A 144,179-nucleotide genomic window follows, 5' to 3' on the forward strand; every position below is an offset into this window, starting at 1 on the left:
CTACAACAAGTTTAATATCTTTCTTGTTCAATTTTTCAGCAAATATCGCAGATCTAGTACTGAGCCTCCTGTTCCTTTAGCTGGGCACAATGAGGGTATATAATTAACGAGATCAGTTGGCGGTTCCTCGGCAGGATACATCGTTGTGGTGTTTTATATGAAAGACTCTGAAGCATCTATCTCAGCTTCTACTATGGTCTGGTTTGCGTGACAGATACAGTTATCTAGATTGATTTCTCTACCTGCTCATGAGGTACGTGCTGCGACTATAATACCAACTTCTTTTTCTGTTATTATGCCTTTAGGGAGTTTGTTTTTAGAGCAGAAACCCAGTGTGTTGACAATGCAGATAGTGGCAACATCTTTCTTAGGTTTGAATGTGAAGGTTAATTCTTGTTTCCTGATGTCTCACGCTAGGTTGGGCATAGGCCTCCTTGTCTATCAATATGGCGATATAGACGTGGATCCGCGTTCGCCAAAGAACGTAGTAGGAGCTTTTTAGAAGCTGCTGTTATTATTTCCCTTCTTACAAATATCAGGTTGTGAAAGGCTGTAGTGAAGTATGTTTTCCGTTTGATTGTTTTCGTGACATTCTTGGACGAAGACCGTGATAGTTTCATCAATGCGCTTAATGTTTTCAGTTTTGTTTGCTGAGATAGGCTGTTTTGGTCTTTCTTTGCAACTCTCATCACTAGCTCCTGCATTTTGGTGCTTCTTGTTTCGGGTATATTTTGCAATTAAAAATTCGATGTGCTCGACTCCGTTCTTCACATTTCAATTTATATCGCAGCTTTTCGTGACTTATTGGACAGTGTTGCAATATGGACGTTGCTGTTATTGAGGAGGTAGTGTTTGAATAGTCCAACCTTGTGAGGTACACAGTGCATTCTGAAATGGTGGACAAGTAGCTTGTCAGTTGGTTCTTTGTAACTATAGATGACTGGAAGGAATAGCGGGGAATTTTGATTTAGTTTCCCGGTACCTTTAGGTCCCCTTCAGTTTTTTCGTTTGTTGTATCACGGTCAAAATTGGTTATCACAAAGGCGAGCGTGAGTAGGTGTGGTTTCTCTTTTGCTTAGTGTTTGGCGTGCGGTGTGATTTCTGTTACTGTTGCTTCACATCGGTAAGTAACTCAAACTGTTATCTCGGGTTTCGATATCTGATGGGTGTGTTGTGATGTTGGCAAATTTTTTCGGATTTTTTTGTGAACGACTTGGTGGCCCAGGCAACTGTTTTAGTGCAGGTTACAACGATTTGGCGGTTTCTTTGCCACCTTCTTAGTTTATAGTTTATTGTAGGGTTTGCTAAAGTGCCATAAGTTGTGCTAGATGTGCTTTAATTCCATCTGCACCCAACCAGTTGTAAACCTTGTTCTTCGTGAGATGTATTTGGATGAGTGTAAACTTTTTGTAATTGGAGTATCGTGTTTGTGGCGGCTTTGCCTGTTTACTTCGGGTTTCTTGTCCGGGTTTTCGGCTAGTTCGCGTAGCGTTGCGTTTCTGGAGATCTGGTGGAGACAGAGTTCTCTACTTCAGTCTGGTGCGCTGAAAACTGTTGTTGCATATCGGAAACAGGACGATCCATAGTCCCCACGCCCTGCTTGAGAACGCTCGCAGTCAGTGTCGAGTTCTGTGCCTTTAGCCTCGGCAGATGCGTGTTGGTCGTCCCTGTCTCAAAGTGTGGCGGTTGTGCAGACTGCCGATCCCAAGTCTGAGTCGTTCTGACAATGCTGCATTTGGCGACAGTGGCGCGAGTTACGCATGATGCACTTTGCAGGGGACATCGTCTGAGTAACACGTGTGCTGTCGAACAACTACGTACATGTAACAAGAGTTCAAGCAGTTTCGGCTGCGAGAATGCTTGTCTCCAGATATATCAGAGGAAAGCCCTTAGTAGGTATATCGGTTGCAGAAGTTAATGCTTGATACCCCACGAGTCAAAGGGTTGTAACAGGTGTTTCCCCGACCACCCATATCTGTTCGCTGGTTGGCCTTTTTGAAGACCAGAACGTGACAGCAGCGGCTGTAAGCAGCAGCAGGGAGTGGCCAGTGGTGGGGCTTGCAGTCCTCTGCTGCTCCTGATTGGCTGAAAGGCCCACGTGTAGAAGCATTTCGTGGAGAGGCCCGGAGCTCGGGGAATCGAGAGCTGGCCGTCGGCGCCCGTGTGGCCGACGTGGCGGGTCGCAGGCGCTCTGGAGCGGAGTTCTGTGTCGCGGCGCACAGTGTTCTCGAGTTTCCAAACGCGTTCTCGTTTGCGCGCATCCATTACCGCTTAAGAACTTTCCTGTCGTTATCTGCGAATATGGCATAGTAATTAGTGTGGGCATTTACGGCGAATTGTAGCTCAGGGGAAACTCGGTGATGTTAGCTAAGTGGCAGTGGTGCTCCGACTCAAGTGACTGACTTGGCTGGGGTAATCGGATAGCGATAATCTCAGTTTGTCATCCAAATCTGGGAGTAATGTTTTTTGAATGACCGTCTTCCTGTTGAGTTTGAACTGTGTATTTCGTACAGCCAGTCGAAAGTAATTTCCTGGACTTGGCTGTGAATGTTCCCAGTACTGCGGTCGGAACTCGGGATCTTGCCTGGGGGTAAGTAGGTAGCACGAGGGCCGTTAACTACAGGCTTTCGAGCGATGAGGTTCGATACTTTCCAGCGGGTCGAGGCTCGGCTGGCGACCACTGTGTCGGGCTGACTTTACGCGTGTCCCAGTGGTGCAGGACGCTTGTGTGGCTGGGCCGCTGAGCGCCCCCAGTGCGCCCCGTGTCGGGTCTGGCCGCCACCACCTGAAGAGAAGGCCGCTCTTGTGGCGTCACGCAAAGCGGGCCAGGGTTGGCTCGGCGCTGCGCTGACAGAATCGAGGCGCACGGCCTGCAAATCTTCGTCAAACGGTTTTACAGAATGTGTTGAGCTGCCGGCGCCCCCCTGCGGCCAGGCGGGCTGCACCCGGCACCTGCCTCCCTCGTGGCGCTGCGGCCTCTGGTTCCACTGCGTCCAGCACGGAAATCGCGGTTAACACTGCGGGTGCCTGCTAAGTGCGCGATGATTGCTGTACTTTCACAATTCACGAAAATCACTCCACGTAGTTCTATTTATCACAGGATTTTCAGTTGGGCTGGATACTAAATTCACACAGACACTCCTTTACTTTGCTCACTCAGGTTTTATTTGAACAAATGGGAGATCGTCTATTGTTTCCGAATCACAACAATCTCGGTGTACTGTGTGCTTCTAGTGAAGCTACTATGGCACATGTTTTCCAGGACTCACAGTACTGGCACAAGTTTAAGCTTCCACAGTACTGTTTCTGTAAATACGCCTTTAAGTAATGTTCTTCCTTGCTCAAGAGTGGCACATGGAACATTAACTTTTAACATCTGCCATAGTACCCTTACAAACCTCTAGCTTAACAAATCACCATCTTGTCTCACAAACCCAATAATGCTAATCTCATATAACTCTGTCATTCGACAATTTGCGTTCACTTCAAGCCACATTTCACACAACAAGTCATGTGTTACTTTATTACTATACCTGTTTGAGCCACTCTATGTAATCGAACCACTAATAAGCTCAACAAACCCATTTACACTTTCATGCACACACCACTTCAGTCATTGGCCCCTCTCTTTTGATTTTATAAGTATCTGAATGTCTCTTGTCATGGTACTTGAATTACAAATCATGTAAAACTACATCTTTCACACACATATGGAAAATTTCCTTGTTTCAGACATAATGTTATATACTATAATCATACATTATACATTAATAAAACCGACAAACTGCAAAGACAGATCCTCGAAGGAAAACGGAGAAAAAACGTCCTACGAACATGTGTCCAGAAATGCACCATCGCCACGGTAGATCACACTGACGAACGGGAATTCCTCCGACAACGTGCTGCGTTTTCCTTGTATATAACAGGCTGTGTGATTGACGCAGCTTATTGTATAAACAAAGCATTTCCGAACAATTTTAGTAAGTAGTCTCAGTGCATTAGAATAGGTAGACAGAGGCTACCACTCACAAACAAGCACACAATTATAAATGAAGGAGACGTTAGGAAAGAGAAGTACTGGCTGTACGATATCAGATTTAATGACATTTAATATTGTCATACCAGGTAGAGTCCATTTTTATTTCAGGGTTTAATGCAATGTAGTGTGGAGACAGTTATTTGCGAAAAATACTGAAGGAGGCTACAGCGAGGATTCTGAAAAGGGAGACTGTTCATTGTTTCTCCTGGCTAGATTCCTCTCGGCTGCTGAACACAGCTCTAGACCTGCAGGGATGTCGGTTGGGTTCCACCAAAGAAGTATCCTGTTCTTCAGTATGGGGAGCGTCGTTCCATTGCAAACGAAACAGACGAAGAGCACTGGTCCTTGCACCATCGTAACTAGATGCATATAATACACAAACTGCGCTATGCCCTGAGCTTGGTGGAACCCAATTCTAATAATTATTCCTATTCCGCTTAAAATAATGGCTTTAACTGACATAAAAAGGCATTGCTTCTTTGAGGCAAATTTCTTGTTATCAACAATTTTGAGTTGCCGCATGGAGCACCGAGTACGTAGGTACATGTATCCAAGCAGTCCGAGACAAACCAAATTAAATGCCACAGATACTGAAATCCCTGCAAGGACTACTATGCGACTGTGGATGAGGTAATGTTTACTCGTCTTTTCCAAAGCAACAGCTGCCACACATACTATACTCCACGGTATAAACACACACAGCACCTCACGACGGAATAACTGGGTTACTTCAGCAGGTAGTAGCTGGTCAGGAAGCCTGAGATGGCGAACACAAGAATACATCTGGTAGCAGAATGAGTTCAGCCAGATACAGCTGAGAAGTGTGAGGGCGCTGTCTATCAGCACTGCTGTAGGTAAGTCAGGGACGCCTGCCATACGATACACGACCTCAGAACACAGGATCTGGGTTATGCACGTGATCTGAAAGGACAAGAATATCTTTCCAGGCAAGTTACGTAACTGGGGAAGGTACATGTATACTCCGGCAGTCGAAAAACGGAAAATGATATTTACTAGTATAAATGAGATTTCTAAAGGCTTCAAGCTGTCGATTTTAAACTCCTTGTATTTCAAGGTGGCGTCGTTTAAACCGTTTTTGTAGTTCAGTGTTTCTTCTGTTAGCTTTTGATACAGTGCACTGCTACGACTATGGAATAATCCAACTGCGGAAATAATGATCGTACAATTATGGGAAGTCCTGATGGAGGAAAAGTCGCGACACTTTAGCAACAGAATAGCTCTGGAAACAGAGCAGATGGCGTCTGTAGCGTTCGACTGCAGACATGATTGATCGTCAGGACTATCGAAATAGCAGCGAGCATCGTGCACGGACTGTAGCATACTAAACGGGACGTCCTGACAAATGCCGTACGAGTTGACCGCCATCCAGGCCAGCAGACAGAGGTTGACGTTTACCCTCTGCGTGTAGGCCAGGTAGCTGGTGACGGGTATGTGGGGCGACCTCTGCACCACGTCGTCCCACAGCTGCTCGCGGCACTGCTCGCGCTGCTTCACGGCTTCCAGTGGCAGGTCTTCCAGCGGACACGTGGGGTGGTCCAGGACGTTCACCAACAGCTGCACGCAGTCAGTGTCCACGGAGAGCGTATCGTGGCTTCTGTCCTCCAGCTGCCACTCCTCGTCTGCAAGAAAACGACAGCAAGTAGGTGGTGCCCGTACACTGCAGGCAGCTGAATCCAAAGTCTTCTCTGTATCACGAGCCTGGCCGTTGTTTACTCACATTATCCAGGATCGGTTACCCAGAACTATGTAAGGCGGCATGTCAACACAAAGTAAGAGTATTAACAAAGACGGATATCATGTTACTATGCACGTCTATTTCATCTTCAGGGTGTCCAAGAAGTCCCTGTATCGCTCTTGACATAGTAAAAATGAGGAAGTAAAAAGGTTTTATTGATAGTCCTGCACTGAAGATGGCAAAAAAACAATGTTATCAGAATTATATTTTTGTTTCAGCGCTGCAGTCTTTGAGTTCCGAATCCATCTTCTAAAGGAGAGATTAGTGGAGGATTCGTGGGTGCATGAACATCCGCAGATAGGAAAAACTATGTAACGCATGATGAGACCATTTGCCTCAGTCCCCCTCGTAAAGTAGCCATGCCTGATTGAGATAAATGTCCTGTATTTTCAGGCTGTCTCAAAGACAGACCACATATTGGAAGCAATGAAAAGTGACAGGAAACGTGTGTCACCCACTCTTAATCAGATGAGCAGTCTCCAATGAAAATTATTTGCAAAAGAGCAGTTCGACTTCAAGCACCTTGTTCAACAATGCACGACCATATTGAAAAAATATGAATACGAAAGGATTTAGGCCCATGTTTGTTACTGAATTATCTGACAGTAGTGTGGAGCAACGATTTGTAACCTACCGTACTTTGTTGTGGCGACTTCTGCCATGTCTCGCTCAAGAGTGTTGTTTACGTATAAATGTGCCATATACCACTGTTTGCTCAGGAAAAAATTGTTTTCTTGTCTAAGGAAAGTACCTATTATTACCAAGAGTTGGAAAGAAACCTACCTCACATTATGTGGGCTACTGTGTGAGCAGAATACCTGTTAGGACCACATTGTTTTGAAGCTTACATGAATGGGAACTTCCATTTCTCAGTACAACAGAAGTTTTCAGTATCTCAGCTCCATGACAAGGCAGTCACGGATCTTGTGTGGTTGTAGAAGGAAGGAGCTTGAGTCTCGTTTTGTTGTTCAGATGTGTGGGTTTCTTAATGAACAACTTATTCTCGGATTGTATTTGGTTCTGCAGCATTTAAAGCCACATTAAAATGGTTACCACGAAATCCCAACATTACCACCTCAACAACCTTTTGAAATCGTCATTACAAACTTTTGATCTTACCACGCATATAACTGAATATGAAGAATAATGAAGCCTCATGTGGCTCAACGTTGAAAGATTAATGGAAAATTGACAGAAGTGTTGAGGAAGTCTTTCTAAGCAGAATTACTAGAACGATCCGCAATAAAGCAAGGGGGACAGCGAGACACATAGATATCTGAGGAAGGTGTGATCGTCCATACACTGATCCGTTGGATACGTATTTTTTTTATATCTAACTACGTCCATATAGAATATACTCTTTTGACATAACTTCATAGGCGTCGTGTACAAAGAAATAGGATGCAGGCTAAATTCTCGTCTTTGTGATATTTCACTTTCCTCCGTGAACTTAGTGACCCCATCACGCAGCGTAAAAAAAAGTGATGGAGCATATTTGTCACCAGTTTGTTTCGTTAGCACGAGATTGTCGAGATAAAGCACAACAAAATACAGTAACTGACGATTTTGGGAGTTCGTTTACCACAATGAACGATTTACTGTTAATACTCTGTTTGCATACATTCAAAAACACGCAGAAAAATGTAATTACTTTGTCTCATTCCTACCTTGTGTAATGATAATAATGCAGCAATAAATGCAATTGGGATATATGTGCCTCAGCTGCTGAGTGGATGAATGTGGGATTACAACTCCAGAGATTTGGGATTCAGGCATTGCTCCCGAGATTCCTTCTGCCACTTATCTCTTCTTTCACCTCTGACATTGATTTATGGAAATCGAAAATGTTGGAACTGTAGAATTGTTCTGACACCCAACAATTAACTTTGTTCCACAATTATTTACTGGGTAAGTTAGTTCAAAAGTAGGAAGACGGTGAGTGACCACAACCTGCAGTAGGACAATGGCTCGCGAAGCACTGTGGTGACCAAACCAGGCTTCAGCTTGATGACGGCTTTACCTACTGCACTCTGAGAAGTCCTGATGGTCGTTTTCCTCGAGCACTATTCCTGTTCAGAGTACAGATCAAAGGAGAGTGATACTGATATGCTACACATCATCCAATGTATATAGTTCATTGGCGTGTTGAGCGCAAATGTATACCCAGTAAGACGAATAAGTTCTGAAAGATTCTTATACACAGGCACATTTTGTGAAAGGCCGAATGCACGACCTTGTCGTAAACACTCCATTTTCTTTGTTATTCATTCCACTAACACCACATAATTGTGTGGTGCACAAGCTTCGGACACTTTGCTGCTCTTCAGCCTATCGAAGTTAGGACAGTATAGCTTTTATGGGAGAATGAATAAAATGATAGGTTTCAAAAAAATAAAAGCCATAGCGTCTCTACATAAACACAAGTACATTGAAGCTGATGATGGTGCTATGGTGAAGATAAGGCTCGTGCTTCTGGCAAGTCACTGGCAGTCAGTTCCCGATAACTACTACGAGGGTAATACAGTATGATGCAGGTGCCGGCCAGAAAGGGTGTATGTATTCAAGGTGTTGGAGTGGGCTGGGAAGTATGATTGACAAGATGATGTGGGTAGAGGGAGGTGTGAGGGAGGGATTACAGTGGTGAGGAGGCTGGAAGCGGGATCATCTACATATTGAAGAGGCATATACGCTAGGATTATAGCTGGTTGGAGGAGTAAGTGTCTACATACTATTCTGGAACAGGAAGAACCAGCCAGCTGAAGTTCCGCTCGGATAGGATACGGAAGGGTGGCAAGTGGAGGGTGGATAGGACATGTTGGTATAGGTGCACCAGAAGCCTAGGTGTACAGAGGATAGGCGAGAAAAATTGCTTTTGTTCCCCACGTGTATGGAACGTCTACAATTTGTGACAAAGTCTGAGGAACTTCGGAAGAGAGGGCAATGTAATCAGCTGGTAGAGGTTGCGTCTGAGTCGGCAAATATGATACAGAGTGGAAGGTTTTCTAAGGCTGTAAGGAATGGTAAATTTTTTAGTGTTGAGATCCAAGCTATATTGGCGAAAGTAGCACTGGGGCCACTAAGGCTTTTGGAAAGACGAAGGAAGAAACAAGATCAGGGGTTAACGTTCTGTTGGTGAAAAAGCTATTAGAGCAAAACCTAGAATTGGGAAGAACGGGGAAGCAGGACAGCTGCGTCCATTCATAGGAACCGTCGTGTCATTCGCCTTAAGCTGTGTAGGGACATCGCAGAGAAACTAAATATGGTCAAAAATCAAGTTTGGAGCCAACAGCTTACCACAGCATCGCCTCGTTCAGTGGGTTTTACCCAAGTACTGAGGATGGCTGAATGATGGAATCCCCACATTGTCGAGTTTCCTGTCTTCTTAATTTGAGTTTGTTGTAAGCTGGGGATGCGTGATTATTCCAAGATATGAGAAAGTGAGAGTCCTCTGCCTATGTCAGCAGAGAGGAATGGAGCAGCAAATCCACCGCCTTACTGCAAGCGCTTATCTTCCTCCACGTAATTGGGCACTGTCCTTGCATTGTGAGAGAACTGTGACTCGGAGTTATCTGTTGAGTGTGCATGACTGTAATGGATGCGTTAAGAGCTTAACATCCACATCTGACACACATGTTGTTGTGTCATGCTTTTAATAAATTTGCAAGTAGGTAAATCAAACAGTCAATGATCAGAACGCCTTATTGTTTGGAAAGCAATACACTTATCTGTAGCTCCTCGTGGCTGTGGCTGTGTGAGCACGTGTGGTATTAATTGGGGTCCAAATACACAGGAGCTGCTGAAAACACTGAGCGGCATTACAGTGCAAGTCTGCAGATGATGAGCACCGAAACGTTTACTACAACTGTGCCAAATATGTGTCTGTTGTTGGCCCTCGACTCTCTGTACGTGCATGCTTGGCCTAGGCTTGACTGAGTGACGTTACGCCGACGCTGCACTCTGAAGGCAGAAAGTCGTCGCTTCTCTGCAGTCGTCATGGAACTGTTGATACCCTCGTAGACAGAACAGAACCCAGACTGGACTCTGGCAGAACTCGTACCAGGCACTGGCAGAGCTGGAAATACTTGTCGTGTGTGGCGCCTCGAAGCTACAGGAGGAGTGGCTTACTACTTCTTTCTCATAGGCGGTGGCGATGCTGCTTAGGTGTACAGCATCTCTGCGGCGGTCGATTGTCGATTTGCTGCAGGTGATCGTCGTCGACACCACATGTGTCACCTTCAACAGTGTCACAGGCATCAGTGTATCATGATACACTGAGGAGAGGTAATGTAATGTAGAACACTGACACGAGGTCTGGTGATGAGAAACTTTATGCTTCAATTCCCCCTCCCATTACTTGGGATATACCAGCAATGCAAATTTCTTCCATCACCTGGATTCGAACCAGCTTACCTTTGAAGAGAGTACCACCACACAGGCATGTTTGTGTGTGCCATGGTGGAAGTTAGGGAGAGAGAAATGATTGGTGGTATTTATTGTAATAATTCCTTGGGTTTTTAACATAAGTGATTTTGATGTAGCAGAGGCTACACCAAGACGTGAAGTTATCGAGGCAGATGGAGATATGCTGTTGAGTAAGATTTACAGTAACAAAAGAAGCATGGTGTGCCACACAAGGAGCTATACAGTAAACATAATTCATTGGGACACCTGGCACTTGCCAGTTTCCTCCCAGAGATCCGAATGTGCGACTAGTGCGGAATATTTCGCCAGTAGAGGAGTCATCATACCACTTTTCAATTATAGGCCACATGTCCTGTGGACAGACACCAGTGCTTCCCATTACCTTCTGCATTCTCATGCCTTTGAGCACTGCTGACTCTTCAGGGTTTTAGGAGGAGGGAAAAATAGTGCCTTGAAGCTCTATCCACACATCCATCATTACTGATGATTTTTCTTCTAAATTTAAGCAGTAGCGAGGTTCGAACCTGGGTTCCATGACGTTTTGATTAGTATACAAAGACACTACGCTTAAATCATAGGTGGGATATAAACTTGCATACAGTATGATATCACACAACTTGACTAGAGCTAGTAGGAAATTATTATTTTTTTTTTTTTTTTTTTTTTTTTGAAGGAGGTCGAAAGTAGTGGAGTCATGAGCAGCCTCTCATAAAAATTTCCTGAAATTGTAAGACGTCGTGGTCTCCTTCATTGCTTACATATTCTGCCCTCACAATCATATTCTGCACATCAAGATGCTTCATTCGAGCCCAAACTCGATAAGATAAAGTCAGTATTGTATGAATTCATGTAAACGATATGCTAATAACTAATAAATCGCAAGTGCACACCGTGGTTGAAATACTCGAGGCTGGCGTACACACATACTGTACATTCCAGACACGACGGTCACAGGAGCTTTTAGCTCGAGAGAGGCAACTGCACCCCAGGAGGCCGGTCCCAAGCTATCTACGTCGGCCAGTGACCGCCTTGTAACACTCCGGTTTGTTTTTACTGGTTTATCCCGCTCGATCGGGATCTGATAGCAGCCCAAATAGATAATAATTAATGTGACCGTGTGCCTAATGGGGCTGGAAATCGGATTGGACTGCTACGGAGATGTTACATTCCATTCTGTCCTTCTCAAATGCTGTAATAATAAAATGTATGGCGGCAAGAAGAACAACAATACAGCTTCATCAATCAACGACCTATATTCATCACAAAAACACCAAAATAAGGAGACAGTCACTGCCTTCGTCTTACAGAGTTAATAACGGCTAATCTCAGCACAGACCTCTTTGTTATTCATTATCGTCACACGCAAATTTTAATCACTGTATCCAACACTGCAATCCAACACTGCAATCCAAATAATGTCGGCGCGGTAGACGCGTAATTACAAATATCGGCACAAAAATATCACTGAATCACTCTGTTAATTATACTTTCTCACTTTCCCGTATAATACTTACACAAAGGGGTTGAACCGCGGCGATGGCCACTCCCTTTGTCGGTAATTTCTATCAATTGCTGGCTTCTGCTCAGCTCTGCCCGCCTCGCGGGAACCTACAACACGCACTGACTTGACTCAACTCTCGCTCTCGCGACCCGATACACTAATCGATAGTTGCCCTGTCGACCTGTGTGAGTGCAAAACTAGTAGTAAGGGCCTGCGGACCCCTTACAGCCTGTAGAGCAGACAGCGTTTGCCCGAGTGAAAGGGCGACCCCGTGTTCGGCTTAAAAGCAAATTCCGCTACATTGTGTGGGAGCGGTTAGCCTACGCATTCTTTACACATAGCACGCAGTTTTAGAGATTTTCACAGTCGCAGGTTTGAATCCCTCCTCGGGCATGGATGTGTGTGATGCTCTTAGGTTAGTTAGGTTTAATTAGTTCTAGGCGACTGATGACCTCAGAAATTAAGTCGCATAGTGCTCACAGCCATTTGAACCATTTTACAGATTTCCGGATTGCTCGCCTTAAACAAAACGTTATTCTCCCGTTGTAGAAGAGCAATGCTGATTGGCAGACGATATTTCTGACGCCTTGAGCTGAAGGAGTAATGAAAGAGATCGAAAGATATACCCCTTCACGTCTGGCGTGCAGAGGGGTCGTTCCGTTGTCGCTCTTGGAGCGAGAACACGTAACAAGAGCGTGTACGCTCGTACATGTACTCAAAGAACGAGGAACAAGTCTCTCCTCAGTACTTCACTGGGAGAGCACCTCTGTCGAGAGCGAATCGGAGTGTGACCCTTTAGAGTCCTTGCGATTAAGCGTTGTTCACTGTGTTGGCCGCCACACTTATTGTGTGGTGTGAATGGACTGAGTAATAGTTAAACGCCTGCGAGCGAATTTTTGATTGGCATCGCGGTGGACTTGTTATCTGACGGGTGTACCACGCCAATAGACTAGGGGCGAATAGGAGTCCTTGACTTCATCAAGGCGTAGGGAGAGTTTGATTGGCGAAGGTCAATCCACATAGAACAAGAGTTATCTTATTTGTCGGCAGAGAGCGGCGCAGACAACAGTCATCACAGCTATAGCTCTTGCGACCCCCACATTTCCTCCACAACAGTACCCTTCACTGCATATCACAAGTGACAGCCTCGACTGTACCTAGCAACATTCTAACCGATAATTATTCAAGTTGAGTAGGTGCGGGTCTCAGCCATTCTGCCAAGTCAATAACAATCTTAAACTTTGTATAGAAATTTCATTAGCGAATCCTATCCTTAAGAGGTAACTTTACATTCTGAAAATAACCCGCAAATAACGTGTTAAATTCATAACTAAAAGTGCTATTGTGATTTCTCAGAATTTTTGCAAAACAAATAATAATTTTCGTTACTTTCATGTTTTTCTTACACTAACTAGCACTACTCCAGTACCCAAGTATCCCACTAGTTACGTAAGAAATTTTGTGAATTTTTGTGTCATTTCCATACAGTGGACGACTCCATAAGGTATTTATTGCTGAAAGTTTTTCAGGCATTTCTCTTTACAACGTTAGGAGTGTCCGTCTGACTTCTGTAGTAGTGTGGGGGTGGAAATTGCATCTTGAAGGGGTCAAAGGGTAAAGGGTACATCTCAGATTAATCTGTTGCGTAGAATGACAGATAGCACCAACCCACACTCTCACAAAATGTGTGGCTTTATAGTCTTGTGTTGTAAATGCTATATCTAATTCGTTTTGTGGCGTTATAGACAGATATTTTAAACTGGACCCAAGAGATATGGTGGTCGTATTTGTGTGACATTGTATGTACCGAATTGTCGAGCAGTCATTAGATACAGTGAGCATATCTTTAAGATATGAAGCACTGAGCCTGGCTTGTTGAGGTTGTTTGGTAACGTGTGGTTGTTATGGATGAGAGGAGAATGAATGCTTTTTCAATAGATTGTTCAGTTTATGGAAAATGTGGCAGTGTTTTTGTTCATGTGTATCACCAATCTCAGGGTTTCTGATGTGCAGAATGAGGTGCTGGTATCAGGACATCTCACAAGCACCCATTGGCAATACCATCTGATTGTATGTTGTAGCAATTATCTGTGCTTTGTAGAGTGTAGAGTGACTGGGACTGTGTTATGTGACTGTAACAATTTTCATTAAAGTATAGTTGTAGCATTGAGATAACATGTGAGTGATGAAGATCTCGTTGGAGCTGAGGGAACAGACATATGGATGGAATGCTATGCTGCTGCTTTGTCTTGATGTTTTATGTGGCGAAACAAGGTTAGGTATAGGTTTTAAGCTGATGTTTTGTTGTGGCTGAAGATAAAGTTGGATTGCTTTTTGGAATAGGTGACTTGGATGTTAAAATGGAAGGTGACTGTGGCTGTTATCGTCATCTGTTGGACGATATGTGGACGTTGAAAGAGATTCAATGTTGTGGAAAACAGTGGTTCTAAACTGGATGTCTTTCATGTTAGGGAAGCGACACAAGAAACTGTTGAGATGATGACGGTGAGCTGGACTGACGGTGTAGAAAACTGTGGGTCTGAACTCAATATCTTTGATGGTGAGGATGCAATGCATGTAGTTGTTGGGATGCGGAATGTAAGTTTAGTGTCGTGAATAATGCGTTTACTTTATACTTATTAGATAATTCGAGTTGAGGCTGTGTAGATGATGCAATTGTACAAGGATTGTACATTTGGCATAGTTAACATGGGTGGTTTTACAAACTTCCAGTATGCTGCAGTAGTTTGGTTCAGCAACGTCTGGTAATCAGTGAACGAAAAACCGTTCCAAGGTTTTGTTCATTCGATGAGTTATCTCTATGCACTGTAAATGTTCATTGCACGTTTTTGACATCTTCGGAAATGCCATTTTCGACTATGTAATGGTGATTTGAAAATCATCGAAAATCATCGAATGAATAAAAAATAAAAATTTGCAACTTGGACTGGTCTTGTTTGTAATTGGGATAGGCCAGGTGGTTCTGCGATACTGGGTCAAAAAAGGTTCAAATGGCTCTGAGCACTATGGGACTTAACATCTATGGTCATCAGTCCCCTAGAACACAGAACTACTTAAACCTATCTAACCTAAGGACATCACACACATCCATGCCCGAGGCAGGATTCGAACCTGCGACCGTAGCGGTCACGCGGTTCCAGACTGAAGCGCCTAGAACCGCACGGCCACACCGGCTGGCGATACTGGGTCAGATAGTCGTAACACAGAAAGTATTTTTGACATCTGTAGCCTTGGATTTGCGATTTAGTTGATTTTACACAATGGCAGCGACAGCAAATCAGGGCTCAGTTCCTGATACGTTGGTCTGTTGTGGACAAGCATCTAGTTCTGCTGGACAGTGATGCGTAAAACAGCCGACAGTAAAGCACCACGGTTTTAATAGTGGCGAGAGCAACTCTTTCAGACAGGGCCGTTGTAGCAGCCTGCTGGATGTCGCAAGCCATCTCCAACATCGCCACGTGCTCAGAAGAGATTCGCACCAGTTTTTTCTTTCCCTCCCCCCCCCCCCCCCTTCCCTATCTCGACCGAACTGCCACGATCTCTCCGATCTCTCTGGATTATCACGACAACTTTCCCCTGAAGATATCTTCAATGTCGGGCTTAAAGTTAGCTTCCAGACAAATGGCTAGTTGTCCACAACTCTGAAAGCTCTTGTCGCTGCTCATTCTTTAATGTCTTGTCGCTACTTGTGAGGAATAGAAACATCAACTTCAGCTCACACGTTTGTTCTCGGTATCCATTACAGCTTCAGTCATACTTATAGACTTGCTGCCGAGTGCATCTGAGTCTAGAAACAGATGGGGTAAGAGTCTGCTTGTTTAGTAACTTGCTAAAAATACGTATTTCCGTTTATGTGCCACTATTATTCTTATGAGTGTCTGCAGTAAGTTATCGGCTGCAGCCGAAATTTTGTTAAGGCCGTTCTTTGCAGTATTACAGTCCCTGGTTCTAATATACGCATATTCTTATGATAACTTACTTCTTTAACTGTTGTAACCCTTTTCGACCACCTTAGTTTCTTAATTAGTCGGTTTACTACCAGTTAAAACCCTGCAAGTTCGATTGCCTGAAGCGGTCAAGAGTGACAACGGCAGGCATAAATAATGTTTCCGCTGAGAGAGCACAAGCCCACTGTCCTCCCTTCCTCTCATTTAAATGGAATTACTCCCTGCCGAACAAGAAGCTATCAGACAGTTACAAAGAAAGAAATGAACGATTACAGCACGTTTCATGTCTGGTGCACCGAGTAAGAGATGAAGTCCAGCAACGGGAATAAAATAATAAATTTAAAGAATATAGCGATTCGAACAAATAGAGTTGTTTAGCAGACAGGTGCGATAGCTGAAAATGCAGTGTTTCCTCAGTCCTACTACAGTTCATAGTATTAACACTTCTAAGGATAATATTAACTGTGTATTTCGTACAATTAACTGTTCAGTTACAAATCCAAATATTATTCGTCAAAGAAAATTAGTAAATACGAACAGTATCATGCCAGGATCATAGATGAGAAATGTAGAACACTATACCAGTTACAGTATTGACAAAACATTAGCTTGTCTGTAGACGTTAAGTTGCAGAAACCATTCGCCATTTTTAAAACAAGCCTTAGACTAGGTCTGAAAAAAACTACATGTACAGAATTTTAGAGTGTTTATAGAAGATAAAAAGGAACACTTTTTTATATGAGGCACGTGTCGCACACGTATGAAGGTCTTATCTGCACTGGCGTTCAGAGACGGTGTTCAAAGTGCTGTGGGATGGGCCCTGTTTTAGAGGTGCTGCGGGCCTCCTACGGGAGGGAGACGAGTTGTTCAGTGTACCAGACACTGGCGGACACCCCAGGTGAGGTGGTCGCCTGTTAGGCTGAGGCTGCAAACATTATTTGTGAGACGCCCACTTGTTTCGAGTGTGTTGCACAATCATTAGCACCCAGCTGCCACTTGAGTAACGTCTCCAAAACATCACACAGCCTCTGTACATCGCTGGCGCCGAAACCTTCACGGGCCACGAGCAGGTGGAGGGTACACCTATGACCTTTGTGTCACATAAACTTTGTTATTTTTAATCTACTCTAAACGCTCCAAAATTTTGTGTACGTGGTCTTTTTTTAGTCCTTCCATAATGAAGAAGTCAATAATACATCGAAATGAAGTAGTTAGCTTGTCATAGATCCAGACGGAGAGTTGCCGAGGAATCTAAAAACTGACTTTGGAATGAGCACCAGAGATCATACGTGGCGTGCAAAATCACGCAAGAGCTAAAACTACATATTCAGAAGGATATTTGAATCTCATTCCTCGAACAACTGAACAGTTGTCAGCGCATAACCGTGAAGTGGCCGGGCCCCAGTATTAAACTTACCTACAATCTTGAAATCATCTTCGTATAATGAATCGATGTACTCAGCTGTAGTGGACCAGTAGACACGATGGAGGGCGTACAGTTCGTCAGCGAGGCTGAACATTTGCGACGCCTCTGGCCGCCGCTCCTTGCACAGCGCACTGAAGTCGTCGTCAGAGGAGAGGCTCCACGGCTGATAGCGCAGCAGGCGTTCACTCAACAGCGGCCGCCTGTAGCACACCAAGTGCGAGGTTAAAAGTTAAAAAGCTAGCGTGTATAGTTTATGCAAGAACGTACAAGTATTCAGAACGGATTTCCACTCAGCAGTGGATTAGAAACTTCCTGGCAGATGAGTACTGTGTGCCAGACTGGGACACAAACCTGGAACTTTTTCATTCTTTAAAGGGTGCATTGTAACACAGCAAACAATCGCAAATCCATTGGTCTTTTTAGCATTTTAGTGCATCGAGATTTCATCTTTAGATTTCAGAGCACTTGAGTGAGACACCGATTGTAACTATTTCTTGGAGGTCGTCCACTCCGTTCTGTGCTGCTATATCGTTTTAAGTGGTTTCAGGCACACCAAACAGCAGAGCTGCAGCGCTTCCCGCAGAATACCTCTTTTCTTTAAAGAAGAATTTCGTATGCATTGCAAGAGAGCGAACATGTGATATTTATGTTAAGGATATGAATGACTTGTTCAAATTTGTTATAGATGATTTTAGACGCTGACATGTAGACATATCTGTCATGAGCTGAAGGAAAATCTTCCACATTACCACTTGAAAATGACTCAAAAGGCCGAAACTGCAATTGTAAAACAATTTTTATAATCAATGGCGAATATGACGTCCTTAAAAAAAAAGACATAGAGCTAGCCAGGCACGAACCGAGAGCCGCCGTCACAGCCTTGCGAGGTGCATTCAAGTTCTAAGGCCTCCGACTTTTTTTCTAATTAACTACTAACCCGAAATCGATGAAACTGGCGTTACTTCTCGACGTAATCGCCCTGCAGACGTACACATTTTTCACAACGCTGACGCCATGATTCCATGGCAGCGGCGAAGGCTTCTTTAGGAGTCTGCTTTGACCACTGGAAAATCGCTGAGGCAATAGCAGCACGGCTGGTGAATGTGCGGCCACGGAGAGTGTCTTTCAATGTTGGAAAAAGCCAAAAGTCACTAGGAGCCAGGTCAGGTGAGTAGGGAGCATGAGGAATCACTTCAAAGTTGTTATCACGAAGAAACTGTTGCGTAACGTTAGCTCGATGTGCGGGTGCGTTGTCTTGGTGAAACAGCACACGCGCAGCCCTTCCCGGACGTTTTTGTTGCAGTGCAGGAAGGAATTTGTTCTTCAAAACATTTTCGTAGGATGCACCTATTACCGTAGTGCCCTTTGGAACGCAATGGGTAAGGATTACGCCCTCGCTGTCCCAGAACATGGACACCATCATTTTTTCAGCACTGGCGGTTACCCGGAATTTTTTTGGTGGAGGTGAATCTGTGTGCTTCCATTGAGCTGACTGGCTCTTTGTTTCTGGATTGAAAAATGGCATCCACGTCTCACCCATTGTCACAACCGACGAAAAGAAAGTCCCATTCGTGCGGTCGTTGCGCGTCAACATTGCTTGACAACATGCCACACGGGCAGCTGTGTGGTCGTCCGTCAGCATTCGTGGCACCCACCTGGATGACACTTTTCGCATTTTCAGGTCGTCATGCAGGATTGTGTTCGCAGAACCCACAGAAATGCCAACTCTGGAGGCGATCTGTTCAACAGTCATTCGGCGATCCCCCAAATCAATTCTCTCCACTTTCTCGATCGTGTCGTCAGACCGCCTTGTGCCAGCCCGAGGTTGTTTCAGTTTGTTGTCACACGATGTTCTGTCTTCATCAAACTGTCGCATCCACGAACGCACTTTCGACACATCAATAACTCCATCACCACATGTCTCCTTCAACTGTCGATGAATTTCAATTGGTTTCACACCACGCAGATTCAGAAAACGAATGATTGCACGCTGTTCAAGTACGGAAAACGTCGCCATTTTTAGTATTTACAACAGTTCTCATTCTCGCCGCTGGTGGTAAAATTCTATCTGCCGTACGGTGCTGCCATCTCTGGGACGTATTGACAATGAACGCGGCCTCATTTTAAAACAATTCGCATGTTTCTATCACTTTCCAGTCCGGAGAAAAAAAATCGGAGGCCTTAGAACTTGAATGCACCTCGTACTTCCGCCAGTAGCTCAGCCGCTGCCTTCCAGCCGTCACAGAAGCTCCCCTGCACGGCTGGCGGGACCAGCGCTCCCGGAAGGATGGGCACTGCAGTGGCCAGAGGCCTCGGAAGTTGCTTCCTGGGCGAATCCTCACTCTGCAGTGGAGAGTGCAGCCACTTGAAACGTCGGGGATCCGACCTGCCAAGGAGTTTCGTATCTGCATAGGTGATGTGACATCTGCGAAAATTTTCCGTAAAGACTGTATGACAGCTGAAAGCAGAACTCCCACAGGAAGATGAGTTCAATGGACAAACGTGAGCGTACCGTCAAGCAGGTCCACTTACTCAGTCCCTATCAGCTAATCCAACGGCTAAGGACAGCGTGATACGATGACTTAAACTATTTCAAATCCGTCTTTGCAAATACCAAACATGCGTTTTTATTTCACAATAGGTCTTTCGTTTTACTCATTATACCCTTATCAGTTGTGGCATTTTTATAATGTTTCTGCTTACATCCGGCTGTGTGTATCCCACCATCTGACACTGCTATTCTTGACGTGCAGAAGTACATGTCTCCTGACGTAAAACTTGACAAAATGACGCTTCACTATTGCATAAAAATGTTTGTTTACTTGGCTCTGAAGCATTCGCTCGGTCTCGCTTCGTGATTGGTTGGTGCAGGTCTCTCGTTTGGCAGTGGAAATTATCATACAGAAATTGTTGGCCGTAAAACGTTGTCCTAAGATCAGTGTTGCGTACATCGATTCGATGCATCTGTGTCAGGTACATGTTGTGATGAGAATGGAGCCCTCAGAATCGGGTATGAGACAATTTTTTCCTGATTAATCTACGACTGCATTCCCTATAGCCCATTAACGATGGAAAGTTTCCATACTGACAGATACAATGCAGAACAATCAGTACTCCCTCTACTTCTTCAAGTATGGTCCTTGGTTATCACTGTTACTTGACGACGACGTAGTCAATTAAAGCATGAAGCTGCATGATAATGAGTTCCGTGTGATGTCTGGGTCCCCAGTTTGACCGAAAAACTGTCCCTCCCATCAGACATGTGGTGCCATGGTGCTAAGGCTGGCAAATCATTTCCACGCTACGTACACCAGCACGCTGTTCTGCTTGGAGCTACAGTACCACACCTACTCCACTGACAAGCTGGGACTCAGAATCCGTGCCGTGATGAAAATCATCATTTCTACGCCCCAGATGGAGGATGTACGTGCACACTGACAATGATCTGAATAATCATTATACGGAGATTTGGTTGGGGAAGAATTTCGGGAAAGGGCTATTTTTAACGTAATGGAGCCGTTCATTCCATAAGGCAGCGAAAGAACGGATTTAAATGCAAAAAAGGAAGTGGACAAACAATATGCACTGAAACAAGCTGTAAAGAAAATTTCGAAACTTCTGGACAGTTGCGAATGTACTATACAGCTATAATGATACAATACGGACTGCCATATTCAGTTTAGGAGCAAGTGCGTTGCAACACTAAGTGGCAAATCAACAGAGGACGCAATAAATACTCGCCACATGGAGCTGGAGTGTCGACAAGCGGGGCAGACCGCTGCCACGGACAGCAATCGTCGACAATTAGGGTACAGAGGCAGGGTCAATGTGATATAGGCGGCTTTGGCCTGTAGTGCTGGAGCCATTACTGAAGGTATCATGCGAGTCCAGTAATGAAGTGGGTTGGAGGAATTTAGAAATGACCGACTGTAAATGGCGATACGTGAACTACAGAAGAGACACGAAATGGTGCGCTGCCTGGACTAGGAGGGCGGTACCGAAGTTCCACCACTGCCGCTGGAGCTCTGTGAACCCCTCCCCTCATGCGTCTTTGGTTATCGCCTTTGTACTGACATCCAACAGAAGGTAAACACGCTGGGTCGTATGAATAAACAAGACGACGTTCTCTGGAGAAGATTCTCCGAGCAAAAGGACATTCTCTGAGAAAGCTCTTACGAGCAAAACATTCGAAGCCATAATCTGTGACGAGAGGGTTCCTTTTCCTCACTACCTCTGCTCCCTGCTGAGTTCTCGGTGTGTGTGGTCTGCCGTGTCCGGCACAGAGAGCACGCGCAGTGTCACGTGTCATTCAGCTCGCTCAAACGGGCGACATGTCTGGAACCGGCACCAGTGTGTTCAGGCAGAGTTGCACTGCGTTTCATTTTGTTTATTTTATGTGCGGCAACAAATTATTAAGACAACTACGTACAGCTTACGAAAATGCATTTTCTTGAGATGTTACCGAATTTACAACATGGGGAAAACTTTTCAGTTATAGAAGTTAGGCGAACATTATGCGAACGATATCTTAAGATTACATGACTTTTTATCTACTCCAAGCCGGAACTCTGTCAGAGTTCTCTAACACGAGATAATTTTGGTTACCATGGTGAACATCTGGAAGTGTCAGTTGTTTGGTGTAGGCCTACACCGAAGTTTTCTCGTACGTTAGTCTGAAATCTTAGGTCTACTAAAAAGTAGCAAGAACGTTTTAATTTTAACTTCTTTTGAAGGTCGTCCCCTCTTCTTTGGTGATTTTCTGGAGGGAAGTTCACCAGGCAAGTAATTGTGAAACCCATATAAACTTCTACAGTGTCTCTGTTCAGCATTTTGTTGGGCTACATATATCTTTCATTGCCTTCGAAGCAGCATGAATTCTGCCATTACTGTCAAAAAGTATGTAAAACTTAACCTTAACAGAACTTACTCAGCTCAAAGAATGCTAAAGAGATCGTTTCAGTGTTTTCCGATAGTGAGAAGCTCCTCTAGTTTTATTCATACGTAATCGGAGATCATTCTTTGTCTTAAGCAACATCCCTCACCTTTTTACTCACGTTGAGCATGTTCTCGGGTGCAGTATATTCTCTGACTCGTTTTACTCATGTCAATCTCAAAACGTCCTCTCAAACTTTCCATTACGAAGTATATCCTAGGTTTTATTGACACGCCCCACTATACTTCGCCAGCACCTCAGCTCTCACCTGGACTCTCCCAGTGGTGCTTCGCCTATCATCTCCAACCCTTCCTCGTCGTCTTCACTGCTTCACCACTCACAGAGAGCCGTAGTCTGGCAGCTCCTTCGCCACTGCCTCCGTCAAATGCTCCACCACCGTCGCCGCCACCTGCGCCACCGTCGACTCCCTCTCCAGCAGCGTCGCTGCCTCTGTCGCCAACACCGTCGCCAGCCCCAAACCGCGGCCCGCCCCATCGCCCCCACCACTGCCGGAGCCAGAAGTTCCAACCACATCCACCACCACTGTAGCATCGTCACCGCCGTCATAAACTCCTGTCAATGCCCTTATCTACACGCAACTGGGGCCACCTATTACACCACAACCCTCATGCATGCAGTCATAAGACCAAACAAATGAAATATAATAGATAAAACCTCACGATTCCAAATGAAATCAAGCCAAAAGTGTTTTCACTAAATTTACGAACATGAAACCAATAATTCCTCTCAACTATCGTCCTTTGTATCTACATCTACATACATAATCCGCAAGCCACCGTGCGGTGCGTGGCGGAGGGTACTAGTCGTTTCCTTTCCTGTTCCGCTCGCTGACAGAGCGAGGGACAGACGCCTGTCTATATGCCTCCTTAGGAGCCGTAATTCCTCGTATCTTGTCTTCGTGGTCCCTACCAGAAATGTATGCTGGCGTCATTAGGATCGTTCTGCAGCCAGGTTCTCTACACTTTCTCAGTTGTTTTCTTCGAAATGAGTGTCTTCTTCCCTGCTGAGCTCCAGAAGCATATACGTAACACTTGCATGCTGATCGAACCTCCGGTAAGAAATCTACCTGCTCCCCCTGAATTGTTTCGATGCCTTCTTTCAATCCAACCTGGTGCAGATCCCAAGCACTCGAGCAATGCTGAACAAGAAGTCGCTCTGGCGTCCTATACGGGGTCTCCCTCACACACGAACCACAGTTTCACAAAACTCTCCCAATAAACCGATGTCGACCGTTCCCCTTCCCTACCAGAATCCTCACACGTTTCATCTCGCTTCGCAACATTACGCCCAGATATTTAAACGAAGTGACTGAGGACACTTCGAACTGAGATATGTTCAAGGATTCTGCAGCAAACAAGTGTTAGGGATATTGGTCTGCAATTTTGTGGGTCCGTTCTTTTACCTTTCTTATACACTAGAGCCACTTGCACTTTTTTCCACTCGCTTCGTTCTTAGCGCTGATCGCAAGATTCGCGGTAAATGCAAGCTAAGTAAGGGGCCAGTGCCGCACACTACTCTGTGTAAAACCAAACTGGCATTCCACCCAGGCATTGCCACTTATTTATTTTCAGCTGTTTCAGCTGCTCCTCTACGCCAGCGGTACTCATTACTATGATTTCCATACGGGACTCTGTGCGACGGTCAAACGACGGCACGTTTGTACCATTCTCCTGCGGGAACGATTTCTTAAACGAGGAATTTTTAACTTCGGCTCTCCTTTTGGAATATTCTACCGCCAAAGCAGAATGGTCAACGTGTGACTGAATATAAGCGTTGGATCCGCTTAACGATTATGCAGAGGACCAAAACTTTTTCCGGTTCTCCGGTGGTAGCTGTTGTATGCTTCGCGCACAGATCTTTTCACAGACGCACGAACTACAAATCTTGCTGTCCTCATTTGCGCGTTCTCTTTTGAACCGAGAATGTAACAGCCTTTCGTTCCTCAGCATTTTCCGAATTTTGTTATTAAAGCACGATGAGTCTTTTCCGCCCTTGATCCACTTAGTAGGCGCATACTTTTCCCGATCACGATTTACAATCTCTTTAAACTTTAGCCATAATTCCTCTATGGCCATAATTCTGGAATTAAATGATTGTATTTTATTGTCTAAGTGAGACGCGGACAACTGCATATCAACTCTCCTAGCGTTCTCGACTGATTTACTGACTTTCGTAACCATAGTCGCTATGATAACATCATGATCACTAATCCCCATCTCTATGCTGACGCCATCGATAAGGTCCTGCCTGTTTGTGCTGGCTGCCGAACTAGGTGCTCAACACGGTTTTCGGAAAACGTGTTCAAAAGTCCTTCACAAGACTGTCTGTCTGCACGACCTACAGTGAATCCATAGACGTCCCAGTCTGTACTCGGTAGGTTAAGGTCACCGCCAGCTAGTGTCACGTGATCTGCTTTGAATGGCTCCACATCTGTCCCAGCGGAGTCAGGTGGGTGGTAAAAACATCCAACAACTGATATGGTTTCACCTAGTCCTGTTTTGTGCTACCACGTAACTTCACTATTGCACTCAAATTCAACCTCAGTAAAGAGAATATTTTTTGTCAACTGCAATGAACACTTCCCCTCCTACGGCGTCGAATATGTCTTTCCGATAAACATTCCAAGACTCGCTAAATATCTCAGAGTTTTTTCACTTTGGGTCTTAGCCAGCTCTCAATTCAAGAATAATTTGGGGCTGAGAACGTTCATGGAGGAGAGTAAATTTGGGAACTATATTACAAATACTTCGACAGTTGACTGATAAAAGTTTCAGAGTCGAACTAACTTTACTCTGAAAGCTATCTGATTTCCCTAAATGTGTACCAACTGGCGAGTGTTCATGAGAGTACCTCAAACTACTGGCTAGCCTGAAACCCCCCATGTACTCTCCACAAGTACTCTGCTATCCGATTAGCTGCTTCCTTTGTGTGCTGCACTCCTGTCTTGAAATCACTGTTACCTTCATTCCCACTGCCTGACACAATATCGATAGTTTTATTCCGACACACTATCTGCATGTGTCCGTATACAGTGAACCAGTAACCCACTCACAGTTCTGATGACAGATGTGGAGTAGCAAACCAAAAATCCCCACACAATAAATATTGTGGAGTAACAATACCGTTCCTCAAAAATAGCTCCAGTTGGCTACAAATCATGTTTAATCATCCTGCATCATACTTTATCCTGAGTGTGTATTTTACCACTCTGACCGTGATCTGTGCTACTGCCTGTCTCTGTCATCATCCTATAGCACATAATTTCGTTCCTCACACTAACCACTGCCTCTCCACAGCTGTTTACCCACATCAATTATCATGATGAACTTAACTGTGGATGTCGGTTGATCACCTTCGTTTCAAAAGACCCAGTCCATTTCCCAGACACACTCATCCCAAAGTGGTTCCCCTACCGACATCTTCAGATATAACTGCAGAAGTCTTTCATCTAATTGGTACCAATCACGACTGAGTCTAATTGTCCATCCTAATCCACGTCTTCCACCTCCATAGCTATCCCACAATAAGCCACCTACAATAATCCAACAACACCGCCACAAGACCTGGGGTGCCTGCTGGGAGCTTGCCCATTCCCACATAGGAAGCCACCTGGTCACCCTCCATAGTGCCAACATATCTCCTACACTACACCATTCCACGGCCCCATATGTCAACCACTCGAGAGACTATTCCGCTTTCCTCCCGCTCGCAACCTCCAGTATTTACGCTCTATGCTACGGTCTGATTTAAACACAACAAACACAGGACAAAATATAAGAACGATGGCCATCCGCTTCCTGCCCTCATCGCTGCTTGGATTTTTCCTCCATCTATTGAGATGAACATGACTTGTGGCCTCTTTTCCTCACCGACTGGATGCCAGTATCTGGACTAGAGTCGCTACTGCATGGTATTACCGTAATTTCTCCCGAAGTGTTTTTTTTCTTTTGTCCCGAATAAGACGAGGACACGCTCACTTTTCGTGTCAGGTTCCACATCATTGTTTCCACAAATTATGAAAACTTCGGAAGTATCTGTAACCATCAATACTTTCTCTAGTAAATGCAGTAACATCGTTTTTTGTGTCAGTTCTCTCCGCTGGTCTGTTACGTAATACGTGGCACATTTAAGACACAATGCGAATCAAAAAATCGAAGGCTAAACGGAGTCAAAAACCTTTGTAAATCACGAAGTTTCTGTAACCAAGTCCTTCACTACTGTCTATTAGTGCTAGTTCTTTAGTCCATTTTGAATTAAATGATCCCTGTGTTTTCTATAACTTTAATGAATACTTCCATGGATAAAAGTGAGATATACTCCAATAAACCATAGTGAGTACGACAGACATTTGAGTGTACACTGGTTTATACCTGAGTATCAAGTGCCCTGGCCTGTCCTTGTCTTCTTCCACCTCGTAGTGCTCCACCTGTTTGCTGGCTAATTGCATGTCATGTACCCATCCGGTTAATTTCGTGCGCAGCATGTCTTTCACACGTTTCATGTCCTTAATCCAACCGTGGAGTTGCTGATCACCTGCGTTGTTACCCTGAGACACACAGAAAATAGTTCAAATTACTTTCATAACATCCACAAGCAGCAGCCTGTCTTAGTATACAGTTACATGTAGCACTATTACATGACACTGAAATTAGTGCCAGCGCATGAGTGTAGTACATTCAGTTTTGTACAGGCATAAAAACATTACTGCACAGCAGATGCCTAGTGGGGTTTTATTAAATAAATACATTTCTCAAACTGTGACATCAGATAAGAGAGGTGCAGATATTTCTTGGTAGTTGACATTACAGACGTCTGAATGTACGAATGTATACTCCCGTGACGATGTATCCAACTGAAATGTTCTGGAGCTGCCAGCAGCGTCGAGTTCCTACGTGTAAAGCCACATGGCGTGGCTGGAACTCTGAGGAGATTGTATTCAAACTTTTGAACGATTTTCGAAAATAGAATGGCCACACTGTTGACAAATCCGTCAAAATCTTACTCGTTGCCAACGCTGTGAGAAACCTGAACACATGTTATGACCTTCTACAAACGCAACGATAGACATCAGCCGCTCCATATCTGACACATTGTCTGAGTTAATTGTGCACACACGAAATGTCTGTTTGACTCAAAATTTTGTAGCGTTTGTCTGTTGCCTGGCTGATCACTTCTGCCGAAAATTTGCGTTTGTTGCTCGTCATCTAACACGATGTCGTCTGTATCTGAACACGTCTCGAATATTGCAGATTTGAAGGAATGTATTGACTGTCCGAGTGTTAAGATCATTTTTTCTGGACCATTTTCGGGTACGAAGTTCACATTTATGTCACATATTAAGGTCTATGCTCCTTTGGCGTTGTACAAATTGTAGGCTTCTAAGTCAATGCAGTAAAGATATGGCCATTTAATTACACATTTTCATACTTGAAAAATCACTCACAAAAATCTATAAGGTGCTCCCTGTTGATTTACAATCATGACATTTTGGAAGAAGCCAGATTTCACAGTGCAAATAAAGGAAAAAATCTTAAAACCCATAATTGGTAACTGTATAACTCTAGAAAAAACTTTTCGTATTATTTTTTATCAGTGTGTCTATTTGTCTGTGCATCTGTTGGGAATATTTTTCTCTGGACCAGTATCATGTTCAAATTATGTCACATACAAAGGTATATGGACCCTTGGCGGCGTAAAAACTGTAAGCTTATAACTGACTCCAGTCAACAGATATGGCTCTTTATGTATCGTGTTTTGATAATCGAAAACTCACTCATCGAAACCTATAGGGTGCCCTCCATTGACTTGGAATCATGAGATTTGGCAACAACTAAGTTTTCCGGTACAAGTAAAGCAAAAAATGTGAAACTTGTTAACCTCTGTTTTCCTTTCTTCTATCTACCCTAGCATCACACAGTATGTTGTTCTGGAAGGTGAGTGCTCACCACAGACGTGGGTGCCGTCGGGAGAGTCTGAGGGAAGTGGGACAGAACTGCTCTTGTTCTCTGTATTGAGATAGGGAAAGAGCATATTTATTGTGTTAAGGACATACACAGCATACACCACCTAAGAACAATGTAGTTCATAGTAATTCTTCAAAGCAACGACTGTCAGTCTGAATGCCTGCAGTTCTTCACATTTGCAAAGATCTCGGGTGTCCGTTGTGCTCTCGAACAGTAGCATCTGATAAACAGTGTACACACCTGACCACCAAACGGACCTACTGTACACAGCTAGGCTCGTAGCACTCAAGTATCGCAGTGGCGCATTAACCTGTGCCGCAAGCACACCACTGACCCTGCTGTCAGCTGTCCATTGCATCAGATAGCTTGTGTCGTGTTCATGGTGAGGTGTGTTGCTGTATACAGTGCTCAAGGAGTAATCAAAGATGAAATGTGCAAGCACTGCGACGAACGGATTTTGAGCCCTATGTCTGCTTGTGTCAATCCAGTATCGTTCACAGCGCTGTACTGTCCAACTTCATACAGTTTGTATTGTTTGTGGATGAGGCCTCATTCATCCGTGATGTTTTCAAAAGCCAAACAGGCAGATCTAGAATGAGGACAACACCCACGCCACCCATATCGGAGGCCAACAGCAAAGATTCTCAGTCAAGGTATTTTAGGGCATTATCCAAGATCATTCCACTTTGATGTTAATGTTCGCAAGCACCAAGCACCTGAAGAATACTCACACTCATTGTAGGACTGGAAAGGGGGGGTCCTCTCTGATGGCCATTGCGATCGCTGGATCTTACAACCCTAGACCTCATTCTCTGAGGTTATGTACAAAACACCTGTAGATACAGCTGAACACCTGCTTGCCAGGGTCCAAGCTGCCCGCCTCCTGGTACAACATTGTTGCTCAAGGGCGAGGCCTCCACGACGAGTGCGGCCGCTTCGTGTTTAAAGATGATTAAAGGTGCAGCTGTTGTCACACGCATCGACTCAGTCTGTGTTTCGACAAGTTCCTACACAGTTGTCACTTCTGCCCAGCTGCTCAGAACAATGAAGTGTGACATGTCTTGGAAGACAGTAGCGTGATTGACTCGATTCCACTATCGCAGTAGCAGCCACGATACAGGAGTGACCTGTGAGGATATGCTGACATCACTCCGAAACTGTGATCACAGAGAGAGCGTCATGCAGTCAAAGGTCGTGAGATGGTGGTATGAATGTGGGATATTTTCAAGAACACTGCCATGCTGAAATTGAAATCATTCAACTGTATGTCAGTCAGACACCTTAAGCAAGTGCATGGTGCTGGAGAGAAAAATGGATTTACTTGTGTTGCAGATATGTGCAAATATTATTTTCTTAATAAAATTTTTGTACTTGTTTAGATACTCCCGAGCTCATTTTTTACAGTTCTTTTGTCAGCTATGTTTATTTACCAGGTGACATCTACTCTCTTTTGGGAGAACTGTCGAGATGATTTCCCAAGTTTCCACAATGTGTCTCTCAAAACGTAGCCGATCAGCAGCTACTTGCAGCCAGCATATTCCATTTCGCGCATTTCTGTCACAGCACAATCCCACTCGTTTAATATGTGGAAGTTCTTTTCTTACGAGAAATAAACCCGTTTGTACTGCCTTGCGTCCACGCTTGGTAAGTAATGAGAGCAGTTGCAAGTTGAGAGGAGCATGTTCAAATGTGTACCAACACGCTGGGCACTGTCGCACTGCGCTATGTGTAAGTAATGTTAGTGGGGAGAGGAGAAGCGTGATGGATTGCGACTTGAATTGCTGATCAGCGCACGCTGCGTGGCTGAAGGGTTTTGTAAACAGCACCGCGGAGGGCGACCCGAGTCTCTCTCTCTCTCTCCGACTGCCAGCCAGCCCTGATATCGGAGTCAAGCGTTCGTGCGGTATCCGTGACGACGATGGTGACTGCAGTCATGGCCACGCACGTTGGATAACAATGACGCCGCCGCACTGTTGTCACTGTTTACGGACGACGGTGTGATGTCATTCATCATGGTCACCTTGGCTGAGGATGAAAGCAACTATACATATTTTATACAGTGTTTTTGTTTATACACTACTGGCCATTAAAATTGCCACACCACGAAGATGACGTGCTACAGACGCGAAATGTAACCGACAGGAAGAAGATGCTGTGATATGCAAATGATTAGCTTTTCAGAGCATTCACACAATGTTGGCGCCGGTGGCGACACCTACAACGTGCTGACATGAGGAAAGTTTCCAACCGATTTCTCATACACAAACACCAGTTGGCCGGCGTTGCCCGGTGAAGCGGTGTTATGATCCCTCGTGTAAGGAGGAGAAATGCGCACCATCACGTTTCCGACTTTGATAAAGGTCTGATTGTAGCCTATCGCGATTGCGGTTTATCGTATCGCGACATTGCTGCTCGCGTTGGTCGAGATCCAATGACTGTTAGCAGAATATGAAATTGGTGGGTTCAGGAAGGTAATACGGAACGCCGTGCTGTATCCCAACGGTCTCGTATCACTAGCAGTCGAGATGACAGGCATCTTATCCGTATGGCTGTAATGGATCGTGCAGCCATGTCCAGATGGGGACGTTTGCAAGACAACAATCATCTGCACGAACAGTTCGACGACGGTTGCAGCAGCGTGGACTATCAGCTTGGAGACAGTGGCTGCGGTTACCCTTGACGCTGCATCACAGACAGGAGCACCTGCTATGGTGTAGTCAACGACGAACGTGGGTCCACGAATGGCAAAACGTCATTTTTTCGGATGAATCCAGGGTCTGTTTACAGCATCACGATGGTCGCATTCGTGTTTGACGACATCGCGGTGAACGCACATTGGAAGCGCGTATTCTTCATCGCCATACTGGCGTATCACCCGGTGTGATGGTATTGGGTGCCATTGGTTACACGTCTCGGTCATCTCTTGTTCGCATTGACGGCACTTTGAACAGTCGACGTTACATTGCAGATGTCTTACGACCCGTGGCTCTACCTTCATTCGATCCCTGCGAAATCCTACATTTCAGCAAGACAATTCCTGACCGCATGTTGCAGGTCCTGTACGGGCCTTTCTGGATACAGAAAATGTTCGACTGCTGCCCTGGCCAGCACATTCTCCAGATCTCTCACCAATTGAAAACGTCTGGTCAATGGTGGCCGTGCAACTGGCTCGTCACAATACGCCAGTCACTACTCTTGATGAACTGTGGTATCGTGTTGAGGCTGCCTGGGCAGCTGTACCTGTACACGCCATCAAAGCTCTGTTTGACTCAATGCCCAGACGTATCAAGGCCGTTATTACGGCCAGAGGTGGTTGTTCCGGGAACTGATTTCTCAGGATCTACGCACCGAAATTCCATGAAAATGTAATCACTGTCAGTTCTAGAATAATATATTTGTCCAATGAATACCCGTTTATCATCTGAATTTCTTCTTGGTGTAGCAATTTTAATGGCTAGTAGTATAAGTGATTCTTATGGGTTCTACTTCTTTTCTAGGTGTAAGCAGGCGTTACTCGCTGTGGGATCTGAACCCAGCAGCTGATAATGATGATGACGATGATGATGATCTCGGGGGAATGACTTCGATTGTTCAGAGGCAGATATCGCTTATTCTACAGTATTAAATTTTTTGTTTGTTATTTTTGAGATGCTCTAGTTTGTAGATGTTCTCAATGCGAATATCGGTGTTTTGACACGACCACCAGCTACTAGTTCTTTTGCACCTGTGTTTTCGTTTGGGTTTGTCCATATTCTTTCAGACATATTCCCCTGCCGACGTCACACACCTCCTCCAATACCCATGCTGGATATGCCCTTAATAACAAACATGCCCACTGATGATGAGTTGCTGGAAGTGTATTCCAGTAATGAACACAACAACAGTTTTCCTTGTAAGTACTCAGGATTTATTATTATTATTATACGAATACGGATGTTTATTTCTCCTTCCTTAGATACTTGTCAACTGCGTCTCTTTCTCCTTCTTGTGTGCAGAGTTATTAGGAGTTCGACGTGTTGTTGAGGGGAAGAGCATTATCCAAGTTAGGGGGAGAGCTGTCGTGACATCATGGGGTGAGTCGATACCAGGGTGGTCATACTGAGTCACTTTTCTGAGGTGCAGGAAAGGGAGTCCTGTAAGACACTCAGCTGTATGCTCTGCCTTGATTTATGTTCATAAGATTTTGATCAATTTATTGTGGGGTCCAGTTACATCTCTCTTCAAAAGTATATACTGCTAACAAAAAGCATGTCCTAATGCCCAGAATCATGATGAGAGGAATATAAATTGATTTCCATGGTTGCTTCTCACTAGTGATAGAAATTAACCAAAAAATACAGGGCATACAGATACACAACAAACACCAGATGTCCACTGACGTTCTAATTTCTCGTTTATGGCCGAATTTAGGAAAGGCATAAGAAGAAGACAAACATTAACACGCTGTGTGGCACATCGACAAAGAAGTCGAGCGTAAATTAGGTGGTCCCCCCTTCTTGTCCATATTAGCCGAGAAACATCCAAAAAGTGTAGACCTGCTGCTGATCTCTGAAGACGATAAGCAACACAGCGTTTGGATAAAATGCATGTCCCACCTACGTTCCTCTGAAATGAAAACAAAAAAGGTGCAAGATATTTTTGCTTTAGAAGTCTCAAGTCGTTTACCATGAGCATGTATCTTGAAAGACACCTGATTGACTGCTAGAGCCAGGAAACAATAGGTGTGGAAATGCTTATCAAGGATAAACGGTTCTCGAAGTTTAAGAATGCCTCTCACCAACACTTCTGTCCCTTCGTCGTTTACGTCGATTTAGAGCGCCTCCTAGCTGCTGTGGTACAGTGTGAACGTGGCGCCTCTGCCTCCCGTATCACTGTCACAAAATGATGCATACGATATGTGGCTACCCATCAAGTTCTGTGCACTAAAATTAAAATCTTATGACAAGGGAGTAGTGAGAGATGGCTGCTCACTGAACTTGAAAGTCTTGTCCGGGATGTTTATAACATTTATAGTGAAAACGTCCTCATGACCAACGTGAAGGAGAATGATGCACTGTACAAGCAGGCAGCTGATCGTTATACCTGGGGACTGTGACTGGACAGAGGTGAGGAAGCTCCCTGTAGAGACTGTTGCCACGTAACGGGGAAGTCCCAGAGTGCAGCTGACAACCCATGTAACTTTAAGTACCAACTGCCACAGCACACAGCCATCTTTTCCACAATTTAAGTGAGCATGATGCCCACTTTCTAGTTCAGCACTTTGACGAGTCTGGGTTATAGGATGATAAGATCAGTGTGATTGCTGACACCGCTGACAAATACATGCCGCTTCAAAGAGGATCACACCACTTCCTGGATTCACAACGCTTCATGCTCACGTCTCTTTAGAAATTTGCTGAACCAACGCGTCCTGGAGATATTCTTAGCAAAGAGAGCCACTTAAATCGATGATGTAGAGTTTCAAGAGTTTCAACTTGTGACGGAGAATGGGTCTTCCCATACGAATATCTGTCCGCAGCTCGTGGTCGTGCGGTAGCGTTCTCGCTTCCCGCGCCCGGGTTCCCGGGTTCGATTCCCGGCGGGGTCAGGGATTTTCTCTGCCTCGTGATGACTGGGAGTGTGTGATGTCCTTAGGTTAGTTAGGTTTAAGTAGTTCTAAGTTCTAGGGGACTGATGACCATAGATGTTAAGTCCCATAGTGCTCAGAGCCATTTGAACCATACGAATATCTGGATTCTCTAGTAAACTAAGAGGCATTTCCATAATGAATGGAAGGAACGGGCACTTGGTGAATAAACAGCAGGACTTCGGCATCTCTGATTTATCAGAACGTGTAAATTGATGAACACCAATGTATATCTACCCGCCAACATCTTCGAGACGTTCTGTAGCATATGGCTGAGATTTCGTGGGATGCCATGTTAAGAAAGACACAAGCCAGCAGCGAATTCTTGACCAACGTTGAGATGCATGTCTTCCTGGAACATGCGGTCCACGAGTGACTTTGCCAATGTGTGCGCAGGTATGCCAAGGCAAATAACTTGCAAATAGTCGAGGGGGAGTACAGGTTGTCTGATGATTTCAGTTTCATCCTGTACCTGGATGTAAACTGTCTCTAAAGGTAAACCATGCAACAAAGTCTCCCTTTTCAAGGGCTCTTATGGATGTCCAAAGGGGAAATCACCGGACTGAGGAAAGAGATCAAATATGTGGCTGCTGATGCTGTTGAGGGATGTGTCCTAGAGGTAGAGCTGGACTATCCCACAAGTCTGCATGACAGACACGGTGATTTGCACAGCCTGAAAGACTTTCACGTTCAGGGACTTCAGCAGGTGCCTCCTCTAGGGCATTGGCGCTGCACCACAAATGCTTATCAGGAGACCTTTCCATTGAGGTTATATACTTAGGTATATACTGCAGTTCCAACTGGAAGCAGGGGTGTCCTACCACGATCACAAGTGGTTCATCGGGGGGCATAGGTGTGGAAATCTGCTGCACCCAGACTATTTACTGATGTGTCTGGGTGGGTTTATTTGTTAGTGTGGAATAGTTCGATGAACTGTTTGTCACAGTTCTGACTGCATGTTTGAGATTATGAATGTTTCATTGCACACTGCGTGCATCCATGTGTGTGTGTGTGTGTGTGTGTGTGTGTGAGAGAGAGAGAGAGAGAGAGAGAGAGAGAGAGAGAGAGAGAGAGAGAAAGAGAAAGAGAGAGTATATATTTCGTGTGGAACATGTACAATATGCATCCGTGTAAAGAAAGTATTTTATATGTTCATGGTGCGTGTGTGTGTGAGTGTGTGTGTGTGTGTGTGTGTGTGTGTGTGTGTGTGTGTGTGTGTTTGTGTGTGTGTGTGTGTGTGTGTCTGTGTGTGTATTGTTTTTGAGCTGCCATTGCTGTTGCTCTTCTAAGTATGTACACACTGAAAACTTCTCTCTCTCTCTCTGAGTTACTAATAAGCGTTTAATAGACATTGGAAATTAAAAAATTACCTTATTCACAAAAGAATGTGTATATTGTAATGAATCAATTACGAAATAACAAAACTGCTACGTATATCACAAATACGAGAAAAAATGGAAATTAAAAAGCTTTCAGTTGTTTTCACAATACAGTTGTTCTTCTTTTTCATATTTTTTAAATGAAATACCTCTTTTATCAGTTTTATATTGATGGCAGGAGCCAGAGAAAAAAGAAATCCTTTTCGAATACAATATTTTTTAAATTTACATACATACATACATGGCCGACCGGTTCTAGACGGGATCGCGATTTTTCGCCTCCAATTCGTATTTGCGTTAGTAGAGCTTTGCGGATGTGCGTCAGGAATACGGCACACGTTTACGTGTGTGTGTGTGTGGGACGTGCGTCACGTCCTCGCTGTGACAGCATGCAGTTAGCGGTCAGCGGGCAGCTAACATCCCGTTTGCGGTCTGAGCCGCTTCCCACTTCCGACAGCCCGGCTGTGGGCGTCACAGCAACACAGGGCGAGGGAGGCCAGCGAGCGACACGGGCCGAGTCCACACAGTAGGGAGCCCGGCGTACGGACCGACCCAAAATCACTGTAGTGGTGACACGTGGCTGCTGTCGACTCCTGCCCGTACGTCGATAAGCAGTATAGAAAACGAAAAATAAAATTCAGAATTTCCCTCGTTGTGCAGGAGCAGTGAATTGGAAGGTGGTGCACACTTTTGAATCGGCACCTTCCAATACGTTGAATCCGTCGTCCTTGCCATGGTGCCACTGCGCTTGCTGCCATCTAGACATAATCTATGCCGGCCGGTGTGGCCGACCGGTTCTAAGCGCTTCAGTCTGGAACCGCGCGACTGCTACGGTCGCAGGTTCGAATCCTGCCTCTCGCATGGATGTGTGTGATGTCCTTAGGTTAGTTAGGTTTAAGTAGTTCTAAGTTCTAGGGGACTGATGACCTCAGAAGTCCCATAGTGCTCAGAGCCATTTGAACTATTCTGACCATACATACATACATATTTGTACACCGTATTATGTGAGAGCCCAGTTACCAGGAGCACAGGGTCAAAATCGTAAGCTGCGTCGTTACCTGGGCCACAGCACGCCCTGCCGTACTACTCTGCAGGGCTGCAGTGAAGAACCACGAGAGGAATTATCTCGAATACGAATACCTCAAGACTGCTGCAGCTGTCTGAAGACTTAAGTTTCATTCAGCAAGCAAAGTGTGTCTTTAAATCGAAACTATCTGTACAACATTGGTTTCACGGAATAACTTTTCGCAATTACACTTTTCCTAAGCAGGTGCAGTGTATGATCAACGAAATGTAGCTGCACCGCAAATGTAATAAAGAAGCCGTCCTTTGTACATTCTCGCAAGCTGTGAGGTACTAACTCTACGAAATATTGGATACGTATCAGGTAAATTGCCTTTGCCGCAGTGAAATGCTTGGATGATGGTAACGAAAACAAGATGCAATGACAGGACATGATACGATGTCGCCAGAAACCATTCTTAAATACGGAACCCGCTACTATCAATCTCTGAAATTACCATCCAGCAAACACCCGTAATATTTATAGAAAAAAGATTTAATCTACCCAGAACCTTTTCAGTTCACTAAAACAGGTATCGCCTACTTCTCTTCTCAAAGGATCCAAAATGAGGCTCACACGATATGTAGGGACTGGTACGTTGCTACATACGCCACAAAAAGTTACACAAAGACACAGATCATACTGCGTCCTTTTGCTTTCCATGTATACTATTGTCAGAATCCAAACAGTCATAATGCGCAGTGGCCATTCTATGTGTTAAGGTTGGGTTGTTTGGTGAAGGAGACCAGACAGCGAGGTCATCGGTCTCATCGGATTAGGTAAGGATGGGGAAGGAAGTCGGCCGTGCCCTAAATCAGAATGGCCGGACACGGGATTGAACCGTCGTCCTCCCGAATGCGAGTCCAGTGTATGTGTTAAGACCACATAGCTTTTATTCTTGGTAGTGGGAAAATCACTGGTGGTAGTGTTCATAAATCATAGACAGAGAATTCAGACTCGATAATGGTTCGAGTTAGGCCACGAGACACGTGCAGAAAGGCTAACGACTGAGATGAATGCTCTCAGAAAGCAGCATCCGGTTTCAGGCTAGTCTGGCACAGATTTTCATTGGCCTTGACGCATTCACCAGATATTCCGCTTGTGACTGTAGTAGCACAGTGCCTTTAACAAAGCCACTCGCTGACGCAACACGCGCTAACTGGTGGACCTCAACTGCAGGTTTTCGTTATTGACGCGCGTCCTCTGTGGCTGCGGCGGCTGGGGCATTGCCGTGTCACACGGACAGTGCTGGCTGGCAGTGGTGAGCACAGGGGGCCGCCAATGGCGTCGAGCCACAAGTGTCAGCTGCGCTATCGTCTTGTCATGGAGTCGTGGGAAATGGTCACGTGAATGTTAATGTGGGAAGAGTATGAGCAGTTGTAACGAACTGTATAAATTATGTGGTATGTATACAGGTTAATAAGGAGATTTGAAGTTGACGAACCTCCATGTTGAGAGAAGTAATTTTATAGGCCTTCCATATGGAGTAGAGATTCTTAGGAAGAGAAGATGCTGATGGAGACTTGAAATGCCACACTGAGACTCTAGACCACTCTCCACTAAATATGAAGCTAACATGCTTCAGCTTGTAAAGCAGGATTGGGTGCAAAGTTATCTCAATCTGTAAAAGAAGTAGCTAGCAGATACGAGAAAAGAAAGATACAGACGATTTTCTTCGATCTCTAACCATTCCGAGCTTAGTCTCCCTGTATCATAGCCCCAAAAGGCTCACAGAAGTAGAGGTTGGTTCAGAATTCTTCCAGATGGTTAGTATTAGAACTGGAGAGCCAAAGATAGCTACAGTGTGAAGAAGGTAAACTGGGAAACACTCTCCAAGAACTGACCAGGTGGTGTGTGTCATTTTCTCACACCCTGTACGTATAATACAGTTTATAAGAGGAGGAAAAAATCCACTTACCATACGTTCGAATGCGATGGGAACCAACAGCTGTGGGGCGTGCGTCGCACCGAGTGAGAGCAGCTGCGCCACGTCCAGCCAGTACCTGGAGAGGCGTTCCCGGAAAACAGCCGCCTGGGCCTGCAGTTCTGCACAAGACGGGAGACGACGGACTGGTGAACAAGCCAGTGGATCAGACTTATGTAGGAAGCACAGCTTTCACTTTCTGCACCCACAAAGCGTATGCAGGTAGGATTTACATTTTGAAACTAGATCAATATACAATGTCAGTAATCGTATGAGTTACAGCATGAACACCTTGACCGGACGTTACAAAGCTCATATTTCAGCGACAAATTTAAAGAGCACATCAAGAAAAGAGAGAGGAGTACCACCATCTAACGTAGATCCAGTAATAAAAATTAACCTAAGGGTAGAAGTATCAAAATACCTGAAGAAGTGGAAATATACAACTATTTAAAAACTCACCCACACAGCTTGCCCAACAATAAGACAGCTTTAAGAAATAAGAGATCTTGAGATAAATTCGAGTCAGTTTTATGTGCTAATAATAGAAAGTAACATTAATGAGGATGTATAGTTTGGCTATTTGACTTTGACATACTGACAAGCATAGGACGTAACGATTTGCACAGGATCGTGTCTATGCTGGTTTTATAATATGAGTAATCTTTACGACGTTTCCCGTGAGTTGTATGATATGTATGGAAATGAGGAAGAATTATGTCCACTCATACTCGTTTTTATAATTAGGGTGTATTTATTTTAACATAGGTAATATGTTTTAATAATTCAGTAAAAAAATGAATAAGGTGTTTTGCGAACGTAGCTGAAAAAGCCACTCTCGGCCTAAACGTTCTAAGGTCCATGGAAATGTATGACTACATTTGTACTGGTACAGTACCTTACATATTAACAGTACATTTTACAATTACATGGTGATATACATAATGTTCTGTAATTCGTGACAAGTATCCCATCACATGTTTTTATCTCACTTTTTGTACTCCTTTTTATTTTTATTTGTCCAGTGGATCAATTCATGTACGAAAGTTGTTGTGAATGTGATTTATGCCTTTGTGATGTTAATATGGTACAAAGAATACATATGTAAAATGATATATATATATATGATTACTACTGCCATGGTTTCATGAGCAGTCAAGCTACTGTAAGCCTTTGACGATGGATACCATATGTACTATTACGCACTATCACAATAAAGAAGTGTCTTATGTTATTTCATTACATCAAATGATTGTATCGTAAACAGAATGGCAAATTCCGTTAACGAATGTAAACACGATGTTAAGATACTCTGACGTAAAACCTTTACTGTGGGATGTATAATCACTGCTAAGAACAAAGAAGAAACGACTTGTGAATTTGTTCCCCACCAACCGCCTCAGTTGTCATATGAACTACATGAACAGTGATTTGAGGGGATTCATGTTAGTGAAGTTAACATCAGTAACAATAAATTTACCTTATGGCATAACTATGATCCTTACGCTCATCTAAAGTTGATGTGCACTCGGAATTAGGAGGCTCAACCTACAGAGATAACAGTGAGATATACAAACGTGAGAAGATTCGTCAATTTTGACACCTCCAGTGGCCCAATGCAAGTGATGTTCTGTGTTTAGCATTTGTTGTAATATAACTGCCTCATGTATGGGATGATAGTGGCGTTCTATACATGCCATCTGCCCTTCACTTTTCGGTTATTGCTGTATACCTGTATAATGTGCATAGGATTGAAAATGTAGTCGTGAAAACAAATAATGTTACAGTTAATGGCAGATACGACGTCTTTAAGAAAAATACTGCATTATTTTTCGCATTTCGTCCTTATGCGAGCTTATTTTCAGTACAGAAAAGACACTGCTAAAGATGCAGAATGATGTGTGTACACGATGTTTATTGCGTTCCTAATGCTATTGGAATTATTCAGCGGCAAATCGCAAAAGAGAAAGCCAAGGAACGTGCATCTTTACGACTTTGTAAAAAAAACGAACTTCGGCATGAGGGACTTGAGAGCATCGTACTGACACATTACACTGGCATCTGGCTGTAGGGCAACGACTGCAGAATGTATAGCCACGGTTTGGGGTGGAGACAACAGTGTGCTGAGAAGTTCACCAGCCATCACAGACAGACCGGTGTAACCTGGGTTGAGATCTGTGGCTACCACTGACACCACACCACAAGCAGCACAGTGTAGGGCGTTCTGTGGTGTTCAGCGGCGGGAGTCGCTTTTGCCTGTGGCGGTCAGGTCGACGCTGCTCTGTCCTCAGGTGGCCTCGTGAGACTTCACGGGAAGCAGCGGCCGTCGAGATGCCTACCTCCCCAGCCCACAGAAACAAACAGGGGTTAGGAAGACTCGCGATCAAATCATGTGGAAGGCATATGGAACAGTTCTTCGGAATTTCGAAAATTCTTGAGAAATTTGGAAGCCAAATTATTATTCAAATTGGTTCTCGAGATAAACAATCAGTATCTCTGGAAAATATCATTCACATAGTTCCGTATGTTGCAAGGGCACATAAGTGCGAGGACATCCGCACAATTACCAAAAGAGCTCTCACACTCAAGTTGCTGACAAGAGTATGTCTATAAGAGGAAAAAGAAGATTGAGGAAGTGCTAGATTACGATCAATTTGGTTTTAGGAAAGCTAAAGGCATCAGAGAAGGACTTCTGAGTTGGCGATTGATGATTAAATCCAGACTTAAGGAGAAATCTAGAATCGTCTGTAGGATTTGTAGTTAGATAAAAATCCTACGATAATTTAAAATGATGCAGGATTTCCGAAACTCTCGGGAAAATGGGTGTAACCTCTAGCAAAAGAAGGGTTACGTGCAATGTGTACATCAAATAAGAGGATAAAATAGGAAGACCAATAACAGCTCAAATTAGGAAAGGTGAAAGACATACATGTAATCGCCCCTACCATTCAAACTGTACATCGGAGAAGGAATGAGAGGTTCAGAAATGGAATTAAAATTCGTGTTGAAAGGCTATCAATGACAGGAATAGCTGATGTCATTGCTGTTCTCAGTGGAAGGGAGAGGTAACTGTAGGAAGTGCTGAATAGAATGAACAATCTAATGTGTACACTCTATGAATTAACACTAAACCGAAGAAAGACTAAATTAATGAAGTCTAGCAGAAATGGGATCAGTGTTCAACTTAAGGTCAGAACTGTAGACGAGGATCTAGACCAACTGAAAGAATTCTGCTATCTTGAGAATAAAGTAACTCATAATGGGTAAGTTAAAGAGAACATAAAAAGTAGAGAAGAACACTCAAAGAGGATGTTCCTGGCCGTACGAAGTCAACTAACATCAAATGTCAGTTTTGTAACAACGAAAACAAACGATTATTGATAAAATTATTTAATAGGCTAAATAAAAGAATCTACTCACGAAGCAGCGGAAGAACACACATGAAAGGCGTGATAGCCAAGCTCTCGGAACCAGTGGCTCCTCCTTCAGGCAGAAGGGTTGAAGAGAAAAGAAGAAGGGTGAAGGAAAAGGACTGAAGAGGTCTAGGAAAAGGGGTAGATTTTGGGAAAGTCACCCAGAACAGCGGGTCAGGGAGTCTTACCGTACAAGATGAGAAGGAAAAGCTGATTGTTGAGGACTGCATCGGACGGGATTTGGAAACCTGAGAGCTTAAAGGTGGAACACAGCGTAACATGCAAGACAGAGATTACTGCTAAAACAGTGATCACAAGTTAATAAGAGTGTGTCCTCCTATCACCACCTATAATAGCCCTGTAACTGGCAAAACATATTCTATCAAAGGGAGAGCCAGCTGCGAAACGACACAAGTCATATCCCAGCTATTATAACACTGTTCAGCCTTCTACATAGGCATGACTACCATCAGATTATCAGTTAGGATGAATGGGTATAGGGTGAGGGTATACACTGCCAACTCACAATATCCTGTGGCAGAGCGTGCTCTACAGCATGACATTCGTGACCTCGGCGCCTGTTTCACCATCTGGATTCTTCCCCCAGACACCAGTTTCCCAGAACTCTGTAGGTGGGAACTACCTCTACAACATGTCCTTGGTGCTCGCCACACAGCTTTTTATCACTGTAACTACTCTTTGCATCATTCCGTTTCAGTTCCCTGCATCTTTCATTGTCTTTCCCATCTATTTTTCACCGCCCCATCCCACCTCTGTTATGTACAAGGCACTTAGTTTCTCACTCTTTATAACTTGTGATAAATGTCTTAGCAGTAATCTCTGTCGTACATATCACCTCGTCTTCCACCTTTAAGCTCTTAGGTTTTCAGTCCGCAGGTCGTGGTCGCGCGGTAGCGTTCTCGCTTCCCGCGCCCGGGTTCCGGGGTTCGATTCCCGGCGGGGTCAGGGATTTTCTCTGCCTCGTGATGACTGGGTGTTGTGTGCTGTCCTTAGGTTGGTTAGGTTTAAGTAGTTCTAAGTTCTAGGGGACTGGTGACCATAGATGTTAAGTCCCATAGTGCTGAGAGCCATTTGAACCATCTTAGGTTTTCAAATCTCGTCCGATGCAGTCCCCAACAATTAGTCTTCCCTTCTTATCTCGTACAGTAAGTCTCCCCTGACCTGCGGTTCTGGGTGACTTTCCCAAAATCTACCCCTTTTCCTAGACCTCTCCAGTCCTTTTCCTTCACCCTTCTTCCTTCCCTTTTAACCCTCCTACCTAAAGAAGGAGCCACTGGCCAGAAAGCTTGTCTATCACAACAGTCTTTTATGTGTGTGCTCTGCTGCCGCTTGGTGAGTAGTTTTTTTTTTTTTTTTTTGTTTATCTATCCAATTAAATGTCGGTTTTAGTTGGAGGACGAGTAACTCATAGTGTAAGTTTGGAGCACAGTATTGTAAGAAAGTGAATCATGGACAGTGGGAAAACCGGGACAGAAGAGAACTGAAGCGTTTGATATGTGGTGCTAGAGAAGAACGTCGAAAATTAGATTGACTGATAAGAAAAGAAATGATGAGGTTCTCAGCAGAATCGGTGAAGAATGGAACATACCAAATACTTTGGTAGGACGGTGGGACAGCATTTTGCTCTTGGTCATGCAACCTTATTGTTTCCTCTTGGTTCTTGTACGTATTACCCGTCTTTCTTTTCAACTTACTCTTATTTTGCTCAGTATTTCGAACATTTTGCAGAATTTTACATTTGCGGATGCTTTTCCTTTCAGGGCCTATGAATTTGTCCATTTTATTTTCCAAGTTTTGCTTCCCTCATCAGTTACAATGTCAGACGTGCCGCTCTCTTGTGCTATTAGCCTTCTGACAGTCAAAATGATCGTCATCTATCACATCCTCTATTATCTTTTACATTCCTCTGTATATATTATTCCTGTCGACAAGTTCCATACATGAGGTGTTATGGTGATTGTGCGATAGGCGCCGGCCGCTGGTGGCCGAGCGGTTCTGGGCGCTTCAGTCTGGAACCGCGCGACCGCTACGGTCGCAGGTTCGAATCCTGCCTCGGGCATGGATGTGTGTGATGTCCTTAGGTTAGTTAGGTTTAAATAGTTCTAAGTTCTAGGGGACTGATGACCTGAGATGTTAAGTCCCATAGTGCTCAGAGTCATTTGAACCATTTTTTGCGATAGGCCTCGCAAGTATCTGCTTATATCTTCAGGATTGTATCTAATGGTATAGCGCCATTCTCGTATATTCTAGACGCCAACTTCAGTAGTTCTTGGTTGACACTTTCGCCAATGATTTCGGAAACTCCGAACGTATGTTACCTATCGCTTCTGCCTTCCAAAGATGTGTTAAGCTCTGACTCTTATGTAGGATCTCCAGTGTCTTCCGTTGTGATTCTCATTTCTTCTTCTGTCAAGTCATCAGACGGGTCTTTCCCTTCGTAGATGCCTTAAGTTTACTCTCTCCACCTACCTGCACTCTCCTCTGCATTTGACAGTGGAATTCCCAATGCTCTCTTAAAGATGACGTCCTCACTTTTAATTACGTCAAATGTTCTTTTGAGTAATCTGTACAATGAATAAATCTTTCAGACGACCATGTGTTATAATTTCTCTTCACATTTTTCCAACAGCCATTTCGCTTTGGTTTCACATCTACCCCTAGTTACTTCGTTCCCAAGTGACTTATACTGCTGTATTCCTGTGTTCCTCTGAACGTTTTTGCACTGTCTACATTTACCGATCAGTTGCAGTGTTTTTTCTGTTTGCCAAGGTTTCTTTTCCGTTAGCTCCTTATTATCTTTGTTTGATATATGGAACATAAAATCCCGTCTGAGGCCTGCGATCATTTTTATGTTAATAATTGGCCACCGATGCTGTACAATCGCATGAGATGTTCAATTGAATCTTTTATTAGAACATGTTATGCATTTCGGGATTACACCCATCTTCAGACATATGTTACAAGCAAGTACAAAACCTAAGTTAACAGCACACTCAACACGTCTCAACGTTACAGAAAATGAGATCAGGTCATATGAGTTACATACCACAAACTTACACTCCTTCCTACCCTACCAGGCGTACAGTCTTGACAACTCAAAGAAAGTGTCGGGGCGCTGCATGGTCATGTGCTCCATGCATTCACATGTAATTCAATAATAATATACTCAGAATATAAATCTAACAGGGTGTAATTACGACGGGCTAACGGGTACTCGGAAAAATTTATACGAGAGTTTGGAGCTAAAATTCTTAACAAGACGCGGCAGTCAGGCCGCCAAAAATTAAATAGTAAGTTTGTGTCAATGGAATATGTTGGACCATGTTGCCAATAAATAACTATAGCCTTCAGGCAGGCTGGCGTTCGCGTAGGCTTCCATACAAGGAAGTAGTTGGGGGGAATATTAGTACATACGGTCGAAGGGAAAACAGATAAGTTTAAGCAATCCGGTGTATACGAAATTAAGTGTGGGGGATGTCCTGGGACATACGTTGACCAGACGGGTAGGGATTTTGCCACAAGGTTTACAGAACATAACTATAGTAATAATAGTGGGCTGGGGTGCCGTATGAGGGAGACTGGCCAAAAGCGGGCCCTGATAGAAGATAGCTTAAGAATTCAGCATTTAAACCTAAAGGGAAGATTTTAGATAACTTTGAAGATCTGGAGATCTACGCGCGTATACAGCACGCTGCACACCCAGTATTTAATAAACAGGCTTCCGGTGGGAACAACTGGTTTTCTGGCTTGTTTGAACGGATACTGTTTTGAACTTGGTATCTATTATCCCCTCATTAGAAGTATGATTGTGTATTTTATAGGAGCTGGTGGTGTTCTGTCCACGTACCGTTATGATAAGCTAGGTTTTTTGCCGAGTGGTTGGCTAGTTTAACGTCATACAGGGAAAGTTAGATGGGCATATAGGTTGGCATTTACAGATTTGTTCACCACCGTGCCCTTTGCGTGCTCTTTGGTGACACCATGGTTTATTTTATTGATTTTAGACTAAAGTTTTAACACTTTTAACGTTCTGTATTTGTTTTTTAAAACTCTACAGCTCTCTGGTATCCGGATAGCATAGGTAGGACTCGGGCAAGGAATGTATGAGGTATAGCCCACGTATCTTTTGGGATTTTGTGAAAATGCTCTTCCTCATACCATTAAACTTTTTCCATGTGGTAGAGGAGTGTAAGTTGGTGTTTGAAGGCTTCTGTCTGGGCAGTCATGGCCCATGAGTATCACTTGGCTGTAACTCGATAGGCGGATGGCTTCCGCCGATGTGGTTGCCGTTGGCTATAACAGATGGCGCCTAAGGCGTTTGTGTACGCGAGCTGATCACAGGGGTTTAGTTTATGATGGATAATGTTGGTTATATTTAATTTAGTGGTATTCTTTTAGAGATTTGAGAGGTTGAAAGGTTTATTCACCAAGGAACTCCCCCCCCTCTCCCTATTATTTATTTTATATTGACATATGGTTTGAGTTGTGTTTGGTGCCACTACTGTCTATAGGCACAGTATGGCAATGTAAAAAAAAATGGAGTTTTAAAAAAAATTAAAAAAAATTTTAGTGTTAACGTGTACAGAAGTACTATTCCGACTGCTAGTCGTAATTACAGACTGTTAGATTTATATGATGAGTATATTATCCTTAAATTACATGCAAACACATGGAGCACATGACCATACAGCACCCCATACCGAGGGCACTTCGCTGCTGGTTGACTTGTTTAGCGCCAGTACATGCTCTGCTTCAAGACTGCTCGTGCCGCAGTCATATGTTATTCGACACTTTCTTTGAGTTGTCAAGGCTGTACGCCTGGTTGGGTAGGAAGGAGTTGAAGTTTGTGGTATGTAACTCATATGACTACATCTCACTTTCTGTAACGTTGAGACGCGTTGAGTGTGCTGTTAACTTAGGTTTTGAACTTGTTTGTAACATATGTCTGAAAATGGGTGTAATCCCAAAACGCGTAACATGTTCTAATAAAAGATTCAATTGAACATCTCATGACTTTATTGCGATTGTACAGCATTGGTTGCCAGTTATTTGTCTGTCCAACTTGTGCAATGCCCTTTTCATAGATGTCCATTCCTGTTCAAATGAACTGCCTGTGTGGTATTCATCAACGTAGTATCTACAGCCCAAGAGAAATTCAGAGGCATTCCATGAATGACCTCCACTTCAGTGTCCCACTGCTTTCCGCATTTATTCTTCCAGACAATTCTCTTAAACTCCTATCCACTCTTCATCGCGATTCAATTGAGATCTGAGCTTATAACTGGCCCTACGGGTGCCACACAATCTACGAACAGGATTTACAAAACGATAGATTTCGACTTCTAGACGTAGATAATCGGACAATTCTTCCCATAAATACAGAAGTACGAGTATTAACAAGAGCCTCACCAGGACGCTACCTCAGATGGAACTTTTTTGTGCCTCGATCCTTTTTGAAGCATACCTCCCGTGCGGAAGCGAGAGTTTTCTATAGCTACCGACGGTTGCGAATTGAAACAAAGAGCGACAGAGGGAGAGAGAAAGGGACTCCCCTCTCTTCCAATCCGCTCCAAGGCCAAACCTCGTGTGCAATCATGACTGTTTGTACTGAAGCCATAATGTTATGTAATTGCAGTACGTAAAGTTTCGAAATTTTTATCATTATGTAATTTGTTAAAAGAAAGGCGAACAAACATGTAAAAGTAATGCATCCACAGTTTGAAACAGTTGCTGCAAAAATCGATGTTTCACACTATTTTACATGTAAGTCAACTTAAAGATGCAGAGCTACAATTTTTGTAGTATGTGTATTCTGATATAAAGCATAACATGTGGAATTTATGAAAGCCCATACATTAATTTCTGTCATCAGTGATAATACCTGCAACAGCTGCAAAATTTTACATCAGCAGTTGATTTTATCACTGGGGATGTGTATCAACAGTTCTGCATGTCCCATCAAGAGAAACGTGTATTCTTGTGTGTCTCCATTGTTGTTGTTGTTGTTATTAGCAGAAGTAGTATAATTATCACTACCATGTGCTGCTCGTGTACTTCGCATGTCGTAATGTTGACTCATTGAGATGTCAGGTTATATATAAGAGAGTGCACAAATGCCTTAATTTTATCAGGTGGAATAAACGCATAAAGAAGTAAATAAATGTACACAATGTGCCAAATTCCGCCACTTTTTATAACGCACATTACACTATTTCTAAGGACACGGGCTCTGTCGTTTCTAGCGACTCTTAGTGTCTGTTCTGCTGGGGTTGGCATCGTGTTGTGGATCCCCGTACGCTCTGTAGCGTACGGCGTTAAAGGTCTAAAAATTTCGTAAAAGTGACAGTACCTTGCTGCATTGTCACTTTTATCGCAACGACAATGAACGGGAGTCTTAAAACGTCACGTGTCAGAGATCTGTGCTGAAATTTAGTGAGCGAGCAGTCTAGATCGCATCACATCGCATAGTGATTTTTTAATCCGGACCTGTGCTCCACCTTCATGCTGAGTGCCCTGGGGACGCTCCCAAGACAGCAGCCGTGTTCACAGGCCGCGTGGACACGCTCCTGGCTGGACGGCCGAACACTCAGCCGTCCTGCCGCATCCCGACATACCCGCTAAGCCATCCAGTCTCAGCCTCACAGCAGATGTCTGGCTCCAGAGTGTGGACAGCGGCGGTCTCAACGTCCCTGCGGTCTGGCGGCTCTACGGGACCTGTTGAGTGACGTCAGCTGAACACGACACAGCTGGAGAGACTCGTGGACTCTCCTTGTCTGCGAACTCAGGCTCTTGTCAGGGCTAGAGGCGGTGTGCTCTACTCCTGTGTCAGCATGATCTCTCCTTATCTGACATCGAATGAAATCTGTCCTCAACCTTGATGTTTGTTACTTGTAACCTTCCCCGTAAACATAACTAACTCGACCTTCTTTTGTAAGGAGAAAAACGTACACTTGCAAGATCTCAACCCTAGATACCAAACACCCGTCCTCTCTTAAAATAAATGGCGATACGCATGATAATACTCATTTTAGACGTCTTGAATGCAGAGTTTTTAAAGTTCTGCAGGTGCAGGTTGCCTGCCACCGGCTCCGCCCCACTGCAGCTGCCTGATGCACGAGTGCAGAGTACTGTGCAGCGGGGTGACGTCCAGAGCCCTCAGACCCGCTTCATGTCGCAAGTGTGGGAAGACGAGTGTGGAGCCGGTCACGTCTGCCCCATGTGTTTAGAAACTTTGTTCTTCAAGTAGAACACATGTTATTTAACATGAAAAACGGGTAAGCAATACGAGCAGATAGTATTTCAATGCCATGCGCATATATGGTCAACACTGTTTAGCAATATTTTAGGACATATTCTGCAGCAGTTTTTCATAAAACACACTCACACACACACAGACACACACACAGATCTCTGTTACGGACAGAGGAAAGGTGAAATCTGGCAATATTACTTCTTCAAAGCAAGGTTCCTAAACAGTCAGTTCGTGATTTTACGTCTCCGTCGCATTGTGCCAATGAAGTTGTTTGACGAAAATGATCGTGGTGAAAGGGTATCGTCATCATTGTCACCACCATCCTCTCATAAAGAATAGTCTAACGTCAATCAACTATTCTTCTCTCCATTTAACGGGTCTTCTCTATGACTGCCGCAACTAAATCGCAAGGTACAAATAGTAGCACAAAGAAACGCTCATAGAGTTTATTTTGCCTCGTGTAAGAGTTAGTCGAATAGCCACATATAGCGACGCTTACCGGTCACAACTGTCGCGAGCTTTGACGTTTAGGCGTGGCAATTTGACCGTCGCTGTATACTGCTCCTGGAGGTGCCACACTGTCGCTTGTCGGTTGACCGGCACTATAAACGCGAACCTCTTACTCACCGTTCCGCACAGTAGTTCGAGCTCCGACAATGGGCGAACGCAGCGGAGCGTGCCAGAAACAAGTGGTACACGAGCGTTGAAAAGCTATGTGTTCAGAAGGTCTTAACTGCGTACAGTCATAATCGTCGCGCAAATCTCCGCGCGACATAGACAGCTGGGGCTCACACCTTGCAAGTGTGCGTCTTGTATATCAGACCAGGTTGGTGATCTCTTGTTAGATGCAATCAGTTGTGATTAGATAACTGTTTCTTTTCTCCAGTGTGATTATTATTTACTTCTGATGTTTTTATTTCTATGCACTTTAATTAGGACAGAATTTTCAAATGTGGTGCAGCTCCATCATCATGTGTTGATTTACTTCGACAACAGTTTTTATAGAATACCTAAATGAGCACATTACACTTAGTTTTTATAGAATACCTAAATTAGCACATTACACTTTATTTAACGATAACGAACTTCCAAATAATATACTCACCAGCTTTATACATCCACTCAAACTGAACATGACGCTGCCTCTCACATCTCACCCTGCTGAACGTGGCTCTTGTGATGCGTCGAAAAGCATGCACTGACTGGGACAGGATATGATGCCTCAGATCATCCGTTTGCAGCGTTGTCATGTTCCATTCCATGTTGTTCAACCTTTCAAAATAAAATGGAGTCAGCTTATGTGACAGATGATATTCTGAAACCTGACTGTATTTTGTAAACTAGAATAGTGAAAACTAAATTGAACTTGCCCTTCTCCAGCTTTTAAGTTTCCCATTGATAGAGGTCGACAGCCCATTAGAGACGAATCGAGGTGTCAGACAGGAATTGTTGCGTACATCACGGCTGGTATGCGAGTCTGCTAACATATTCTGGTGAACTGATCGTTTCTGATGAAATACAAGAATTCACATACAAACATGCAGCCAGAACTCTGATTGGACAAGCACAGCAGACCGCCTTCAAAGGCATGGAGTGGGCGCTCCCCCACAACATGGCTCACCGTCTGCTCCTTGGCGCCATAGTCACGAGCAGCACTTCCACTATAATAGCACGTTTTCAAGGCGTTGCCATGTCTCTCCTGTGCCATTTGGATGAGGCTGAATCTTGGTCTTTCTTGACAAGAAAGACCATACTACGCTACCTTACTCAGTTGGACTGAATTCTTATAGCACTCTGTCTTAGGAATTAGCACCTTGGCATCCTTGATTGTGAGATTAGCAGGGACAAAATTGGACAGAACATGCAACCACTAAGTGGGAGCTGTTGTAGCAATGTCATTAATAGTCAACATGGCTCCTTAACGCTTTAGCACGATATGCGACAGCTCAATAACCAAGGGAAATTGCAGCGTTGTCTTTTTGTCTGCATTTGCTCCCCAGTTTTTTGCGGGAATGTAGTGCAGTTGATTTAGAATAGAACCAAACGTCCGCGCAATGCTGCATAAATGACAGTGACAGGAAGAGGGAGGCACCAAGGTAATTAAGGAAGTAGCTGCAGGAAATTTTGGTCCTGTCCAGGGGCACATATGACTGCCTGTGTGCCTCTGTATCATGGAGGTAGAACTCTGTGGGCTCAGTTCCGCTTGTGTTTTGCAGGAGTCTCTATCTGTAAAAGTACTCCCTCAGTTTGGTGTCAACTCGGAGGCTCGTCGACACAGTCAGTAAGTAGCCAGTTCCACTAGATGAACGTGGTCACTAGGCGACCACTACGAACAACAATAAAAAACTACCTGGGACCTTGGAGTGCGAAGAAATTGCCTAAGGGGACACGTGAAACGGGACCTGGATCAGTGGAGTGGGCTTGTGTTCACCGGCGAGCACAGGTTTCGAACGTCGACTGGGGCTCGTCGTACAAGGCTGTGTAGGTGACCAGGCACCGGTGCAGGTCTCTATCCATGGGTTCTGCTGCGGGGCGGGACTGTCGTATTTTGGGCTGCTATTATGGTAATATCAACAGTAGCAGAAAACAGTAGAACGGGATTAGGATTCTTTAGGAAGGTAGAGCAGAGAGTGTGTTGCAGTGAACAGTTCAGTGATACAGTTACGCTTATCACAATCGACAGCAAACCAATCCCGACAACGATAGTTCAGGTAGTACATGCCGACGTCGGAAGCTTAAGATGACAGAAAAAGTATACGAAGGTATTGAAAGGGTAATACAGTACGTAAAGGGAGATGAAACTCCAATACTCATGGGAGACTGGAATGCAGTTGTAGGGTAAAACCTGGAAGAAATGGTTACTGGAGAATCTGGGGTTGGGATAGGGAATGAGAGAGAAGAAAGACTAACTCACTTCTGTAATAAATTTCGGTTAGTAATAGCGAAAACTCTTAATCACAAGAGGAGGATGTATAATTGGAAAAGGCTGGGTGATATGGGGAACTACAGTTAGATTACATCATGGTCCGACAGAGATTCCGAAATGATATAGTGGATTGTAAGGCGTACGCAGGAGCAGATATAGACTCATATCACAATGTAGTAATGATAAACAATACGTTGCAGTTTAAGAGATAAGTCAGAAAGAATCGATACGCAAATATGTCAGTTACAGAAGTACTAAGGAATGACGAGATACTCTTGAAGATCTGCAAGGCCATGGATACAGCAACAAGGAATATCCCAGTAGGCAGTCCACTTGAACAGGAATGGATATCTCTGAAAATGACAATAACAAAAGTTGGAAAGAAAAACATAGGTACGAAGAAAGTAACTGCGAAGAAACCATGGGAATTAAAATAAATAACTGAAATATTTCTTTTATTACCCATGATGAAAGAGGACAGTTCAAAAATGTTCAGGGAAATTCAGGAATACAGAAATGCAAGTCCTGAGGGATGAAATAGACAGGATGGGTAGGAAAGCTAAGATGAAATGGCTGCCTGAAAAATGTGAAGAAATCGAAAAAGAAATGATTGTTGGAAGGACTGAGTCAGCGCATAAGAATGTCAAAGCAACCTTGAGTGAAATTCTTAGCAAAGGGTGGTAGCATGAAGAGTGCAGTGGGAATTTCACCGTCAAAAAAGGAGGAGGAAGTGGATATATGGAAAGAGTACATTGAAGGCCTCCATGAGGAGGGAAGATTTGTCTGATGTGATAGAAGAAGAAAGAAGAGATTTAGAAGAGATAGGAGATCCAGTAATAGAATCAGAATTTAAAAGAGCTTTGGAGGACTTAAGATCAAATAAGGCAGAAGGGATAGATAACTTTCCATCAGGATGTCTAAAATCATTGGGGGGAACCGGCGACAAAGCGACTATTCACGTTGGTGTGTAAAATGTATGAGTCCGCCGACATACCAGCTAGTTTTCGGAAAAATATCATCCACAGAATTCCTAAGACTGCAAGAGCTGACAAGTGCGACAATTATCGAACAGTCTGTTTAACAGCTCATGCATCCAAATTGCTGACAAGAATAATATATTGGAGAATGGAAAAGAAAATTGAAGATGAGTTAGATGACTATCAATTTGGCCTTAGGAAAGGTAAATGCAACAGAGAGGCAATTCCGACGTTGCTGTCGCCGATAGAAGCAAGACTAAAGAACGATAAAGTTACGTTTATAGGATTTGTCGACCTGGAAAAGGCGTTGAGTAATGTAAAATGGCGCAAAGTGTTAGAAATTCTGAGACAAACGGGGGTAAGCTGTAGAGAGAGACGGGTAATACACAATATGTTCAAAAGCCAAGAGGGAATAATAAGAGTGGATGACCAAGAATGAAGTGCTCGGATTAAAAGGGATGTAGGCAGGGATGTAGTGTCCCGTCCGTATTTTCAGTATGTACATCGATGAAGCAATGATGGAAATACAAGAAAGGTTCAGGAGTGGGATTAAAATTGAAAGGGCATGAATGATACGATTCGCTGATGACATTGCTATCCTGAAAGTGAAAGTGAAGAAGAATTACATGATGGGCTGAATGGAATGGACAGTCTAATGAGTACAAAATATGGGTTGAGAATAAGTCGAAGAAAGACGAAGGGAATTGGAAGTAGCAGAAATGAGAACAAAGGTAAACATAACATCAGGATTAATTGTCACGAAGTATATCAAATTAAGGAATTCTACTACCCAGGCAGCAAAATAACCAATGACAGATGGAGCAAGGAGGACATCGAAAGCATTTGAGATGATGTACTACAGACGAATGCTGAAAATTAGGTCAACTTACAAAGTAAGGAATGAGGTGGTTCTGCGCAGAATATAAGAGGAAAGGAATATGTGGAAGGGACACGATGATAGGACATCTGCTAAGACATCAGGGAATGACTTCCATGGTACGAAATTGCAGAATACATCCAGCAAATAATTGAGGACGTAGGTCGCAAGTGCTGCTCTGAGGTGAAGAGGTTGGCATAGGAGAGGATTTTGTAGTGGACCACATCAAACGAATGAGAAGACAGATGACTCAAAAAAGAGAAAAAAATGGAAAGGTCTCTAACGTTTCGTCTCCAAATGCTGGAGACATCTTCAGAGGCTATAAAGGCTCAGGCAGCAGTTTGAAACTTCTATAAACTCTACAAGCTGAACTGTTTGTTCGGATCCCTGCCACAGTCGGGCTGTGATGTCGTCAGACGGCTGCTTAAGAGCGCAGAGTCACGAGTGCGTGTGTTGTCGAGCTTCTGCTGGGGAACACTTGGCGCTGGTTTCTGTATTCAGCACTGCGGCCAGCAACTAGTCTAATTTCTCTCATTCTTCTTTCCGTTAAAGTTGCTTTCGTGCTTTGGAATTTGAATGCCCTCTCTGTAAATTCAAGGAGAGTAATATTGGTTCCGTATCGCAGAGACGAATTTTTAGTTTCCCTGGTCCCAGTGGATGTTCTGCAACTGCCGATTTATTGCTATTTCGCAGATGACAACTGCTCTTCTGTTCCTTAAGCAAGAAATCATTACTTCTGTTTGCGCTACACATGTGTGCTTGACTGTGTGTGCAAGACAATTTATAATTTCCACCTGTGGCAAGTGCTGGCCGCACATTCTTTACAGTGTTCAAAATATTCACGCTCCTTCGTAAATGGTGTAAACACTGCATCAATACTATGTATTCCTCGTACTCTGATCATGTGAACCGTGACTGCTTTTACGAATGGGAGTAAATCTTTGTTTCTTCTTCATGAGAAGCCCCATACCTTTATGGACTTATTGCCCTATTTATCTCTTTCTCAGATTAATCATTTCTTCTGAAAGTAGTGTTTAAATGGTCGGAGCGTTCCTCCAACTACTCTAGTGACACATTATTTAAGCCCAGCCCACCAATGTTCTCATTACCGCTCTTTTGAGTTTGGGACAATGACTGGAATTTTTGTGAATGTATCCATATGTGTGAGTGAGGTTTTTGCAGATCTTCTGTGCCTAACATATGTGGATTTTCCAAGTAGCCGTACATTCTAAAATATTTCAACATCTTTCTCTTTTTCTATACTGGATTTTATATTATAACTAATATCATTCGGAAAGTTTAGAAATTCTGAGTTCTTTTTGTCCATGAGGCTATATAACGAAGTATAAGTGCCATCAATATAACAAAACCAACGATAGTGATTTTTCTTGCTGGGCTGATGAGCTGTTCCTTCCAGTTTTACATATAGAACTCTGTTGTAACTGTGCTGAGTGTGTTTCCTATAATGTTGTAATGAATACAGTTTCAGAAAACTGGACGATTTATTCCAGAGCCTCACAAACTGAGCGAAGTTAATAACGCTTTGGTCCGCCTCTGGTCCTTCTGCAAGCAGTTATTCGGCTTCGCATCTGTTGGCATTTAGGAGACGAAGTCTTACGCACAGAAATATGCCATGCCATGCCATGCCATGCCATGCCTAATACCCTATAAGCAAAATTCACCAGTAGGTTGTGTTTAAATTAGTTACAAGTACGAGTACGGGTGTTAGTGTTTGCAGGAATTACAAAAGAAACGAGAAGTGTAGAAATGGGGTGGCCATGACATTGGCTCACGGGCCATGCCCAGGCACAAGTGCATTTGGCTCATTATATACATCTCCCCAGATAACATTTCTTAAATTTTCTCTGAAGTGCTCAATAAACACTGGGTTGAGCAACCTTACAGTTTTATTTCATGGTTTCTGAACTGTACACCTTGCTGTGTTTTCTAATTTAATCAATTGTACATCATGGGCTGATAATCCATTTATCAATGTGAAAGCATGTGTTAGTTTTACACCCTCTTGTTGTACAAATACATTATCTATTAGAGCGCTACTGCCTTGAGCTATACGTGTAGGGAAATTGATAGCTGATTCTATGTTATATGCAATTAATAACACTTACACTTTTCCGATCTGAACTGGTTAGAAAGTTTACTTAGAAATCATCACAGATTAACAACTTCCTGTTTTTGGGTGACAGACAGCGTAATAGGTCATCTACATATGCTAACAGATCATCTACTTTATTTTTTATTCCCCTGATATTCTGATGAAGTAAGTTGATACTACCCGTAGTTTCATCCCTATTTACTGTATATGGAGCTTCTGTTATTCTGTTTTTTAGTGTTGCCTGTTTGGACTTTGAACTTAACATAACCTGGTCCCATTAACCACAGGGGTCACCATCGTGTGACTGAGGCTCCCCCTTACAGTGTCTGCTAATAGAGAAGCTGACTTATCTTTCCCCTTCCTATTTAGGTGCAGGCCATGCGTAGTGTGTCCTCACCTACCAGTAGTATCAACAGGAACATCGCGTGTGTGAGGTTTTCGCGGTATCTGGAACATCACGTTCCTCCACTACTTCAGATAGCAAGCCAGAGTGTTAACACGCCTTACAGCAGTGTTTACGCAGGACCGAACATGGCGCTGAAAGACCTCCACAGACACCACATTTGTGTGGCCAGTTCATGTTCCTATTTCATCCAAGTCTCTCGCAATAGTACACCTTGGATTCACACCACAGGCTGTTTCCTGCTGCCCCAACTGTGATTACCTGATCTCCCTAGCATTTGTTTTCACAAAACTTATGAGCTGGTACGCTGCACCTAATTCCTCCTGACGCTCCTGGCCTTGACTGTTAACTAGAAGCAATATTCTTCTTTTCCTATTCTGATTTGATACCTACATGTCTTTTTTTCTTGAAGCTAATATTCTGCTTCAAAATACATTCAACTACATCTGGATGAGGCCCTTCCTCCACTACTTCTGATAGCAAGCCAAACTGATTTACTAACTGAATTTCGAAGTTTTTTCAACAGTTTCCCTTTTTGCTTCTACCTTTCCCCAGCGCCCCGTCCCTGTTTCTTCCCTTGGCCTACATAATTCCAAGTCCTCATTTTCTAATTCAGCCTCAAGGGCACAAATTTTTGCCTCATGTTCAGCCACCTTTCTGTCCTTTCTACATAACGTACGTTGCCATGGGGAGTGTCTTACCTACCCAGTTTCCTCGCCGCTACATTCGCCCCAATAAACTATAAGCTACACAGTCTTCACATCCCCGCCTTCAGATTTCTACAGCAAACATCACATTTGCTAGACATGTTTTGACAGAAAAATTTACACAAAGGAAGAGGATAACTTGGCACAAGAGCACTGATGTTACGTAACCTGTATTAATACGCAATGAAGCGCTAATGTAAACAAACTTTTAAAAAATCTCAAAAACTTCATAAAACTACCCTTGTAATTCTTTCTACGCCACAACGTATTCTTCAAACTTCGTGTTTTGTTTAACACTAGTGATCTTAGGGAACTTCACTGTCTTTGTCAGAATGTGTCGGTTCCAGAAACGCGATTTTCTTTTTAAATGCATTCCCATCAAATGAGGAAAAAGTTACCTTGCAGTGCATTACTGTGGGCAGTGTACAGTCAAGTCCAGTTAAAATGTGAAATCTGCACTAGATTGCACATGTTTTAATTTTCGTTCCTGCATTCCTTTTTCCGTCAAAAATTAAACGCTTGCTCCAGGTATGTCTCTCGACATAACCTACAAACTTTGCAGTACCATATGAAGTTTCCATAGGAATCGTTCAGTTTCACTGAAAACCGTTGCAGCTGAAAACGGAAGACGCATGTAACTTCAGCGATTATACTATGCTTTCTTCCAATTTCGCCATGTGCCAAAGGCCTGCAAATTTAGCACAACGTGCTTTTTGATGTACAAAACAAGGAATCTCGTCTGTCGACATTCGTGATTTTATCCTGTTTCATTATCAATCAAATCTTTAAACTCTTTCTGCATATTCCAGAATCCGAATCAAGAACAGTTCTCCACATGAGTAACCTAGAGGCAGGTATCGTCCGATTTGTGAGGCAACTTAAATCACTTAATAACAGCAAGTCTTCCGGTCCGTACTGTATACCAATTACGTTTCCTTCAGAGTATGCTGATGCAACAGCTCCATACATAACGACCTTATACAACCGTCCGCTGGACGAAAGATCCGTATGAAAAGATTGGAAAGCTGCACAGGTTACACCAATATTCAAGAACAGTGGAAGGAGTAATCCAGTAAATTACAGGTCCATATTATTAACTTCGATATCCAGTAGGATTTTGGAACATATATTGCGTGTGAGGACTATGAATTACCTCGAAGAAAACGGTCTATTGACACACAGTAAAGACGGATTCAGAAAACATCATTCTTGTGAAGCGCGAAGTGTTGAGTGCTATCGACAAGGATTTCGAAAAGGCCTTTGACACTGTACCACACAAGCGGCTTGTACTGAAATTGGGTGCTTATGGAATATCCTGTGATATCCTGTCGGAGAGGTCACAGTTCCTTATAACTGACAGTCATCGAGTGAAACAGAAGTGATTTCTGGCGTTTCCCAACGTAGTGTTATAGGCCCACTGCTGTTCATTATCTATATAAATGATTTCGTAAGAATCTGAGGAACAATCTGAGATCAAAAAATGCAAAACGATTTAGAAAATATACCTGTATATTTTGGAAAGTGGCAATTGACCCTAGATAATGAAGTCCTCCATATGAGTGCTAAAAGGAATCTGTTAAACTTTGGTTACACGATAAGTCACTAAATCTAAAGCCCGCAAATTGAACTAAAACCGTATGAATTATAATTACGAGCCACTTAAATTGGGAAGAACACATAATGTTGAGGGGGAGGCTACCCAAAGACTGCGACTAATTAGCAGAATATTTAGAAAATGTAACAGATCTACTAAAGAGACTGCCTACGCTACGCTTGTATGCCCTCTTTTGGAGTACCACTGGACAGTGTGGGATCCTCACCAGATAGGGTTAATGGAGTACATTGAGAAAGTTCAAAGAAGAGCTGCACGTTCTGTATTACCCAGAAATAGGGGAATCAGTGTTACTGACATGATACAGAATTTGGGGTGGACATCAAAAGGGCGTTTTTCATTGTAGCAGAATCATCTCACGAAATTTCAGTCACCAACTTTCTCCTTCGAATGCGAAAATATTTTGCTAACGCAGACATACTTAGGGAGAAACGATCGTGGTAATAAAATAAAGGAAACGGAAGCTATCAGGGAAAGGTATGGGCATTGGTTTTTTCCTCGCACTGTTCGATATTGGAATAATCGAGAATCGTTGTGAAGGTCATTCGATGAACCCTCCGCCAGGCACTTAGGTGTGATCTGCAGAGGATCCATGTACATGTACATCAAATGTCGTTTCACAGTAGATATGCACTACCTGTAACGTATATGAATTGAGAAACCTCTTCGCTCTCTTCTGTCACTGCCACTCATTTTAAAGAATCGCGTCGGTAGATCATTCGACTGCCTCCTTCGTGCTAACAGCCACTGGCCCAGTGAACCTCCACTGTACCGAGATCACACAGCGAAGGGTAAACAGCGCTGACAGCGCGAGTCTGCCGAACTCGAGAGACTTGTGCCGGCCGGAAGACGCCGCACCGCGACGCCGGATGAAGCGCCGCGCTCTTCCGGGCGCCTCCGAGAAGGACCGAGCGGAGCCGAGCGGAGCCGAGCGGAGCCGAGCGGAGCCGAGCGGCAGGCAGGCCGGGCCCGCGCCGCCCGTGGGCCAGACACGCCGCACGCGTGACTCGTGGCACGGCGCGGCCGGCCGTGATTATGAGCCCCTACCCAGCTGCGGCGAAGTCACTCAGTCAACTACTGAGACGTCACCGGTGGCCACAGGTTGGATGTAAGATGTAATACTTCACATATGTTCGTTTCATATTTTCCAGGAAAAAGATGTCTATTTTTACAAGTGACAAACAGCAAGCGTGTAAAACACAACGCATCAGAATAACACATATTAAAAGCATAATATTGCCAAGGAATACAGCAGTATCAAGAGCCATCAACTAGAGATAATTACAGAGAACACTGCAATATTTTGAGAAATGTCATTAGACCAGCTGATAGTATCAGCTGTGAGAGTAATAAGTACAAATCTGAGAATAACAGCAAATTACGCTGGTATATAACGAGGACAATGCCAGGCGAGCAGCGGAAATCTTCGGTTATCTGTTTACTGAATGTCGTAGTGTGAAGACGTTACTAACGTTAACGGGATTTGCAAACGTTTAAACAATAAAGTCTTGTACGTCGAAGAAAGTTCAAACTCCTGCGCCTCACTCACTCAAATTGCTTGTAACACCATTTTTAATGTGGGCAACTAAAGGTAAAGCTGAAGGATGCAAACTGTAAGGATATGGAAGCAGTAATTGTGCAATAAGTAAGGGTGCATGTGCTTGAGATCATATATTATTTGGGACAATATATTTTTCTATATCATGCACTACCGCTTTTGCGTCAGTCACCTAGTTCGTTAAATTTATTTTTTTCCTGTGCGAAAGTAAATATTCAGTCATAAGGCTGCAAATATAACATGTTGGTAATATCTAAATCAACTTCCACTTCCATACTCCACAAACCCCTGCGAAGTGCGTGGTAGAGGGTTTTTCCTGCAGTAGCACATACTGGACCGTCTCCCCGGCCACTTCGCTCCTGTGCGCCCTGTAATTAGTGTGACCTCGTCTTTGCCGGCCCTACGAGAGCGACAGCCACGCGTCCGTCTTGTATTCTCAGATTCTTCGCTTCATACAGCTTCTTGGAATGTTGTGAGTAGGTATTCATCTTGAGATGATTTCTCTACATGAAATCTCATTTTTTTTAATCTCGTCTTTGATTGAATAACAAAAATTTGAAAAGATTCAACCTTGAACAAACACGGTTTCTTCTCTTTTTACCGATACGTATTTAAGCCATATTTCATTATCACCAGCGGGTTTCCTTTATTCTTCTGCAGAGTAAAGAGTAAACTGTCGCACTGGGATACACATATTTTTGGGAATGTGATATTTTTGCTCAGAACGTTATAACAGACATGTAAACCATAGTAACACATGCCGTTGTTCATGTCGCTGCACGTCATCTGCAATACCGAGATACCAGCCAAACTGGAAATAGCAGACAGGCACATCAGCAACAGCATGTGCCATTAACGCATACATACTTCTTAGAACGTTTCGAATGCAAATGTACAATTCTAAAATTATACGTTTCCCCGTGTAACAATATATTCTTTCTAGAATCAAATTTTCACTCTACAGCGGAGTGTGCGCTGATATGAAACTTCCTGGCACATTAAAACTCAAACTCGCGACCTCTGCATTTCGCGGGCAAGTGCTCTACCAACTGAGCTACCAAAGAACGACTCGCACCCCTTCCTCACAGCTTTAATTCCGCCAGTACCTCGTCTCCTACCTTCCGAACTTCACAGAAGCACTCCTGCGAACCTTGCAGAACTAGCACTCCTGGAAGAAAGAATATTGCTGAGACATGGCTTACCCACAGCCTGGGGGATGTTTCTAGAATGAAATTTTCACTCTACAGCCGAGTGTGCGCTGATATGAAACTTCCTGGCAAACTGTGTGCCGGATCGAGACTCGAACTCGGGACTTTTGCCTTTGGCGGGCAAGTGTTCTATCAACTTTTTTTCTTTTTTATGAAGAGGAAAAGAAAATTTTTCGCATCCACCGACGTGCGAACCCATGACCTTCCGTATGCTATTCCCGCGCGCTGACTACTTTTTATTTTTTTTTTATTTTTTATTTTTTTTTTTTTTAGGATGGTCACAGGGCGTGGTACACGCCGCTCTAGCAATGGGGTCTCTTCACGGCACCGCCAGTGCGTCGAGGCCCAAGCCCCTCCCACCCCTTTTTTCATGTCCCCAGTTGGGTCATAGCACTAAGTGTGCAGAAATCTTAACACAAAATTCTCATTCTCCGATATAAGAAAGACAAAGAAACCTCTTCTCTGAGTAGAAACTGATCACTGACAAAAACTTAACAATTCTTCTTGAATCTCACAAATACTTTGGATGTCGAACACGAGTAATTCTGAACAAAATGTTTTGAAAAAACTCTTCCTGTAACATAGAAGTTTCGGAAGCAAGGTAATAGTAAATAATAATAAGAACACAAGTGACTTTTAATTTTCTTCTCTTCGTCCTCGTTCAAGGTGTTGTAGTGGTGCCACATATTTAACCGACACCCATTCTTTCAAAAATGACCTTCAGCATGTTGCCGTAGTGCTTCTTGTGGTTGCGATACGTGCTGATTTTTGCGTCTTCACACTTCATGTAAACGCGGACTTCTATCTCGTTGTCTGACTCAAGTTTGTTGATGACATAACTAACATATTTTCCCAGTAATCAGCTAATGGCTTTGGTTTTTAATTTCGGAAAGTATGTCATGTCTGCTCTCAGAAGGAGCGATTGCGTTATACATTCGGCCGGGGATCTGGCGAGAAAGGCGATTTGTTGGCTGATCCAATTCCAGTTATTCACACTGCCGCCACAGGTGAATCTATGGATGAGTGTATCCACCAGACTGCATTTTCCACAAAGGTGTGTCTGGTTTAAACCGATCCCATACAGTCTCTCGTTGGTGCTGATGACATTGTTAACGGTTTAGTACCATGCGGAAATAGTGTCTGCAGATAGCCCAGCATAGTTGATGTTCCGTCATACAGCTTTCCAGTCACAATTAGGGAATTTCTTTTCAATTTTGTTTCTGCCCTCATTTAACTTCCTTTCAAGTATGATGTCGCGCGTTGTGATACATGTGTTGCTTCTGATTTCGTCACTAAGGTAACTTGCTTCGAAGAAAAAGTTCCTCACATACTCCAGACGGGCATTAATCCTTCGAACATCAATCGGTGCTTGCAGGCTATGGGGTGTCACAGCCTCAAAGAGCTTTCTCTGAGTATATGGAAAGCCCGTTTGAGGAACAGAGCAGACGCTTTATTTCGAATGTCCACCAAACCGAGGCCCCCGTTTCTGACATCCAGTATAACGGTAGTCGCACCAACCCTGAATATGTCTCCTCCGCATAAATAATTGGTAACAGTGGACATAATCCCTTTCGCTACTAGTTTGGGGATTGGAAATACCTGTGCAGTGAAATACGCTTTAGACAAAATGCAGGAGTTCATGAATATGACTTTTCGCACCTGGTCCACAGTTCGATGGATGTTCTCCATTACAGCACCATGAACTTTCCTCCTAGCTTCCGTCCAGTTAAAAGCAGCCATCCTCATCGGACATGTCATTAAGGTTATTCGCAAAGTTTTATGTTTGTTGTCATGTTTTGCCCATGCCAGTCGGAGGTGATCTAGGCTCCGCAGATTCAATATTTTACTTTTGTTTTCATTGGTTATCGCTCCCGACGCTAGACAATACTTTTGGCTATTTCTTTCCACTGTAACTGTCTCCTCCTTATTCCTTATTACAACACCCACGTCATCAGCATAAACTCCTATGACGGTTTTCTCACCACTCAATGTTATGGCTGTTAATCTTGCGTGGACAGTGCGGAGAAAGGGCTCTAAAGATACGGAAAATAAAAACATAGATAAGGGACTGCCCTGTGGAACCCCTCGCCTTATCTGTATGGGTTTAGATGTTTGGCCATTGATTGCTGTTTTCGCTTTTATACCTGTTGCAATATTTCTTAGCATGTTGACAATCTGAGGATGGAAAGCCATTTTTGACAGCGTCGCAAAGAGGCATCTATGACTAACGCGGTCAAAAGCTTTGTTGAAATCTATAAAGATTGAAGCACATTTCATACTTGCCACTGACGTAATTGCAATGACGTCTCTGTATGCAGATAGACCTTCGAATATCGTTCTGGTTGGAGAACAAGATTAATGATGACTCAATATTTTGTTGGAAAAGGCACGGAGTCTTTTGTTGATAATACGCGAAATTATTTTGTAATCAGAATTTAGTAGCGAAAGAGGCCGAAAATTGTTGAAGTTGGTTTTGACTTAACTCTTAGGAATCAGTACTATTTTACTTTCCTTAAACTCTGCAGGGACCGCTTTTGCGGTCAGGACCACATTCGCCGTGGAAGTGATCTTGTCCCCAATTATAGACCAGTAGCGGGCATAAATATCCACAGGGAGGCCACCAAGTCCCGGAGATTTTTTGAGAGGTGAGTTACGCACTGCCTCATGCACTTCATCTTTAGTAATAGGTGACAGGATGTCAGCGTTTTCTGTTCCCGACAACTGTGGACCTAGAATAGTGAGAAAGTCCTCGAGAGCCGCATCGTCCACTGTGGTAGGGGCATATAAGTTGTCATAGTACCTGTGGACTTGGTCCAGTATTTCTTTCTGGCATGTGAGCCTTGTACCAGTATGCGTCTGGACTTCAGCAATAAAAGTTTGACGTCTGTTTTTAGCATGCCGCACCAAGTGATACAGAGAAGCAGTTACATCAGCTACTACTGATGTGGCTTTCGATTTAATTTTTAGTCCCTCCATCTGTTGCTGTTTATTGCTTAATAACTTGGCTTTTATTTTTTGATATCATTCAGACGAATTACGTCATCATGTGCCTCTTGATATAAGTCTCTTAAAACTTTATAATAAAACTCCATTGTATTCCTCAACTCCCTGCGCCACGCTACGCTATACTGCATGACAACTTTCAGCAGCCTTGGTTTAGCCCTCCTAGTCCACCAGTCAATGACTGTTGGGTGCTTGTCTGCTGTGCGGAGGCACATAGTCCACGCTACTCTTATATCCTGTTCCAGTTCTTCGTCAGTTAAAACAGACATATTCAAATTCCATTGCCCTCTGAATCGACGAGTTGGCTGTAATACTTAAATTAAAGCAAGTTAAAAGTGTACTGTGATCGCTAAAATACACGGGAACTGTTTCAACGTTTAATAAAAAAATTTCCAAATTTGGTGGCACGTAAATTCTATCTAGTCTGCTGCGGGAGTGGCTGGTTATATACGTGAAGTCGACTGATGTCTGGTGCTGAAGTTCCTATACATCTTTGAGTTGTCGATCACTTACAAACTTTTTTAACTGTGGCGAGTAGTTGAAATGGGGTTGTTGATCTTTCTGGTTTAAAAAACAGTTAATATGTCCACCTAATATAAGAGAACACGGATTTTTCCTCAATAAAAAAATTAGTTCATCTTGAAAAATCATCGCACCATCCAATTTATGGGAATTTCCTGATGGGGCGTAAAGGTTAAGCACGGTCATATCGAAAATTTATATGCCTACGGCTCTTCCTGATTCTAGTCGTTCGATTTCAGTCACCGGAATGCCTTCCCTTATAAGAATGGCTGTACCGATATTAAAGCTGTGACGAGGGGGCGTGAGTCGTGCTTGGGTAGCTCAGTTGGTAGAGCGCTTGTCCGCGAAAGGCGAAGGTCCCGAGTTCGAGTCTCGGTCCGGCACACACTTTTAATCTGCCAGGAAGTTTCATATCAGCGCACACTCCGCTGTAAAGTGAACATTTCGTTCTAGAAACATCCCCCAGGTTGTGGCTAAGCCATGTCTCCGCAATATCCTTTCTTCCAGGAGTGCTAGTTTCTGCAAGGTTCGCAGGAGAGCTTCTGTGAAGTTTGGAAGGTAGGAGACGAGGTACTGGCGAAATTAAAGCTATGAGGACGGGGCGTGAGTCGTGCTTGGATAGCTCAGTTGGTAGAGCGCTTGCACGCGAAAGGCGAAGGTCCCGAGTTCGAGTCTCGGTCCGGCACACAGTTTTAATCTGCCAGGAAGTTTGAATATATTCTTTGTTCGACAGAAAAATGAAAGGGAACCTATCATGACGGTAAAGCTTCGCCGAAACATGTTTGGGTGAAAAAGAAGAAACTGTGTTTTGTTGAAGGCAGGACGTTTTCTAATAACTTTTATTTACAGGTAGGCTTTGAGGGAATATTTGCGACTGCCAATACAGGTTTCTACGTTTCGCGCATCTACGTGTTTCTGTAAACCGACTGATTCCAAATATTACTCACTGGTATGGCAGGTGTAGGATAACTATTATCTGCTTATTTTTTAAGTGCACAGTTTTACATTTACAAACAAGTTAAGGAAGTTTTCAGTTTTCACTGCAGTTTAACTCTCGATTGAGCGCGACTATGGATAAAATACGCCACCAGCAAGTGGCATTGTCTTGTCCAATTCTCTGCATAATAAATAATAAAATTGCATTGTTGTTATAAAATTGCCAGCCGTACCTATACCTTCATTATAGCTTCAGCTAGCTCAGTGGTAAGTTGTGTTGTCATACGTCCAAGTGAGCAGCAGAAACGTATAATAAACAACTCGTGTGCCGTCTTAGAATACAAGGTACACAACGCTCCCAGTCGTGTAAGTGGCGTTCCTTTCACTCTCATCTCGTTACCTTTCGTCCACAAGCGGGCCCTGCCACCCTGTACAGGCCACAACAAAGCTGGCCGACAACGAGGAGGCTGCGTGGCCACTCGACGAGGATCCAGGGTTCGACACCGAATCAGGCAAGGAAATTGGCGATGACGCTGAGGAAGAAGAGGAACAGTTTGCCACACGACGTGACCGAGGTTCGGATCCCGAACGGGAACACAATTCAGACGATGACCGCGAACAGTCGCTCTCCACTGTTTATATTTTTATTAGGAAAGAGAAAAATGAAAATGGAATCAATTATGCGCTAATGTAGTCATAAAAACAAAAAGAAAGAATATTGTAAAAATATTTCCTGGGTCAGAAAGTGTATCCAGAAAGGTCATAAGTGAAATGGACAGTACTTAGTCTGGAAACGATTGACAAAATGTTAAGTACACACTCTTCTGTACTCAGTCTAAGAAAGAAAGTGTACAATATTCAAGAGAAAGGGATGCTAAAAACACTACAGAAGAAGATATAATGGCATTACTGGGATTGCTTTACCTCTTTGGGATTACGCAAGCCAGCCACACTAATGTTGTCGAACTGTGGAGGGCAGATGGCAGAAATATGGAGATTACGGGAGCTGTGATGAGCTATAGAAGACTGCTGTTCCTTTTCCGTTGCATCCGTTTTGACGACAAAAGCTCAAGACAAGAAGGGAAAGCAGCTGATAAACTTGTTGCAATAAGGCTGTTATTACAATGTGACAAATGGAGGGGTCTACATAGTCGATCAACTGGGAAGAGCGTATTCCATAGCATGGGTCACCAGAAGATGGCCACTGGTCGTATCCTATTCTTTAATCGATATAGCTGGAATAAGAGCTCAAATCATTTTCGACGCAAATGAGGTAAATCCAGAAAAGGAGCATTTTCCTTGAAAGACTTAGCATTTTCCCTTGCGAGGCTTCAGTTAGTCAAAACAGAAAATGTTGCTTCACTTCCTGTCAACGTAGCAACTTTCCTAGAGAAATTCAAAGATCCGTGGGTTGAAACAATTGGGTAGCCTGCCACCAAGAAAAGAGGACGGCGTGTGACATGTGGACGAGAGAAAAAGAAAAAGCACCTCTACTACCTTAAGTTGCAGCTCAGACCGCAGCTTTCTTTAGCAAAAGGCATGGGAGAACAGCGCTTACACGTGAAAAGTTTCAAGTAGTTCTCGAAAATGCGTAAGGCATTTAACAATGCATATAGAAAGAAATTTGTGATAAATGACACTGTCCAGCTCGAAGGTTAAGATCTTATCCAGATGTGATTAGGTACATGCGGTGCTTTTGCTTTGAGGTAGTACTTTTGGACGTGCTGATAGCCAGTAAAGGAATATTGGTTTAAAGAATTTTCTTCAAAGGCCCAATGAAATCTTTACAAGTTTTCTCCCAGAGCAACTTACGCTGTGCCTACGCGACAGAAGTTGCCTGCCTGTGGCAGTTCTGTCCAGTTGAAGCCGCTGACAAGAGGCGCCTTGAGCCCTGTGCTGAGACTGCTAGTGGATTCACGCGATCGGTTTTACCCAGTAGCGTGTGTGGGATACAGGTCACGTGTGTGGACACTGGAGCACTCGGCAGTGCAGAACACGGCTGCTTCTCTCTCTCTCGTGATCCAGACCTCGAGCAGAACAGACGTCTTTCTTGGGAGACGTTCCACGAACGGCCACCAACATCAGTTAATGTGAATCGCCTCCCCTTCCGTTGCCATCTTCAATTAGTAGTTTGGCCTCCTAGAAAGGCCTAAACCTGGTAACTTCCGTCTCTGGGCGCGCCCCTTGCACAGTGTGCACTGAAATCAAACATTTCCCCTCCTTCCCTGACCATGTTCACTTTGGTACAGACAACTACACCGTCTGTGCAGTGACTGTTAACTACGTCTGCCAGATCATTAATGTCCGACATGTGCAGCAGGAGCCCCGCAGCTCCCCCGCGACACGCCTGCCCGTGACCCTCGTCGTGCTGCCCACACATGGCCGAGCCGTCGCTCCTCGGGCCTGTACCGCCACAGTCCTGGGTGGCGGCCCTCGCGAGCTCACGTGACGAGTGTGGAGAGGGTTCTGACACCATCAGCCGGTCTGAGCACCCTCGTGTAGCAGGTGTAGTGCAATTTTATTCCTTCCTGGATCCATCTTTGATGAAAACTGGGCATCGGTTGCTTCACAGGTTGACAACTGAAAACATGTATATAGAGGCATGTGGACACCCATAAGTCTAGTTTAACGAGGATGAGCAGACAGTTGGCCATGAGGTCATGGAAGGAATCACCTGGGCATTTGCCTGAAGTAATTTAGGAAGATCACGAAGTAACATAATCAGAACATCTGGTGGGAATTACACAGCCAGTATCATCCTGTATACAAGGTCAGAGTGTTAGAAGCAGCGATTTGAAAAGCTCGTAAACTGTTTGTCAAACAAGGATACCTGATCCGTCTATTGTGACTTACGCTTGCTACTGTTTGCCCAAATCATTCCAAACAAATGACAGGAACATCATTGCCATCCTCATAATCGTCATATCAGCCTTTTCCCGCATCATGTGGGGTCGCCGTTGTTTTGCTGGATCCTCCTCTTCCATAAATTCCTATCCAGTGCTTCTTTGAGCCATCTTTTCTCCCGTAGGTCTCCTGCTACCTTGTCTTTCCACCTCAGTTTCGGTCTTCCTCTTCTTCTTGATTTTTCGATTTCTAGGTCTTCAACTCTTCTCCCCTCTTCTCTGCACGTGTAAATACCATCTCAGCCTACTTCCTTGGATCTTCTTCCCTATGGGCTCCACTTTCACTGTTCCCCTGGTGTGCACTTTCCTTAGTCTATCCTTTCGTGTCACCCCACTCATCCACCTTATCATTCTCATTTCAGCCACTTCCATCTTTTTCTCTTGGACTTTTGTAATTGGGCAAGTTTTTGCACTATACAGCATCGCAGGCCTCACCACAGACTTGTAAAACTTTCCTTTCATTCTGCAGCTAACCTTCTTATCACACAGTACTCAGCTCAGTTTCCTCCAGTTCATCCATAACTATTTATCCTCTGCTGTATTTCGACCTCCAGTCTTCCATTACTTTTTATGTAAGAGCCTAGGTATTTAAATTTCTTGATCATCAGTTGTTCTCCTTGCAGGTCAATATATAGATTTTTCGCATCCTTTGTTGGTTTTTACCCTTCCCGGCATAAATCCAAATTGTTCTTTACATACGTCAGTTTCTAGACGCACCCTGTTCTCAAATATCCTTTCCAAGATCTTCATTGTGTGGGACATCACTTTTATCCCTCTGTAATTGCCCTTATATAGAAGCATACTGCTTCTCCACACATGCGGCGTTCTTTCTCCTTTCCTGATCTTCTGCGTTAGATCCCAGAGAATAACAGTACCCTGTTATTCCAGACTTCTCCATGCTTCTATTGGGATTTGGTCAGCTCCTAGGGCCTCCCATTTTTAGTTTTCTTCATCGCATGTTGGACTTCTTTCCTACTTATACTTTGGGTCATTCTTTCATTTATATCTCCTTACTCATACTTCTCTCATACATTTTCCTCATTCAATAGCCTTTGAAAGTACTCCCACCACCTATTCAGGATTTTCTCAAGGTCGTATAATACTACACCTGATTTATCCTTTATCGGCCTCACTGATGTTATGTCCTTGGTCGCCTTATCTCTTGCTTTAGCTATCTGTAGGAGTTGCCTGTCGTCCTGTCTTCTTTCCAGCTCTTCATACGCCTCTTCCAAGACACGAACATCCATACCAAAATGCCGTGGCTGACATCTTATCATTCCGAGAACGAGGTGCCGGAGAAAAGAAAATGTCAAAACTGAAGCTGTGAGTACAAGTCGTGAGTCATGTCTCCATAGAATAATTTTATTTGGAACTCTTCCAGATGGTATTGGCATACAAAAAAGGGAACTTTGAGTCCTTCCGGATGCAAAACGATTTTGTTGTTTAGTTATTTATTCCCCAATCTAGTTTCAGCGACAAATGTCGCCATCATTAATGGGTCATGGGGTCTTTATATCTAAAACATGCAGAGAATAGCATAGTTATAAATTTTGTGGCGGTGCTCGTAGCGACAAACAATTCGCTGTAGAAACGGCTTACGAAGTCACTGCCACACTTTTAATAGCGGGCCGACCGGTCCGCTGGAACAGTGAACAGAAAGATGAAAACCCAAACACTCTGATTAAATAAAAGTCGGTACTTATCTTTATTAACGAAGATACAGAAACACGGTAGTGAACTCCGTGTCTACAGAAATCTGTCTAGTTCGAGTCGGAGCGTCTAGGTCAGCGTCGGCTGACGACAAACAACAACTCTGCTGCGATGAACACACAACTGACTAGCAAGTACACAATTCGGTGGCGAGTATACAACTCAGCGGCGAATACAGAACTGTCCTAGCGCTCGCGACTCCAGCGCTTAAGAAGCCAGAAGCCAGCGGTGGCGCGCGCAGACTTGCGGCGATTTCCTGTATCGCTGGCGCTGCTTATGCGGACGGCGTCCGGACTTTGATGCTGCCAACCTTTTGGCAGCGGGCTCGGGTGGCATTACTGGCTAGGATATAACAATAAAACACTGTAAAACATTATTATATGTGTACTGTTTGTCTTATAAATCCTGTTTTCCGCGAGTACTTTCATAATACCTTATTTATTATACAGTACGGCATGGTTTTAAGACTGTTGTTGGTGTTTGGGGCATATTTTCTGTGTGCCTCTGTTGCCGTTTTTCGCGGCATAGGTTATGTCATCTGCAACCGTATGAGTGGCTATTACTAAACAAATACAAAAACATTAACTTATGTATGTCAGCGTCATACAGTTGGGATTGCCGTAGTGTTGTGGATACAGTTTTGATGTGTACTCGGTTGTTACATAGTTTCTCGTGTACTTACGTTCGCGGCAAGGCTTTCAGCTAATTTTACACACAGAAAAACGTAAGTTTCGCACTTGGTTCACAACCCAAAACATTACGCCATCTTGCCATTAGCATGTGTCGCGAGAAATGTATCGCATGTTACAAGGACGCTATGAAAATTTTAGCGGAAGTTCTGACGACTTCTGTTCTTCGTTTATGTCTTTTTGCGCGTGTGTGCATTCTGTTATGTGTAGATCACTATCGATATTAGTAGAGGTACAGTTTTTGTTCATTGGGTGTCTTGGGAAAGTGGAATGTGTGCTGTCACTTTTTAGGACTCTGTGTACTTCGTTCGGATATTTTTGATTGTTTCTCCTATGGGTTAGGCCTGATAGCAGTTACATGTGAGCTGGTATATTCCAGCATGCTGAATTTTTCTAAGATTCTTTTGTCTGGTCTTAGCCTTTTATGAACTATGTTGTTTGTTTAGAATGTTATTGGGATCCCTTGCTTTTTCAAGACGTTTCCAGTTCTATATAATATTTTATTACTGTATGTCAGTGTGTACCATATGTTTCCGTTTCCTGAAGTGATGTGGTCTGCTCTGTTGTCTGTGTGTTTGGCCTGTGGGTTTTCAGATTCTTTTCTTGTGCTTTTGAGTGGGTGGCCACTATTTTTATGTTTCATATCTACCTTGCTGTTGAGCTTGTTTATGATATCTGTTTTGTAGTCATTTTCAACAGCAATTTGTTTGATTGTAAATGGTTCAAATGTCTCTGAGCACTATGGGACTTAACTGCTGTGGTCATCAGTCCCCTAGAACTTAGAACTACGTAAACCTAACTAACCTAAGGACATCACACACATCCATGCCCGATGCAGGATTCGAACCTGCGACCGTAGCGGTCGCGTGTTTCCAGACTGTAGCGCCTAGCACCGTTCGGCCACTCCGGCCGGCTGTGTTTGATTATATTTAGTTCCTGTGTGTACTCTTCAGTTTAAGACGTGTTCTGTTTATCCTGTGGAGCATGGGTACAAAGCTGGCATATTTACTGAATGTATGATGGTTGGATGAGATATGGGTAGCAGTGGTTGTGGATGTAGTTTTTCTGAAGATGGAAAAATAATGTTGGTGCTTGTTTCTTGTAACTGTATGATTCAAGAAATTTAGATTCTTGTTTTTTTCTCTTTCCTTTGTGAAGTGGGGCTGAGGTAGCACTGTGTTGATGTTACTGTGTAGCTCTTCAACTGTTTTAGGTTTCTTCTATAAGACAATTATGTCATCCTCGTATCGGTAACAGTCAATTATTTTGTACTCATCTTGTTTTAAAAAGTTGTTGAATATTGTGTTCTCTATACGATCCAAGAATATCCCTACTAATTTCCCACTGAGGGGATATCCCATGGTTAGCCCCTCTTTTTGCAAACAGAAGTTGTTCCTGAAAGTGAAGTAGTTTTGTTCAGTGATTAGACTAAGAATGGGTGAGATTTCATTTATTTGTCTTTCTGGGAATTTCTTGTACTTTAGCTGTTGTTCTATAGTGTTTATAGTTTCTTCTGTGAGTATGTGTGTGTACATGGATGTAATGTCACAAGATACAAGTTTTGCTGTTGGGGGGATGTTCTTAATTTTCTCTATTATGTCTTCTGGCGTTTTGAAGCTTCTGTTGTTTGTGTATGTATATGTTTTCTCTAGGAATGTGTACATGTGTCTCTCTGAAGTCCACCGCTGGCCTGACTAGAGTGAGAAGTTTGTGGACCTTTGGGAGGCCTGTTAAGAGTGGAGCTTTAGGACTCCTTTGTATCATTCTTTTTGTCTGGTTCTGTGTGAGCATGCGTGTGATGCTTTTTATTAATGTCTCTGGGTTCCTTTGATATCTTTGTGTTGGATAATCACTTAGGTTGGTCATTTTATTCCATCCCAGAAGTTTTTCTGTTTATACCAAGTACAACAGAAGAAAATTATTATATACAAAAAGCAATAGTGGAAGGGAAAAACGTAATAAACGAAGAAACAACACTTTTCAACGACACAATCTTCACTGCTCTGAGAGAACTGACGCATGACACACAACAGAAAGCACACACTTGCAAAAGAACCACTCGTCCATTAAGACAGAGACACATAAATGAGGAACGGAAGTCGTCAGAACTCGCGCTTAAATTTTCATAACCTTCTTGCAACGTGTGATACATTTCTCACGAGACACGCCAGCGGCAAGTCGGCGTAACGTTATGCATTATGAAAGAAGTGCGACGGTTATGTATTTCTGTGTATAGAACTAGCTGCAAGCCGTCCAGTGAACATGAGTACACGAGAAACTATGTAACAACCTAGTACACACCAAAACTGCATCCACAACACCACCGTAGTCCCAACCGCATAACGCTGACATACGTAAGTTCACTTTTTCGTATTTGTTTACTAATAGTCGCTCACACAGTTGCAAATGACATGATTTATGTTGAGAAAAACGGCAACAGAAAAACACAGAAAATATGCCCCAAACACCAACAAGAATCTTAAAACCACGCTGTAATGTATAATAAATAAGCTATTATGAAAGTACCCACAGAACACAATATTTAAAAAACAAACAGTAAACATATAATAACGTTTTACACCGTTACTGCATGTTTTACATTGATGGCGATATTTGTCTCTGAAACTAACATGGGCAATGAATAAATAAATAAATGAACAACAAAAATATTTTGCATCAAGGCGGACCGACAATGCCCACATTGTTGTTCATATGTCGATACTACAGTTGGTGTGAGAAGTGTCCGCAAAAGGAGGAGGACTGGGTTTGAGTGCCGGCCTGACACACAGTTTCCATCTGTCAGCAAGATTCAGGTTTCAGATTAGTGAGAAATAACGTTATTTCTGTTATCATTACAACTGTCGTAGTTATTTATCGCTGTCATTGTTAGTTCGAAGACCGGTTTGATGCCGCTCTCCATGCTACACTATCCTGTGCGAGCCGCTCCACTACTGCAGCCTGCATTCATCTGAACCTGTTTGCTGTACTCATCACTCGGTGTCCCTCTACAAGTTTTTCTCCCCACACTACTTCTCCATTACCAAACGGACGATTCGCTGACGTCCCAGGAGGTGTTCTGTCAACTGATCCCTTCTTTCAGTCAACTTGTGGCATATTTTTTACTTTCTCTAATTCGATTCAGTATCTTCTCATTAATTAAACCATCTAAACACCTATTCTTCAGCAGTTTGCTCTAGCACTACATCTCAGTACCTCATATTCTCTTCTTGTGTCGGCTGCTTACCATCCATGTTTCACTTCCATACAAGACTACACTCGTGACAAGTACCTTAAGAAATGACAGCCTAAAGGTCAAATTTATGTTAAACAGGAAAACAATTACTCTCTTCCAGAGATGTTTTCCAAGCCCTAGCCAGTCTGTATTTTATGTCCTGTCTACTTCGGCTGCAAACAATTATGTGGCTGCCTGAATAGGACAACTCATCTACTGCTTTAGAGTCTTCCTTCCTAATCTAATTACCCTTTTGAATGTGACAGATCAACGTTTCAGCAATCTTATTAGCTCGCTTAGTAACATATGGATATGTTGAGATGTGTTTCACTGCTTAATACACACATAAAAAAATAGATTGCATCACCTCGGTTTCGAGAGTTCCGGAAACTGTACAGAAAATTGGAATAGATATCAATATAAACATCATTTCCGCCCGTTTTAGTGGTCAAGAAAACCACACGTTGCACGTTGTTCCACCATACAGCGAAACCTTCAGAGGTGATGGTCCAGATGCTGTACACACTGGTACCTCCAATACCCAGTAGCACGTCCTCTGGCATTGATACATGCCTGTATTCGTCGTGGCGTGCTATCCACAAGTCCTTCAAGGCACTGTTGGTCCAGATTGTCTCACTCCTCAACGGCGAATCGGCGTAGATCCCTCAGTTTGGTTGGCGGGTCACATACCGCGCTGCACGGTGTCGTGGTTCCAAAGATGGACTTCGCCACAGACGTCGGGAGTGAAGTTGCGCATTATGCAGCCGATTGCGCACAGTTTCAGTTGTAACAGGACGTCCTGTGGCTGCACGCAAAGCGTTATGCAACATAGTGGCGTTGCTGTCAGGGTTTCTCCGAGCCATAATCCGTAGGCAGCCGTTATCCACTGAAGTAGTAGTAGCCTTTGGGCGGCCTGAGCGAGGCATGTGGTTTGCAGTTCCTGTCTCTCTGTATCTCCTGCATGTCTGAACAACATCGCTTTGGTTCACTCCCAGAAGCCTGGACGCTTCTCCTGTTCAGAGCCCTTCCTGGCACAAAGTAACAATGCGGACGCGACCGAACCGCGGTATTGACCGTCTAGGCATGGTTGAACTACAGACAACACCAGCCGTGTACCTCCTTCCTGGTGGAACGACTGGAACTGTCGGATCCCTTCCGTCTAGTAAGCGCTGCTCATGCACGGTTGTTTACGTCTTTGGGCGGGTTTAGTGACATCTCTGAACAGTCGAAGGGACTGTAACTGTGATACAATATCCACAGTCAACGTCTATCTTCAGCAGTTCTGGGAACTGGGGTGATGCAAAACTTTTTTTCATGTGTGTATGACGGAGACATTACCATATTTGACAGAAAATGAAACTAAGTAAATGAATTATCGTTCGATGATCGACAGAGCACGAAAATAATATCACAACGGAAACATTTTCCCAATGTTGTGCAGATGTTACGAATTTAATCACAACCCATCATATATCAGCATAAGAACATGAATCCTAGTCCGTGATTATGTAAATAGTAGTTGCAGAACATCAGGAACGTTTTCCTTTATGATATTAAAATGGCATTATATGCAAATGAGGAACTAAGATTGGAAATTTGTGTTTGTAGAAAGAAAGTAATCCACCGATTATGATACTCCATTTATGAGTGAAATTAACAACGAACAAAGTGTGCTGGAAGTCGCCAACTACAAAGTTATTTCCCACCTGATGCTTATCATACACGGTTTAAGTGTTGGCTAAAAGTGTATAAAACGCAGAGCTTCTGGAAAGCATGAACTAATCCCATCAGACGAAATGCTATGCCTCCACTTAATTGAGCACAGAGGTCGCTTTGGAGGGCTGGATGCCGTGCTGCAGGGGAGGAACCAGGCGGTCACGTGACGCTCCACCGTTGACGTCAGCGTTGACAGTGAGGTGACAATCGCGGTGTGTACGTGCCAGTCGCTGGCGTGGGATTAGGGCGGTCACCTGCGTCGACGTGGAGATGTCGAGAAGTGGCAGAAAGGAATTTTTGCGTTTCGACATGTCCACGACCACACCACTAGTAAACTTACACGATTTGTTGTTCTATCAATGTGGACTGTCCAAGTATATGCAACGAATGGTGAACCACTCGTAGTGATGTGAGGCACTGGCGTAAAGAGATTCTAGCCGACAGGGCTGTTGACGAGTGTCACTCCAAGTGACTGGCGATTGCCAATGCCTGGCAAAGCAGCTCCACCTGAACCAGCTGCCTAGCAATCTTTCGGAAGGCGGCTGCACAGACTCGACATTTGGAGTCAGCGACCGCCGCTCACACAGACACACACAGCTGCGCGTCTTGAGTGGGCCAAACCACACAGAGACGGACAGTGGCTGGGCGGAGGTGCGTCACACGAGTCGCGCGATTTCGCCTCTTCTGAAATTATGGAGGTGGCGATGGGACCGACGGCCTATAGAGGATGCAGTTCAAGCCACTGGTGGTTCCATGGTGTCATAGGGGTGTTCTGTCGCCGTGACTTGGATTCAGTCACCAACGTTATATTTCAACATTGTCGGTGACGAAGTGTTGCCCTATTCTCTGGACACTTGCGTTGTAGAAGATGACACACACAGTCGTGTTCCCAGGGCTGCGTGCATACACTCCCGGTTTCACGAACACTCAGGCGCCCTACAGCACATCGAGGCGACCACTAGACTACCCGGTCTCAGAGCTGCAGACGTTGCACGGTACTGTCTGGAACAGCAGCTGAGACGTGGCAGCCGACATCCCCACACACTGGTAGCTCTGCGGGATCTGAGGCATCAGTGGGAGGCCTCGGGCAGATGCTGCATATCTGAAGAAACTTTCGGAACTCTCTTCCCCGCCGAGTTGACGAAGTCTTCGAGGCTAGAGGCGGTAATACCGTGATGCCATTTCATGATGCTTGAAGCAAAATTTGGCTTGCATGTGACTGTTTACTATAGGTTAATGATGTATGGAAAGAATGGGGATCATGCACCAGCTAGTTGTACTTCACATTTTTTTTCGAATCCTTACCTAGGTTTAAACAGATACAAACATTTCTTCCTTGGTAGAAGTAGTAACGTGTGTAAACGTATTGTGTGAAAAGAGAAAACAGGTCATAAAGCTCAGTCAACACTAAAATGACCCATATAAATGCTAAGGTATAGCCACATGGCTGAATGAACAGTAAAGCAAGGTAAAAGTGTGAATAAACATCTGACGTGCCACTGGTTGGCTGTTCGATTCCTATTTGCTTCCATAATTTTACTGTTGCTGACTGCTGCCATGTTAGAGATTTTAATTACGTATATACAGCAAATGTTGTGGAGTATTACTGTAGTCTGGTGGTGCAGGGTGTTGACTCTATAATTGCTTCTTTCGAAAAGTAATTAATTTAGCCACTTGCAGTATTTATTGTTCACTTTTGAACTAATTTACAACTAACAACGATATCGAGCTACAGCTGTTGTCATCTCAAACGACGCTGTACTTTTATTGATTTTTGATAATACGGTTGGGAAATAGGAATATAAATTCAATTTTAGTAAGGCAAGCAGTCTCGATTAAAAGCTTTTATTGTTAGTTACCGCTTTCAGTGTTTGACTGTCATCGTCAGATCATATACTGTCTGCTGTAGCGATATGCGGAGACAGCGAGCGGAGAGAGACGTATGCCACGAGGCACATTCCATTGACTGCTCGGTGGAAAGCGTCAACAGAAGAGGCGGCGGCAGAAGGTATTAGCGCGCTTCCTCTTTGGGTCTCACAAATGTGCCCTTATTGACAGATAGTTAGTATCGCAAAATAGGAAAAGTAGGTGACAGCATTGAGAATAAATTTAAGGAAAGAATTAGTTGTACGGTTAGTAGTAATGGCGTCGAGTGGTCTACATACCTCGGTACACAGCGGAAGTCGATACAGTCGTCAGCGATCCGGCAGTCGAGCACCACGAGGAGTTCCACGGATTCCTCATCCGTGAGGCGGCGGAGCTGCGCCAGGGCGCCAGCGCACCCCCCTCCCTCCGCCGCTCCACCTGCTGGCGGCGGCGGCAGTCCGAAGTCCGAGAGGCGGACTCCCAGGCGCTGCGCAGCTGACCACGCGGGGGGCGGCTGCTCCAGGGTGTCGCACTTTGTGAGCCCCAGTGGCCAACCTGCAAAACGTTCTTCAGTGACCTCGAGGTCTGCACTCTGACTCACGAGCTTCCGTGGGCTGCTCATATGCACATCAGTACTAGCAGCTACTGAAAGTGAAACACTAAGAGAGCTGCAGCGAACGATAATCGACACGGCGTGAGGTGTGCTGCACACTTTTACAAGCAAAAGGTCAACAAGTCAGCTGACTGTCAGCACGGCGGCCACTGCTGCGGCTCCCCTTGACGAGGGAGCGGGAAGAGCTGCGCCGACAGTACAACACTGGACACTGTGCCGTCATTCCGTATGAGCCGATGTTCTGACTGCAGCATCGGTGTGGAGGATCCGTGCATCGAGGCCCTGAGCAGAGCGGAGAATGCCACGTTGCACTCTCGCCCATCTCACGGGGAGCCACTCGCTATACAATACGTAACTGGTTACACTGATCGCAGCTGTTACATTTCTGAGTCCTTGAGACAGCTCGCTTGCGATATTTTCGACATCCTTTCAGCAAAATAATTTAATGTCGCATGTCAGCCATGCTGTTCTGCCCCAGCTTGACAGACGTAGCACCGCTACCACAGGAACGTGCGATGTACCTGGCTAGGCGCAGACAGTAATATTACTTGTCGTTAACTGGTTTGATTGGCGAGATTGGGAATAAGACTTGTGGACCTGTGCTCATATATCTTTGCAGCACGCCAGAGCAGATACAGTCTCACGTTGGTGTCAGAGCTGGCAGTGCGGGGCTGGGGAGGAGACTCCAGGCTGGCCGAGAGGCAGCTGGACTGCAGGCGGCAGGGCGCTCCAGACTGGAGCGGCAGCCGGTGGGAGCCTTTCCTGGTGACTTCAGATCTCCAGTCCAGGCTGGGCGGTGAATGACGACCCCGGGCATTCTGTACTCTCATCTCCTGGAGCGCCGCACACTTAGCCTGTCTCATCACAATCTACCCGCCAAGTATTGCGTCACAGTCAAATAACTGCAGCCAGAAAAGCTGGAATTCCCAATGATGTAATCGGCATACCACCCTCCTCTCGCTTTAATCTCTGGGATCCGCCTCTGAGCTGTATTTTCCTCTTAGCTGTAGCCGTGTTTACCCAGGGTATCTCGTTAGGTAAGTAGCAGAGGCGCTGCCATTCGTTGTTCTGTACACTTCCGAGGCAGTATTTGCACTTCTGTCCCTTTGTACTTGTGTGGGAAGGTTCAGCGCTTACGGAGCAGGGAGAAAACAAATGTAATAGCTAAGTACTCATCAAATGTTGAGATCATTTTAGAAATAATCGAACTTAAATTGTCGACCGATATGCAAGTCTGGTTGACATACGGTTCCTCGCCGCAGATAAAGCAGCAATGAAGGCACTCAGTGGCAGAGAGTGGCTTTGCACTAAAAAGCGCTGATCTGTTCTCACCTGCCAGAAAGGTTACGGCAGAATCTCTGGACACACAAAAGATATTCTGCCTGCTCATTCCCTCACGAGGGACTCACGTCTTTTTGAGCAAATGCGTGATAAAACCTGCAGTGAGTTAGACTGCAAAATGAAGCAAAAGGAAAGAAGAAAGCGTAATGTCTCTGTGAAGGAACAGACGGTCAGCCCGCGCAGCTTCACTCGTCAGATCCGCTTCGCTAAGGGAGTCCAGCTGAGGCTACCTCGGCGGTGAGCTGACCTCGCCGGTAAACATTCTGAAAGTTCCGTACCTGCCCAGTGAGACTGCTAATTCTGACGGCGTCTCTCGCCGTCAATGTGGCTACCGGGCTGTAAACATACAAACAGTCGCTTCTGATGGGACTGCGGGCAGCTGCTACTGTTAACCGAAAAATCGGGATGCCATTGCTGTATGCCTATTGTAATTAACCACTGCGAACGTTCGAGTAATGCACACCTGATATCAATGAACGTAATTGACTCGTACAGAGGGAAGTCCACGCTCCTGACCCAACACGGAGACCTCCGCCTCGTCGTGTCTGAGGGCCGACTGACTCACTTGGCGCTCTCCGTAACCTGCGATGTATTCTCGCGAGAGCCTGTCCCCGTCAACTGTGCAGCGATACCTGAAGCTTCCCGTACTGGAATAATGCCTCAGTTACGCCCAATGACTGAGGGACTTTCCCTGACAATCACTGTAACGAAAGGAAACTACTCCTATTGTGGTTAAGCGAAAGTGTGTTTACGGCCGACTGGCGCGCCTCCTCCACGTACTCCCCGGCCTGTGTGTCTGGCTGCAGGCAGGCCGGCCTCCCACGCAGCGGGCCACGGCCCCCACCCCCGCACTGGGCGACTCGCGCCGCGGGCCGCTCGCGTTCTCCGGCCGTGGGAACACACTCCAGCCACAGCCTGGAACCTCTAAAGTCTGGAAACTCTACAAGCCCCAGAAAAGAGCTGGTTGTGCAAATTACAAATGTGTGCAACTAAACAATCGCCCTTCGATTCTGCCTCGTGTGAGGTCGTTTTATCTGCATTTTCAGTTTTTATCGTATGATAAATTTTAAGTTGTTCAGATAGCATGCGTATGTCTGAAAGCATTACGCGGGGACTACTAAGGTTCATTTTGTCCTCTGAACCTCCGCGAGTAAGTTTATGGGCGTTCCTTGAGCAGAGAGGGCCGCTGGGAAAGCTCGCCAGCAATACACCGGCGGAAAAAAAATGCAGCACAAAAAATATAATTACTGTAGAGTAATGAAATTGCGAGAGTACATCTCCCTAGGTGACACAGCTTAAAGCTTAGAAGAGAACTGTGAAGTACAAAAGCCGCTACCTCAGCTCGAAGTAAAGCAAAGGTGAAAAAGCTGAAGTAAGGCATCCTGCAGCTCTTTTAATGTATAAGTTTGTAAAAGTAACATTTGGATTTCCTGGTCAACTCCTACCAATAACCCATTTTATTTTCCGTGTTTGCGGTAAGCTACGGGTAAGGACACAAGCTGGACATGCACTTGTATGTCAGATGTGACAGCGTTCGGCGGCCCACACATTGCCCACGATGCTAACACAACATTGACTGATGATGCCAACAGGGGGCGGGACTGGAGCTGTCAAATGATGTCGACAGCACGAGGCTACGGAGCGTGGCTGAACTGCTTAGTCGACGAGTAACTCACGACAGTGCTACAGTGCTACTGGTGTTGTTACAAAGCAGAGCAATGGCAACGATAAACAAAGCAAACATTGCGTTATATCTTCAGTAACAGTAGCCAAAGTCGAGATTCGATCAGAAAGGAACTCAAGAAATTTCGCTGAGTGTGAAAGAAGTGGCGCATGAGTCAGTGGAATGCGTGGTGTCGTGCGAACAGTGTACAAGAGGAGTGCAGTGATGGCGATACGTGCACGGCACTGGAAAGTTGTACTGAAACAGGCGTGCTGTAGGTCATCGTCGTTGTCGGACAGAGGGACCCTGGAAATTAGAGGTACCAAGAGAGATCAATCAAGATCATCTATTATCAACTGCTTTTGGCCAATAGCTCGTCAAAATAGGTGTTTTTTCTTGATTCCTAGGCTGCACATAGAAATCATACTCCTAAAGAACAAGCTACAGCTCCTGGAAAGTGTGTGACATAGCAGTTCGTACCACCTGGAACCTCCAGATGAATAGTACCTCCAGATGTCTGTCTTTTCTGTGCGTATGAAAAGTATTATAACACTACCTGCAGCAACGCCTTAAAGGACAGCCAGTTTTACGATAAGCTCCACGACAGGCTGTTTCGCAATCGGTTGCACGCCATCACTTTCCTTCAGTTCTCGTCACCTTGTTACACCAATGTCATTTCTATACGTATTCCTTAAGAGTGGATACCTAGCTGAGCGTCCTCATAATAAACGTAGTCCTTCACTGTCAGGCAGAAAACGTATAATTTTTAATAACAGCATATGTAAGCCAAGCCGCCTGTGAGTGTTTGATAAGTGGACTGTGCATAACGTCTTATGAATACGTACAGCACGAAAGAGCACTTACCGGGACGGGGACAGTACTGCAACCATATCGCAAGTTCACCGGCACTGAGATCCGAGCGTTTGTCCACGTGCCGGCAGACGCAATCCAGCATCGAGGAGGTCCCGTTTGCTGCAAGCAGAGCTGCCACTGTGGCAATTACGCCCGCCGGCTGCATTGTCCGCTGTCGACACTGGGGAGCAAAGAGAAGCAGTGCGCGTCGCAGGGAGCGCGCGCTCAATATGACGGCGCGCGCAGCGGAAGTCTGCCGCAGGACGGCCAAACCACGGGAAGCGTGACGGCTCTCATCCGGGTGACCGCCGTATTCCTGTTTGCCTGGTGAGAGCTCGCCAAAGTCGTCGAGTAAAACAAACGTGGTATTAGCCCTTCCCCAAGGAAGTGTTGTAGTCATTGTGCTGTTCCTAATCTATAAAAACAATTTAGGAGGCAATCTGAGCAGCCATTGTTTGCAGATGATGCTGAATTTTACCATCTAGTAAAGTCATCAGAAGATCAAAGCAATAGCAAAATGATTTAGAGAGTGTACCGTTGCGGTGCGTAAAGTGGCACTTGATTCTAAATAATGAAAAGTGTTATGTCATCCACAGGAGAACTAGAAGGAACCCGTTAAATTTTGAAACGTCCCCTTTGAATAATTATACAAGACTGTGCTTAAACTGACACACAATATTTTTAGCGCAACGCAATCTGACTTTCAAAAATCCCTGCAAAAGAATGGCCGTGACTAACATTAACCTATAGCTTTCACAAATCACTTACCTCACAAAAATCTACGTTACTCGAACTACTGCAATACGGCGAGCGCCACTACTGCCAGCTAAATAAAAGATTCAAACTACGGAAGGCACTAACTACTAGTACGCATAGTTAGCAAATGAAAGATATTAATAGAGAACAAACAATGTATTTACCTTAATATTCATAATTGACATCCAGTATTACAAATTATCAAAACTCCGCCATCTCTCTCCCCACATCCACCACTGCTGGCGGCTCACCTCCAACTGTGCAACGCTAAGCGCTGTTCACATCCAGCTGCCGCTGCCCAACACTACAATGGCAGACAACAATGCAAACTATCCACAGACTGCACACAGCACTGCCAGTGATTTTCATACAGAGAGCGCTACGTGGCGGCGGCGTTACCAATATAAGAACCTAAACAGCCAACTAACATAAAGAAAACATAAACAGCCTACTTACATAGCCCCCATGCTCCCCACAAAAAATTGTACAAATTGTTTTGGGCAGTGGCCAATAATGATTTGAGAAAATTTTTCATAATTACAATAACAAAGATATCAAATGCACACACTTATTTATACAATGTTGGTCAAAAGCTAAAATTTTCTGAGAGTCCATAAAGACAGTCCTGATCGTTCATCACAATAGTAATTACAGTTTTTTTTTCAGATTGTCTCATTAGTAAAAAAAAATTGCACACAGAAGTAGTGGATTTCCATGCAGTCTTGAAGAAGTAGTGTGGTCCTTCCAACGGATGACTCTTGACATGCAGACAGGTAATGGGCCACAACAGAGCAAACCCACAGCAGAATCAGTCGAAGTTGATGAATATTGGTAGGTAGGTCATCACAGAGTAGACCCACTGTAGTCCTGGTAGAGATTGTGGTATTGGTGGGCCACCAGAGGTGCAGACCCACTGCAGTCCTTGTAGAAATAATGGTATTGGTGGGCCATCAAAGATGCAGACTCACTGTAGTCCTTGTAGAGATGGCCAGCAGCCATCTGTTGTGACTGCGCGGGTGCACAATCACCATTGAAGAGTCTTGCAGTTAAAATAGCAAGTCCATAACCACCACTTGTGCACTCACAAAGTTTTTGGAATTGTCCTTAAAACCAGCAATGCTGTTATCCAGTCCCTTGCTGAATTACCAACACACGTGTAAACACTAACAGCCCCAACTTCTCACATATTGTCCATATACTATGACCAACAGAAACGTGTGCAGTGAAATGGAACTTACAAGTTACTTGATGAACTGCTGTCAATTACAATTTTATAACATAAGAATACGATTACAAAGATACAAAATACATCATTAAAAACATAACAATACAGATAACATTTGTAGTAATACAGGCTTTACAAAAGAATAGAAATAAACATAAACATCAGTGTTACAGGAATGATGACATGAGTACATACATAAAAGATCAGAATAACTTGCGAAACATCAACTTCAGATATGAGCAACAAAACAGAATAAATAACGTCTCAACATCTTTACAAAGAAAATAACATAGTATTAGAAAAATTCTACAACATAGCTCTCATCAGATAAACATATCAACACATAAAGACAGGAAAAACACAAATACACAAGGGTACACAAACATATAGAGGGATGACACAAAAGGAAAGGACAGGGTTTGTTTTACTGCAGTATTTTGCATGGAGATCTCCCTTCGTTCATCATTATTCCCAAAAGTCCTATTTATACCTCCTTCCTGTATTCTATTCATATTTCTTTCAAACTAATTATTTCTGATTGTACAATACTCATTGAGGCCCAAATCTTTTTCATATAACTTCGCAATGCATTCTTTACCTATTCTCCATAGTCAGTTTTTTTATATAGTCTACCCCCTCTTAAGCTAACTTAAATCTACTGAGCTCAGATATATATACCAAGGGACGAGGCAATGCAGCATCACATAACAAATTAACACAAACAGCAATGACAAAAAATGCAAATTGGCAAAGCTAGCAGCATAAATGAGCAAAAGTCAAATTCAATAACACTATGCCTGGCAAACAGCAGCAACTTATACCTAAACATTACATAGCGCAAGCAGAAAAAATATTACACTAAAGACGATAATGCAGACAAGGGAAATGTATATTCACATCTTAATGTCTATGTAATTAAAGTGGTGCACCATAACAACTTATTGTAAAAAAAATATTACCATGTACTTGAAAAGAAAATTATGTGTTACTGTTACTAGTTCCTTCTTATTGTTCTTTTCTTTCCAAGTGCTCCTTTTTTAAAGAATGTGGATCATAAAATAATTATTTAATAGATCTGTTGACAGAAAGTGTTCACATTAGCAAATGCATTTCATTTTATAAAAGCAATGCTGCAACACAGCTGGAAACCAGACATCAAATGAAATAAGCAACTATGAAAAGCAAAGCATAAAAATATCATTCAATAGTCATGTGGCATTTCGTAAGTCAGTAGCACTCAACTCTCGGAGAAAGGCACTTGTCATAATCAGGTGTGCAGATGTACGAATATTTCTTATCATTTTATTAGGCATTTCAGTAAATATCATAAATTACGAGCTCCACAGTATGCTTTCAACAAGGAGATGTCAGTAGCGCGGACAATGGCCTTCCCTTTCTTTTTTTTCTACCTGTGCTTCTGACGAGGCACTCACACTAATGGCTTGTTCTCCAGGCGTCTGACACACCTGGGTGCCCACGACGCATTATGTGCAGGTGGTCACTTAACTTTCTTACGGAAATATTTACGACAGCAGTTTCCGCTACAGAGACAGTCTCATACACAAAATTTCACGGGTCGAGAATTTGCGTTGCAAGTGTGTAGAAACAAAATCCTATGAATATAACATTGTCCAAAAAATTTTCGCCGGCATTGTGATACATTCACGCATTTACACACACATTTCATAACTCTTAAAGTATGATTCTCGGTTTCCAACATCCTTTTTCAAAAGTCAAGAGTCCCTAACTTCTATTCATTACACCTTACCTTATTCGTCGACACTTTTTCCAATTTTCATCATGACAGATACATAGCATAATCAAATAACTCATATAGCATCAGCCTATTAATCATAAACATACCTCAGCAGCATAATACACATCGGCGCTCGCCGTATTGCAGTAGTTCGAGTAACGAAGATTTTTGTGAGGTAAGTGACTTGTGAAAGCTATAGGTTAATGTTAGTCAGGGCCATTCTTTTGTAGGGATTTTTGAAAGTCAGATTGCGTTGCGCTAAAAATATTGTGTGTCAGTTTAAGCACAGTCTTGTATAATTATTCAAAGGGGACGTTTCAATTTCTTTTACTCGATGAGTCACACAAATCGAAAGGGTGCCGTTTCAGCTAAATGCCAAGGTATTACAATTAGGGCGAACTTAAATAGGAACGATCAAATAGAAAATCTTGTAGGGAAGACTGTGTTTTGTTTGCAGAACACCTAGACAAAGCGGCAAGCCCACTAAAGAGACTGTCACTTAGTGATGCTACAAGAACCCTCAGCCACACACCGCCGGGTGTCACGCGCATTACTGGTGTAGATGCAGATGTACATCTACAACTCCACACAAGTCGCAATATGGTGCATGGTGGAAGTTGCCTTGCACCATCACTAGTCATTTTCTTCCCTGTTACGCTCGTAAATACAGAGAGGGAAAAGCGACTCTCTTTATGCCTCCACCATCATCAATTTTCTGCTATATTAGCAGGTCTTTGCCTCTCCATTTTCTGCCATCAAGTGCCTCCTTCTTACAGCTGCGGTATGTTGTACCGTCCATTATGTCATCCAGTATCTGAAGTGTCCTCCTTCCTCGCTTCCTTTTCCCTTCTACATAACCTTCTACAACTGTTTTTATCAGTCCGTCATTCTTTATTAATATATGCCCAATCCGATTTCTTTTTCTTCTCTTTATTACATCTACCAACTGTCCTTTCTCTCCCACTCATCTCAATACCTCTTCATTTATTACTCTGTCCATCCAACTTATTCTTTCCATACTCCGCCATGTCCACATCTCAGAAGCCTCCAGCCTTTCTCGGTCTTTATTCCTCAAAACCCATGTTTCAGGCCGTACAGAAGAACACTCCATACAAAACATTTTATCTTTTTCTCAGTTCTCTGTCCACACTGCTGCAAAAAACTCTCCTTTTCTTATGAAATGCCTCTTTTACCATTGCTATCCTTGTTTTCATTTCTGTGGTGTGCTTCCAGTCGGTGTCCATCCTTCTTCCTAGATACTTAAAATTTAGCACCTGTTCTAATATTTCTCCATTCAGCATAATTTTTATTTCTTTATTTTCTCCTAGTGCCAATACTTTGGTTTTCTTTGTGTTAATTTTCATTCCATAATGGCGTCAATGCTGTCCACTAAATCCTGTAATTGTTTTTCCCCTGTGGCTAGAAGGACCATGTCATCAGCAAACCTCAAACACCCTACTCTTCTTCAATTTCTACTCCTTTGTCATCAAATGTGCATTGGGCAATCATATTTTCCAAGTAGAGATTGAAAAAGTTAGGTGATAGACAGCATCCTTGTCTTACTCCTTTTCCTAGTCCGTTCCAGTTTGTACTTTCTCCTCTCACTTTAACTGAGGCTTTTTGATTAAGATATAATGAGTCTTCTGGTTTTCCAGTCCACTCTCTTTTCAGTCGCCAGCTTGTCCCAAGCCACAATGTCAAGTGCCTTTTCTAGATCGGTGAAGCACATTTAGAGGTCTCTTCCTTTTTCAATAAACCTTTCTCCCAAGAGTCGTAGGAGCCCCACTGCATCTCTGGTGTCCGTATTCCGTCTAAAGCCAAACTGCTCCTCGCCAAGATTCTCCTCCACTAATTTTTAAAGTCTCTTATTAACTATTCTTAACATCATTTTGGCTGCATGTGAAATGAGGCTGATTGTCCTGTTCTCACTGCATTTCTTGATTCCTTGTTTTTTTCGGTAATGGAATCATTAGTTTTGTCAGAAAGTCCTCAGGCCATTCACCACTGTCATATTTTATTCATAGCCTCAATGTTTCCCTTATTTCATCTTGTTTCTAGCATTTTAATATTTCTCCCGGTATCTGTACCTACCGCTTTACCATTTTTCATTGTAGTTATGCCAAACATTACTTCTTCCATTATGATGGTTGGGCCTTCCTTTCTGGTCATCATTTACACTGTTGAGTAATTCAAGTTCCACAGTTTCTGGTTTGCGATCTGTGTCATATAGCTCTTTTAGATATTCTTCCCATCGCTGGAGGACATCGTCACGATCTTTGTACACTACCTCTTCGTCTTTACTCAAAATTTCCATAGTAGCACTTCCTGCTCTGTTTTAATCCCATGTCATAGTCTTTACTCTGTTGTACAGTAAGTCGTATCTTCCTGTCCTGTCCAGTTCTTCGATTGCATTACATTCCTCTTAGCCATTTTTTCCTAGTCTGCTCTGTTTCTCTTTGCAGTTCATTATTTAACCTTCGGTACATCATTCTTGCATCTTCAGTGTTCTTGTTTTTAAATTTTCTTCTCTCCTCCACATTCGAAATCATTTCTTGTGTGACCTATCGTTTGTAACCCCTTTTCCGTTTTACAAATCCTATATTTTGCTGTCCTGCTTTAATGATTTCTTCTTTCAGCATATTCCAGTACTCGTTGACATTATCAGGTGGTTCATTTGTTTCTTAATGTGTTTAGAAACTCAAGTGGCAGCATTTGTTCTTTGTTGGATCTTATCTTCTCTAGATCCCACTTCTTCAACATGACTCCACAGACACCCAAATTTCTCTGTTAGTGCTCCTTAACCGAAATGGTCGTTGACGCCAGTGAAATCGTTGTGCAGTCAGCTTCTAATGTCGGTTCTCTAAATTTCCTCTATAATTTTCCTAGAAATAATATCGTGTTCGCTACAGGGGTTCCTATTTTCGTTCACAAACCACCTCCATAACACTAGCATGTTTTTAGATCCTGGAGGTAACAACTCTGGCTGCACAGTTAAATTGCTTCGACGTCTTGCCTTAATAAGACTTTGTGCGGATCCAAAACACTCAAACAGTGCTCAAGAACGGATTGTACTAGTGTCCTATATTCTGTCTTCTACAAATGAACCGTTCTTTCCTAAAATTCTCCTACTTGAAGTTGAGCATTCACCTTCTCCGCTGCACCCTTACATGCTCATTTCATTTCACATTGCTTTGCAACTTCACATCTAGATATTTCATCGACGTGAATGTCAAGCAGCCCGCTGCTAATTTTGTATTCGTATATTTCTACATTTAGATCTAACTATAATTCATCTTACCAACTAGTAATTTTGCTTAAGTCGTCTTGTACCCTCCTACAGTCACTCAACACTTAGACGTCCCTGTACACCACAGCATCATCAGCTCATCCTCTCTGTCAGATTACGTTCTGCCGCACTCCTGGCGATACCTTTGTCTCTCATGAACACTCGCTGTCGAGTGCAAAGTAAGGGGTTCTGCTATTATGAAATTTGCGTTCCACTCCTATATCTAGAAACCTTTTCTGCGTTCATCCGTTAAGAGACTGCACGAGCGAAATCGCTGCCTCAGGATCTGTCAGTACTTTTCTTCCGGTGTCATATTACAGCAGACACATATCCGTATGTCGCCTTCCTATCCATTCACGCTTCCCTCCCCACTCCAATTCCCCTACATTCCCCTCCTTGACACTGTTCTCGTCCAATAAAGATCATTTCAGTTCTGTATAAAGTAATGAAAAGAACGTCACAAAGTGCCGTCAGCAGGGATGGGCCGAAAAACCAAACATACTCAACAATACGTATGTATTTTTACACCAGGCTAATGAACTCCAGCTGGAATGCAGCAACAAGCCACAGAGTATCTTCCAGATTTATCAGACCTGCATTCTTTCAACTATTTCACACAGAGATCAGAAGTTCCTCAAGTCGGCAAGTCTCAGTTAAGTTGCAGAAGTGTCCTGCTTTTCACCAACACATATACTGTGACTGTTAGCCTATCTAAAAGCGTCAGTGTAGGTCCAGAACCCGACAGTGACTTTAGGATGGCTGTAGAAATAGAAAACTTTCGACGTGTTTTAAGCATCACAGGACTATCTGTGCAGCATGAGGGAGTATACAAAGAAGTAGATGACAACAGAGTGTGGTGGATTACAATCACCAACTGACTTTAAAATGTATGGAAGGAGGGTTTCAACAGTGCATATGTACAGGGAAGCTATGACTGAATCAACTTCAGGGGATATGCGCATTTAAATAAAACATTCAAGTGTGGGGAATTTGGATGATTTATACCGCATCTTAGCGACTACTACAGACACACTGAGGTGCTGGTATCTGAATGTTAGAGGAGCAGTGTATAAATGCATGTATTCTCGCTGTACCAGGAGAGCCGATTACTATCGAGTTCAGTGAAGTAGAATTCAGGGGTGGTATGTCTACTAATACATATGTTGAGGCACTTGCTGGACAGAATACTATACAAGCTGAATTTTTTAGACTCATATGAAGCAACGTCTGGGAAAACATTGCTCTACAGAATGAGTATAAAACGTACATATGTAAATAAAGAAAATACAGAATAAATTGTTCTTCCTGCCTCACTGCGTACCAATCCTCACAATTCAAGTGCATATAAACGTGCCATGAGCCAGTGCTTACTCGGAAGTCTCCAGCACTGTGCGCGAGACACCTCTGTGGGGCAGCGGCCACGTGTCGGCCGGGCAGTGCCGTGGCCACTGGCTGGGTGGGGAGCCGCCAGCCCGCCCACCAGCCCGCCTCCAGAGGAGACCTGCAGAGGCGGGGCCAGCTCCCCACCCAGCCAGTGGCCACGGCCTCCACAGCAGCAGCTGGTGAGGGCGGCCAGAGGGGTGGCACGCCACAGCGTGTGGCCCCCAGCAGTCAGCACTTTAATGTTCATGATGAATTACGTGTAGTTACTGTAACTCAGCGGCAGTGTTTTGCGAAGCTGCTGTGACTGTACATAATTTTTTTAGTTCCTATTGTTTTACCTTGAAGTTTACTTTGTGCTGATATGTAAGGTGTCTATTTTTGAAGAAAAGACATGTGTAATGCAGCACACTGTAAATAACTAGCCACATGTTACAATATTGATTTAAGGAAATCCTCCTTTTTCATCCTTCACATCTGGCTAGTCATTTGTAGTGATTAGGTTCTTTTCTATGAAATAACAATGATATAACTAAACAATAAGAAATGGTCTTTTAGTTAAGCATCTTTTTTTGTAAAAAAAATGATCGATGTGTATTTTTTAATATATTCATTTTCTATACCATTTAAACCACCCAGTGTGGCCGAGCGGTTCTGGCGCTTCAGTCTGAAACCGCGCGACCGCTATGGTCGCAGGTTCGAATCCTGCCTCGGGCATGGATGTGTGTGATGTCCTTAGGTTAGTTAGGTTTAGGTAGTTCTAAGTTCTAGGGCACTGACGTCCTCAGATGTTAAGTCCCATAGTGCTCAGAGCGATTTGAACCATTTATACCATTTAATCACATATATAATTTCACATTTAATTCCATATACATTTTTAAATTAATAAACTATCTGCTTTTTCCATTTAATTATGTGCCATATTTGCATTTAATTCCATGTACAAATTAAAAACTAATAATAAGAACTCTGTTTTCCCAGTCAACCATTTTTTCTTTTCTAATTTGTTTTTGCCTGTACATAATATGCGTAGGTGAAAAAAGAACCACACATATACACATGCACACATGTAGGCACTGAAGAGTAAAAGAAATTGGTGCATGTGGCACAGACTTGACTAATGTCTGAATTAGTGCTGGAGGGAGCTGACACCATCAATCCTGCAGGACTGTCCGTAAATCCGTAAGAGAACCAGAGGGTGGTCATCTCTTCTGAACAGCACGTTACAAGGCGTCCAAGATATGCTCAATAATGCTCACGTCTGGGGAGTTTGGTGGCTAGCGGAAGTTTTTAAATTCAAAAGAAAGTTCCTAGAGTCACTCTGTAATAATTCTGGACATGTGGGTTGCCGCATTGCCCCGCTGGAATTGCCCAAATCAGTCGGACTTTACAATGGACATGAATGAATGCAGATGATGAAACAGGATGCTTATGTACGTGTCACCTATCAGAATTGTATATAGACATATCAGGAGTCCCACGTCACTGCAACTGAAAACGCTCCACACCATTCCTGAGCCTCCAGCCCCTTGAACGGTCGGTCCCCTGCTGACATGCATTCATCAGGTTGTCTCCGTAGCCTTAAATAGTCTTGTTTGAGGCACAGGTCAATGTCCTAATGGATTATCAGAAGAAATTACATAACTTTTGGCGCCAAAGGTAGCTCCATGTTTATGTCTCGTTTATAATCGATCTCTAGAAATTGGCCATGGACAATCGCGGAGGTAGTTATAATCAAGGAAGTTCGATAGATCTAGTTGGTTGCTGGCTGTTCTGTAAAAAGCCTTTGAAAAGCTGGTTGGCGCCAAACTGTCGTCTCACCGGCTTCTGAGCGGCACAAACTACTGGCAGCTCGCTTTCCGTGGAGGAAAGGCCACTAAGAATGCCGCAAATGCAGTACAACAACTTGTCTGTGCAGCCGCGTGAAAACACGCGGTGGGCGGCCGAGTGGGTGCCTCGGAGGCTGACGGCAGCTGACGACGGTGGCGGCCGGCGCTGTCCTCTCAGGCAGTGGCGGCTGAGCGCTCACTGCCGAGGTAGCCGCCACGCTGCGGCATCGTGCTAAGCGTCCTGGAAAACAGGCGCGAGTGACTCCAGCAAAGGCTGCACTTTCTTCCTTTTCCGAGCCCGCATTTGCACAGCCAGGGTCCGCCGTCTGTTACTTTTCTGCGGACCTCAGTGCCCCCTCTACTCAGTGCACTCGGCCCCCGCCTCACCGCGGTGTCTGGCTGCACAGCTGACGTCACGGGCAGCGCTGCCCGTGCACTGCCGCCTGGAGGTCTTTTGTGATTTTTTGTGTAAGATACAGCTGTAATCACTTCTCGAAATTATAATACATCAAATTTACAATTCGAAAATTATAAAATTTTTAACTTTTGAGAAGAGAAAAAAAGCGAAGTAGGAATGATTGGTAGTTGTGGCCTCAACAACGCTGCTGAGGAACGTGGTCTCAGATCGTGTCCTCGAGCCCGACCTCCCTGGGCGGCGCCTCCCATTATTAGTTTACCACATGAGATATTTCAAGCCTCAAATGTCACGAGGCCAGTCATCTCTCGCATAACTGTTCTAATGGACAGAAAAGACGATAGAAAGAAGCACAGAATGTGGCAAGGTATCCAGAATTACTTACTGTGGAAGGTCAGCTTGATGGTATTACTTGCAGTAATTACCATCCACCAATTTACCCATTGCTCACAAGCCACACTGGAGAACGTGGTTCATGTTCTCGAGTTGGACTGATCACACAGCAATACACAAACTTTGGCACAGCCAACAACTCCCGCTTGTTCTACAGGGTGTAAATAAACCAAAGAGTGTGGCTGAGGCTAAGGTTCAAAGAAGTAGAATTTGGACGGAGTTTATTTTTGGTCAACAGTAGCATTCTAGAAAACTGCGCACTGATGACGCTAAAAATAAAGAGCGTGTCAAAAAGGACATTGTAGCTTTGGAAATACATAAATATATTGAGATAACTTACAGAGTCGATTGACGTGTCATTTCGTTTCGATGAGAATACCAATTATGATGTGGGACACATCCCACTGGTAGTCAACTTCCCCTTCCCACATTCCTTGCGGAAAATCGGGTGAAAGTTGAGCAACAGCAGCGTAGATTAAATTTTTCAGGTCGGCCGAATTCGTTGCTACGGGAGGAAAATACGCGCGGTCTTTAATGAAACCACCGAACAGTTATTGCAGAGTTCGTTTCATGGAACCAGAACACACAGCGGGCACGCTCCACACCAGTGAAAGCAGCCATCTTAACTGTGCACAACGCTGCCGTTCCTGGTGGTGGAATGGGGCACTGATGGACTGAAGTACATGGAGGTTGTTTGCTGCATAATCATACACCTACCGATTCTATAAGTTATCTCAATACATTTCTATATCATTCTAAAATTGCAAATTCCTTTTTTGTTCGCCCTGTACATCTCTATTTGGATTACATTCATTATAATTAAAGTCACATCTATTGGATTACGTGGCACAGAGAGAGTCTTGTAGCTTTAAATGATGAAGTGTTCTGATTCGAAAACTATATTTGCCGAAATCGCAATTGATGGTACAGTGATGACTAGTTTCGGCAAATTTGAACTGCCATTTTCTAAATATTCTTCCTTAATACATATTTGTTATAACCTAGATGTCTGAGCTTGTAACCCCACACCCTATATGAGTTGCAAACCATTGTCGCCACGTCAGTAGTAGAGTTAGAACAAGCCTACAGGGCTTCCACGGACATTTCTGTGTGAAGTTATCTATTATAACTACAAGTTACTTGTGGTATAATGTCTATGGGGAGCATTGACTAGAGGTGGAAGATGGACACTGATGATCTCATAGTATAGGATTATTGTCTGCAAATGTTGCCGCTCATGGTTGCTAATACACTGCCAGAAAAAAAATTGGTGCTTTTAGAAGTTAATAGGTCACTCAAGATTTATTGTTGCAACACTGGATATGGAGTACATGAAGTGGTAACACATACAGGCGAATAGCACACACGGTTGGACGAACCAGGCATCGACCCAGCCTGAGACATCCATATTAGTAAGTGGCGTAGCCACCACGGGCGGCAACACAAGCACTGACTCTGTGATCCAGTGGGTCGTACAGGTGGAGAATACAGCTCTGGGATACGTGATGTCACGTCGTTGTGTAAGAGTCCTCGCTTGACACGTCGCACCTGTCACTTGTCGTCCCATCATACCCCACACCTGCTGGACTGGAGAGGAGTCCAGAGATCGTGCCAGCCAGGGAAGTTGCCACACGTCTTACAGGGCACATTGAGCTCGATGAGCAGTATGTGGGCGAGCGTTATCCTCTTGGAACAACACACCATCTTCCTGTTACAAGAAAAGCAAAAGAGTAGGTTTAACAACATTCTGCATGTCCTCTCCAGGAACGGCACAATGAGGCCAGTATGTACACTCTTTGAGGTAGCACTCACCAGCTCTTCGTCGTATGCACAAACGACCGCCACTTGGATGCAGGCAGTATCTGCTGGCGTCGCTGAAGACCAGGGCGCGCCATTCCTTCTTCCAGGTGAAGGAAGCCCTGGCGGCAGCAGTCGAGCTCTCCACGTCGATGCTGTGGTGTGTGTGTGTGTGTGTGTGTGTGTGTGTGGGAGGGTGGGAGGGGAGAGGAGCTAGAAGTGTGGGTGCCCACAGTCTCACTGCTAATAAGTGGTTCGCAACAGTTTGTGTTGAGTTGTCTGGTCTCACGAGCTGTGCTACCTGTGCTGTGGCAGCTGTGCGCCCTGTCGCCGCTGCCCCTGGACTAAGACGATTCTGGCGGGCGTCAGGGCTGCGTGGACGTGCAGGAGCTCGTCTGCGAGTGCGAGAGTGATCACGTGACCACTGACAGCAGCACGACTGGCGCAGCACGTCCAACTTATGAAGCTGATCTGTGGAAATACGACAATTTGACCCCTTCCAGATGTACTAATATATGAAATAATTATGAACATGATTAGGGATAATTTGAGTTTTGTGAAAAGAATATAAGATTTTTGGTTGGTTAATATTACGAAACATCCTGGTCTGGTAAAAAAAAAAAGCAAGAAATTGTCAACAGACATTCAGGCAAAAATTATCTAGCTAACGTGTAGTTAGATTCAAGGCTGACTGTAGAGGAAACATTTGGACTCCACAACGAAAATATTTGACCTTGATTTGTCCTATGAACATTGTAATGAAAATATTCGTTTTGATTACTTGAAGAGCATGAGTCTGTCCTCTCTGTCTTTCATAGGTACTGAATTCGGTGTTGAAGTAAGTTTAATCAAGTGAACAGCGCCGATACAATCTTGCAAAGTTTAAAAGTACGCGGCGGAAGGTTATTTAAGTCTGACTGATACTATGTTCCAAAAGGAAAGATATGATAAATGTTCAGATATTTAGTCGCAACACGGGGTTGATGCCTCAATCCAGTATTATTTTCACTTTATTTCCTTACTGTATTAGTGAAGGAAGCAGTACAGAAAACGGAAAATGAAATTCAGAATTTCCCTCGTTGTGCAGGAGCAGTGAATTGGAAGGTGGTGCACACTTTTGAATCGGCACCTTCCAAAACGCGGAATCCGTCGTCCTTGCCATGCCGCCACTGCGCTCTCTGCCATCTAGACCTAAACCTATGGCCGGCCGGTGTCGCCGAGCGGCTCTAGGCGCTTCAGTCTGGAACTGCGCCACTGCTACGGTCGCAGGTTCGAATCCTGCCTCGGTCATGGATGTGTGTGATGTCCTTAGGTTAGTTAGGTTTAAGTAGTTCTAAGTTCTAGGGCACTGATGACCTCAGATGTTAAGTGCCATAGTGCTCAGAGCGATTTTAAACCTAAATGTATGGCGTGACACGCTTTGTCACTTACATGATGTGAGTCTCACCATGGGCTTCATGCCAAACACCAACCAATAATCTAAAATAAATTTCGTCTATTCCGAATAGCTACACCCATTGGTAACCGCTTCATTAGGTTTTAACTGTATATCTACAGATATAAATAACTGATTTATAAATTTTATGTAAGAATATAAGGAGAAGATTAAATCGATTAAGTAGACATATAGATATCAGAGTAGCAAATTTTACCTGGTGATTATCAGTACAATGGAGAATACAGAGAATCTGTGGTACTCTCATGTCGTTTTTGTACGAAGTAAAATATTCGACAATGTACACTAAATTACTCCAATCCCTCCTCCACCTACACTGTTTGGCGGAAAGACCGTCGCCGCCGTGGGGTGGCGTGCGTGCCTCAGTGATGCACACAGCCGTACTGCAGATCCAACAACGTGGAAGGGGCGTCTGTGCAGGAGCCAGACCAACATATGGTTCCCGTAGAGGGGCAGCAGTCTATACCAGAATAATGCTGAAGGTAAGATGGGTAAATTCAGTTCTTAACGAAAAGTTACATAATCGAATGGATGAAACATATAGAAGGAATCCAGTGACAGCAAACGTCTTCAAGTATGAAGGAATCGTTAGTCAGGTAACGTAACAAAGTGTGTGGTAGTACAGAAAACGTGAAGAAGCAGAACAGTGAATGGTTGGAGCTATCAGGAATTCTTTACGTCATTATCTACAATTGAAAACACTACTAACAGATATTAGCATCCATAGTTTAATACTGATTCGCAGGGCAATTTGAGACACATTGCCCATGATATCCACTCCTTTAGATTACGAACGACTGTGCAAAGAGTGTTACTAAAATGATGGTCAACGTTTTGCTTCGAGATAGAGATTTTCTTCGGTCAGTCCCAAGCTATTGTACCTGTGTTCTTCAGAAGTGCAGTGCAATGTTCTTTCGGACATGCATACATATATGCACGCTTGCAAGTCCGAAGAAACAACGCATCGTATTTCTGAACAACACAGGCACTGCAGCATCGCATTTATCCGCCGATACCGGGCAAGCGACTGTCAGTGAACATGTCTCCCCTGTACGGGAATATACGCAACGTATGTACGAGTGCAGGGATAGCAGACACACGGTTGGAGACATAGCCAAGTCAGGGTCCAGTGATAAAGAAAAGCAAGTGAATTTACACTAATGGTCATGGTTTTATGTGCCATTTCGTCACATAAGTGTTTGAATGTCAATTAAATAGGTGGTGGAACACTGGTATTTTTTCCTGTATTGGTTGGTGAGTCAAACTTTACATTTTCTTTTCATTTCTTTCCCTGTTCCACTTTCTTCTCAGCGTGAATGTGGCGTTCCACGTTCGTTCGTTCAGATGACAACAGCAGACAGTAGAGCGGTGTACACTCTGCATTTCGATAGAAGCACAACACAGCGACAAAGAAAAGAAGAAGTAATTATCTTCTCACTGCGTAATAACACAATGACTACTGCAGCGCTGAAAATTAATACATTGCATAGGGTGAGAACAGTAACAAGCGGTAGTGTTCTGTCTATTTTATATGTTCATATTGTAACGATTGTTATCGGGTCTGTCTTCGTGACCGCCATTTGTGTTGTGTGTACATGTGTGACCGGTGGTAACATTTATGCTTCAGGTTTCACCATGCAAATTTAATGTGTGTAATGTATCGACAAGAAGTGTAAGTAGGACGTAAGTGTGTAATAAAATTTGATAGCAAGCTTTCTACAGCATAAACACAGTATGGTAGCAGTGGATGGAGTATAATATTTGGGATCAATCTTTGAGATAAATTATCTTCTAATGTAATTCAAGAGCTCAGGACTGCTCATTCGGCGTTCATCTGAATGCGCTATTAGCCTAAAAATGTTGGCCGGGGAGTCTAGATATGCCTGTAGATGTTGGTCTATTGAATTTCCAGTTAAAACGTGACCGTTGAATTTTATATTGCTGTTAGACATTTCGGGGCTCAGATTCTACAGAAGCAGCGTCGCACTACCACATTTTTGTTAATGTGACGTGGAGGACTGACTTTATGGCGGCTGGTGAGCAGTCATCGCTGCAGTCTTCTTGAAAGACGGTGTTGCTTCGTCTGAGCCTTCCAGTCCTACGGTGGCGGTGGCGTCCTTGTGGTAGCACGTTGTGCACGGCCTTCTGTTCGCCGGTGAGCGTCAATTCCGTAATGGATTTAGAGTCACTGACCAGGGCAGTCGCTTTCCTGCAGTAGACACGCTACAAGATAGATTTACCTGTTACGGTCACGAATCGAACTGGCTTGAAAAACTATAATCATCCCCAACCTTACCTGGTGAGACTGCCTTTTTGGGTGATATTCTCTTGCATTTAGCCTCCTCCTACTTGCCAAGGGCAAAGTCAAATACACTATGTTCAGCACAGTGTAGATGAAGAGTCCGTGTGGAACCACTTGCCTTCTACCATTTCATGAGTACTGCATACTGGAAGTGTCTGCGCCCGCGCGCTATAGCGACATACTTGCCAATATGTTGAGCCTTGCATTTTGTCGTCAAGGTATCGGTTGAGTTAGCCAGTCCTTGTTGTATTCTCGTCATGGCCCGTTTTCAGGTATATTAATTCACAGTTTATCAAATCTTTTGACATTCTTGGTCTCGTTTCAATTTTAAAAAATAAGAAAAACGTCTGGTACCGGAGTGTGACAGTACCATGTCCAGCTAACTACGATATTGTTTTATTCTCTCTGGAATAGAAAATGTGTAATGAAATTTAAAAAAAAAGTAAAAGTGGTAGACCGTTTAGCTACGAATCGTAGGATCACAGGATCTAATCCTGCCTGTATAATTTTTTTCCAGTCTGTTAAAAAAAGAAAAATAAGCAGTAGGTGCTCGATCACTTAGTTTACTAAGCACTTTAAAACCTCCCGTAATAAGATTACAAAAAAGTGGGTTAGTGTCTTCTATTAGTAATAAAAACGTCCTGTGTCGCTGGTTCTGACCTCGGCTCTGCTTAATTTTTTAATAAAAATCAACAGCAATTGCAGCTGAAGACTTCTGGCATAAGAAGTCAAGTCAGCCTCGTTTCTCCAATGGCCTTGTCAAAGAAGGAAGACGGTGGACGGCCGATGGTGGTTCAGGACCCTCTCTTAGCCTAGGGGTGGGAAAGTGCCCCTATAAGACGGAAGAATCAGTAGTTATCAACAGTATGAGGATGTAGAAGGTAATGAGAACCACTGCATTAAAGACACATAAAGTGTATCAACAGGAAATGTGGCATGTAACTGAAAAAGTGTCATGACTGTCTCTGCATTGGCAAAATATTTCAAACTAATCCGCCATTCGGATCTCCTGGCGGGGGGGACTGCCTAGGGTGAGGAGACCATGAGAAAGACACTGATTATGCAGGGAAAGAGTAATATTCTACGAGTCGGTGCGGTGAGCGTCAGAAGACTCAAAAATGAAATCCTAAGGCTCAATAGAGATATAGTGCGGGTGAGCGATGTGACTTAGAGCCTTGGCATCTGACACTCAGCCAGCACCGTCTCTCTTCAAGTTTTGTAAGGGTCTATGTAAACAACAACAACAAAAACCAAAGGCTAGACACGTGGAGAAAGAGAGCAGAGACTGCTCCTCTAGACTGGAGACAACCTCCCAGTGATAATGAGAGCTGGTGTACCTGGAAGTCCCTCAACAGATTACGAGCTGGTGTTGGGCGGCGTAAAGAAACTCTTGAAAAATGGGGATACGCTAGAGGACCCTCACCTTGTGAGTGTGGAGAGGAGGAGATGATGTCTGCGTAACTGACGTCTGTACCCGTCATCATGCACTGAAAAAGATTTAATGCTGGCCAATTCTAACACTTTGGGCGACGACAATTTAAGTCATGTCTGTTATTCCATACTTAAGTATATTTATGAATTTTCATTTATGTACAATTACTTCTAACAGTATGCTAACTGTAATGCTTTGAACGTAGCTGACTTTTGGGCAAAAGCAAGTTAATTATACATCTCTTTGTCCTTTTCATGTTTACATGTTAATATCCATGGTCTACTTACATGTTTTATAACAATTAATTTCTGTTAATTCCCTTGTAATTCGTGCCCTTAACACGAACAAAAAAGTGAAGTGAAATGGAAGGAAGACAAGGGTTTATGGTCTGGCGAGTGTAGCAGTAGAGAAGTTGTATAACAGGTTATGAATAGGAAGACAGGCCACGGAGTGAGCTAGTGTGAATAGTCATTGATATGATTTTCCTCGTCAGAATCGGCAGCAAACCAATACCTACGACGATAGTTCAGGTATACTCGCCGATGTCGCAAGCAGAAGACGAAGATATAGAGCAAGTATGTGAGTGTATTCAACGGGTAATTAAGTATGGAAGGGAGGTAAAAATCTAATAGTCATGAGAAACAGGAATGTGTTTTAGGGGAAGGAGTAGAAGATAATCTCAGGGGACAATATGGGCTTGGCAGTAATAATGAGAGAGGAGAAAGACTAATTGTGTTCTTCAATAGCTTGCAGGTAGTAATTGCGAGTGCTCTGTTCAGTATTTACGAGTGGTAGAGGTAGGCATGTGTTTGGAAAAGATTGGGTGATGTGGGGTGTGTCCAGGCAGAGATTCCGAAATCAGAGGAGACATGGCATCCAGTACTGGAATCAAGTACACGCAGAAGCTGATGCAGACTCATATCACAATTTAGTAACGACGAAGACTAGACTCAAGTTTAACAGTTGGTCAGGAAGAAATAATGCGCTAAGAACTGGGATACACAAATACTAAGAAATTAAGATTCAATTGAAGAGGAATGGACATTAATAGAAAGAGGAACTACACAATTTGGAAAGAGAAACATAGCTAAAAAGTAGGTAACTGAGAGGAAACACAGAGAAGGTAACAGAAGAAATACTTCAGCTGATTGACGAAAGGAGGAAATACAAAACCGTGCAGTGAAATTCAGGAATAAAGATATAGAAGTCATTTAGGAATGAAGTAAACGGGAAAAGCATGAAAACTAAGGCAGAATGGCTGCATGAAATGTGAATAAATCGAAAAAGTGATATATAAATGTCAGAAGGACTTACTCAGCAAATAGAAAAGTCAACACAACCTTCGGTTATATTAAAAGGAAGGGTGGTAAAATTACGAGTGCACTGGGGATTGCAGTGTTAAAGAGGAGAGGGCTGAATACAGTATCAGAATCACAAACAGTTATGAAAATGTAAGTTGGCGTTTCTACTTTAGCCAAATGAGCTATTTCAGAATTGTGCTATCAGAATGAAGAATTTCGTCTGAGATTTGTGTTTGGCGCAGCACAAGAGAGGATGTAGAGAGACCGAATTTTAGTACATGTAATTTCCATATCGCGGGTAGGTAGTCGTTCTATGGTGTATGATTGGTTTGGAAAAATACAAACTTTTTTTTAACGTTTGCAGGAGCCGCACATGTAATCAATAAGAAAGAACATTTTAAATTAGCAATAAAATCACGCCAGTGACGGATCAGTAACACATAGAAGTGTTGCGACTTCCCTGCTAGATACGCTGAAAATTAAAGTTGTTACACAGTGAATGATGAAATTAAACACGTGAACTGGATTATTTATAATAAAACAGCACTTAAGTAACTCAAGACAAGCTAGTATGTTGTAATATTACTACAATTACAGTCCCTGTTGCTCACATTATGGAAGCTGGCCAGCAGAAAAACACGTGTGAACACTCAGGCTTCTCCTAGCTGGTCTCAAAAAATTTGAAGGCCGCGCCGTCTTTTATTACACAGACAATACAAAGAAAAACTTCGACTCTGTGATCACAATCTTAATACAAAGGTTCTAAAAAAAAACACATTTACTTTGAATGTGGGGTATTAGAACGCCCCCTGAATAACTACGATACAATGCGTAGCTCCGTTGTGAGTAGTTATTCAGCCTTTGCACACCGGTAACAGATGTTGATAGGTACATTCCTCTTTCTTATTAGACAAAAACACTTGCATTAAATGTGCAGTTAATCACAGTGAAGTCTTTGGGACGGGCTTGTCCTTCATCAACATGACGTGAGTGACACAAAGTTCACCAGCTAATAAGGTTTCCTTGGGACACTCGCAGAGCACACACGTTGTGTTGTCTTCGTGGTCTCACCCCACAACCATTCATCACTCTGTCGTATTTTATCAAGTTCACCAGCTAATAAGGTTTCCTTGGGACACTCGCAGAGCACACACATTGTGTTGTCTTCGTGGTCTCATCCCACAACCATTCATCACTCTGTCGTATTTTATCAAGGGAAATTGTTCATAGTGTAGGAATAATTTGATTTTATACACATTCGGACAAAGTTGAATGTTTGTTCCCTGTTTGCAGAATAATTTGCTTATCTGCAAGACTTAAAGAGTTTTTGAGTTCACACGAATATCAGGTGGCCGGATCTCTTGTTTCGTCGTAAGCTTATAAGCGCGTACATTTTATATTATCAATAATGTACATTGAACACAAGTGCGGCCGGCCACGGTGGCCGAGCGGTTCTAGGCGTTTCAGTCTGGAACTGCGCGATCGCTACAGTCGCAGGTTCGAATCCTGCCTCGGGCATGGATGTGTGTGATGTCCTTAGGTTAGTTAGGTTTAAGTAGTGCTACGTTCTAGGGGACTGATGACCTGAGATGTTAAGTCCCATAGTGCTCAGAGCCATTTGAACCATTTTTTAACAAAAGTCCGGCGACAATTGGAATTTTCGGCTGGCGCGCAGTTTTTCGAGCCGTACGATCTGGATCGCGCATGTACGATACTTTACGATGGCGCACGGACATTACGACCCACCCTTCGGATCATGCTCTTTAAACGCTTACTTTTGATAAGATTTCATCTTTATTATTATTTTAGTTTTTACGATTTCTTTAATTTATGGCAGTTTATTTCACAAATACGATTCTGAGCAACCTACATGTCAGTCTGTTTGGTCGTGGGATTACCCAATTTCCTTATGCTGCAGCTGCGTAAGTAAATTTAGGTCATTCCCCGTGGTGAATCCGCTGGGGAACTGAATGCACTGACTGCCTCGCAATGTGCGCGGTGGCTCGCTCTTACGGGAGTGAAATCGATTACAGTTAAGTCACTGGTTCAGGTGAGGGCAGTGAGCTATCTATAAGGTGTTAAGTAGTGCAAAACGATCTCAGTGGGAATAGAAGACAGTGACAGAGGTTCTAGTACTCCCAAGAAATGTACAGCGGCCTTGTTTAAATGTAAGATTGGAAAACGAAAATACGGAAAGTGTGGGAAACGCCTCGTGACTGTAAAGGTTGGTTCGGCACTATTGAATCGTACTCAGAAAGGGCTGTATGTAGCATCTGTAACGTAAATGTTGTGACTGAATTGATATGTATCAAAATACATTTTATAACTGAAAATAATGTCAAAAAAATTGAGGTGGTGTCATATAAAAGGTAGACAATTTTGAGTACATGAGCAACAAATGATGTGTCTTTAAATAATCATGCCCACGCTGACTTGGCAGGATTCGTGGCAGAACAGCCTTCGTTTCATTCTTGCAAAATCACCTGGAGGGCGTAGTTCAGAGCCGCTTTCCTGATTCTAAAATTTGTGACGCTACACAATTGCGTTGAAAAGGAAATTTGGAAATTTGTGATAAGTTCCTGTCGAAACAAATTGCTGATGTTATTGGTCCCTAGGCTTAGACACTACTTAATCTAAGTCAAACTAACTTATGCTAAGGATAACACATACACCCATGCCCGAGGGAAGACTCTAACCTCCGGCGGGGTGTAGCCGCCCGAACCGTGTTAACGCGCCTCAGGCCACGCGGCTAACTGCGTTGAACTAAATCTTTCCAGATCATAAATAATGTGATAGCAGAGAGCCATAACAACGTAGAACGAACTTGCAGGAAAACTGAGACACACGAAATTCACTGTTCTCACTGATGAGTAAACAAAAGTAGAATCTGTTAAAACGTCGTCTGTTCTGGTTTGATATTTTGTTAACGACACAAATAAAATTGAAAGTATATTTTGGAACTTTTGTGAAATTTTAAAACATGGTGAATATGATAAGGCAAACGAAGGTGCAAGAAGTAAAAACCTTTTTCTAATCTAACGCTTTCATTTTCTCAGTACAATGTTTCTGAAAACAGTATTACAAGATTTGCTTCTGGTGATGGCCAGTTATATGATGCGATTGAGAAACTCTGTTGCTACTCGGTCAACTGAAAAATGTCGTGGACTAATTATTCTCAAATGCATATTTCACATTCTTCACACGTGTGTCAGTGGAGCTTGTGAATGTTTTCCCTGACACTTTGAAGTCCTAGCTAAGAACCTGCATAACCATTTTAAGGCTAGTGTTAAGTGACACTACCTGTCGCAGACGTGGCCTCCATCCAGTATACACGTACTTGCCATTTAAGGGCATGTTTCGCCTTTAGCGGAAAGCCACTGTCGCAGGAACGCGTATTTGCGTACCGACATCATTGCGGATGTGCGCCGGGAAGCTCCACGTGTTTACGTGTGTGTCTTGGAACAGCGGACACGAGTACTGACGTCATATCCCAGCTGTGACCGCAGGCGGTGAGAGGTCTGCGGTCAGCTGAAATCCTGTTTGTGCTCCAAACTGAGTCCCGGTTGCGACAGCGCGGCTGTGGGCGTTATAATGGAGGGCGTGGGAGGCCAGCGACACGGACCGAGACCCCACAGTTTGGGGCCCACCGTACGGGCCAACCCAAAATCACTACAGCGGTGACACATGACTGCAGCTAACACTTACCAGTACATTGATAAGCATTACAGAGAATGTAAAATTAACTTCAGAATTTCCATCGTTACGCACGAGCTGCGAATCGGAAGCCGCTGCACACTTTAGAATCAGCACCTCCCAAAACGTTGAATCCGTCGTCCTTGCCACGACGGTACTGCGTTCCCTGCCCGCTAGAGTTCTGACCCTGACACCAACTCATTTCTTTTCCAGGGGTTATGTGAAATACCTATGTCTAAAACCATTACACAACACAAATCGCTCATTTCTGATGCATCAATTAATCCACATACGCTTCTAAATGTTGAAAGGTGGCTACACTGAGCCACAGCGCCAAAGATCGCGCCAGAGAGTATTGTTCCGCCGCCTCCACTGGCAGTGATTATTGAGACGTGGCGGCAAGCAGTTCTTGCCGAGAAGTTGTGGTGGACACTGCTTGTCGTGAAGTCAGAGTGAGATGTGGTAGTGGAGAGTGTTGTTCCATGTTTTATGCAGTTATTTGATGGGAGAGATAGCAGATGTTGTTCTAATGGAGATATTGTAATGGTCAGAGTGCATTTCGTCAATATATATGGAGGTATTTTCTTTTATTCTTTTATTCTTTCAGTGACCTGAGTAATGCGTCATTACAGGTTTAGTCAACAAAGCATCTGGCGTGTGTTCTTCTATTAGAGTGTAATTCTGGTTTTCTTGCGCAATTATAGTATTTCTAATTTTCTTTTATCACGTCAGTATAATGGTATTTAAAATTTCTTGTCTTGTTGAAGAAGAACCGTGCCAGATGTGTACGTTGAGTCATACTTCCACACACAGAACAGCTACACTTGTGCTATGTTGGCTTCGTAGATTTTATAGTTGCTGGGGACTTAATTAATTAATTGTGCTAACAGAAATTTTCTTACATTCTTTGTTGACATTCTAAGCAGTCAGATTGCGTAATAATACTAGTCAGGGCCAGCCGTTTACGAGACTTGCGTAATCGGACATACAGCGACAGAAAATTAAAAAGTATTTGCATTGCATTCTTATTTTTTTTAATTAAGCCCCCATGCACGTGGCGACCGCTGCTTCGGATCGTCCCTTGGAATCTTCTGATTGTAAAAATAGTAGACAGTAATATTGTTGTAGTAATTTGTAGTTTAGTAATTATAGTCTATATTGCATGTGTAGATTTGGTAATTGGCATTCTTCTAATGGTATTTTTCAAAAATTTAATCTTTATCGCCTTGTATACGCGTTTGACGATTTGGTGCAATTATTTCAATTGTTCGATTAATCGTGTTTGAGAGAAATATTTCGTGTGAATGGTATTGTTGAAGATAAAGAGTCATTGTGTGTAATTTTCATATAGTGACGAGTTTTGTATGTTTTGTAAATGATTACGCGATCGATGAAAAAGGCAAAAATGATGAATAGTGAGAATGACGAAATTGTTAACATGGCGAACTCGCCAACAGAGGAAAACAGTATGATGGATAATGAAGTGGAAAACAATGTAATAAGTCGGGAAAATAGTCCGGAACCATTTCAAAATTTTTCTCAATCAGAAAATTCACAGAATCCGAGATTAACGACAGAAGATTCTGGAATAGTATCGAACGCAGATGGCCTTATGGCTATGCAGAAGGAAGCTGGTTTTGCGGGAAACGTTATGGGCGAAAAGAATTTCGAACCAGTTACTATGGAGCGGTTGATGAGTGCTATATTAAATATGGGATCACAGTTGCGATCTGAAATTAAAACTGATATGGGAACAATGGGATCACAGTTACGATCTGAATTAAAAACAGATAGGGGAACAATGGAAACACGGTTAGACTCACTGGGATCACAGATCGAAACTTTGGCAACACGATTAGGAACTGATATGGAAACAATGGAAACACGGTTAGACTCACGAATAGGGACATGTTTCAAAAATATGAAAGATGAATTAAAGAAAGAAATCAGAGAAGAAGTACAACCGATTTTGAATTCTCACAATAATAGATTAATTGCAGTAGAGATTAGACAAAGGGAACAGGATAGAGAACAGGAAGAAAGAGATCGCGTGATAGTACAGAAATTTTCAGAGTTAAATTTACAACGTGCAAAGGATAAGGAAGAAATATTTGAGAGAATCGAGGAATCCGTACCAAATGACAGATTAAATAACCTAACACAACAGTATGAACAGCTAGCTACCAAATGTGTCAATACTGAAACCCGAGTCGCGACACTTACGGAAGACGTAAATAAACAGAAAGAACAATTAGGTGACTTATCGGAAAGAGTTGAGGAAATTTCAGATAAACTGACAAATCTTAGTTTACATGGGGACAGAGATTCGGATGATACAGCACCATTGCCATTTGCAGAAACCGAAGAGTATCAGAACATAAATAAACATGTTGAAAATCAGGGAAAATTTAATGAACGCGTTAAAAGGGAAGTTGAGGCATTACGAAAGCAAGTCAAACAAATTGCAGGCGAAATCGTAGGAAAAGACGGCAAAAGAAATTTAGAATCACAGATAGCAGAAGGGTTTGAAGAAAGTAATTTGTTTCATTTACGGGATGCAACAGGAGAGCGCCAGGCGCGCGAACTTGACAATAATCGACATTCGTACTGGGACAGACGCGGTAGGTCTTTGTCGCCACGAGGCGAAAACTTTGACTATAAACACTTTTTGACTGTTCGGAAATTTAAGATCTTCCGCAATTCTAAGAATGACATACATCCATGTGCATGGTTAGATCAATTTATGTACGCACTCCCACCAAATTGGCCACTAAGTCACAAACTGGAATTTATGTGTGGGTATTTAGAAAACGAACCGGCGACACGGATGCGCGCACTTATTAGAGATTGTAATAGCTTAAATGATTTTTATCATGCATTTATATCGGCATATTGGTCCGAAAACACGCAAGACAGAGTCAAACACAGTCTTATTATGCAGCGTAATTTCAAACAGTCTGAGTTCCGCACGCCAGCGGAATATTTTGAAGACATGATTCGAAAGAATCAGTTCCTTTCCAACCCTTATAGCCCGACTGAATTAATTCGCATTTGTTTAACTAAGCTGCCACAATCCATAAGACAAATTGCCTTAGCCGAAAGATGTAAAGACGACATTGAGACTTTTAAGACTTTGTTGCAAGAACTTGAGTATGACAACGACGACGGGACTTCTTGTAACTTTTTCAGTAACAGTAATTACAATAGATTTTCAGAGAAAAGGGATAGTGATCGGAACGGGCGTTATATGGGTAACTTTGAGAATGACAGACGTAACAGACAGGACAATAGATACCAGCCTTATGACAATAACAGACGTTCTAACAGAAATTACACAGACAATTATAGTAACGGTAATTCGTACCGGAATGATCAATCATACGGAAACAGTAATCGGTATCATCAAGACAGAAATTATTCAAACAGTAATAGAAATTCTTACTACAGAAATAATCAGGGTAGTAGATACAACAATAATTTCAGAAGTGACAGTCGAAATTACACAAGAAGTAGTTATGCAGACAGACAGGAAAACAGAAATTTTAATAACAGACACAACCAAGAATTTGTATCTAACAGACAGGAGGGACCTAATTGGCATCCTCCACGTGACAGAACTTCAGAGAGACAAGTGCAAATCGTAGAAATGGATCCGCGAAATGACGCGAATAATCAAAGACGTGAAGCAAACAATCGACAATGACTAGCAGCTTCGGCTTCTGGCAGCAATATAGACGGTTCAGAAAGTAATGACACTACGGCTTTACACTACGTACGCCTGGAAGACATGAGAGACATTTTGTTAGACGAAAAGAAAAATAATGTAGACGCATTTTTACATCCTGTTATTGAAGTATGTGTGGGTAAGAATAAGTTCACTGCAGTTTTAGATTCTGGGAGCCCATTGAACGTCATTAGTGAATCAGTTTTTCGTATATGTGAAAGGACTATTGCCTGTCCTGTGTTACCTATTTCTAAAACTACAATTCGAGGAGCGATTTCTGGAAAAGGTGTAGAAGTTAAACAACAGACCAACCTAAATTTCAATTGTCAAGGATACGAATTTTCTGCTAATTTTATTATTGTTCCATTACTCAGTACACAAATTATATTAGGTATGGAGTTTCTTAACGCACATAAGGCAATTTTGAACTTTAAAGAGGGAAGTGTGAATTTGCCTGTTGCCGGAATGCCGAAATGTTTGAAATTTTTCGAGTGTTTAACAAGATCTGAGTCAGATACAAAATGTTTAAGGTTTCTTACTTCTGATGTTTTCGTTGAGCATTATGACGACAATGTGTTTATTCATGACAATGACAATAGATACAGAGACGCGATGGATGATATAATTAATAGCGAAGAACTGATTAATGAAAGGGTTAAGAAAGCTGAAGTGCCAGATGACGTTGCAAGAGAAGAGCTGCACCAAATTTTGACTTCACATGCTACAGTGTTTAGTCATCACACAGGAACTATACAAGGCTTACAATATTTATTTAAAGTAAAAGAACACACACCATTTCGGGGGAAAACGTACGCTATTCCTTTGGCTTACAGAGACAAGGTTAAGAATGAACTTCAGTACATGTTAGATCAGGGCATTATTGAGCCTGCAGTCAGTCCTTATACTAGCCCATTACACGTTGTTCTTAAAAAGGATGGGTCAATTCGTTTGGTTCTGGATTCCAGACAGATAAATAATATCATCATTCCTGAAACTGACCGCCCACAAAATTTAGATGAACTTCTTCAACATTTCCATGGAATTAAAGTTTTATCCACGATTGACATGCGCGCAAGTTTTTGGCAAATAGAACTCCACCCTGATTGTAGAAAATATACTGCCTTTTTAGCCTTTGGTAACTGTTACCAATTTCGGAAATTACCATTTGGACTTACTGTATCTTCGGCAGCATTCATTCGTAGCTTAAATGAAATTTTACCTGTTTATCTTCGTGACAATATTACTTCATATGTTGACGATATTCTTATTGCTAAACATTCTTGGAGTGAGCACAACAAAATTTTGGTTTCATTATTACGTATTTTTGCAAGAGTTGGCATTACGGTGAACTTAGAAAAATCTGAATTTGGTCGTTCTCAGGTGAAATTTCTCGGTCACATTATTTCTACAGAAGGTATTCTTCCTGATCCAGAAAAACTAGACGCTATTCGTAATTATGCTGTTCCTACCACAAAACGTGATGTTCGTAGTTTCCTTGGTGTCTGTAATTTTCTTAGACGCTTTGTTAGATTGGACAATTTGGCCACACCTCGTTTATGTGAACTATCTGGAAAGAAATCTAATTGGTGTTGGGATGAGGAAGCTCAGTCAGAATTTGAACAACTCCGTGATGCTTTAGTTGCTGCTCCACTTCTTTCACACCCGGATTTATCTAAAGATTTTTGTTTGGCGACGGATTCATCATACAAAGGCCTAGGTGCACATTTATTTGAAGAGATAGAAGAAAACGGCGTTGTAGTCCAGAAAACTATTGCATTTGGAAGTCGTGTTCTCTCTAAATCAGAAAAGAATTATTCGATTACGGAACTTGAAGCTTTGGCGGTTGTTTGGGCTTTTACAAAATTTCGGACATTCTTGTTTGGCAGACATACTAAGGTTTACACCGATCATCGAGCTCTGGAGTTTCTTATGTCGACAAAATTAACTCATGGCAGATTGTCACGATGGGCGTTGTACCTACAGGAATTTGATTTTAGTATTGTTTACATACAGGGTTCTTCAAATATTGTTGCTGATGCTTTATCACGTGCACCTATGGATTTGAAACAAAGTGCTGAAGAGGACTGCAAGGAAAACAATTATTGTTTGATGTATATTCAAGGTGTTGCGTTTGAGAACTTTATTTTGTCTTCGCTCCAGGACATCGCTAAGGAGCAAAATAAGGATCCAATCTGGAAGGACATTAAGGAGAAGTGCAGGAGAAAGGAAAGCGTAGCGATTAGACAGCATTATTTAGTTCGCAATGACATTCTTTTTAATCGAAAATCGGTCGACAACTCTGTTTGGTTAGTTTGTATTCCTGATGAGTGGGTTAATAAGCTGATTTGGTATAAGCATTTCAGTTATGCACACTTTGGTCCCAGAAAATGCTTTCATAAATTACGAGAAAATTGCTACTTCAATAATATGGAAAAACGTATTCGATCTGTTCTTACCAAATGCAAATTATGTCAAAAGGCTAAGCCGCCAACAGTTTCTCACAGAGCACCGTTGTTACCTATCATTCCAGCGAAATTAAAGGACATGGCTGCAGTTGATTTGTTCGGTCCAGTGGTTCGTTCTACTAATGGTTTTGCGTACATTTTCGTAGCAGTGGAGTTGACATCAAAATATGTGTGTTTTACACCTTTACGCAAAGCAACAGCTCGTTCAGTATCTAACGCTTTCATCAAACATTTTCTTAAAGAAGTGGGTCATGTTGATAAGGTTATATCAGATAATGGATCACAGTTTCGTTCTAAAATTTGGCTTCGTACTCTACGGCGTCGTAAAATTAAACCAATTTTCAATTCACTTTTTCACCCTCAATCTAACGCTTCAGAGAGATGGATGAAGGAAATCAATAAATTGTGTCGTCTTTATTGTCATCAGAATCACAGAACTTGGGATCAGTATCTTCATATTTTTCAAAATATTCTGAATGAACTTCCTAATGACTCAACTTCTTTACCGCCTATACTGATATTAAAAAACAAAGCACCGACAAATCGCATTTCTGAAATCGTTCCTTTTCCACCTACACGGAAACTGCGGCATTCTGAAGTTGTCAACCTGGCTCTGCAAAATATTGCATCTGCGGCTGCTAGAAGAAAGAAATCAGCTAAGTGTCCTGGTCGTTTAAAAATTTTGTCAGTTGGTCAAAAAGTGTTAATTAAGTCTCGTCGATTGTCTCACAAAGGAAAAGGCTTGTGTCGGAAATTTTTTCTGCTTTATAACGGCCCATATAGAATTCGCAAAATTATTCATGATAACACTGTAGAAGTAGAAACTCTTAAATCACGACGCTCTAAGGGAATACATCATATATCTAACGTTAAAATTTTTATGGAATGATATACTTTGGAAAAATTTTTGTAGAATGACATACTTGTGAGAAACTAACAGCTACATGTAAACATGCGGAGAGTACAAGGATACCGCGCTGTGTTTTGGCGGCGGCATATACTCAAAGCAACAGTCAAGTCTGCGCGCCGCACAGGGCAGTCGTTGACCGCAAACAATCACTTCCTACGTCACGCGCCTATAGCTGATCGAGCGCTCAGTGCGAATGCACTGACAGCCGTAAATAAATACACAGTCTAATTTCTCCGACTAAATTCAATATAAAGCTATAGTGACTTGATGAATTCTGTTATTAACATTCAGTATTTTTCAGGATACGGTTCTATAAAATATTTAAGAACTTCAGGTAAATTCTGTGCGTGTCCAACGTTAAGACGACTTGCTATCGAGAAAATTTCAGGAAAAATGTCATTTCGAAGAAGAAAGTAATAAACTAAAAAGGTAATTATTAATTCAGTTTATTTTTCAGGTAACATATTTCCACTTAGGTACATACTTTAGACGTAATTTGCTGCTCGCGATTACATGATTCATACTTTGTGCTAATTTCATGTTCTATGAATTTACTTGTGAAGCGACGTGCTTGCGTACGTTAACTGATTTTGACAATGATTATTAATGAACTGAGTTGTAACTTGTGTATATTATGCATCGCTTGGCTGCTATGCTTTTTCACTGATGTCATATTTTTTTTATTATGTGCCTGCTGTGCTTATTTATTTAAATTATAATTGTCACCTGATTAATTGTGCTGATGTGGTTAGGTATGTAAGTTATACTTTGTGATTTATCTGCTTGCGCCTTCATGTTTACTTATTAAGATTACATATGAACATTTATTTACTTATGATGATATGATGCTAATGACCTGTTTAGTACATAAGATATATGTTTGCTGCTATGCGTATGGATTGCATATTTATACATCTCTGTTTGTCGTCACAACTACTCTTTAATTTGGTATATAGAAATGCTGATATACTGTGAATGAACATAGAGTTTAGGTTACACTATGGTACTAGTTACAGATTGTTCGCTTGGCAGAGCCTCGTTGTAAGAAATTGTGCTGCATTCACTTGTTGACATTCTGCTCACTACTGGTATATTTACTCGCTGTTGCTTGTTTTGCTTACGCTCAGTGCTTTATATTTTAACATAAGAAAATGAACTGCAGTAATTCGACGAGCGACTTTAGTACAAGAAACGTCATAGAAGTGACATGAGCTGGAGGTTTTATGGAAGCTGTATAAATGTATGCTAATAGAAAGGAAGCTAACGACATGACATACCAACACAGTTATTACACTGCATTTTTCGTGAGCAATTGAAATAGGAAGTGACACTTGACACAAGAAATACTCCACATGTTTGCTTCTGTTTGCCATAATTCTTGAAGTGGTGTACACACTGTGAAATATTATGATCATTCACACTTCGTAATCGTACTTAATTACTGAGAGTTATTCGAACTAAATCTGTTAGAGGTCTGTAAGTAGGCTGTTTAGATTTTTATATGGGTAATGCCACGTAGCGCTCTGTATGAAAATCACTGGCTGTGCGGTGTGCAGTCTGTGGCTAGTTTGCATTGTTGCCTGCCATTGTTGTCATGAACTGCTATAGCTGGATGTGAACAGCGCATAGCGTTGCGCAGTTGGAGGTGAGCCGCCAGCAGTGGTGGATGTGGGGAGAGAGATGGCGGAGTTTTGAAAAATGTCATGAACTGCTGTAAATATTATGAATATTGAGGTAAATACAGTGTTTGTTCTCTATTAATATCTTTCATATTCAAATTGTGTTTTTCTGTGTTATCGTGTGAAATATTGTGACAATAATGGCGTGTGAAAAACGTAACACTCGGCTCCAAAGTAAACTAAGAAATGACAGTGAAGACGAAAGCAGTGTGTTGGCCCCACCATGTAATGAGTTAACTAATGTTCAAAGTAGTAATTTGGTAACTGTGCATAGGGAAATGGAGCGGGCGTCAAACAATGGCGTAGAGAGTCAAACAGGTAGTGAACAGGGAAGCATTATCGATCGATCGGTCGGCAACAGCTCGCCTCAGGAATCCGAAATGATAGGACACAATTTTGCAAATACTGTAGATTCAGGTTTTGCGTCCTCACCGTTTTCTCAAATAAGTCAAGACACATTTTCAGCTTGTCAAAATGTGAATGTTGCTGGTGCAAATGCACTGCCGAAAAGAGTAGAGGAACAGATTCCAGACACTAATGCATTGTTATTACAACTAATGCAACAAATGGAACAAAATTAGAGACAAACACAGCAACAGTTAGACACAATGGGACAAAATCTTCAAAAGTTAGACACAATGGAACAAAATCAGAGACAAACACAGCAAAAGCTGCAAAAGTTAGACACAATGGAACAAAATCAGAGACAAACACAGCAAAAGCTTCAAAAGTTAGACACAATGGAACAAAATCAGAGACAAACACAGCAAAAGCTTCAAAAGTTAGACACCACACTTGAACAAACACGTGAAGATTTAACTACTGAGTTACATAACATTGAATCGAAATGTCAAAAAGTCTGTAATGACGTAAAAACACAAATTTGTGAACATTTTCAACCTATTTTTTCGCGGCATGAAAATGCATTACAGAATCACGAAGCAGCCATAAAAGAACTGCAAACTATTGTTCATGAAAATCATGAGACCTTGCAAGCTAAAATGGACTCAGTTGCATCTACCGATTCGGTTACGCAACTTGCAAAAACTCAGGAAAACTTAAAGGACACAGTAGAAAGACACATGGGGGAAATTAGTTCATTATCAGAGAAAGTAGCCGAACTTTCAGATCAGGTCACTAACTTATCTACAAAGGTAGATGATGATCTGAATGACACAAGACCCGTAGCTTTCACTGACACAGAAGAGTATGAACAAATTAGAAAATTCAAACAAAATCAAAATAAAATCAATACACAGTACAAAAGAGAAATCCGGGAAGTACAAGATCAGCTGCCACAGGTAATACAAGAATTACATATTTCAGAGGATACTCGCACTCCAACACGGGAAGAGGAACTTAGAAATACGGAAAAGCCACAAAATAATAGCACAGGGCATTTCGGTAATTATGAAAGAAATTGGCAAGTTACACCGAATTTTGAGATGGAACCGCCGAAACGACGTGACAATGACCGACATGCTACTCGCCGACACGATGATTTTGACTATAAGCTGTTCATTACTACACGTAAATTCAAAACGTTTAAGAATTCTGCCAACGACATTCATCCACAAGCGTGGCTCCATCAAGTCTCTCATTGTTTCCCTCCCAACTGGTCATTGGAGCACAGGTTAGAATTTATGTGTGGCTACTTAGAGAATGAACCAGCTGTAAGAATGCGATCGGTCATTCACGATTGCCACAGTGAAGGAGAATTTTACCATGCCTTCCTCTCAGCATATTGGTCTCAAGCCACACAAGACCGCGTAAAACATAGCATCATAATGATGAAACACTTCGAACAATCTGAATTTTCCAGTCTTGTGAAATATTTTGAAGACATGTTGCACAAGAATCAATACCTGTCAAACCCATACAGCCCCTCAGAACTCATCCGCATTTGCTTAATCAAACTGCCCGAACATTTGAGACATATTATTTTAGCAGGACGTTGCAAAGACGACATTGAAGCTTTTCAGGGACTGTTACAAGAATTAGAAATTGACACAGACAGTCGCGGGATGCGAAAACAGGAAAACAATCACTACAGGTCACATCCGTCACAATTCCGTGACGACAGAAACGATAACTGGACGCGACAAGGCTATTCTCACCACATAAATCATGACCAAAATAGACACCACCCGTATGACAACCGTTGGCAGAGTAGTAATAATTACAGGGAAAGATCACCTCTCTGCAATAATGACTATCACAGAGACAATCAGAGAAACAGACAATATGGGAACCAAAATAATTATTATCAAGGGAGACAGAATAACTTTAGACGCAACGGTCCAGCTCGCAGTTACGATTCAGGGAGAAATTCTCCACCACGTGACCGACAAGAAAGAAACTATCGAATCTACCGACATGACGACAGACGATATGATCGTAACGACAGACCTGAATTGCATCAGAACTGGCGAAATTTAAACAGAGCGGAGCACTCTCGTCACGATGAATTTGTAGAAGTTAGGTCTCCAAATCCCAATAACGACGCGCGCCAACAAAGAGAAAATAGGCAATGACTCACTCCACTGGCAGCCACAATACGTACTTATGAAACTGACGATGCAGCTGCCGTAGCTAGTAATTACGTAAAAATGGAAGACATTAGGGACATCTTACTCCAGGAACACGACGTAAAACATAACAACATTGCATATCCTGTGATTCACATTACTGTAAATGACGTAAAATTTACGGCAGTACTTGACTCTGGCAGTCCCATTTCAGTAATTAGTGAAACAGCTTTTAGCAAATGCAACAAATCGAACGATTGCCCCACACTTCCGTTACGTAAGATTAAATTACAAGGTGCAATCTTTGGAAAAAGTGTAGATGTACGCCAACAAACCAATTTAGAATTCTTTTGCCAAAGCTACAGCTTCTCTATGAACTTTCTTATTGTTTCATTATTGTCGACGGAAATTATACTGGGAGTAGACTTTTTGAATGAATACAAAGCAATTTTAAGCTTTCACGATGCTGAAATAAGTTTAGAGAAAGAAGGTAGGTCAATAGCTTTGAAATTTGAAGACTGGCTCTCAAACCATGATGAAGAAATTAATCGGCTTAGATAACAGTTTGGAATTTTCTACGGAACTAGACACTAACAATCACTCTGCAAGTACTGACAGGGATGACATCGACGGCATATTTGAAATTAATGAGTTAATTCAGAATAAAATTCAAACAATTGAGAATTGTAATGACACTGATAGGCAGGACCTTTTTGAGATTTTACAAGCACATTCCACAGTTTTTACTCACAAAACAGGAACAATCAAGGGATTTCAATACCAATTTCGTGTTCGTGAGCATACTAAATTTTGTGTTAGACCATACGTAATTCCGGCGCATTATAGGGACCGTGTTAGAACAGAAATACAATCTATGCTTGACGAGGGCATTATTGAGCCTGCAGTAAGATCATACAACAATCCGTTACATGTTGTTGAGAAGAAAAATGGATCGATCAGACTTGTCTTAGATTCGAGACAAATCAATACTATCATCATTCCTGAAACAGACAGGCCGCAGACGATGGAAGAACTTCTTCAAAATTTTAATGGTGTAAAAGTGTTGTCTTCCATTGATCTCAGATCCAGCTTTTATCAGATCGAACTTCATCCAGAATGCAGAAAATACACAGCTTTCCTTTGTTTCGGCGTTTGTTATCAGTTTCGGAAACTTCCTTTTGGTTTGAACATTTCTTCGGCAGCATTCATTCGCGGGTTAAATTCCATATTACCTGAGTTCTTAAAACGTCACATCACCTTATATGTGGACGATATCCTAATAGCAGAAGCTTCATGGGAACAACATAACCGCATCCTCGACAGTTTGTTACGTATTTTTGCAGAATCTGGAATTACAGTTAACTTGGAAAAGTCTGAATTCGGTAGGACAAAGGTGAAGTTTTTGGGACATATTATTTCTTCTGAAGGCATTCAGCCGGATCCTGAAAAGTTAGAAGCAATCAGAGCCATTCCAGTTCCATCCACAAAAAAACAAGTCCGCAGTTTTCTAGGTCTCGTAAATTTTTACCGTCGTTTTCTGAATATGCAAATTCTAGTTACACCAAAACTTTGTTCTCTCACTGGAAAAAATACTATTTGGAACTGGGACGAACAAGCACAGTTGGAATTCAATTCTTTGAAAGAAGCGTTACTTCACGCGCCAGTACTGGCTCATCCAGATCTGTCACAAGATTTCTGCCTTAGCACGGATTCTTCTAAAGTCGGTCTTGGTGCCCATTTATTTCAAGAAGCCATAGAAAATGACACTACCATTCAGAAAACCATTGCTTTTGCTAGCCGAGTGCTAACAAAATCTGAAAAAAATTATTCCGTTACTGAATTAGAAGCTTTAGCTATCGTTTGGGCATTTAACAAATTCCGTTTCTTTCTTTCTGGTAAGCACGTAAAAGTATACAGTGATCATCGTGCATTACAATTTCTCATGTCTTCAAAATTAAATCATGACAGGCTAAAACGTTGGGCATTGTTTCTGCAAGAATTCCGCTTCACAATAGTCTACATTCCCGGCAAGGAGAACATTGTAGCGGACGCGCTGTCACGCGCACCGGTTGGGCTTGAGAAAAGTAACACAGAAGGCAACCTCGAGAAAAATTTCAGTATTCTTTACATTCAGAAAGTCGCCTTTGAAAACTTCATCACCACATCTTTAAAGGACATTGCTCATGAACAAGATAAATATCCGATTTGGAAAGACATCAAAAGTAAATGGCATGAAAAGACACACACTCAGATTCGGCATTATTACCTGGTTAGAAACAACATACTCTTCAAACGCTGCACTGTTGATGACAAGCTATGGGTACTTTGCATTCCAGACGATTTTGTTAATAAGCTCATTTGGTACATTCATTTCAGCTACGCACATTTTGGTCCACGAAAATGTTATCATATTCTTCGAATGACTTGTTATTTTAACAATATGGAAAAGAGAATTCGAAGAGTCTTGTCTATTTGTAAACTTTGTCAAAAGGCGAAACCATCTACTGTCTCCCATCGTGCTCCGCTGTTTCCTGTCATTCCTTCTAAATTAAAAGAATTTGCTGCTGTTGATCTCTTGGGACCGCTTGTCAGAACATCTAATGGATTTGCGTACGTTCTAGTCGCTGTTGAACTTACTTCAAAATTTGTTTCTTTCACTCCGTTACGTAAAGCCACTGGACGGTCTGTATCCAACGCCTTTGTTAAAAATTTCTTACGTGAAGTTGGACACGTTAGTAAAGTCATTTCAGATAACGGACCGCAATTCAGATCTGCTGTTTGGTCACGCATGCTTCGGAATCATAAAATCAAACCTGTTTTTATTTCATTGTATTCACCACATTGTAACCCGTCTGAACGGATTATGAAAGAAATCAATAAGCTTTGCAGACTTTATTGTCACAGAAAGCATCAGCATTGGGACAGATATTTACACTTATTTCAAAATGTGCTGAATGAAATGCCTCATGATTCCACTGCTTTACCACCTACTTTTGTACTGAAGAATGTAGAACCTCCGAACAGAATCAGAGAGCTTGTACCTTTCCCGAATACACGTAAACTTCGACACAAAGACATCATTGATTTGGCTCTTAAAAATATAAAATCTGCAGCAGACAAAAGGAGAAAACTAAACGGTAAAGCAAATACAAAGAAATTATGTATTGGTCAGAAAGTTCTCATTAAAGCTCATTCATTGTCACATAAGAAGAAACACTTGAGTCACAAATTCTTTCTAGTTTACAATGGACCTTACAGAATCGACGTATACCACATGATAATTGCGTTGAAGTTGAAACTCTGCGTACTAGGAAGAGTAAAGGTTTACACCACATTTCTCATGTAAAACCATTTATTGACAGATAATCTGCTTTTTAACTTAGTCTTTGCAATTTTCACTTCACGCTACTTGTACAATTTGTCACACTGAGAAACTGTTAACATGCAACTATGTTTCAAAGCTAGCTAACCATCCAGTCAAGAACATAGGTAACTTAGACAAGTAATTGCGAATGCATTGTTATTGCGAACAGACGACACAGTGTGGTTATTTATACATTCCTCCTTGTTAGTTGCACGATTACGTAACGAATATACGGCTTACATACTTAGAACATATACCAGCACTGCTAATGAAATTTTCATGCAACATTTTGGTTTGCTTGAGAGTGGATTCTGGATTTGAGGTGCTTTCTGTGAAATGCCAGATGACACAGTGGTTAGTTTATGTGACAGCTACACGATTTTATCACGACGCTGCTAATGCGTCACAATTTACAATATTGCTTTTGCGGTGTATCTGTTTTATATCTGCACAGTTTTTTCTGAATTCTTCTATAAAGTGAGACATGTTTTAGTGGTGACTTTTGTGGTACAGCTACAAGGAAACAGCCTTTTCTGTAGCACAACAATACGTTACAGCACAGTACTTTCCTCATCACGGCAATAAGCGTAATAACTAAGTTATCTATACGCAAAGCATTTCACTTTTGTGTATCATGAGGTAAGTACATTGACTTCTGCAGAACTTAGCTTTCGGAGGACAATAACTACGACACTTCACAGAGATTATCTTACAGCAAGACACACATTTAGCGCTACAGGACATGTATTTGAGTGATTAATTTTGTACTTAAAACATTTATTTTTAGAGATTTTTGAATTACAAAGAAAGTTTTTCGTGATAAATTTCATTCCATTGCTGTAAGCTATAATACCTGAGGATACAATTACAATAAACCTCAGGGGGGTACACGCCTGCTTTGTGTACCATGTGTTTGGCAAGCACAAGGAGCCCTAGCTAATATGGTATTTGCTTATACAATTTAACACATCGGTACCATATTTCTCTAACACATAAATTACACAGCTATCTGATCATTTAACAGAGAAACAAACATCTTTTTTACTACGTCAGTGACACATGTTTACGCAATTACAGAGTTGGATTACTTCACACTTAAGAAATTGTATTTTGTCTGTACTTTTTGCACTGTTCATGTTTTTTTGGAACCATTGTGATACTATGAGAGCTTTGAATGATGTATTTGGTATGAGATCATGATATTTAAGGTACGTTTGAGGCAGATGACACTTTTGACATGAGCAGAGAATTTTGTTAGGTTTTGAAATTATTGGAGGAAGCTACGACGATTTTGAGATTTGACTGAGGTGTTATGATGTTATTATTACGATGACGATGTGTATTATGCTGCTGAGGTATGTTTATGATTAATAGGCTGATGCTATATGAGTTATTTGATTATGCTATGTATCTGTCATGATGAAAAATGGTAATATTTTTTTTACAATAAGTTGTTATGGTGCACCACTTTAATTACATAGACATTAAGATGTGAATAAACATTTCCCTTGTCTGCATTGTTGTTTTTACTGTAATATTTTTTCTGCTTGAGCTATGTCATGTCTAGGTATAAGTTGCTGCTGTTTGCCAGGCAAAGTGTTATTGAATTTGACTTTTGCTAATTTCTTAATGCTGCTTGCTTCGCAAATCTGCGTTTTTTTTCATTGCTGTTTATATTAACTGTTTTATGTGATGCTGCATTGCCTCGTCCCTTAGTTTAGCATCTGAGCTCAGTAGATTTAAGTTAGCTTAAGAGGGGGTAGACTATATAAGAAACTGACTATGGAGAATAGGTAAAGAATGCAATGCGAAGTTATATGAAAAAGATTTGGGCCCCAATGAGTATTGTACAATCAGAAATAATTAGTTTGAAAGAAATATGAATAGAATACAGGAAGGAGGTATAAATAGGACTTTTGGGAATAATGATGAATGAAGGGAGATCTCCATGCAAAATACTGCAGTAAAACAAACCCTGTCCTTTCCTTTTGTGTCATCCCTCTATATGTTTGTGTACCCTTGTGTATTTGTGTTTTTCCTGTCTTTATGTGTTGATGTGTTTATGTGCTGATGAGAGCTATGTTGTAGAATTTTTCTAATACTCTGTTATTTTCTTTGTAAAGATGCTTAGACATTATTTATTCTGTGTTGTTTTAATGCTCATGTGTGAAGTTGACGTTTCAAAAGTGATTCTGATCTTTTATTTTTGTACTCATGTCATCATTCCTGTAACACTAATGTATATGTTTATTTCTATTCTTTTGTAAAGCCTGTACTACAAATGTTATCTGTATTGTTATGTTTTTAATTATGTATTTTGTACCTTTGTCATTGTATTCTTATGTTATAAAATTGTAATTGACAGCAGTTCATCAAATTAAGTAACTTGTAAGTTCCATCTCACTGCACACATTTCTGTTGGTCATAGTATATGGACAATATGTGAGAAGTAGGGACTGATAGTGTTTGCACGTGTGTTAATAATTCAGCAAGGGACTGGATAACGGCATTGCTGGTTCTAAGGACAATTCCAAAAACTTTGTGAGTGCACAAGTGGTGGTTATGGACTTGTTATATTAACTGCAAGACTCTTCACTGGTGATTGTGCACCCGCACAGTCGCAACAGATGGTTGCTGGCCATCTCTACAAGGACTACAGTGGGTCTGCATCTCTGGTGGCCCACCAATACCACAATCTCTACCAGGACTACAGTGGGCCTGTCCACACTTTCCACAAGGACTGCAGTGGGTCTGCACCTCTGGTGGCCCACCAATACCACAATCTCTACCAGGACTACAGTAGGTCTACTCTGTGATGACCTATCTACCAATCTTCTTCAAAACGTCGAATGACTCTGCTGTGGGTTTGCTCTGTTGTGGCCCATTACCTGTCTGCATGTCAAGAGTCAGCACTGTCTTTCCGTTGGAAGGACCACACTACTTCTTCAAGACTGCATGGAAATCCACTACTTCTGTGTGCAATTTTTTTTACTTATGAGACAATCTGAAAAAAAAACTGTAATTACTATTGTGATGAACAATCAGGACTGTCTTTATGGACTGTGAGAAAATTTCAGCTTTTGACCAACATTGTATCAATAAGTGTGTGCATTGGATATTTTTGTTAGTGTAATTATAAAAAAATTTTCTCAAATCATTATTGGCCACTGGCCAAAAAAATTTGTAAAATTTTTTGTGGGGAGCATGGGGGCTATGTAAGTAGGCTGTTTAGATTTTTATATGGGTAATGCCACATAGCGCTCTGTATGAAAATCACTGGCTGTGCTGTGTGCAGTCTGTGGCTAGTTTGCATTGTTGCCTGCCATTGTTGTCATGAACTGCTATAGCTGGATGTGAACAGCGCATAGCGTTGCGCAGTTGGAGGTGAGCCGCCAGCAGTGGTGGATGTGGGGAGAGAGATGGCGGAGTTTTGAAAAATGTCATGAACTGCTGTATATATTATGAATATTGAGGTAAATACAGTGTTTGTTCTCTATTAATATCTTTCATTTGCTAACTATCCCTATCAGTAGTTAGTGCCTTCAGTAGTTTGAATCTTTCATTTAGCTGGCAGTAGTGGCGCTCGCTGTATTGCAGTAGTTCCAGTAACGAAGATTTTTGTGAGGTAAGTGATTTCTGAAAGGTATAGGTTAAAGTTACTCAGGGCCATTCTTTTGCAGGGATTTTTGATAGTCAGATTGCGTTGCGCTAAAATTATTGTGTGTCAGGTTAAGCACAGTCGTGTATAAGTTGTTCTAAGGGGACGTTTCAGGTCATGTATGCATTCTTTGTTTATAATTCATAATGAGTAGAAGATTTTGGTCAGATGGATTACACAGAGGTTGTGTGTTGACAGTCTGTCTTCGGATTGTATGGGATGATGAGGTTTGCATTAGGATTTTATCTGTACTTATTCGAGGAGACTGACTAGAGGAAAGAGTTGTTATGGAAGTGAAATGATACTGACAATAAGGTTTATATGTATATACGTATTGAAGAGGTATTATTGAGGCATTGAGATTATATGAAGTTGATTGGAGTTTTGGTATATAAGAGGTAAAGTAAGTGAGGTGTATATTTTTTTTTTTTTGTTGGTCTATATGGAACAAGGAGGATGAAGATAGCAGACTAGAACACTAAAGTGGAAGGAAGATTGTCTACACACACTTTGTTAAATCACTAAACAGTATGTATTTTTTTGGAGAGAGGAAGTTGCATATCTTGGCACACTGACAGTTGTTCAGCAACCATACATTTTGATCTGGCTTGGCAAACATTGGTCTTGACATGATGACTATGACATTGACTTAACTATTATTGACTGTTATACATTGCTGTCACTACTACTTGATACACATGATGAACATGAAATTTTGACAGAAGTGCATTTACACAGTTAACACTATTCAATTACACAGTAGTACTTAATGTGGATGAAAGATGAGTGAGTGTGTTTTGTGTGTTTTCCTTTCCTAATCCTACCCACCTATCTCCTAAATATTATTTTATTTGTTTGTAGTGGCTTGCACTGACACACATAAATATTATAGGTTTACTGATGTTTGTGTATTTGTAATAGCAATATGACAATTATCTGATATCATTTGTGTGTTTGTTATGATTTGTATGTTTAGTGTAAAACCATTTGTATGTGTATTCGAACTATTGTTCGTGCTTGAACTGTCTGAGTAGTGATGGTGAATATTATGAACTGTTACCTGTACTTTTTCTACATGATTGGTGCCACTAGGACATGTTTAATTTCTTCTGATGAACTATGTGATCAGTGATAGTGAATATTATGGACTGTTACTTGTACTTTTTCTACATGATTGGTGTCACTAGGACATGTTTAATTTCTTCTGATGAACTGTGTGATCAGTGATAGTGAATATTATGGACTGTTACTTGTACTTTTTCTACATGATTGGTGTCACTAGGACATGTTTAATTTCTGCTTATAAACTCGGATGAACAGTGTGATCAGTGATAGTGAATATGATGGACTGCTCTCTGCACCTGCTCATCATTGCTGGGTGCAACTGATGGAACTGCCTTTATTGAAATGATGTCACTTGTTGCTCTCTGCACCTACTCAACAATACTGGGTGCACAGATGGAGCTACTTCTATGGAAATGATGTCATTTGTCGGTGTCTGCACCTACTCAACATTGCTGGGTGCCATTGATGAACTGCTTCTACTGAGAAATGTGACTTGTTGCTGTGTGTACCTCTTCAACATTGCTGGGTACCACAAATGGAACTGCTTCTACTGAAATGATATTACTTCTTGCTGTCTGTACCTCTTCAACATTGCTGGGTACCACAGATGGAACTGCTTCTACTGAAATGATGTTACTTCTTGCTGTCTGTACCTCTTCAACATTGCTGGGTACCACAGATGGAACTGCTTCTACTGAAATGATGTCACCTGATGGTGTCTGCACCCACTCGACATTGCTGGGTGCCATTGATGGACTGCTTCTACTGAAATGATGTCACCCGATGGTGTCTGCACCTACTCAACATTGCTGGGTGCCACTGATGAACTGCTTCTACTGAAATGATGTCACCTGATGCCGTCTGCACCTGTTCCACAATGCTGGGTGCCACTGATGGACTGCTTCTACTGAAATGATGTCACCTGATGGTGTCTGCACCTACTCGACATTGCTGGGTGCCACTGATGGACTGCTTCTACTGAAATGATGTCACCTGATGGTGTCTGCACCTACTCGACATTGCTGGGTGCCACTGATGGACTGCTTCTACTGAGATGATGTCACTTGTTGCTGTAGCACCTATTCAACATTGCTGGGTGCTACTGCTGGAACTGTCAACTAATTGTTGTGAAAACATTTTATGTGAATATTTGTATAAACTGATTTTTTGTGTATTACTGTTTGTGAAAAGTTATGAGACTCTTACCTGTACATATTCGTCATTGCTGACGCTATTGATTGAACTGTTTAACCACATGATATTTGTGTAAACTATTATGTAAAGTTATATGTATGAAAAAAATTTGTATTCCTTACTGTATTTTATATATTAGGCTATTGTAAGGTCAGTGCAAAGCCAAAATTTTATCTAGTTATATAATATTTACGTATTAATATTATCTTTTATTTTTTTCTGAATTTTTTTTTTTGACGAATTTGGTGGTATTTTCACCACCAATGCTGGCAAAAATACCATCAAATTCTAGCCCATGGAGGAAGGGCATATGAAAGGTGGCTACACTGAGCCACAGCGCCAAAGATCGCGCCAGAGAGTATTGTTCCGCCGCCTCCACTGGCAGTGATTATTGAGACGTGGCGGCAAGCAGTTCTTGCCGAGAAGTTGTGGTGGACACTGCTTGTCGTGAAGTCAGAGTGAGATGTGGTAGTGGAGAGTGTTGTTCCATGTTTTATGCAGTTATTTGATGGGAGAGATAGCAGATGTTGTTCTAATGGAGATATTGTAATGGTCAGAGTGCATTTCGTCAATATATATGGAGGTATTTTCTTTTATTCTTTTATTCTTTCAGTGACCTGAGTAATGTGTCATTACAGGTTCAGTCAACAAAGCATCTGGCGTGTGTTCTTGTACTAGACTGTAATTCTGGTTTTCTTGCGCAATTATAGTATTTCTAATTTTCTTTTATCACGTCAGTATAATGGCATTTAAAATTTCTTGTCTTGTTGAAGAAGAACCGTGCCAGATGTGTACGTTGAGTCATACTTCCACACACAGAACAGCTACACTTGTGCTATGTTGGCTTCGTAGATTTTATAGTTGCTGGGGACTTAATTAATTAATTGTGCTAACAGAAATTTTCTTACATTCTTTGTTGACATTCTAAGCAGTCAGATTGCGTAATAATACTAGTCAGGGCCAGCCGTTTACGAGACTTGCGTAATCGGACATACAGCGACAGAAAATTAAAAAGTATTTGCATTGCATTCTTATTTTTTTTAATTAAGCCCCCATGCAATGTATGTTACGAAATGTTGTCGCTTACATACTGTCTGTGTTGGCAAGGGCTTCATACAAAATACCTATAAAGAATCTAAAATATATTTTCTCCTTACAGAATATCTATAACCACTGGTAATCGCTTCATTCTGTTTTAACTGTATACCTAGAGATACAAATACGTAATATGAAGAGCACTTGCCCGCGAAAGGCAAAGGTCCCGAGTTCGAGTCTCGGTCCGGCACACAGTTTTAATCTGCCAGGATGTCAGCGGACACTCCACCGCAGAGTGAAAATTTCATTCTAGAAACATGAACAAAGACTAAGAAGACTTAAAGGATTCGGTAGACGTATAGACAGTCTTACCTGGCGATTATCAGTGCAAGGGATGATACAGAGAGCCTGTGATACCTTCATGTCATTTATGAACCAAGGAAAATATTGGACAGCGTAGACTACAATACTCCAGTCCCACCTCCTCCTCCACTGTTTAGCAGCAAGGCTATGCAGGACTGGGGTGGCCTGCGTGCCTCAGTGATGCAGACAGCCATACTACAGATGCAACAACGTGGAAGGACCGTATATACAGCAGTCAGACCAACATATGGTTCCCGAAGGGGGAGGCAGCCTATTCTTTAGTTAGAGGGGACCAGTCCAGATGAGTTTCAGAAGGTCTGGCTATGCCCACACACACCCCATACGTTGTTATTATGGGAGGATGATGGCAAGCATACAACTGTCATGCATTCATCGTTGTAGTATCTGAAATGTGATACAGAATAATTCTGAAGTTGGCTAAATCGAATACATAATCAAGAGGTATAGGATCGAACTAATAGAAACAATAGTGGCCCTGTTTGACCAATTGAAGGAATCGATTGATAGGATACATCCTCATTTATCAAGGAATCGTTAACTAGGTAACCGAAGGAAGTGCGTGGTGGTACAGAAAAATCGGAAATGTAAGCACTGAATGGTTGGAGATACCAGCAATTCCTTACGTCACTAGGTACAACTGACAGCATTACTTACAGATATTAGCATCCATACGTTACATCCTGGTGCGCAAGTCAATTTGCAACACATTGCTCATAATTTCCAGTCCTGTTGATGTTTTCCTCAGATCACAACTGAGCTGGCCATGGTGGACGAGTGGTTCTAGGCTCTTCAGTCCGGAACCGCGCGACTGCTATGGTCGCAGGTTCGAATCCTGCCTCAGGCATGGTTGTGTGTAATGTCCTTAGGCTAGTTAGGTTTAAGTAGTTGTAAGTTCTAGGGGACTGATGACCTCAGATGTTAAGTCCCATAGTGCTTAGAGCCATTTGAACGATTTGGACCACAACTGAAACGTGTCCTATGCACGTAAACAAACGAAAGCAATGTGACTAAAATAATGGTCAAAATTTTTTCGTTGGACGAGAGCTTTTCTTCGATCAGTACTATACTGCTCTACCTCTGTTCTTCAGAAATACAGTGCAATGTTCTTTCGGACACGCATGCATTTATGCATGCATGCATGTTTGATGAAACATTCCGTCGTATTTCTGAACAACAAAGGAACTGCAGCATCGTATTTATGCGCCGGCATGGGGCAAGCGACTGTCTGTTAACATGAGTAGTGGGGCAAACTATGTGCTACGACACGCTGTATTGTTGCCAAATTTATTCAAGATGGCGGCGATGACATCATCCAAGTTGGCGGCATGTGGACTTGGCAACAGCGCACGACGTCACCCAAGATGGCCGATTTTGGCGGGAAAATAGGCCAACTGTGCTATGTCCACTAACCTAACATCCAGAAAAAATGGCGGGAATTTTGAATTTTGGCGGGAAAATAGACCAATTGGGCTACGTCCACTAATGTAAGCCTCCAGAAAAAATAGGCGCGGAATTCAAATTCCAACAGGATAATGAATGCAAAACCGTACTGGCCTTTATTATCATTTATCATTTATTATTATTATTTGCCTGTCTCCACTAACATAGAATCAAGATGTCCAATATCTGCAGTCAGAAAATCATTTCCTTTACACTCACAACAAAAATCTGTCCCAACTTCAAATTCCAACACCATAATCTATCACATGTACGAAATAGCCCACATTCCCACTCACTTATATTTCTTTTCACTGCTTACCTATCCTAACCATGTCAAATAATAATAATAATAATAATAAATGGCACTTGTACTAACATAAGTCACCTCCTGTGAATTGGCAGGAAAGGATGATGCAAGTCTTTATTTCAATAAGTACGGTCATCACTTGTTCTCCATCTCACTTAGTACACACATCTTGGAGATGGCAGCTGCACCCAGTGTGCTCACCACGATATTCACACAAGAACTGGTTTAGTTGATATCGTCGCCAGCAGAGGGACCTACTCCTACCCGCCACGGTCGCCACAGGTAAGGGAGCGATCGCATACTCCCACTTTACGGCCGGTCCAGCGTTCTTGTCAACAACAACAACATATTATCCCAGACAGGAGAGTCTACCCCCTGCCCAAAGCTGCATGTTGAAACCTGCACATCTCTAGGAAAGAAAGAAAGCCATGCCACACATTTCCCGCCAATTTTCTTTCTGCAGGACATGTTGCACTCTGTCCATATCTACCTCACGACCGCCCTTGTAAAAACTTGTTTTACTCACACTTGCTGACGTTCCAACTGTCCGTTGCCTACACGTTTCCCGCCAAAATTGTTTTCCCCGAAGAAGTTAGTACCTGCCAAGACCAACCGTTCACTATCTACCACGTGTATTTCTCGGACAAAGAATGCCCTGCCACGCTTTTTGCGCCAAAAGCTATTTCCTTAAGACTGGAAACTTCCACAACAGCATGTGTGTTCGGCCATAACTTAACTAATCACCCTATTCTCATTATCCAAACAATATCCTTTCATTAGCAACACACTCCTGTATACAAGAGTGATTGCATGTCCCTAGTCGTGTGCACAATCAATTGAATATAACATAAAGTGCCCATCACTATTTAATTGAATCGACCACTTAATTAACGTCTCTCGTCCGAAAATGCAAAGTCCACCTCGACCTCAAATCAATTTTCGTCCACATGGACGAATGAAATAGTTAAACTCTCTACTGACCACTACGTCCCTTTATCGATCCATGTTTATTCGCTAACATGTACTAATGTGCACTCCACTTCTAGCAAACAAAGCCGCTAACCTAAGTCACCTTTGTTTCTCTCTCTCGTGCCAGAAGCGCGAGGCCGCCCACGTCACAGTCGCCACCTTTGTCCTCTTGTCTGACATACTCCTCCGTAAATATTCCAACTATGAACTGAATACTGTTGTTCAATCCACGCGATCTAGAACATGGCCAGAGCACGCCTTCCAGTACCTAAGCCGAGAACATCGCTCGCTAGTTTACCGCGAAATACTGCAATCCATCGCGCGCTCGTAGCTAATCCCCTCCGCAAGTCGATCTAACGCAAAGTTCGCAACTCAAATCCACATCTACACAAAATAAGAACTCAACAAAATTTTATATAAATACTTAACCTTCCCTTTACCAAGAAAAAAAATAGCTAACGATAATCATCTCCATACTTTTTAAATCATGTCCTTCAGCCTTACTAACGCCATTCTTAATACCGTGAACATCCAGTTACACCTATATACCATACTTTTAATAATAAATCACCCATCCCAACACACTTTATGAACTCAAGTCCTCAATTCACTCTCCATTCTAAATATGATCAATTACTTTTCTATAATTTTATAAAATGCTCAGCCCTCCCTCATGTGCTGGAAGCATCTGCGTAGTTCAGCTTTCAGCCACCAGAGTTGTTAGTGAACTCATTCACGTAAGGAGCCACCCCCTGCTCATCTTTCTCACTCGTCCATTGTCGGCCGCATCATTCGTTTTTTGTTCTAGGTGACTGTAAGTCCTTATTGGATGATGGACTCGATGAATTTTTTGACGGGGCAATAGACTGCCCAGATCAATTATTCGTGCCCTGGAGTCAGTGCCAGAAAGGTAATTACTCACTCTCATTACAACCATGTTTGTGTTCGTTAGAATTAATCGCCATAGACAGTGTACTTATTTAATTTTATCTCTACAGCGGTCGACACCCAGCTTGCAGTCGCGCGCGTGCCTGTCGTGGCCAAACTGGACCGTCAACAACGCCCGCGGGGACGTACCTCTCCGGCTAGAACGACCCTCGCCACTGTGCGCAGAGCTGCATCTGCCGTCGCCGAGGTCACGCAGCCTGGCGCCTGCCGGCCGCCACGTGCATCACCTGCGCCTCCAGCCGCTACCAAGGTCACAGAGCACGTCCCCACCTGCTCAGACTGGTCCCCCACAGCAGCCAGCACGTGCACCACCACCATCGTGTGAGCTACAGCACGCCTCACCTGGTTATAGCTCTGGCATTAGTGATCCTGTGGCTAGTGGCAGTTCTCTCTACCGCCCTTTTAGAGAAGTAGGTCAGGTCGGCGATACCATACCTCAGTTGCAGTACTCTGCCATTGCGGACGCCTATGAGGAGCGAATCTCGATCACTAGGATCGAAAACCGGGCAGGGGGCTACGGCGATCCTGTTGGACTCTGAAAACCTGTGCCTCCCTGTCCTAGAAACTGAGCTTCTCAAGGTCGTCCAAAATCCGCGTTATCCCGCTGTTAAGTGCAGTGCAGTGCTCTGCATTGAGTTATCAGCCCCCCCCCCCCTCAAAGTTCAATCTGGTGATGGAGAGACCAACATCCATTATCTTTGGGGGGATAATGACGTGATAACGTGGAGCACATCAATCGCCGAGTGGTTTCATAAATTCACCTTGAGTGTCATATTGGGCCGGTTTTCCGAGATGGAAGTCAATGGCCCAGCTAAGGCACTCAGCAGAATTCTACACATGGACATCCATATACGTGTCCATGATCCCTTAAATGGAGGGTGTAGCTATATCAAGCTCCCTAAACATATACCAAATAAACATGCATGCATTTATGTCCAAAATAAAGATCAGGCTTGTTTTGCATGGTCAATCCTGGCTTGCGAAAGAAAGTAATAGAGATTGCCCTCATCATCCAGGTACATACAAAGTCAGTGATATTAACACATATTATAACTTTGATGGTATTGAGTTCCCCGTCAAGGTCCAGGACATACCTAAATTCGAGGCACAAATTCCTGGAATATGGGTACACGTTTATGGCCCGGAGAAGGAAAGCAAGTCAGATGAGCCAGTAGTCGGCCCCATCCATTTCTCAAAATTTGCCAGTGAGCATGTAAATATGCTTCTCTTTTCTTAAGGTGACAATTATCACTATGTCTGGATCAAGGACATGTCCCAGCTCCTTTCCTCCCAACTACCACCTCATTGTTGTGTAAAACATATTTGTTTAAGGTGCCTTAATTATTTCTCATCTGAACAGTTATTAGCTACGCATCTAGTAGACTGTAACTCCAAGGATGCGGTACGGGTTATCATGCCTAGCCGGGAAAACAAACCACCATGAGCGGTGTCTATTTGTTGTGTACGCCGACTTTGAGTGCCTCCTCGCTCCTGTGACCCACTGTGAAGGCGATCCTACGACCTCACACACTACCTTTACAGAGAAACACGTACCATATACTGCAGCGTACCAAATTGTATCGTCATATGACACCAACCTTAACCGATACAAATCTTACGTCGGGGATAATCCATCGATTTGGTTGCTCTCTCAGCTCGAAAAATTTTTACTGGAAGTTGATACACTGTACAGCGGCAACGTTCCCATTACCAAATCGAAGGAGAATGAAGATTTGTATTATAACGCCACCGAGTGTCATATTTGTGGGCTGCCGTTAGACAGAAAAGCGGAAACTCCTCGTAGGGATCACTGTCATCTTAGAGGGGAATTCCGCGGTGCAGCTCACAATGCATTCAATTTGAAGTACCAATTACCTAGGCACATACCAGTTTTCTTCCATAATTTAAGTGGGTATGACACTCACTTTCTAGTTGAGCACTTTGTAATGACACATTCCGACACAGAGACATACAATACCTTAAAGGCTGCGCCAAAGATTAAATTGAGAGGCATGTAGGTTATAATCTTTGTAATGTTCACATTGGATTCTCTTTTGTTTCATACTCCAAGAAGGAGTTAAGGGACACTTTTGATTGTTGCCTCGTGGAGGATGGACGTAATTTTTGGTGTCTGCGGAAAGGCAGCCATATTGTTAGTAATTATGGTTTGTGCGATGAGCACTGCAAGTCTTATTGTGTTGTGAATAAAAAATAGTGAGAAGTATCGAAGTGTTACGAAAATTATTTAAAGCAACGTAGCATTGTATTCCTTGATTTCCACCGTCTTCGTGAAGTGAACCGATGCCGACTTAGGAAGATACACACGGTCAACAAAGAGAAGAACACCGATGGCGACTAATGAATTAATATTGTGGCAGAAGGACTAATTCTACGTCTAAGGTGAGAACTCTGATTAAATCAACAATGACGTAGAATTCAAAATGTAATTAATTGGAATGGTAAATTATATTACAGGCATATTTCACGCAGCACTGTATTTGTCCGCATTCAAGCCGGTCAATACAATCCGTAGAAAAGCCTTTCAAAAATTATAAAGTTAAAAAACACCATAAAATCCAATGTTTTTTATTTATTTCGCCACACTGGCGACCGTGACAGGACAGTGCTGGTGGAACAAAGAGTAAGTACTTCATTTTTGTGCTACAAATGTAGTTGTACTAATTATTGTTTCTCTGTTACATGACGCACATGGAAAATGACGAATAAGGTGAAACAATATTAACTGTATAAACGGATGGCACAATAACCAGAAGGAACAAGGACAAGGATTTACAAAACTAACGTAATCGTGAGTGACGCAGCTCAGCCGGAATTAAGGTAGGAAAGCGCAAACGCATGCAGTGGCTGCACCTTGGCTTAGCTCCACTTAAAGCAGAACCTTTTCCTTTCCATATTAAAATCCTGGTAGTGTTTGTGGCAACACACAATTACACTTTGATAATTACTTTTTTATGTTCAACAATCGCAGAATTAGAAGACTTAGTGCGCCATCTTATAAATTTCCGACGCGCAACAAATAACAATCGCGAGATATTTTTATTAATTCAACTGCGAGAGAATTTAAAGATTTAGATTAACAGTAAAGTACAGATAAAAATAATATCTCCACAATGGAATCGGAGAACTTTAATTTGACAAATGTTCATGGACGTGTCACCGATTCTGACAATAGTGACGTAAATGATGACGCAATTAGTTTTTCAGCACAACATAATGTAGAAGTCAATACAATTCAATTGCACTCCACAGGGATTAACAATAACGAACCACTTGCAAATGAAACCTTGTGCACAGTCGATGAAGCATCGATTACCAGATCAGATGAAAATATTTCGCGAGAAATCAGTGAACCTAGCCCGGTTTCGATTCAATCAGACCGTGGCAGAGAAACAATGGCAACAAATAATGGCATAAATACAAACACACAAGCTTCGTCAGTTACGCTTGAGGCATTATATAGTCTGATGTCAAACGTGAGCGAGCAATTATCTGATTTAAAGATGAGTCACAACACAACGAACACAAAACTGGCGAATCTAGAAATCAGCCACAACACAACGAACAAAAAACTGGCGAATCTAGAAGTCAGCCACAACACAAGCAACAAAAAATTGTCGAATCTAGAAATCAGCCACAACATGACAAACACAAAATTGTCAAACATGGAAATTGGTTTCCAACAGCAGTTTTCAAGTGTAAACACGCAATTTGAAAACATACACAGACATTTCGATCAACGCTTAAATAAGCTCACCAATGAAATCGATCAAAAGATCGAAGACAAAGTCATCAAAACCGTCAATAGTGTATGCAATGTATTGGCAAATGACTTAGAAAAGAAATTGTCAGATCTTACAAACAAACAGGAACAGGAACTGTCAGAAATAGTAGAAACACACAATCAAACACAAACCGTACAAAAAGAAATACATGAAAACGTACAGGCTATTCAATTAAATTTAACAAGAGTACAGACCGCATGTGAAGAAATACCTGACCAAGTTAATAAAGTTAACGAAGAAGTCGGTTTTCTGAAACAGGAGACTCGACGTATCAACGCGGACATTATCAAAATAAATGAAACTTTAGAAAACGGTAATGTAAATGAATCAATAACTGACCGGGAAACTAAACTTTTTGAAAAATTAGGTAATGAAATCAAAGTAGCCGAGGACAGAATACGCAAGGAAATTGCTGGTAGACTGAATGTTTCAAATGACTTGCCTACGTCAAGCAACAGGCAGCGCGACACTTATTCGCCCGTGCCAGATTACGATGTCAATAACGCAGAACATCACGCGCCCAGTCCGGCGTATGTGCACCAACCGGCACAGGCAAACAATGGCTATTCGCCAAACGCGGTGCTGCAACAGGCAGTAGGCGTGTCGCCTTGCATCTCGACGATTCTAGTCGATGAGAGCCTGTTGAAACATAGACAGTTTCCAGTTTTCTCCACAGAATCCAGAAAAACTCATCCAGTCGTATTCGTAAGAGCATTTAAAAATGTCTTACCAAGAAACTGGACTGAGGCACAGAAGATTAGATATGTAGTAGGCTTCACACAAGGCGACGCACTTTTGTGGGCCACAGACATGGCTGAACAGTGCGTCACCTACGAACAATTTGAACGGGCTTTCTTGGAGAAACATTGGTCTGCTGGGGTCCAAGAAAGACTGCGACGTGAGGTATTCAACCCACAACCGTTCAACCTCAAAAACGGCGGGTTGAGAAAGTATTTCGAAAAGTATTTGAATAAGACGCGCTATTGGAACAATCCAATACCGCACGTAGATGTTCTCAAAATTCTGAAAAACAGACTACCCGCGAACTTACGCGAAAAATTGGTAACCATACCGGAGAACGACCTTGAATACTTTCTTTCCGTGCTTGACTCAAATGATCTAATATACGAAGAAGAGCCGAGCACAAGTAATCGGAATGAATATTCCGGAACCAATCAAAACAATGGTAACGGATATCATTTTAATGGCAGTGGACAAAACCCACGCAGTTGGCATCCATATGCGACAAGGCCAAATAATGGAACCTGGAATTACGGAAATCGGAGGAATTCGGCGCCACAGAGACGTGAAGACCGAAGGTATAGTACAGATTACGGTCCACGCCGGTATGGAAATGATAGAAATCACGTGAATGATTGGTCAGGCCCGCGTGATGAAAGGCGGCACACTAATGAAAATTACAATAGTTACAGTAATAGGAATGACAGACCAAGGAGGAATAGCGACGGCCGGTCGCGGAAACTAATTGGCGACAGAATAACCACTCAGTACACTTTGTAGAGGTAACGGACAGTACTGAAGCATCGCCCTTTGTCTCCCCCGGTAAACAACAATCGGTCGTAATGAGCCCCCACTGGCCGACCGATTTGACAACAGGGGGCACAAACAAGCACACATTACATCTTAAACAATTATTTTTAAGATATGATCAGGATGCGACCGTAGAAGATGATCTATGTGAAGAAGAGAGGAGAGCACCGGACAAGGTAAGTGACCTCGTGCAGGCTGTAATAACAGCAAAGATAGGAACTATAATTACCAACGTAATTTTAGATACAGGCGCATCTACGAATATTATTTCTAACAGTTTATTTAAAGAAGTTTCGAAAGCATTAAAAGTACCAGTGTTGCCAACGGAAAATTGCAAAATCTTGACAGCTGTAGGTAAGAACTAAAAAAGTATTAAGTGGCAGACGCAAATACCTGTTACCATTAGCGATGTCACGATAAACTGTACATTCTTAATCGTTGACAAGTTAATCGTCAATTGTATTTTGGGTATGGAAGTTTTCCGGCAGCATAAAGTAAACATCGACATAGGCAGTGGAGTTTGCTATTTCCGAGTGGGCAGTCGTAGTGTGAAGGTTAATCTTGTAAAGTCAACAATAGATAGCAATGGCCAATTACAGAAACAAGCTGAAGTAAAATTAGTTTACCTACAAGTTTTATTGATAGATATTACTTTCCCCGAACAATTAGACACGGAAATAATTAACGAACAGGCCGCCCACGAGAAGGTAGGAAAATCCACTTGTCTTTCAGAAACTCAACAAAATGAACTGGCAGATCTTATTTATGAATACCGAGACATTTTTAGAAAACAGCCGACAATAATCAAAAAGTATGAATACAAAATGGAAGTCTACCCACATAAAACGTACTGCCATAAATCATATGCGATACCATGGGCAAAGAAGGAAGCGGTTCGCAAAGAAATAGATAGAATGGTTCTGTGGAAGGTGATAGAACCTTCGCATTCACCGTACTGCAGTCCCATCCTAGCTGTCAGCAAACCTGACGGGTCAGTCAGATTAGTACTTGATGCACAGGAAATTAATAAGATCATTGTACCAATACGCACTAGACCGGAGAACTTAGATGAGGAATTGCTTAAATTTCATGGAGTGAAGTATTTAACATCCGTTGACATGAAGGCTTCGTATTGGCAAATAGCCCTACATAGTGATAGCAGAAAATATACTGCGTTCATTCATGCTGGCAGAAGCTATCAATTCCAAGTACTGCCATTTGGACTCAACGTGAGTGCTGAGGTATTTATAGAGGCTTTAGACAGAGTATTGGGTTCAAAAATGGTTCAAATACACTCCTGGAAATGGAAAAAAGAACACATTGACACCGGTGTGTCAGACCCACCATGCTTGCTCCGGACACTGCGAGAGGGCTGTACAAGCAATGATCACACGCAAGGCACAGCGGACACACCAGGAACCGCGGTGTTGGCCGTCGAATGGCGCTAGCTGCGCAGCATTTGTGCACCGCCGCCGTCAGTGTCAGCCAGTTTGCCGTGGCATACGGAGCTCCATCGCAGTCTTTAACACTGGTAGCATGCCGCGACAGCGTGGACGTGAACCATATGTGCAGTTGACGGACTTTGAGCGAGGGCGTATAGTGGGCATGCGGGAGGCCCGGTGGACGTACCGCCGAATTGCTCAACACGTGGGGCGTGAGGTCTCCACAGTACATCGATGTTGTCGCCAGTGGTCGGCGGAAGGTGCACGTGCCCGTCGACCTGGGACCGGACCGCAGCGACGCACGGATGCACGCCAAGACCGTAGGATCCTACGCAGTGCCGTAGGGGACCGCACCGCCACTTTCCAGCAAATTAGGGACACTGTTGCTCCTGGGGTATCGGCGAGGACCATTCGCAACCGTCTCCATGAAGCTGGGCTACGGTCCCGCACACCGTTAGGCCGTCTTCCGCTCACGCCCCAACGTCGTGCAGCCCGCCTCCAGTGGTGTCGCGACAGGCGTGAATGGAGGGACGAATGGAGACGTGTCGTCTTCAGCGATGAGAGTCGCTTCTGCCTTGGTGCCAATGATGGTCGTATGCGTGTTTGGCGCCGTGCAGGTGAGCGCCACAATCAGGACTGCATACGACCGAGGCACACAGGGCCAACACCCGGCATCATGGTGTGGGGAGCGATCTCCTACACTGGCCGTACACCACTGGTGATCGTCGAGGGGACACTGAATAGTGCACGGTACATCCGAACCGTCATCGAACCCATCGTTCTACCATTCCTAGACCGGCAAGGGAACTTGCTGTTCCAACAGGACAATGCACGTCCGCATGTATCCCGTGCCACCCAACGTGCTCTAGAAGGTGTAAGTCAACTACCCTGGCCAGCAAGATCTCCGGATCTGTCCCCCATTGAGCATGTTTGGGACTGGATGAAGCGTCGTCTCACGCGGTCTGCACGTCCAGCACGAACGCTGGTCCAACTGAGGCGCCAGGTGGAAATCGCATGGCAAGCCGTTCCACAGGACTACATCCAGCATCTCTACGATCGTCTCCATGTGAGAATAGCAGCCTGCATTGCTGCGAAAGGTGGATATACACTGTACTAGTGCCGACATTGTGCATGCTCTGTTGGCTGTGTCTATGTGCCTGTGGTTCTGTCAGTGTGATCATGTGATGTATCTGACCCCAGGAATGTGTCAATAAAGTTTCCCCTTCCTGGGACAATGAATTCACGGTGTTCTTATTTCAATTTCCAGGAGTGTAGCTCTGAGCACTATGGGACTTAACATCTATGGTCATCAGTCCCCTAGAACTTAGAACTACTTAAACCTAACCTAAGGACATCACACACATCCATGCCCGAGGCAGGATTCGAACCTGCGACCGTAGCAGTCGCGCGGCTCCGGACTGAGCGCCTAGAACCGCTAGACCACCGCGGCCGGCCAGAGTATTGGGTCCAGAACTGATTAGCAAAGTGACGTTGTATGTAGACGATCTCTTGATAGCCACGGAGACCTGGCAAGAGCATGTAGAATTGGTACACAAAGTGTTCCAAAGGTTCCGAGAATATGACGTCACAGCAAATTTTAAGAATTCCGAATTCGGAAGGGATCGAATAAAATTTTTAGGCCATCTTATTTCACCAGGCGGAATTTTACCAGATAAAAAAAGCTTGATGCCATGAAATATTTCCCCTCACCACAAACACGTAAACAATTGAAAGCTTTTCTGGGGCTCACGTCATTTTTTCGAAAATTCGTGCCCAAACAGTTACTGAATAGTGATTCCCTACTCAACCTTTTAAGGAAAAACCACACATGGTTGTGGACAGAAAAATGTGAGGAAGATATCGTAAAAATCAAACAGGCACTCATAAACGCACCCATTCTGAAGCATCCTAACATGAACTACAACTTTTGTTTGAGCACGGACGCCTCATGTCAGGGATTAGGCTCTTGTCTGTTCCAATTAGTAAATGATAATGGAGAACAGAAAGTAAACATAATTAGTTTTGCCAGTAGAACGTTAACGGAATGTGAAAGAACCTATTCGGCAACTGAACTTGAAGCGTTAGCTGTAGTGTGGGCTTTCCGCAAGTTCCAATACTATCTTTGGGGAAGGCATACACGAGTGTTTTGTGACCATCAAGCATTATCGTTTTTACTCACATACAAATTGTTGCACAAACGGATTGCACGTTGGTGTTTATTCCTCCAGGAATTTGATTTCGAAATAGTTTATATCAAGGGTGAACAGAATGTAATTGCCGACGCATTATCGCGCTTGCCACAAGGTTTGAGCGAGTTCAATGAATTGATCGAACAGACTTCCGATTTTAGAGTTTTTCTGATGCATGATGGCACATTTCAACCATATTACAGAAGGATGTGTAAAGACATGAGCAAACTACAAAAGGAAGACAATAGATGGAGACAAGTTATACAAAAACTGCAGGTAGATGACAATAGTACACTGAAACAATATTACACAATGTCAAACGATGTTCTTTTCTACAGGCGCAATCCACAATCCAACACCTGGTGTGTCTGTATCCCGGAAGAATACATAGACAATTTGATAAGACACACACATAGAGTATGGGGACACTATGGGGTATCAAAATGTACAGCGAAAATATCAACGTATTGTTACTTCCCGAACCTCAGACGCAGGATTGAACAAATAATAAAAAGTGTACAATATGTCAGAAGGTTAAACATCTTAATAGATCTTGTTTGGACGTATTACACGCTATCATTCCAACTAGACCAAGAGAAGTAGTTTCCGTGGACGCAGCAGGACCATACCCACGAGCTATGGGAGGAGTTAGATATGTGATCGCATTTTATGATGTCTTCACAAAGTACTTAAAAATGTATGCTATAAAAGCAGTACTGTCGGGATCAATAATCAAACGCATGACAGAAGACTACATACCACTAGTGGATGATGATGATGTTTGGTTTGTGGGGCGCTCAACTGCGTGGTTATCAGCGCCCGTACAATTACCCAATCTTTGCTCAGTCCAATTTCGCCACTTTCCTGGATGATGATGAAATGATGAGGACAACACAAACACCCAGTCATCTCGAGGCAGGGGAAAATCCCTGACCCCGCCGGGAATCGAACCCGGGACCCCGTGCTCGGGAAGCGAGAACGCTACCGCGAGACCACGAGCGGCGGACGTATATATATACCACTAGTGGGAAAACCGATAATTATATTAACTGATAATGCAACAAACTTCACTAGTAATAAATGGAAAACATTTCTCGAATCTCAAAATATAAAACATATATTGGTATCCAAATTTCACCCAGAATCGAGCCCGGTTGAGAGAAATTTTAAAGAATTTAATCGCTTTATAAGAACTTATAGACCAAATAAACAGACAAAGTGGGTGGAATACATAGCCCCCTTTCAGCATATTGTAAATAGTTTAATTCATACTTCAACAGGCTTTACACCTACAGAGTTAATGTTTCAAGGCACAGAACTTGAAGAATGGGCTAAACCTTTACCTAAATTAGCCACAAAGGAAATAACACTAGACGAAAAGGTACGTCAAGCATTACTACAGATGGAAGAACAAGCAGAAATAAGGAAAAAACAATTCAACAAAAAGATAAGAAAGGTTACAGAATTTAACATTGGACAGGAAGTACTATTACGTACCCACCCAAAATCCTCTAAAATTAAGGCATTAAACAAAAAGTGGCAGTTGTTGTATGATGGCCCTTTCATTATAATAGACAAACCTCACCCAGGATGTTATCTGTTAGGTAACACACGAACGGGCAAGGTGAAAGGGCTATACCCCCACAAGGATAGCAAGGAATTTTTTCATTAAAGGTTATATATTATTTTAGCAAAATTGAAATTATACAACCTTGGATCATATAGTAAAATTGCTGTCATTAACCTAAGAAACTTGCGAACACGAAAACAAAAGATTGTCAGTTAGTGAAAAACATGCATTAAACTAGCAAACATAACTGAAATTTCAGTTAAACATCGAAACTAGTAACCAACTGGGGGCATATGCCAGCTAAAAAACGCATAGTTAACCACACCTAATGAAGCATGTGTTACTGTGAGTCTTAACACTATAAAATAAACCACACGGTACTTTTGTAGTCTAACTCAGTTATTTAAGAGAGAGGAACAATGCCAAATTAACGCGAAGGCCAGAGTTTGTTCGCTTGAGACGAGCAACAAGCCACGCGTCGAAGTTGCAATCCAACGCTCAGCTGATGAACACGCGATAGCTGCATGTCAAGACGAGGTCATTGGCCGCGCTGTAGGCAGCGAGCCGGGGAGAAATCTTCCCCCTTCCCTGTCCGATCAGCTGAGTGTATACAAAGCGCGAAGGCGCATGCGCGGTCGAGTCCAGGCGTCACGTGACTATTACATGATGCTGGCTATCACGAATATGTTCACCAACAATGCAAAGTTTTCCCCGCGCCTACAGTCCAGTCGTGGTACATAAGCGCGCTTGCGCGGAACGTTTAAAAGTTTTGAGACCACTCTTACTATGAAACACAGTGATGAAAGCCATTCAAAAACAAGAAAGAAAATGGTACACAAGTCTTGTAAATAGTAGTTTAGAAAATTTAATTATAAGCTGGTACTACGTAATAAAAGTGAACATACAAGTACATACTGGTCATGGACGGTATTGTAATATTATATTATACTGAGTAAAAATCTTAGCTTGTACGGAAGGAGAAAGAAAATAGAAAAAAATAAATAAATAATGCAGATATATAACCGGAAGAAAGGCTATGTACATGAGAACAACACACAATTACATACAGGGAAAAAGCAGCAAAGAGGAAAGCAAAGAGATAACGCATACATTTACATTACACAGTAGCTAGCGATTTTCAGAATGAACAACAAGGTAAACGTGTGAATTTTTGTGACTAAGGAAAAGAATGACACAAGCTTTAAAATATGAAAATAATAAACAGATCTATGCAGCGTGAGTAATGAACTGAATCGCTCTCAAAACAAATACCTAGGATTTATAGAGAGAGAAACACAGTAACGTTAGGAAACACCTAAAGCACTCAGCAAACAACTTTGTAGAATATATAAGCTATACACGAGGTTACATGTACGAAAGCTAAAGTGTAAAGGAGGAAAATATGGAATGATTGCGCATTAATGGACCGTAAGGCAGTTATGTATGTAAGAAGAAATATTTAGTTGTAAGTATTATTAGTATAAGGGACGATGCTCAGCACACCCTGAATTATTTTGGAATATTGAAGGAATGGTGCAGGGTACCGAAAAAGGGCCCCACCAGCAATGTGTATATTAAGTGGTAGATATTTTTTGTGTGTATAAACGTATGTATGAATGTGTGAAACGCGAAAGAAGCTCTGTACATGTACGGAACTTAAACAACGTAGAAGTGTATAAGGAAAATTAAACTCTAAGACAACCTCGTATAAACAGGTATACCTAACGTCAAGAAACAATTAAAACCGTAAGACTCTACGAGTTTACGAGAAAATGCGAAAAACCTGATACAAAGTGCAACATTAGCGATGCTTCACTCATGTATGCAGAAGGAAGGTATGAATTACTTCACACACTTGAAACATGAAATGATAAATCATGTCAAAATTATATCTTTCATACATATAACGATTTACGGTCACACAGAATGAAAATGACATCGCCGCTATACGAGAAACAGGTAAGTAGTGTGATCGACGACCTGTAAGCAAAGGAATTGTCTAAAAAATAAACTATGAAAAAAAAAAACGTCATACAGAATTTCATGCCGCACTGAAGCTATGAAAGTCGGATTATTCGTGTACATAGATTTTCGTGACAACCGATGAATTAAAAAGTCTGTATTTTTTCTTCCATGATAACACAAGACGCCTATAAGCGCACTTTAATTGAAGATGATACACGCACACAAGGGCTTGCCGCTATTATGAAACACTGTACATATTAATAGTAGCTACACCCTGAACTTCAAGATTTTATGTTTATATGTCTATGTTAATGTAGGAAATTTTATTAGAGGTAATGATTTACAAGCACACCAGAACGTGCTTAAGCACAAAACACTGTCCATATTAGGGTTATGCTGCATATAAATGATTATTTCGTGCATTTTCAGATTTTATAGGTAAAAACCGTAGCATACACGTAGTCGTTGCCATTACCCTAAGTAGAAGGTAGAAAATTCCCTTCCCAAGCTTCAGTGGAGCGGCTACAGGTGTGTTCTCTGCATGCTGAGGCATGTCGTTGCGTATGAAGAATACGTAACGAAGGTAAACCTTAACTTACACTCTAGTTCAAGAAAGAAAACAAAGGACTTGTTCCTTCTAAATGATTAATGGAAAAAGGTGTGTGTGTCAGTAAAATCCAAGACGAAGAAGCCACTACGAGTGGTCAAAAATTTTTTCAATTTTCGTCGATAGTTTTTTCCTATAATTAATGTAACCAATGTATTGTATGTGTTTTATGTTATTCCATTGTATGTGATGTACTTTGTATTTCATGCTAAGTCCTGTGACTTACA

The 144,179-nt window shown here is 42.7% G+C and overlaps 1 protein-coding gene across 1 annotated transcript; it reads right to left on the reverse strand.

The window, feature by feature from the left end:
- Positions 1-3,216: 3,216 nt before the first annotated feature.
- Positions 3,217-90,787, reverse strand: LOC126108267 (uncharacterized). The gene is made up of 7 exons (XM_049913494.1): positions 90,529-90,787; positions 77,965-78,310; positions 49,813-49,979; positions 38,016-38,167; positions 26,437-26,612; positions 17,104-17,312; positions 3,217-5,679 (listed from the first exon to the last, which is right to left on the reverse strand). The coding sequence occupies exons 1-7, from the start codon at positions 90,785-90,787 to the stop codon at positions 4,202-4,204; spliced, it is 2,787 nt and encodes a 928-aa protein (XP_049769451.1). The 3' UTR covers positions 3,217-4,201.
- Positions 90,788-144,179: the final 53,392 nt, after the last annotated feature.

The sequence above is a fragment of the Schistocerca cancellata genome, chromosome 11, assembly GCF_023864275.1.
Source record: "Schistocerca cancellata isolate TAMUIC-IGC-003103 chromosome 11, iqSchCanc2.1, whole genome shotgun sequence".
NCBI lineage: Eukaryota > Metazoa > Arthropoda > Insecta > Orthoptera > Acrididae > Schistocerca > Schistocerca cancellata.

Excerpts from the sequence above, each read along its gene's own strand:
- LOC126108267 (XM_049913494.1), bottom strand. The coding sequence starts at position 90,787 with ATGAACATTAAAGTGCTGACTGCTGGGGGCCACACGCTGTGGCGTGCC. Across the intron at positions 78,311-90,528 it reads ACAGTGCTGGAGACTTCCGA|TAGCTGCTAGTACTGATGTG; the intron begins GTAAGCACTGGC and ends TTTCACTTTCAG. Across the intron at positions 5,680-17,103 it reads AGATGATTTCAAGATTGTAG|ACGAGGAGTGGCAGCTGGAG; the intron begins GTAAGTTTAATA and ends GTTTTCTTGCAG.